At 44.4% G+C, this 144179-nt stretch overlaps 3 protein-coding genes across 3 annotated transcripts in view; 1 reads left to right on the top strand and 2 right to left on the bottom strand.

The window, feature by feature from the left end:
• The window catches only part of RBM28 (RNA binding motif protein 28), a 33638-nt gene extending 14835 nt beyond the window's left edge, over positions 1–18803 (bottom strand). Inside the window, exons 1-10 of the mRNA XM_069979492.1 lie at positions 18628–18803; positions 16184–16342; positions 9974–10059; positions 8534–8609; positions 7655–7747; positions 6434–6505; positions 5687–5867; positions 4912–5084; positions 3545–3611; positions 2946–3055 (exon numbers count right to left, since the gene is read on the bottom strand). Of these exons, the coding sequence (XP_069835593.1) occupies positions 2946–3055; positions 3545–3611; positions 4912–5084; positions 5687–5867; positions 6434–6505; positions 7655–7747; positions 8534–8609; positions 9974–10059; positions 16184–16342; positions 18628–18745 (1135 nt within the window). The 5' untranslated portion in view covers positions 18746–18803. The remainder of the gene's footprint in view (positions 1–2945; positions 3056–3544; positions 3612–4911; positions 5085–5686; positions 5868–6433; positions 6506–7654; positions 7748–8533; positions 8610–9973; positions 10060–16183; positions 16343–18627) is intronic.
• A 6347-nt stretch (positions 18804–25150) lies between these two features.
• LOC138777286 (transmembrane protein 53-like) lies at positions 25151–38347 on the bottom strand. Its single transcript, XM_069956277.1, has 3 exons — positions 38254–38347; positions 29759–30290; positions 25151–27877 (listed from the first exon to the last, which is right to left on the bottom strand). Exons 1-3 carry the CDS (start codon positions 38308–38310, stop codon positions 27513–27515), a joined length of 954 nt encoding a protein of 317 aa, XP_069812378.1. The 5' UTR covers positions 38311–38347; the 3' UTR covers positions 25151–27512.
• Positions 38348–75869: 37522 nt separating this feature from the next.
• On the top strand, positions 75870–126503 carry PRRT4 (proline rich transmembrane protein 4). The gene is made up of 3 exons (XM_069979481.1): positions 75870–75934; positions 87757–88748; positions 122501–126503. The coding sequence occupies exons 2-3, from the start codon at positions 87833–87835 to the stop codon at positions 124423–124425; spliced, it is 2841 nt and encodes a 946-aa protein (XP_069835582.1). The 5' UTR covers positions 75870–75934; positions 87757–87832; the 3' UTR covers positions 124426–126503.
• The last annotated feature ends 17676 nt before the right edge of the window (positions 126504–144179 follow it).

Genomic DNA, 144179 nt, shown 5'->3' with positions numbered 1-144179 from the left:
GTGCCCTCCATATGTCAAAGAGTGCTACTTCTGACATTAATGCACTAAGGGAGCTCGGGCAGTCTGCCGAACTAGATGATGCCACAGAAACCCTATCCAGGACATTATCTGTGACAGTAAAGTCTCTTATAAGGAGCAGTGGGGCATCTGGGTGTGCAGCACCAAAAGCTAGCACTGTCTTCAGGACAGAGCTACTATAGGAAGGGGGAATATAAATGGAACACAAAACCCATTTTACAGTGTAAAGTGTACAGTACAAACAAATAAACTGACCCTGGGGGTCCACTTTAACTTCCAAACAATGAAATGAGATGTTTTTATGGATAAGTATGCTCACTCCACGGGAATACTGTGAATGAAATGAATGGTAGCTCCAACCTATCCATGACCTCTGCAGGGACTGGACTGTGTCATTAGTAAGGAGAGTCTCTTGCAAGCACAAGATGAGAGGCTGAAGTGTGCGCAGCCTGTCAAATAAGGCGTAACGTTTGTCCGCCTCGCCCAAACCTCTTATGTTCCAAGAGACTACTCTAATGCCAGTCGCCATATAAGGGTATATAGAAGCAAATATAGACATGTCAACATACAGTAAACAGTATAATGATGTACCACAGTGAACAGAGATCAAGAATAATCATACAGGAATTGCCAATAAACTCCAAAAAGAAAAAAACGAGAAAAAGAGAAAAAAATGTAATGTGGGAAAACATTTCCCAGTAAAGCACAAAAAACAAAAAATATATACTATCCACTACGTGTAGACAGTAGGGGCTACAAGTTCCCCACTCTACCAGAAGTGGGAGAAAAGTTCACATCTTCAGCGAACGACCCCGCCTTAACAGGATAACAAGGGCAACTGCGGGCTGAGAACATAAGGCACAAAAGGAAACTCCTCACGCGACAGTGGAAGGTGGCCTCGTTCCTTTTCTCGCGGTGAAGGCAGAGAAGTGGTTGATTATTCAGGGCGGGCTTCTTGCCTGATTTGTTGCTGGTTCATGTCAAGCCAGCGGACTGCATCCTTTGGTTCGGTAAAGAAGTGGGTATCACCCATAGCAACCACGCGTAGCTTAGCAGGGTATATCATGGCATAAGAGACGTGGAGTTGGCACAGCCTGCGCTTTATCTCTGTGAACCGTGCTCTTTTTCTGGATGTCAGCTGAGTAATCCAGGTAGAAGGAAATGCGGCAGCCATTGTAAGTAATATCTGGATTTTGGCGTGCTGCCTGTAAAATAGCATCTCTGTCTTTATAATGCAGTAACTTTGCTAGTACTGGACGCGGCTGCGCCCCGGGAGGTAATGGACGGGTCGAGACCCGATGCGCTCGTTCTATGGCATAAAGAGGGGATAGCGTCCCATCTCCAACTGTGTCTTTAATCAAAGTTTCAAAGAAGCGTGTGGGATTAGAGCCCTCTATATTTTCTGGAAACCCCACTATGCGCACGTTGTTGCGCCACAGCCTGTTTTCAAGGTCATCTGTCTTAAGGAGGAGGGCAGAGATCTGCTGGACCGGGGCAAGCTTGTCCTCTATAATCACTGATTCTGCCCTCTGCAGCTGCCATCTTCTCATTGACTTTTTGCACATTTTGGCGCATGAAGGACAGTTCTTCCTGCAGGGTGCCCATTTGTTGTTATAGGGAGGCTATAGCCAGGTTGCCTTTTGTTACTGCTTGAAAGACCTCCCTTAGTGTGGGCTCTGGCAGTTCATCCTCTCCCTCCTCCTCCTCGCTGTGTATCTGTACCATGTGCTCTTGCTGCACTGAGATGTTGGGGCTAGTGGGGTTTAGGGCAGGGATTGCTGTTTCTGGGGAATGTGGGCTCCGGGGTTGCCCTAATAAAAGTCCTCTCCCCTTCCCCTCTGGTGGGGATCTGGCATAGGCAGCTAACTTAGCTGCTGCATTTAGTGTGGGCGCCTTACCGGACCGCGCTGCATAGGGACCGGCGCCATCTTGGGAGTCTCTGTGAGGGAGCGCCGCCGGACCTTTGGTCTCCCGCGCGCCTCTCCTTGTGGTGCTGTCTCTCATAATGGACGCCGGGAGCTGCCGGGAGCCTCCGGTATGCAGGGGATACTTGTGCCGCCGCTCTCAAGCCTGCAGGAGCAGGTAATTAGGACCGGTATGCGGGAGCTCACATCCGACTCCATCCCCAGTCAGGCTCCGCCCCTTCTAGCTAAAACTTAAAGTGACACTGTAACCCCCTTTTTGCATTCTGACTTCTCTACACAGGTGTAAAGGGTAAATTTAGTAGTTTTCATACCTTATTTTATATCATACCTCATGGTGCTTGTTCAAGTAAAAAGGGATCTTTTATCAACTGCAGATTGTGCTAAGTGGGTGGGGCTTCATGGCATTACCGTAACTTAGCCCCGCCCACAGTGCCACCGTTGGCCCCGCCCAATTGGTGGGCCGACCCCCTAGAGGGGGTGGGGCCTAGGCCTTTAAGCCAGCCTGTTCCAATGGCCGCCCACTTTACACAATCTGTAGTTGATAAAAGATGACTTTTACTTGAACACCACCATGTTGTATGATATAAAATAAGGTATGAAAACTGCTAAATTTACCCATTACACCTGTGTAGAGAAGTCAGAATGCAAAAATGGGGTGAGTGTCACTAACTCCACGCCAGTCAGTGTTGGGCAAACATTTAGGCTAGATTCACAAGTCCATGCTCAGTCCATAAGCTGACTGTAAATCAGACTAAGCTTTTAAGCAGTTTAGGAGCTCACTGCACTATAATGAATTATGATGCAGGGAGTCCCAAGAGAGCTAAAAAGTTCATCTTGGATTGGGAAAAATTAATTTTAGAAAATTACATTAGAGTGTGCCCTCCTACCCATCTTTTCTTAAAAGGTTTATCCCCACCCTGTATATGACTAATTTTGGGGCTGGCTATAGATAAATACCATACATTTAGGGAATCAAACCCATTAACACAAGATTAGGCTTACCTTTGGAGTGCTCTGTATCAGGATGTAACACTATCCGAACATATTTAATGTTTCCATACTTTAGCAACAATTCTTCTAGATCATCTTCCTCAGAGTTAAAAGACAGATTCCTACACAACACAAATAAAAATGTGCCTGTTTTTTGCATGTGCTTTAGACCCAAATTGACAATGTAAATCTTTCAAGTATAGTAAATTGACTACAACTCATGTTTTCTACAGCTTGGTAATGCACAATAGGTCAAAGAGTCAAAATAAAAGATAGTAGGGAGGGAAAGAGCAGCTACAGTATATCAGAATGAGGCACGTTTGCCAAATGAATATTAGAGAAAATGTGTAACTCAATGTGTCCTACATGTTTAACTATATTAGTTGAGATGAAAATGCCCCATTTTAAGGGGCATTAAACAAGCATCTATATGGCATCACATAATGATTGAAGTTTTTCTATGCTTTTATAAATCCCATAGGAAAATGGGCAAACCGCTAACATTACTGGCCAAATTGTTTTTATTGCCAACAGCATTGGAATCTTTTTTCCACATTTTACAAAGGCAACTATGCTTTTAACAAGTGGCCTCTATAGAGCTAAAGCTTCACCTTATGAACAACGTTTTTCCTTCACCGACGTCTGATGGTAACTGTTTCTTTTTCACTTTATTTTTTTCTGAAATACAAATTAAAAAAACATGTTTAGTCAGGTTACATTGGTAAAAATGTATACACAAGTGAAATTACGTTATAGGGAATTTCATCAAATCACTCTCGGTACTGCATGTGTGTTACTGTCAGGAATGACGATTATAGAACTCATTCCTTCCATTATAAAAGGGAACAAAAAAAAAATAAATCTAATATTTACCTAGATGTCAGGCAAGCGAAAAGTTAGCAACCTAACTAACATTCATGCCTGGCTGTTTATACTCATGCACAGTAATTGCTTTTTTTCCCACTGAATAAATATGGCACAGGAAACAGTACCATACTTCATGTGGTCATAGACAGCCCACACTACGAAGGCACATTTAGTACACAATTCTGCTGAAGAGCAAAAAAAATATATACCAGGAAGCTGTACTAAAATAACCAGAAAATATCCTGAGAAATGGAGGATTTTTCTTAAACAGCAGCAAACTGATCATCATCATCTTGCTCTTGAATACAGGAAAATTCCAAGGATACAATGTCAAATATATGGTAAAAAGGTCAAAAATAAGCTTTCGTCTCAGCCATTTCTGTCTTTTTGGCTTGTGCATATTTTATGTATTCTGTCCCTTTTTTCATTGTGGCTAGCACTCGTGCTTTGTAAGACCCATGTGATCCAAATTAGCAGGAAGCACCTGTGTACATAAGGGGAGGATCTCCTAATATTCTCCCATTCTACCTGCAGAGGAATGGAGAGGTAAGAGCTTGTTCACACTTGTGTTGCTTGGCGTCCACTTTTTCCGCCGGTGGCGCCTGCGGGGTCCGGGGGAGCACTTTAGGGTCTGATCCTGTGACAGTGGGGTTGCAGGGCCATTCTGTGGCCCCCCTTCTCTGCTTGCGCACGTTTTGCGGGGATTGTGGTTGTTGACCGGCAGAGTGATGTTTTTTGGTTAGGGACTCATGTGTATCAGAAGACCTGCACGTGGTACATGAGGCAATATGGTTTGGCCAAATTATATATTAACTTCTGATGTTGGTTTTAAATGTAGCTAAATAAGCTTTCGTGTCAGCCATGGGTGCGATGTGCAGCCATTTCTGTCTTTTTGGCTTGTGCATATCAAATATATGGAAATACTGTGTTTCTAAGAATGGGTTTTATAGTGAAACAGCAAAGTATATGCTGACCATGAAATATGTACTGTACAAAATATTAATGGTGGATATTTAAAAAACAGAATTAGTGCAAATCACAAAAATGATCATGTTTTTATATGGGTTCACATTTAAGTAGAATCATTGTCTTGAGACAACCCTTAATATACCTTTCTTTTCACTCTCATAGTCAGAGTCACCAGATTCATCTTCCATATCACTATCCTGATCAGAGTCGGAAGACACATCATCATCATCTTCATTCTCCTCTTCTTCATCATCATCATCATCTTCACTATCCTCCTCCACTTTGCTTCTGCTAGTCTGAGTTTTCTTAACAGGCCTAAAAAAAAAAAAATTATATATATACACCAAACATTTGCAAAGGAATAGTAAGCACAGACACACAAGTGTAAATTGTTCCCTCAAGCTGACTGACATCAAGCGTGGTCTTCTCCCGCCTCATTCTCACATTCGGCACGATCGGTACTTGTCTGAACATCTAATGTACTGTAGTATATTTTGCCCGACTGTGTTCCCCTATGAACACGTCTATACACCTTATACTAAAGTTGGCCGAATCTGCTGCCGGGGGCGAGGTTTGGATGGCTCTTTAGGGTAAATTCACATGGGCGTCTCGCATAAGAAATCCGCAGCTAATCCGCAATACACATATCAATAATATTAAGAATAATATGTGTATTGCGGATTAGCTGCGGATTTCTTGTGCGAGACGCCCGTGTGAATTTACCCTTAAGGTGTATGGCGGCCCCCCGACTCTCCAGTGACAGATAGTGTTGGTGGAGAGAAGGTTTGAGCATGTTGGCTTCTTCTTGAGGGGGTAAACTGGCGCTCGACTGAAAGTTATTATAACTGTATGACCAGTGGTGTAAGGGAAGTTAAATCCTAAAAAGAAAAAGGGAATGGAAATGATCCATTGCTTACACTTTATTGCCTTTTGTTTTCTTCTCCTGCTCCGACTCCTTTTCTTCCTCACTTGAATCTTCCTCTTCCCCTTCACCTTCACCTTCATCTTTTAATGAACGTTTATCCTTGTCATCTGGTGAATCTTCAGAATCTGATAAATCTTCACTCTGTTCCAACTCCTTGTTATATTTCTTTGTTTCTGAAATTAAGAATACTTTTTTGGTTATTTTAAAGATGTTATTAAAGAGGCACACAGGATTTTTTTGCCCTATATAAGCAAAAGAAAAACCCTCAAGTGCTTCTTTAAGGGGAAACTATCAACAGGTTTCCAGCACCACTTGTGTTATATTTGTACATCCCGCCATTTTTGCTAAATTGTGCCTGAAAGAAATAATTAAGAATATTAATTCTTGACAACCAGAACAACCCCTCCCCCGAACACACACAGTTCAGTCATCACCTACTATGTTCACACCTACCTATGCATATTTAGGTTTGCATAAGCAGGCTGCTCTCTTGCATGGAGATGGGCTGCTGTTACAGTGCTTGTGTGGTAAAGAGGCCATTCTGCTTATGGATACCTGAACAAGCATAAGTAGCCAAGAACGTAGGAGATAATGCCCACAGTGCGCACCAAAGAAGTTAATTAACATTTTCTTGGACTTTCGTTAGAACGGCAGCTACAGGAAGATATATGCAGGTTCATATGGACCAACCTGCTGATAGTTTCCCTTTACCCTCAGAACCTAAAAACAGTTAACTTACCGCTGGCTGGCACCCCCTTAGTTGCTGTGTATTTATCCTTTGCAACAGCCCAGTCAACAGCAACAGTTCGTCCTATTCATGAAAAAAAAAAATTTGAAAGGGTCAGTCGTTTCAAACAACCTTTTCCCATTTGATCTGAAATATTTGATTTCTGCTCGCATGGCACCCTGCAAAACCAGTGTATCAATAACTCTTCTCCCCCACACCTGTAATCCACTCCCTCCCTTTGTGACATTGCCAAGGGGGAGGCGGGGACGTTGGGTAGATCCTAGGGCAGTAAGTTCCAGAGGGGACTTAATGGCCGAAAAGACCCATCGGTGAAACTGTCCACCAATGATTAAAAACACAACAATTTTTTTTCACCCAAAGGAAGACCAGGACACCTTTCTCAAAGGTATTTTTGGAACATACAGCAGTACCTGATGGTGCAGAAAAAAAAATACCTACCCAAAGATATGGGGTGGGTGGTGACAGTATCAATTTAGGTCTAGATAAATTCCTCCAACAGCAATGTTTTCCTTTAGTCGCTATCAATCTTGCAAATACTACAGAGTATTTAACATGGAAAGCATCAACGTTGCAGCTTTAACTGGACCCATGATCAGAAGTTTGTAAAATAAGACCTTTCTTATATATCAACCCACAATAAAGTATAATACATTGGCATAAATAGTTACATAGTCAATACAGTTAATAAAAGATGCATGTCCATTAAGTTCAACCAAGGAAGGCATATACAAGGAGGAGATGGATACAGGGAAGGGGTATATACAAGGAGGGGATGGATACAGAGAAGGGGACAGATAATGATTGATTCTATACATATGCATTTATGTTATTTTGGTCTAAGAACTTGTCTTATCCTGTTTTAAAGCCCTCTACTCTTTTTGTTGTGACCAGATCCTGGGGTAGACTGTTCCACAGATTCACTGTCCTCATGGTAAAGAAGGCTTGTCGTCTCTGGAGATTGAACCTTTTTTCTCCAGTCGGAGGCAGTGCCCCCTTGTCCTTTATGGGGGTTTTACCTGGAACATCTTTTCCCCATATTTTCTGTAGGGGCCATTTATATTTAAATAAATTAAATCATATTTCCCCTTAAACGTTTCTTCTTGAGACTAAACAAATCTAATTCTTTTAATCTCTCCTCATAACTAAGATGCTCCATTCCCCTTATTAGTTTAGCTGCCCGTCTAGCTCTAGGACATCCTTTCTATGAATCACCTTTTATATTCTTCATATTTGTCCCTTTCAAAGCCTTGCTGGCTTCTAACATGTTCTTAAACTGCACAAAGGCAAAGCCTCGCATCTTCCCATCTGTTGGAGAAAGCATAATTATTACTGGTGGTCTTGTAAAGTTATACACGAGAATATTGTTGGGAAAGAAGGAAAAGTTCCAAATTAAAATGCAAGAATGGCATTTGAGAGTAAAATTAGAAAAAAAAAATTACAAAGAGGAGGTTGAATCACTTAAAGAGAAACCTACAATGAAGCCCTCTCTAAGGAGCATCAAAAACAGTAATGGCTAACCTTGACACTCCAGCTGTTGCCAAACTACCATTCCCACCATGCGTGGGCAGCCAAAGATATGGCCTTGGCTGCCCAGGTATGATGGGAATTGTAGTTTTGCAACAGCTGGAGTGCCTTTTCAGGGCAGAGACTAGTAAAAGCAATACTCCCATCTCAGCTAACACATCTAAATGTGTAGAGCTGGTCAAAAAATATATTTTGCAAAATACATAAGTGAACTTGGCTCCTTCTCCTGATATGGCCGCTCCCTCCTATTGTTGACAGTTCGCTGTCTAGGTTAGCGACCACCACTCTATTCCTATAGCATTTGTCTGGCAAGTTTGCTAAATGAATGTATTTGCCAAACAAATTTTACTTGACCACGTCTACACATTCAATATGTTAGTTAAGATGGGAATACCCCTTTATGAAGGGTTGGGTGATGCTACACATCACTATCATTCTCATGGTTTTTTAGTTCTGTCGTAATGACATTCTCTTAAAATGTATGATATTTAGGGTATTTGATCACTTTTGCTCCCGCTAAATGATATTATTTAGAAATAAGACTTTACTTTCAAACAGAAATCAAACCTGGCTTTTTTGGGATGTTGACCTCCACCACAGACCCAAAAGTGGAAAAGTGTGTCTTGAGATCCTCTTCAGAGCACTGGTATGGAAAATAATAAAGGACACTTAGCACAATGGCCCAGATTTACTAAGAGTCTACAAATCAGAGTTATTATTCCAGTGGCTATTTGATAAACTTGAAAGATTCTTTAGATTGTTTATTTTAAAGTGAATCTGTCAGCTGCAATTTACGTTCCAAACTGCTGAGACTGGTAAATAGCCATTAGGTCAAGGAGACACAGGGTACCTTTCCTATATCCATTCCTGCTTCCATAACATAGAAAAATGCCTTTATTCTCAAGTGAGAGTGTCAGAGAGGCTTGTCCAAGCTCCTGATCTTCTGAGGGCTGTAACACCTCCTCCCCTCTATATCTCTGCTTGCAGCTGACTGTCAATCAAGCAGGGTCAGGTATGAAAAGGGTAGTTAGAAAGTATTCCATCTTGCAGCAGATCAGGAGCTTGGGCCTCTCACTGGAAAATAAAAGCATTTTCCATGTTCTGGAAGCAAAGATGAATATATGTAAGGTATGGTGTGTCTCCTTGACCTAAAATATAACAGTGTCAGAAGTTTGGAAAGTAAATTACACCAGATTCACTTTAAACCAAAGCCTGCACCAAAAGTGTTTAGTAGTAAATGGTATACCCTACAAGAAGCTTGCACATATAACACAAAGGTATGCCATCAGCACAGCAGGGGTCTTACTAGGATGGAAAGGTACCTCAAAGTGCAAGAGGTAGATCCTGCTTGTGGTGTAAATTTTCATCAGGGTGCACAACATTTTATGTAATAACAGGCCCAGTAAAGCAGGTATAGATAAGCCCCCCCCCCCCCCCCCCCCCAAAAAAAAAAAAAAATCAGACCCAAGTGCTACTGCTAATGTCCACATTTATAGCCACTTTCAGACATCAAAGGGGTTATCCAGTGCTACAAAAACATGGCCACTTGCTTCCAGAGACAACACGACTCTTGTCTCCAGTTCAGGTGCGGTTTGCAATCAAGCTCCATTTACTTCAATGGAACTAAGTGGCAAAACCCCACCCAAACTAGAGACAAGAGCGGTGCTGTCTCTGGAAGAAAGTGGCCATGTTTTAGTAGCGCTGGATAACCCCTTCAAGCCTTAAAAGTGGTAGAGAGCTTGTGGAGCAAGAAGTCCTAACATGAGCTTTACAGCCCCATATAACTGTATTTTAATGGCACTTTAAGATATTAAACACAAGCTGTGATTGGTTGCTGTGGAGAGTTGGGGGGGAACAAAAAAACAAAAAAAAAAAAAAAACACAATTTGTGTTTTAGTCAGCTTGATAAATCTGGGCCAACATCTCAGAAACTTGTCAGACTAAAAGCAGAAAACAAGTCTGCATCAAGAGATACCCTCATTATATTTAACCCACTTAACACTATACCTTAAAGCTCAAATTCCGGATGATGAGTCTTGCTTTTTTGGGAGGGACTTTGCTGGGCTTGCTTTGTTTTGCCTTCTCTGCAGCTTCTAAAAAAACAAATATAATTGTGTATATATATATATAAAAAAAAACAGAATATTTTGAGCACTATCATGGCATGTCAAGTTCACTAGTAGACCAAGGCACTGTGGGCATATGCTTGTGTCACTAGGAGGTTTACAATAGGCACAAGAGTGTGCTAGCTAGCTAAAGTGTCAGAGAGGCATTCCCAAGCTCCCACAGTTTAGGTGCTGCAACACCTTCCCATCCCTATTCCTGCACATAGAGGGGAGGGGAAGCGAAAATGCTTTATAGCACTTTAGGGACTTGGGAACGCCTCTGACACTATAGCAGGGAAAAAAAATAGGATTAGTCTTACCGGTAAGACTGTTTCTTCGAACCTTCACGACGGCACCATAGGAGGATAGGTTATACCCTAGGGACAGGAAAAAGCACGAGAGGTTAAAAGCCCCTCCCTTTCCTCCCAGCACCAGTGCCTTTATAACAACCAATAGCACCACGTGAGTATCATATTTAATCATACAATACTAGGGAGGGATACTGGTGCCGTCGTGAAGGTTCGAAGAAACAGTCTTACCGGTAAGACTAATCCTATTTTCTCTCCTCACCTTCACGACGGCACCATAGGAGCAATACCAACCATTACTCTTAGGGGGGGCCCACAGCCTGCAGCACCTTCCTGCCGAAGGTGAGATCCTCTTTTGACTGCAGACGTAGTCTGTAATGTTTTATAAATGTGTGAGGGGACGACCATGTCGCGGCCCTACAGATCTGTTCTAGAGAAGCTGAAGCTCTTTCTGCCCACGATGTAGACATTGCTCTCGTGGAGTGGGCTTTGATGTTAATGGGAGAAGGTAGGTCTTGAGCTTTATAAGCTTCTGTTATTGAATTCCTTATCCATCTAGCGATGGTACTTTTTGACACCTTCTTCCCTTTGTTCTTTCCCTGGAATTGTATGAACAGGTTCTGGTCAATTCGCCAGGGGGCCGTAGTTTCCATATACTGTAAGACTGCTCGTCTGACATCTAAAGTATGGAGTTTTTCTTCTGATGAATTTTTTGGATCTGGACAAAATGATGGAAGGATAATGTCCTGATTCCTATGAAATTCTGTAACTACCTTGGGTAGAAATGAGGGATCTGTTTTTAGTGTAATGCAGTCCTCTGAGATAGTGCAATATGGTCTGCGGATAGTTAAGGCCTGGATCTCGCTCACCCTCCTGGCGGAACATATCGCGACCAGAAAGACTGTCTTGTATGAGAGTAGTCTTATGTTGATATCTGTTATAGGCTCGAAGGTTGGTCCTGTTAACCCTTCTAGTACTAAATTTAGGTCCCATGACGGATGAATGGACTGAGGTCTAGGGTTAATCCTAGACGCGGCTCTTATGAATCTCCTTATCCATCTATGGTCGGCTAGGTTAGTGTCGTAGATTGCTGATAAAGCGGAAACCTGCACTTTAAGCGTGGCTGGTCTAAGGCCTTTGGATAGACCAGCCTGCAAGAAGTCCAGTATTTGGGCTATGTTTGGTTCTGCCGGAATTGGTGGGGGAGATGTACACCAGGAGGAGAACACCTTCCAGACCTTTAGATAGATGGAGTTAGTCACTTTCTTTCTGCTTTTCATCAGAGTGGATATTACCTCTTCTGATAAGCCTCGGCTCCTTAATATTGTCTCTTCAGGATCCATGCAGACAGTTGTAGTTTCTCTGGTTCTGGGTGGAGAATCGGACCCTGAAAGAGAAGGTCTGTTAAATGTGGAAGTAGGACTGGCTCTTCTAGTGCTAATGCCTTGAGGAGGCCAAACCAGCTTCTTTTTGGCCAATACGGCACTACCAGAATCGTCTTTACTCCCTGGTCCCTGATCTTCTGGAGTACCTTTGGTATTAATGGGATGGGTGGAAAGGCATATGCTAGATCTACCTTCCAATCCTGTGTCAGGGCATCTACTGCGGCCGGATGGTCTGTTGGATTTAAGGAGTAAAAGTTTGCCACTTTCTTGTTTTTTCTCGTGGCGAACAAATCTATCTCGGGGTTCCCCCAGCGCTGTACTAGTTGATGGAAGACTTGGTATTTGAGGCACCACTCCCCCGGATGGACCTGGTGGCGACTGAGAAAATCTGCCTGAATATTTTCTGTTCCCTTCAGGTGAGTTGCTGACAGAGACAGAAGGTAAGCCTCTGCCCAAGTGAATATCTGATCTGATATTGACCACAGGAGATTGTGTTTCGCACTGCCTTGGTGTCTCAGGTGGGCTACCGTAGTTACGTTGTCTGATAGGACATGAACGTGGGTCCCTTTTAAGGTGTTCTGAGCTGCCAGTAATGAATTTTTTACTGCCTTGAGTTCTCTGAGGTTTGAGGAGTCTTTTGAATTGTTTGTGTCCCAAACCCCCTGAAAGAACTGGGTCCCGACTTGGGCTCCCCAACCTGTCTGGCTTGCGTCCGTTTTTACTGTTATCTTGGGCTGAGGGTTCCACTGTACCCCTTTTTGTATGTTTTCTCTTTTTAGCCACCAGCGTAGAGATAACCTCGTTTGCGGGGTGAGAGAAAACTTCATGTCCAATCCCGAGGGTTTTTTGTTCCAGGCTTTTAGGATCTGAGCCTGAAGCCACCGGGAGTGGGCTTGACTCCATGGTACCGCTGGAATGGATGAGGTCATTGAGCCTAGTACTGACATGGCCTCTCTCACAGAAGTCAGAGAACCGCTCTTTAGTCTCCTGACTTTTGTGATGATCTTTTGTATTTTTTCCTCTGGGAGAAAGGACGTTTGGAGAGTCGAGTCTATGAGGATTCCCAGAAATATTTTCCTGGGTGATGGCGTCAGGTCGGATTTGTCGGTGTTGATGATCCAACCTAGGGATGTAAGAAGGTTGTGAGTTGTTTCTAGATCCCGTAGTAGTTTGTCTTGTGTGTCTGCTATGACCAGAAGATCGTCCAGGTAGGCCACTATATTTACTCCCTGGAGATGGAGAAAAGATATCACTTCTGACATCACGTTGGTGAAGATTCTTGGAGCCGAGGAGATCCCGAATGGGAGAGCTGTGAACTGATAGTGGCGTACTTCCTTCCCTATTAGTATCGCAAATCTTAGGTACTTTTGGGAGTCCTGATGTATTGGGACGTGGTAATAGGCGTCCTGGAGATCTATGGAGGCCATCAGGGCATTGGACGCTATTAATGGTGTTGTTGTCTTTATTGATTCCATTTTGAACCTCTGGTACCTGACATATTGGTTCAACGGTTTCAAATTTATAATTAGACGGAAGGAGCCGTTGGGTTTTTTTACTAGAAACAAGTTCGAGTAATGACCCGCTCCTTTCTCCTTTGGTGGAACTAGGGAGATTACTTTCATCTGATGTAGTTTCCTCACGCTTTTTAGTAGTTCTTTTTGTAGGGGATCTGAAGACTGGCGTGAGATGGTGAATTTGTGTGGGGGAGGATGAATCAGTTCTATTCGATAGCCCTCTCTGATGATATCTATTACCCAGTTGTTGTTGGTAATAGATTCCCACACACCTGAAAAGCCCTGCAGCCTTCCCCCTACCGGACCGATGTCACTGTTTATCTTGGGAGGTCTTGGGATTGAAAAAAATATTTCTCCCTTTCCCTCCTTTGGCATAACTCCAGCGGCCTCCTTTCCCTTTGCCGCGGTAGTTATCTTGGAACTTGGGCCGTTTGAATTGTTGTTTCTTTTGCGGAGTCTTTTCCTCCGGTAAGGCTTTCTTTTTATCTGCTGATTTCTCTATAATTTTATCCAGGTGTGTCCCGAATACATACTGCCCTTCAAAGGGTATACCACAAAGATTTGATTTTGCCGTATTATCACCGGTCCAATTCTTTAACCAGAGCGCTCGGCGGGCGGCATTAGTTAAAGCACCATCCTTAGCTGCAAATCTAATAGATTCAGCTGTGGCGTCAGCTAGGAAGGCCGTGGCGTCCTTTAGTAGGGGTAAGGAGTCCACTATCTGTTGTCTTGGACATTTATCATTTAAATGGTCCTCTAGCTGCTGTACCCAGACGTGGAGGGCCCTGGCTACACAAGTGGCCGCAATGTTATTTTTTAAGGAGTAAGATACCGTCTCCCAGGATTTCCTTAACAGGCTTTCCGCCTTGCGATCCATGGGTTCCTTAAGCTGAGAAGAATTCTCAAAGGGAAGTAATGATCTTTTAGTGGTTTTTGCCACCTGAGCATCAATCTTAGGGATATCTCCCCACTTAGACATATCTTCTTCCCCAAAGGGTAATCGTCTCCTGATCTCACTGGGCACCTGTAGTCTTTTCTCAGGTTCTTCCCACTCATCAGAGATTAGCTGTTGTAGAGTCTCATGAACTGGAAAAACCAATTTCCTCTTGGTTTTCAAGCCCTGAAACATCTTATCCTTGGGAGCCACTTGCTCCTGGATCTCTTCTACACTCAGAGCATCTCTGACCGCTTTAAGGAGAGCAGAGGTGTGGTCTGAGGCGAAGAAATATTTCTTTATTTCCTCTTTTTGTTCCGTGTCATTGTCACTTAATTCAATTGTTTCTTGAATCTGACCCGACTCACAGGAAGACGCAGAAGAATGTCTTCTGCGTTTCCTGGATGATGTGGATTCATCTGACGCTGCTACGGAAGCTGAATAATTAGTAATCGTCTCCACCGGCGCATCATTAGTCACTGGCTGATGGACCGGGGATACATGAGGAGGAGCTGGATCTAGCGCAGCAGGAGGAGGTGGAGGTGGTAGTAGAGGAGGAGGAGGGAGATTAGCTATAGATGTAGCAATCTCCTCTTTCATCATCTTTCTAATATCTTCTAGGAAAGATGATCTGTCTTCCTTTATAATATCTCCAACGCAAGATGGACAAATGTTTTTCTTGCAACCATGTGACAATTTAGAATTGCAGGTCACACATCTCCTCTCTGGTATTTTGGGTTTATCCTTCTTAGGATTGGATTCTTTAGTCTCCTAGGGAGGATAAGCAATATGTGCATCAGAATCCATATAACACAATGATCTGATGGACAGTACCCACACACCAGTTGTATAGATGCATATATATATATCTCCTGTATATATATATATACCAGTATATACCCATATACATATGCATTCCCTGCACCCGAATATATATTGTGAGTGGAGAGGGAACCATAGTGATGACATTCAAGGTAATAAAAGCACCCCCAGTGGAGACATAGACCCCAAGGGATAAGGACTGCAGAGTTTGCATGGGAAGCGTGCTGAAAAAATGCAGAGCTACGCATGCGGAAGCGGCCGGAGCCGGGTCGTTACTCACGGTTACCGTTGCAGCAGTCTTGTCGGACGTGGAGGGATCCATCTTTACCGGCAAGACGATCCGACCAGTTCCCGGCGTGGTTTTAACTGTGCATCCCGGAAGCGCACACGGCCGCACTGCGTCCCACGTCACTTCCGGAGCGCCGCAGCGTCCCACGCCATCAAGAGGCGACGCGGCGTCCGACGTCATCAAGAGGCGACGCGGCGTCCGACGTCGCGCGCCGAGCGACGCGGCGTACGACGTCACCCGCAGAGCGACGCGGCGTCTGACGTCATACGCAGAGCGCCGCGACGCCCGATTCTGGTGGGGAAATTGAGGCCTACCTCTAATGGCGGCGCCGATTCCACATTCACCGGGCGCCTGGAGACGGTGCGAGGCCCCATATGGACGACGGAACCGTTCCATGCCCCGAGACCGGCTGACGATTTGGGAGGAAGGGAGCCAGGCCCCGATCGACCCCACAGCCTCCTGGTAACTTTCTTCAGAGGGGATCTCTCCTCGCCTTCACGCGGATCCCCTCCCTCTCGTGCCTGCCCTAATGGGACAGGAAAAAGCACTGGTGCTGGGAGGAAAGGGAGGGGCTTTTAACCTCTCGTGCTTTTTCCTGTCCCTAGGGTATAACCTATCCTCCTATGGTGCCGTCGTGAAGGTGAGGAGAGAAAACATGGCTGGAGATGAAAGGTTCGCAAGGAAGGCCATCCTTCCAAATAAAAGGTGGAGTGACACACTCCGCTCCCACCAGAAGTGGCCACTCTGCATAGTCTATACTGATATGTTTACATGCTCAAGTATCAATTGATCAATCATTTGATCCACAGTTCTAAATACTAGCTAGAGATTTCTAAGCCATTGCAATTTCCTTGCAGTACCTTTTGTTTTAGCCTTTTTATCTTTTTCGTGCAGTTTTTTCTTGGCCACCATCACCTCTATTTTCTTCCCATCGTACTCCTTGATTTCCTTCAGTGCTTTCTGTGCATCTTCCAACATGGAAAATGTGACATAGCCAATACCACGACATTTTTCCGCACCTGCAAGCAAGCATATTGTACTAGGTAAGAGGTCACCTCCTTTATTTAAAAATAATACTAAGGGTTTACTTTTTATTGTTCCAATGTCCTTAAAGGGCTTAACCAACGTGGGGGCACTTTTTTGGGGGGACTGGGGAGTAGGTGGCTGAAATAAAAGACGTCCACTTACCTCCCCGGTTCCAGCGGCGGGTCCCGCATCACGGCGCTCCGGTGCCCGGCCGCTTCCGGGTGTCTGACGCCGCCCGAGACGCTACGTCTCAGGGCCGCTCAGCCACTCATTGAAGGAGGCGGGATCCGAGCGGACTTCAAACGGATCCCGCCTCCTTCACTGAGTGGCTGAGCGGCCCTGAGACGTAGCGTCCCGGGCGGCGTCACACCCGGAAGCGGCCGGGAACCGGAGCGCCGTGATGTGGGACCGGCCGCTGGAACCAGGGAGGTAAGTGGAAATCTTTTATTTCAGCCACCTCCTCCCCGGTCCCCCCAAAAAAGTGCCCCCACACTGGAGTACCCCTTTAAGATTCAAATAATAAAGAGCCTTTGTAAAAAGTGTTACTGTCGTTACAAAATCTTTTGACATGTCAGAGACGTCAAAGAAAAACTTGGTCCAACAGCATCCAGTACTGAAGATATGGTGGGTGTATATTCAAGCAAAATTAACAATGGCAATGTTTCAACACCTATTGGAGTCGAAATGTTGCCATTTTGTATGCTGCTTGAATAAAGATCCACCATATCTTTACTACTGGATGCTGTTGGACCAAGTTTTTCTGTGATTTCTAACAGTTTGTGTTTGGGATTGGAGGCCTTCTGATAACCACCAGCTTACTATAGAGAGACAGTGATTATGACAGACTGTAAAGTGTAAAAATGCAGGGTCCTCTCCCCCACATCATCCCTATGACCTCAGACTGCTTCTTGCTCCCTTCTGGTGTCGGAACAGAGAAGGAGGGGTGGAGAAGCTGCACACTGACAGTTGCTGCTGCCCAGGAAGAGGAGTGACTGTAACCAATTTGAACACCCCAGACCTTACCTACATAACCATTGAGTGTGCGTGTGTATGTAGTGAGCCTATTTGTGGGTATGTATAAGTGTGTGTGCATCTACTGTATGTAGTGTTCCGATCTGTGTGTTTATATGTGCATGGGTTTATCTACTGTATGTAGTGTTCCTATTTGTGTGTATTTACTGTATGTAGTGTGCCTATTTGAGTATGTATGAGTGTGTGTATCTACTGTATGTAGTGTGCCTATCAGTGGGTATGTATATGTTCATGGGTTTATCTACTGCATGTAGTTTGCCTGTGTTTACAGTATCTACTGCGTATAGTGTGTCTATCTGTGTATTTGTGTGTGTGTGTGTGTGTGTGTGTGTAGTGAGCATATCTGTGTGTATGTATATGTGCATGTTTGTATCTACTGTACATGTGCTTGTAGTGTGCATGTGTGTATCTACTGTATGTTGTGTGCCTGTGTGTATGTATATTTGCATGTGTGTATGTAGTGTGTTTCGGTGTATGTATATGTGCATGTGTTTATGTAGTGTGTTTCAGTGTATGTATATGTGCATGTGTGTATTTACTGTATGTAGTGTGCCTACCTGTGTGTATGTATATGTGCACGTGTGTATGTAGTGTGTTTCGGTGTATGTATATGTGCATGTGTGTATGTAGTGTGTTTCAGTGTATGTATATGTGCATGTGTGTATTTACTGTATGTAGTGTGCCTATCTGTGTGTATGTATATGTGCATGCGTGTATGTAGTGTGTTTCGGTGTATGTATATGTGCATGTGTATATCTACTGTATGCAGTGTGCCTATCTGTGTGTATGTATTGTGCGTGTATGTATTGTGCATGTATGTAGTGTGCCTATTTGTGTGTGTAGCAGGAGATGAGGGTGCATATAAAAGTTTGCTATGGGGCTCGGTTATTTCTATTTATATTCCTGGGCTAAGGCCCCATTTACTTCAATGGCTTTATAGTCAGCCAGTAACTATGTCCCTAACATAAATACATTTCTACTCATATCCTACAGAGTACAGACCACTTTTACAGTCTGAACATAAACATATGTTAGGGAATTGACATGTATGAGCCATTTGTAGTATAATAATACTGGGTGTGAACTGAGCCCTAGAACAATCTAAAGTCTACAGTGGGATAAACACATCAGATGCATCAAAGCAGCACGAGCTGTAAGGTAAGTGCACACGATTACTGGCCCTGCGTGTGCACAGATGCCAGGCCGCACTGGAGACAGAAGAAAACGAGCCTCCGCCGCTCCTCACCCTTCTCCCGGACCACGAAGCTCTGCCGGAGGGGTCCGCTCTCACTGAAGATCTCCTCCAGCCGCTCACTGCTGGCATTCTCCGGAAGCCCCCGGATAAATAACGTCAGTCCCGCCATCTCTGTGCACAGTCCAGGCTAAACCACGCTTCTGCAGGGCGCCGCCATATTACCCGGAAGTCCCTCTCAGTCAGCATTCCCCGATAGACTCACTTAGTCACTGCGCATTGGTTCCGGCATTGCGATAATTCCTTTTTTACAGAATTGAAAGCAGGACCATACTTGTCACGGAGTATAATACACTGATATACCTTTACCTTAGATTCAGCAGCAATGCTTGTGCTTGAAAATGAGTGCAAGTGGTCAGGAACTTGTAATGGCGGTAATATTCCAGGCATGTAGAAGAATACTGAAACATGTGTACCTAGTTTGCACTGTAATAGAGGCAATAGCAGAAGTCACGTCTTCTCACTAGACCAGAATTTTCGTTAGATGTGTTCCCCAGAATTCAGCTGTCCATGCATGAAGGGGATTGTCGTTTTGCAACAGCTGGGAGGCTACAGATCGGGGAACATCCTTAGAGTGAAGCCAAACCTTACTGTGCAGAGGTTTTGTGCAAAACCTTTTTTTTCTTATAAGATACACTACCTATATGTGTCATGGTGATTCCACTGTTCGGACACTATAACCATGTGGCCATGAGGCTACAGGAATTAGTGTTGACTGAGTAGGGATAGTTATATATATATATATATATATATATATATATATATATATAGATATATATATATTATTTGATTGTTAAAAAAATTCCCGAAAACTGTGAACAACAGAGTAAATGGCATTATCAGCCATGTAAAGGCCCTTTTACACAGAAAGATTATCTGACATATTATCTGCCAAAGATTTGAAGCCAAAACCAGGAACAGACTATAAACAGAGATCAGGTCATAAAGGAAAGCCTGAGATTTCTCCTCTTTTAAAATCCAGTCCTGGCTTTGGCTTCAAATCTTTGGCAGATAATCTGTCAGATAATCTTTCTGTGTAAAAGGGCCCTTACTCCTCTGCAGTTCGCAAAGTTCTCTTATAACTCTTAGGGTCCTATTCCACGGGACAATTATCGTTCAGACTATCGTTAAATCGTTCTAATCTAAACGATAATCATTCGTTTGAATACCAGCTAACGATAAACGACCGAACGAGAAATCGATGATAGTTTAATAAAACCTGGACCTATTTTTATTGTTGCTCGTTCGCAAATCGTTGGCATTGAATAAGATGACGTTCGGTCATTCGCAGTAGTGACGAACGCAATAGCGACAAGACGACCGCAAGAACGATCATAAGTAACAATTATCGTTCCATGTAAATGGGTGAACGATTTCAGGTCTTTCGCAATAGTGGTCGTTTGGATCGTTTATCATTAACGATTATGGGAACGATAATCGTTCCGTGGAATAGGGCCCTTAAGCACAGTATACCATGTTGATAAAGGCCGTAAATGACCGAAACGTCCAGTGAAATGGTACACCAAAATTTATGTTAAATCCTTGCTACCTGTGCTGGAAGCTGTAAAAAAATCTTTTAGGGTACAAACACACACACCGTATACACAGCGTATTTACTGCTGCGCAGCAGATACGCAGCAGATTAGATCTAAATAACTGAACACAGCATCAAGTCTTCACCATCAAATCTTCTGCAGATCTGCTGCGTATCTGCTGCATATATGGTGTATGTGTTTGTACCCTTAGGGTACAAACCCACACACCGTATACACAGCAGATACGCAACAAATACGCAGCAAATACGCAGCAGATTTGTTGGTACGGATTTGATGCTGTGTTCAGTTATTTAGATATAATCTGCTGCGTTTTTGCTGCGTGTTTGCTGCGTATTTGCTGCGTATCGCAGCAGTAAATACGCTGCTTATACGGCGTGTGGGTTTATACCCTTAAAGAGTCACTGTCGTATTTTTTTTTTTTTTTGCAGAAATCAATAGTCCAGGCGATTTTAAGAAACTTTGTAATTGGGTTTATTAGCCAAATCTGCCATTATCTGCATGTAAAAAGCCTTTTCCCAGGTCCCCCCCCTCCTTCCTCTTTTTCATCCACTCTGAAAAATCTGAAAATTGTGACTTGTTGCAGGAGACGTACCCTGTCTTTTCTAGGGAGAGGGGAGGGGGGAGGAGGAAGGAGGGAGTTAGCAGATAACAGAGGATTACAGGCACAGAGCTGGGTGACAGCTGTAATCTGAGCTCAGACAGGTCACTGGTGATGGTCAGAACAGATAACGGGTGAGGGATTTGTAGATTAACTCTTTGTTGTCCTGTTTTGGTCTTTTCTTTAGCTCTCTCCATAGGAGAACAATGAAGACAGGGGGGAGAGCTTCAAACTGCTTTTTCATGATAAAAATGCATTTTTCGGATAATAAACCCAATTACAAAGTTTCTTAAAATCGCCTGGACTATTGATTTCTGCAAAAAAAAAATTCACGACAGTGACACTTTAAGCAATTTGTGTGCAGTTGATATTCCTGTATTACTGCAGTTTTGTAAGTCATAGTCAGCAGTGGAGCCAGCAGCCGTTCCTGTGTTGTTAGCTGTGAAATCCTCTGCCCGGTAAGCCGTTAGGAGCACTGGGGGGTGGGGCTCCCGCCCTCAAGCACTAATCCAGCCTGCCCCCTACATCGATAAACATTGAAAGGGGGGCTATGGCCCCTGCCAACCTACCCCTTCCTATGATTATCAATAGAGGGGGTGGGCTGGATAGGTGCTAGGAGGCGGAAGCCCCACCCCCAGTGCTCCTAACAGCTTACCGGGCAAACAATTTCAAAGCTAACCTAAGCTGACAGTCTAACCTGCTGATAGTTCCCTTTTAGGGTATATTCACACGAACGGACTCGCAGCGTGATCCTCGCTGCGAGTCCGGCAGGTCCTGGCAGTTCCCACACACTATATACTCGCTGCGGTCTGAACGACCGCAGCGAGTATGTAATTCTACCGCCCTTAAACCCTTCTGCTCCCGCCCGGCTCCCCCGCTGTAAGCATACATTACCTGTCCTCGCTGCAGGGGTCCGGCGTCCTGCTCTCCCGTCCGGCCAACCAGTGTGTTGCCCAGCCGCAGCCACTGATTGCCCGGACGGGAGGGCAGGACGCCGGACCCGTGCAGCGAGGACAGGTAATGTATGCTTACAGTGGGGGAGCTGGGCGGGAGCAGAAGGGGTTAAGGGCAGTAGAATTACATACTGACCGCAGCGAGTATATAGTGTGTGGGAACTGCCAGGACCTGCCGGACTCCGAGTCCGAGTCCGTTCGTGTGAATATACCCTTAAACAAACTGCTAATATCCTGAAACCAGCGCAGAGGATAAAGGTGAGAAACACCTTCATCCTCAGCACCCTGTGCACTATAGGGAGATATTAGCAGGTTATATGCAACTTGCTGACAACCTCCCTTTAAAAGGTACACCAGGCCTACTTCATTGACACTTGCTATTTCTTACGTTCATTACATGTGTTCCTTTAGAGTCCTTTAGACTCTGAGCAAAAAGGCAGTAAAAAGCCAAACCTAGAAACAACTTAAAGGGGTTATCCAGCGCTACAAATACATGGCCACTTTCGCCCTTCTGTAGTCTCCAGTTTGGGTGGGGTTTTGAAACTCAGTTCCATTGAAGTAAACGGAGTTTACTTGCAAACTGCACCTGAAGTGGAGACAACAGTAGGGGGAAAAGTGGCCATGTTTTTGTAGGGCTGAATAACCCCTTTAACAGAGCATCTTATGCTGCATTTACACGGAACGATTATCGCGCGAATTTGCATGATAACGATCGAATTTGAACTTCTCAAATCGTCGTTGGTCGTTCGCAAAAAATTCGCAGATTGTTCCGTGTGAACAGTCGTTCGCCGATTTAACCAATGTGTGAGATAGGCTTAAGTGATCACAAAACGAATTTTCCGTATAATATAGCGTACCGTCTAAACGCTGATCGTTATGAAAAAAGAATCGTTACTTTAACATCGTTAATCGTACGATTGGGCGAATTATCATTTCGTGTAAACGTAGCATTAGAAGCACAAACTGCTGCGCTAACCATTTAATACAATCATGAACAAATGTAAGTGGTGGGAGTATGAGAATCAGTAGTAGTTATCGTTTAGAAAAATCAGAACAAATGATCTTCACACTCTCTGAGCAGCGCTGCGTAAAGATAATCTACATTCACTGAACCTGGTAGTAAAATTACACAACCTGGGAGATAATAAGCAGAGATTTGCTGTGTGTCACAGTGACCTGGCACGTTTTCTTAGATAAATTTCCTGTAATCTGGTGTTCCAAGTGAACTCGCTGTACTTTATCAACAAAGCTGACACTGGTCCTCTAGTCACAGCTTCATAGAACCACAGGTCCCAGATAAACCATATAATACGATAAATATAATAATAATGCCATTTCCACGCATGGCTAATCTCCCAATTTACTCTGGATCAGTATTGACAGAATTAAAGATGTAGCATAGCTCTGCAGTGATCACAGAGGCTAAACAGAAACCTCATTATTATAAGCATACATTCACACATGGCAGGTTTGTTTTCAAGATTTCTTCACCTGACCAATTTATCTGAATTAGGGTGCCTTTACACAGAGATTTATCGGACAGATTTTTATAGCCAAAGCCAGGAATGGATTTAAAAAGAGGAGAAATCTCAGTCTTTCCTTTACGACCTGTTCTCTGTTTATAGTCTGTTCCTGGCTTTGGCTTCAAAAATCTGTCAGATAAATCTGTATGTGTAAAGGCACCCGTAGACTTGTGAAAATCCATGTGTCTGACACTAAGGGCCCTATTCCACCGGACGATTATTGTTTGCATAATCGTTAACGATTAACGATCTCAAACGACCGCTATTGCGAAAGACCTGAAAACGTTCACTCATTTCCATGGAACAATAATCGTTACTTATGATCGTAATTGCGATAGTTTTTTCTTCACTATTTGTTCGCTATTGCGCTTGTATCTATTGCGAATGACCGAACGACGTCTTATTCAATGCGAACGATTTGCGAACGTTTTGCGAACGAGCAACGATAAAAATAGGTCCAGGTTTTATAAAGCGATCAACGATTTCTCGTTTGGTCATTAATCGTTAACTGCATTTCAACCGAACGATTATGGTTTAGATTCGAACGATTTAACAATAATCTGAACGATAATCATCCGGTGAAATAGGGCCCTAAAACAATACCACTCAGATTAAGGGTCCATTTACACAGAAAGATTATCTGACAGATTATCTGCCAAAGATTTGAAGCCAAAGCCCAGAATGGATTTGAAAAGAGGAAAAATCCCAGGCTTTCCTTTATGACCTGATCTATGTTTATAGCCCGTTCCTGGTTTTGGCTTCAAATCTTTGGCAGATAATCTGTCAGATAATCTTTCTGTGTAAATGGACCCTAATGGTGCGTTTACACAGACAGATTTATCTGACAGATTCTTGAAGCCAAACCCAGGAATGGATCTGAAAAGATGAGAAATCTGTCTTTCCTGTATGACCTGTTCTCTGTTTATAGTCTGTTCCTGGTTTTGGCTTCAAAAATCTGTCAGATAAATCTGTCTGTATAAATGCACCATAATGCTGATTAATTAATGCAGAAACTGTTTGCAATGATTGACAGGCAGAGAGGTCAGTAACGGACCTCTCTGCCTGTCATTCATCCCCTCAAGCGTGCTGACAGGCAGAGCACGGTGACTAGATACGGCCGGGGAGCAGCCCAGATGACTACCTCCCCGATGCTGCCTGTCCTGGGGGATTAAACTGCTTTTTTCCGGGTATACAGCTCCTGCTGCAGCCACAGCCAGTACGTGCCGCGGCTGCTGCAGGAGCTGTATACAGCAGTTCAGAGAACCATATCAGCCCGATTGGGTTGATTGGTTCCCTTTAAGAGGGCTGTCACTTACATACTCGCAGCAGGATAGGTACGTAGATAGCACTGCTATGTCCTTCAGAGATTATTAGTTACGCCGGAAAACCACTTTGAAGGGATTATGCCCAAATCAAAAGTTATCCCATGTCCATGAAAGTTAATCAGTTTAGTTAACTAAAAAAAGTGCTCACACAAAAAGCAAACCCTCATAAAGTTAAAGGGGTTATCCAGGGCTACAAAAACATGGCCACTTTTGCCCCACTCTTGTCTTCAGTTTGGGTGGGGTTTTGAAACTCAGCTCCATTGAAGTAAATGGAGTTTAATTGCAAACCACACCTGAACTGGAGACAAGAGTGGGGCAAAAATGGCCATTTTTTTGTAGCGCTGGATAACCCCTTTAACTTTAGAGATAAAAGCAACTCAAACATGCTTCAGTCCTATTGTTCGGCATTTGAATCCGATGGCTGAAGAAGTCGTATGCAGCCCTAAGGAGTCTGGGAAAACATGAAAATATAGCTTTCGTATGCACACAAATAAGTAAATATACTTTTTACTACTTGTAGGAAATCTTTGAAATTAGATTTAATCATATAAGAATGCTTGACATTAATGGAATATTACAATAACTATAATCAGGCACATAAAGATATTTAGTATAATTTATTACAGTAATATTATTAAAGAAATATATTAATAAATGTCTTTTTAAGAGAGTATTCTTATTTCCGCTTATTATCCCCTATTTAAAGGTTAGGGAATAACAGGGTCATCGGTAGGGATGTGATGGCTAGGGCCCCCCACCAATCCATCGAAAGAGAACCAGCACTCACTCTATTCACTATGGAAATGTTCAGCAACCCCATAGTGAATAAATGGAGCACAGGCCACACACAGTCAGTGTTCATCATTCATGCTGGGGACAATTTGGTTAGTGTTCAGGAAATTGGTAAGGGTCCAAATGGTTGGAACCCCTCTGGCCTATGGATAGGGGAATAACAAGTTGGGATGGGTATACCCCTTTTATACTATTAAAATTAAATGTGTATTATATCATCTTTTATGACCCATTAGAAAAGTTTTTTTTTTTAAAAACTCAGCTTATTAAAACTGTATAAAGAAAATGTAAAAAAGTACAGTAACATGTATGACAAAGTACCATAAGGACAAATTCAACAATGTGTAAATATGGAGAATAGTACAAGCGTAAAATGACATTCTGCATGTACACAAAGCACTTTCTTAAAAAAGTTACATAAATAGTGGTAAGCCATTAACCTATGACACTGTTCCAGTCAAATTCTCACTGTCAATGAAGCAAAGCGTATCCTGCGAGCAATCAGAAAAGCATTTGATAAGGCACATTTCAATATTCAGGATTTCTACAAATCAAGCTGTAGACAAAGAAAACCTGCACCATGTTGAGAACATTAGAGTGTGCAGGACATTTAGCACCAGATGGTAAACATATTAACACTAAAACTATTTAAAAAAACACCATGAGTATTAATATACCTTCAATGGAGTCCAACTCTGTGCTGTTAAAGGGGTTATCCAGTGCTACAAAAACATGGCCACTTTTCCCCCTCTCGTCTCCAGTTCAGGTGTGGTTTGCAATTAAGCTCCATTTACTTCAATGGAACTGAGTCCCAAAACTTACCCAATCTGGACACAAGAGAGGGGAAAAAGTGGCCATGGTTTTGTAGCACTGGATAACCCCTTTAACTGCATCAAGTAAAAAAATTGCAACTGTGTGCAATACAAAACCACTGGTTAGTTTGTCAGGTTTTGTTGTAGTTGTGTCATGAATACAGTTGCAATTCTACTTCTACTGCGGCTTTTAGTTATACCAAAGCAGGTAAATTATATTACGGCCAAGTCCATGGCCAACTGTGGGTCTAATCATCCCAAAGTTCAAGTCATCAGTCCAGGACATGTGGCTGTAATACAAGTACAGAATATGGCTATGTTCCCACACAATATTTTTGTTCAGTAATTTTGTCAGCATTTTCCAACCAAAACACAGAAAGGCTATATTCACACACTGTTGAAATTGAGTTATTTTAATACAATGCCGTTATTTGCCATTAAATGGTGGCCATCCACTAAATTTTAACAGTGTGTGAACATGGCCTTTCTGTGTTTTCAGATTTGATGTGATTTTGCATTGTGGGAATACTTTCCCTTCCTCAGATACAGCACACTTTGAGTACGGCCAATTGGCTCTTCTTTCTTGTACAATACCAATTTGGCTACAGCAATTTTAAAAGGCTGGATAACCCCTTCAATAAATATGAGCTTTAGTGAACCATTCCAACATAGTAGATAAATATGTGCATGGATAAAAAAAACTGTGTACAATGTATCTAGGAGACTGTATTCCTGATATGGTCCAAGAAATATACCTGAAGGACTTTTACATCTACCTATATCCTGAGTTAGTTACAAAAAAACAGACCATTGAGCTTTATTACCTAATAAAGGGTTTGGGGGGATTAGGCGATTGCCAGAATATTACATAATGTACAGTCATAATTAAAAGAAGACACTTTTATTAAAGGATGGAGCGCTCAGCCGGAGCTCCATCCATTCTCTATGGGGACACTGAACGGTTCAGTGCTCGGAAGCTTAAGATCTGTGGGGGTCCGGCGGTTGGCCCCCCCCAAGCAATCAGTTTGTTAATCCCTGTGGATAGTGGCTAACAAGTTCAGATGGATATACCCGTTAAATAACCTTGCAAGTCCATTGCCATTCACATAAACACAGCAATACACCAGGTAAGTAGATAGGTGATTGATAAACATATGAAGTTATTTTACATATCACACGAAACGTGATCAGTTTGAAGAATAAATTGTGACTTGTGGCACCTTGAGAAACATTTTGTAATTCATATGCTATTCTTCAGCATTATATCCACTCTGATCCAGTATACACTTTGTGGCACTAAATAAAGTGTACAATAGTCAATTACAATTTGCTTTTTGGCACTTTAGCATGTAGACCATTAATAAAATTGTTCAGGACATCAGTATACTCCTGAGTGTGCTTTCGAAGATGTCCTGCATGTACTGAATTCTCCCATTTCTTTCCCTGCACTTTCATTCCTTTCTTCCTCCAGAGGTGGAGGAGCTCATCCACGGTGGTATGGTCGCTCAATGGGTCATTTTGGCAGTAGAAGAACAGGCCAGGACAGGGAACCGGCTTTTCCAAAAAGGCTTGAATTCCTTTTTCATAGTAATCTGTAGTGTGGGATTTTAGGAGTGAGAAGTAAAGTAGTGTCACACGTACAACCAATGACTGTATAAGAGGGTAGGTCACCATGCGTGCAACACCTGTAGGGACACAAGAGTATGGGTAACTTTTACATGGAATGGATAATATTTATATAAATAGTACAGAATCTCAAATAAAAAAAAAAAACACTTTGGGGGGGGAGATTTATCAAACATGGTGTAAAGTGAAACTGGCTCAGTTGCCCCTAGCAACCAATCAGATTGCACCTTTCATTTTCCCAAGAGTCTGCGAGGAATGAAAGGTGGAATCTGATTGGTTGCTAGGGGCAACTGAGCCAGTTTCACTTTACACCATGTTTGATAAATCTCCTCCAGAATGTTTACAGTTGTCTGCATGTTCTTTAAATTTAATGATGCAAACACTCAAAATATTTTAAATTCCAGGTTGTAAGGTAGCAAAACAAAAGCTGTCGGTAATTTGTTTTTAGAAAGTTATACAGATTTGTAAATGACTTCTATGTAAAAATATCAAGTCATTTAGTACTTAGCTGCTGTATAACCTGCAGGAAGAGGTGCTTTCTTTCCTGTGCTCCCTGCCTCCACCTGTGTCTGTGACAGGAACTGTCCAGAACAGGAGAGGTTTTCTATGGGGATTTGCTACTGCTCTGAACAGTTCCTGAAAGGAAAGAGGTGGCAGCAGAAAGTACCATGTAAGGGCAGGTTCACACTACGGAATTCTCGCGGACAATGTCCGCAGAATTCCGTCAGCTGTCCGCCCGCACATCTGGGCGCCTTTCCGCCGGCCCCATAGACACCATTCTATGGGCCGGCGGATTCCGCTATACGCTTAAAGAAGTGTCATGTCACTTCTTTTAGCGGATCACGGAATACGCCGGCCCATAGAATGGTGTCTATGGAGCCGGCGGAAAAGCGCGTGCCCGTGCGGGCGGACAGCTGACGGAATTCCGCAGACATTGTCCGCGAGAATTCCGTAGTATGAACCCGCCCTTAAGACTGGAAAGAATACACCACTTTCAGCAGGACATACAGCAGCTTATAAGGACGAATACACCCGCTCCCCACCTGGCCGCAAATGGAGGTCACCGGTCTCTGGAGGAGGCTGCAGGAACTGCAGGATTGGGTGATAGTGTTGCTGCGGGTGCTATGTTGCTGTATAGCTCTGGTAACCGTAGCAAGGCTGTCCCTGCGGCCTCCTCCAGGGACCGGGGACCTCCATGTGCGGCCGGGAGGGGAGCAGGAGGTGTCTGCCAGGCTAAGGGGGATACGCCAGGCGGAGATATGTGCCCTCCTGTCCCAGTCTACCCTATGCTCTCCCAGTCACCCCCATGCTCCCCTCAGTCTGACCAAGTCACCAAGTTTTCATGGGGCCCCATGACTTTTAACTATGCCCTGCCCCTCATCTGTTCCTGTACTACTACTACATCCCCCCATCTATACTTGTACTACTACACTCCTCATCTATACCTGTACTTCTACACCACTTATCTGTTCTTGTACTACTTCTACAACCCTTATCTATACCTGTACTACTTCTATAACCCTTATCTATACCTGTACTACTACACTCCTCATCTGTTCCTGTACTACTTTTACACCCCTCAACTGTTCCTGTACTACTACACCCCTCATCTTTACCTGTACTACTACTACACCCCTCATCTGTTCCTGTACTACTACACCCCTTATCCACCATACCTCCACTACTACACCCTACCTAGATGCAGGCACAAAGGGGACTTCTCTACTACATAGGGGCACAGGGGGAGCACTGATAGAGTGGGAAGCAATACAGTTGTCTCAAACATAATTTAAATAGTATCTAAAGCTGTAAAGGAGAAAAATTGTTCTCTTTTTCTTTTACAAAAAATAAAAAAATTAGATTTAAGTCGAGAATTGCAATAAATGTAAAAAAAAAAAAAAATTGAGATTTTATTTTTTGGCCATATCGCCCAGCCCTACCTGTTGCCATTTTTTCCAAAGAACCAATCACAAGACTATCAAACACTTGACCATGAATCCTCTCCAGCATTTCCCGCTGCTCCTTGGATGATCCCACCAACATCTGTGCAAATGTGTAGCCTCCAATAGACATTGCGTGAAGATAAAGTTTCCGTGAACAAAGATCCTTTTCTCCCATGAGGAGATCTAACAAATGTCCTGCATATTCCAGACCAGTCTTGGGCCACAGAAAGTGTAATAGCGAGCTTTCTGCCACTAATACATCAAAGCCCAGTTTAAAGTATAGCTGGATATACTTCTCAAAGGACTTAGCACTTGAGCCCAGCCAAGGAAGGAACAGTAACAGGGGACGAGGAGAAGGACAATTTTCAGATATTGCTGGGTTGATGTATAATGAGACAGAGTTGGAGTATTTTTTCACTTGAGGAGGTGATGAGGTAGTCAGAGACAATTTCTGGGCCACAGATCCAGATGTCGCTTTCATTGTAAGGTCTATAGAAGACGCTCTTGCTCGATACTGGAGAAAATGACTCTAGTGGGAAAAAAAAACACTAACATTTTATATTGTTACGAATTTACAAAAGGAAATATTGGCTTTATGGATCATACAATCACTATTAGTGTTCTAGCGTTCTAATTCTTTATCTAGATGCCTTAGCCAGAGTTTATTTTTTTTCGTTTTTAGGCAAGCACTTTTCACCACAAGACCTAGAGTTAATACAAATGTCCCTAGTAGGGGTGTCACGATACCATAATTTTGAGTTCGATACCAATACCAACTTTTTTATTTCAATACTCGATAACATTTCGATACTTAACATATAACCCCCCATAAAAATTAAAAAAACAATATACCCCCCCCCCCAACTGCAGACAAAATGCTCCCTAATCTTCACACTGTTCACTTTGTAATAAACCTGACATGCTATCTATATTCTTCAGGTCCATACTTTTACAATGATACAATTTATGTTCATTTTAATTACTTCACAGATGTAACAAACGTTATGTTATGTTGTGTTTTTTGGTTTTTGTTTTTTTTAAATGTACTTAAAATTGCTCTATTCTGATTCCCATAACTTTCTAAATCTTTTAACCTGTAGGGCTGTGTAAAGGTCATTTTTGTGTGATATGATCTGCAGCTTTGATTGGTAACATGTTTGCATATACGATTTTGGTTTTTGTTTTGCGCAAACACTGTATACCGTGCGATGTGATGATACTGATCTCCCCCCCCCTTTTTTGTTTTTATTATATTAGTTAGTAGTAGTATGGCTGACACAGAGTATAGTATGTTGGAGGTAGTAATATGGCTGATACATAGCACTGGTATAGTATACTGGGAGAAGTAGTGGAGGTGTTGTTCTGCAGCAGAACCTTCACCTCACAGCTCAGCAGCTTATGCTCCATGTGTCCCAGCCCTGGTGTCGTCCGGCCCTCTCACACAGGCTGCAGCCTCCTCACTATTTACCTCTTGTTGTTCTGGTACAATCTCTAAATCACCTGTGTGTATGGAGCGGTTCGGGAGAGGTTAATTGCATAGATGCTTTAAAGGTATCTACACAGTTAAACCGGCTATTTAACTGTGTAGATGCTGCTGTAAAAAATGATAGCAGCATTTAACCTCTCCCGAACAGCTCCACACACACAGGCGATTGATTTGGAGATTATACCAGGACAACAAGAGGTAAATAGTGAGGAGGCAGCAGCCTGTGTGCGGCCGGGAATGACAGCACAGCACAGTCCAGTCCAGTATGAATACTGCCCTGGATCCAGCAGTCCTACCTAAGTGCAAATTCATCATTCTACATCGATCTTATATACTTTTAGCTGAGAGTTTGCTACAATTGCATCCAGTCCTGTCCATCCCGTGAGCTGCATACACCTCTCTTTGCTGTTTGTTACAATGTATCAGTTTAGCCCCTCCAAACCAAAAAAGAAGCAAGCTAAACACCATAATAGCGCACACCTCCAAAATAGAATGTATAATCAAATTTTTATTTGTACATGATTCAAAAGAACAAAGCAAAAAGAAACACCATAACAAACATGATTAAAAACAATTAAAAAACCATATAGGTGTATAAACAATCCAAAGAGTGAGAGGATATGATAGTTCTCTCACTACATCAGGGCATCACCAAGAAGCATATCTTTCCTCATGGTCAAAACAATGCATATATAGTAGTATAAGAAGATTCTATCTTATTGTGCAGTATAGTAAATTACACAGACTGGCGTTCAAAGTAATACAATGAAATGAAGACAAAAATATAAATATATAAATAATACTTAAATATCACAACTTTACCTCTAAATGTCCTCTACTAGTAAATCAATAATTATCAAAAAGTCCTGAAACAATCTAGTGTAGAAAAGTGCTACAATATAAAGTGCTGTAAGTGCTTCAAACTAAAACATGATATAAATACACAAATGTAATAGAACGCCAGAAAGGTGAGCACAAGTCACAGAAAAGTACGTCTGATCACCCTATGACCATGAGACCCGGTGTCCTGACTGAGACCCAACACGTGTCGTCACAGCAGTGCCTTCATCAGGGGTGGAGTTTGGTATGCTAGGGTGCCCCTTTTATACTTATCACAGTACATTAAATCAATAATACAATTTTCCAAATAATAAATACCTGTATGGCCAAGTAACCTGGAGCGTGCACCGAGAATCAGCAAAGCAACATGGTGCCGTCGGCGTCCCTCTGCTGTACTGCGCATGAGCGGAAGTTAGTGAATCACCTGATCATACGTTTATGTGTTCCACTATGCGTTTCAGCTATTAAATTATCAAAAGTCCCATCAAATATGGCGCCGTCGGCGCCCGTGTGCACTGCGCATGCGGAGACCCACACGTATCCTTAGTTACGTAATTTGGTAATTTGTTTTAAGTGATATATTTGCCGAACATAAATGTATAAAGGGTAAAGTTTATATATTGTGAGAGATGCAGGTAATTGTAATATGGGAATTTGCTTCCCTGAATCACATGACTATATATATGGAACGCACTATGGAACGCATTGTGTAGGTTTACTTCCTTAAACCTTATGATTACATATGGAACGCATGTGGAACTCACCACATTATGTTGTGTCTCTCACTATTGGCTGAGATTTTGGGTCTCCGCATGCACAGTGCACACGGGCGCCGACGGCGCCATATTTGATGGGACTTTTGATAATTTAATAGCTGGAACGCATAAACGTATGATCAGGTGATTCACTAACTTCCGCTCATGCGCAGTACAGCAGAGGGACGCCGACGGCGCCATGTTGCTTTGCTGATTCTCGGTGCACGCTCCAGGTTACTTGGCCATACAGGTATTTATTATTTGGAAAATTGTATTATTGATTTAATGTACTGTGATAAGTATAAAAGGGGCACCCTAGCATACCAAACTCCACCCCTGATGAAGGCACTGCTGTGACGACACGTGTTGGGTCTCAGTCAGGACACCGGGTCTCATGGTCATAGGGTGATCAGACGTACTTTTCTGTGACTTGTGCTCACCTTTCTGGCGTTCTATTACATTTGTGTATTTATATCATGTTTTAGTTTGAAGCACTTACAGCACTTTATATTGTAGCACTTTTCTACACTAGATTGTTTCAGGACTTTGTGATAATTATTGATTCACTAGTAGAGGACATTTAGAGGTAAAGTTGTGATATTTGGGTATTATTTATATATTTATATTTTTGTCTGTATTTCATTGTATTACTTTGAACGCCAGTCTGTGTAATTTACTATACTGCACAATAAGATTGAGTCTTCTTATACTACTATATATGCATTGTTTTGACCATGAGGAAAGATATGCTTCTTGGTGATGCCCTGATGTAGTGAGAGGACTATCATATCCTCTCACTCTTTGGATTGTTTATACACCTATATGGTTTTTTAATTGTTTTTAATCATGTTTGTTATGGTGTTTCTTTTTGCTTTGTTCTTCTTTTGAATCATGTACAAATAAAAATTTGATTATACATTCTATTTTGGAGGTGTGCGCTATTATGGTGTTTAGCTTGCTTCTTTTTTGGTTTGGTTTGACTTATTTGGACACCAAGCTGCACCCCTTATTAATACTAAATTGTGAGGCGAGCTCCCTCTTCTCTGTTGTATTCTTCAGTTTAGCCCCTGGGCTGTGTGACCAGGAAGAAACTTTGTCACAAATGTCAGCTGTGTTCTGCAAGCAGTCCAGGTGAGAAAAGCTTGTGCTTGTGCTCAGTGGAAAGGCCAGACTGATACACTGTAATAAATCCTCAGCTGGACCACATAAGTCATATATAAGGTATACTAAGGTATAATCAGAAAGCTGCAGAACTCTGCATGAGCAATGTGCAGTGAATGGATCTTACATGCCTGAAGTTTGCACTGATCCATGGCTCGGGGTGACACAATGCTGTAACAGTGATGCGCTGGACACGTCCTGTAGCCGAGGATCACAGAGAGGAGAGGGGAGCCCCATAGTAAACCTTTGTGGTGGTCTTCTCTCCTGGCTCAAAAGCATGCATCTTTACCCAGGCGGAAACCCACAGGATGCGGAGGAGTGTAGCTGAGGGGGATCCGTTCTGCTATGTCAGTGGGCAGTGAGGGGTTAACCCCCGGCCGTGCTGAGCTCCAGTGTGAGGCATCCCTGTGTATCGCTGAGCATCAATCACCAGGTTATCTGGCAAACACAGGGACACGCCTGTGAACTCTGACCTGGTGTGCTGCGGCCCCGGCCTGGCCTCTGCTCCCACGATAAGACACAGATTCACTAAAGAAAACATCTTCCCAGCACGGGGAAGAGGACGACATCGGGACCGGGCAGCACAGAGCAGGAGCTGGTGACCCAGGAGGTGAAGGTTCTGCAGAGCAGGGGGCAGCACATAGAACATGGCCGGTGCTCAGCTAGCCGCCTGCCGTGTTCTCTGTTCTATACTCTGTTAAGCTGTGCTATTGCGCAGCTTAACATTTAGTATTGAATACCAGGAAATCCTGGTACCGAACCATTTTTTTGCCCGGAATATCGATATTTCGGTGCATCGTGCATCACTAGTCCCTAGTAGAAATGAGCGAATCTCATGCACACTCGGGTTTGTCCGAGCGCTTGGCACTTGATTACCGCTGGCTGAAAGAGTTGGATGCAGCCCATCAAAGTTTCAAAGTATCAAAGTTTTCCTGGCAGTCTTAGGCTGCATTCACACGTTCAGTGTTTTTCCCGGACCGTGATTGTAGTCCGGCAGCAACCTCCGTGATCTGTGCAAAACAGTCCGTTTTTCATCCATTTTGCATCCGTTTTGTATCCGTGTCCGTTTTTTTTATGGATCTGTGTTAAAGCATTTTAAATTACATTGATTACATCACATCCGTGTTTTTCACGGATGAACACGGATGTCACATCCGTGTACATCCGTGAAAAACACGGATCTCATTAATTTCTATGGGGAATCCTTTCCGTGCATCCGTTCCGAGAAATAACATGTCCTATTTTTTAACGGAACGGATCACGGATCCGTGAAATCACGGAACATCTGAATAGCCCAATAGAAAGCAATGGGCTGTAAAATTGTCCGTGAGCACGGACAACTTCCCGGATTGTGTGAATGCAGCCTAGGGCTGCATCCAACTCTTTCAGCCACCGGTAATCAAGTGCCAAGCGCTGGGACAAACCCGAGTGTGCGTGAGATTCGTTCATCTCTAGTCCTTAGTACTTATCTAATAGGGATGAGTGAATTTACAATGCTAGCGAATTGCTTTGCTAGGCTTGGCAGTTGGCTTGTCATTCAGCTTGTCTTTGAACTCTGTGCTGCTCCGGTTGCTGGAAAAGTTGGATCCAGACCTGGGAAACTTCTCACAGTTTCCCAAGACTGGATCCAACTATTTCATGCAAAGGGTATGTGCACACTGAGGAAAAGGCGAGGAATTCAGCTTGAAATTCAGCTTGAAATTCCTCCCGTAAAAAATGTACAGAGCAAATTCCCATTGTGTTCAATGGGTTTTCTGCTCTGTTGTTCACACTGCAGAATTTCCGAGCAGAATTTTCTGCTGTAGATCTGCTAGAGGAATCCTATAGAAGTCAATGGGGGGCTTAAATTCTGCTTGAATTCTGCCTGAAAACTTTCAGCTACAATTCCTCGAGAATTGCTCAGTGTGCACATAGCCAAACAGAGTGGAGCAGCACTCAGTTCTAAGTCAGCCAGCTGACAAGCCGACTGCAGAGCCCAGGGAACCGCTTTGCTTGTACTGTAAATTTGCTAATCCCTATTATCTAACCAATGACAATACCTGCATGGAGTCTAGAAGTTCTCTGTAGGTTTTGATCCATACTCCAACAGATACTTAAAAGGTTATTTTTCATCTGGGATAATCCTTTAGCATACTGCTATGTATGCCTGGAGTTTTCATATCACGGCTCTTTACTATCAGGTTGTCAGGCACAACCTTGGCATCCTACACTCCTCTGCTCCGGCTATCTTCTAATGATACCATGATTGAGTCATCTGTTTCATAACTACTGTAGCCTCCACCCCCTCCATGCTTTAAGTCAATGGTATACGCCCATTCTATCCGCTGCCAGTGCAAAAGGAAAAAGTTCCTAGAAAGTATAATCCGTTCTCTGCAGATAACAGCAAATTAAAATGGGGAGCCGTCTGATTCTACAAGTTTCCGATGTTCTTTCACCTTATATTAGCACTGTGATAAGCCAGTGTTATTCCCTAGTGTGCACATGAAAGGCAAACCAATACATTATAGTCTTTTTCATAATATATCCATTGTAAGAATGTCATAGCAGCCTACGGCTATGTTCACACACTATTTCCACCAATCTTTTGGTCAGTCTTTTTTGTTTTTAACTAAAACCAGGAGTGGTACTGACAGGGCAAAATTATAATGGAAAGATTTGCACAGATTCTGTGTTTTTAATCCACCATTGGTTGAGGTTGCATAATACTGAATGAAATATACTGAGTGTGAACCCAGCCTTAGGCTATGTTCCCACAGCGTATCGTTTAGTAAATGTACTTTTTATGAAAAGACACGCTGCTTTACCTCCTATGGGATCCCGGCCAGAGCGTATACACATAGTATACACTCCGGCCGTGATGCCTAGCGGCACCGCAAACAACTGACATGTAAGTGCACACTACTGAGCAAGCAGCTGCGGCCGCACGCATAATAGTGCAGCGGGGAGTTCTGATGCGGGCGCACACAGATGTGCCCGCATCAAAACTCTTCGGCAGGAAAGATCATCCGTCCGATACTGCATTACCGGCTGGGATGATCTTTTCAGAGACTGGCCGCTCTGTGACGGAGCAGCCGGGTCACGGAACGGCCAGTCTCTTACACCATGTGAACATGGCCCTAGACTGTAGATTTTGTACACAAACCTACAGTCTATTACAATGTTCCATATATATACTCCAAATCCTTGTGGAAACAGCGGAATCCCCTTTGTGACGCACAGTCCTCAATCAGGTTGGCTAACACCCAATACGTAGTCCAGGAAAGAAGTTTGGGAAGACAGCGTCCTTATGTAGATTAAAAAGATTTCTTTATTTTGCCATATGCACACACAGAAAATTTACGACGTTTTGGCTCTTCTAATACATCCTGAGCCTTCCTCATACTTGAGGAAGGCTCAGGATGTATTAGAAGAGCCGAAACGTCGTAAATTTTCTGTGTGTGCATATGGCAAAATAAAGAAATCTTTTTATGGTGCGTTCACACCTACAGGATCTGCAGCTGATTTTCTGCAGCAGATTTCATTTAAATAACTGAACACAGCATCAAATCTGCTGCAGATCTGCTGCAGATCCTGTAGGTGTGAACGCACCCTTAATCTACAAAAGGACGCTGTCTTCCCAAACTTCTTTCCTATATATATATATATATATATATATATATATATATACATATATATATACACACACACACACACACACAGAGGGACACTCTCCTGGCCCCTGACAGTGGACTGCAGGTACATTGGGAGTATTATGGACAGACACTCTGACCACAGGGAAATTCCCCAACTAATACACCTAATGTAGGACTAGGACAGCTCCACATAGGTCCCTATGAGAGATGCTACTAAGGTAAATAACTCGAGTCTTCCATCCGGCAGACCCCAGGACACATCCTGAATAGAGGACAATACACTTCTGCCCTCTGTGGCGCTGCGGGCCGGCCATGGCCTGGCATTTAATGGCCGTCTGGGCCTCCTCAGAGAGGTCTTTATGTAGCCGGCACACCATAGAGCTACAGATGTGTATATAGAGAGGCTGTGGGCACTCTCTCCTGTGGAGGAATCAGCAGGCAGGGCGCAGCAGTTCCAGTGTGGTAGTGACTAAATCCCAGGCCCCTTTGCGGTATGGGATTTAGACACTACCGTTCCAGTGTACTCATCTCACACCGGTCTGTCCTTCCCGCGGCCCCCTCCTCACACAGCCCCGACCCTCCACTCCTCCTCTCCCGCCATCTCCCGGGCTCACTCACTGTCCGCTGGTAGGATACTGCCCGGTAAACAATCCGGCTCAGAGTCATCGTCCTCATCAATACAACCACCCAAGCCGGGTCACAAGAGGCGAATAGACCTTAAGGGAGCGTCTGCAAGTTCCCAACCTCCTACAACTGGAACAACTCGTGCATGTGAGAGCTGCTCTATGTATACATCCAGGCAGTACTGAGGGACCAGCCCCGGGAGGCACACACCTGAGGAGCTGGTACTGCTAATAGTACCAATCCTCCACCGAGGCACACTGCCTGTTCTCAGTCCATGGACTGTGCCCTTTATAGTCATTACTCTGGGTATTCAGTGCAGGACCATAGGGAGTGCATTATAGTACTGTTTGCGCTCCTCCACCAGCTCGGATAGTGGCAGACGCTCCCTTAGGCTTCCATCTGAGGCTGGGGACAGGAAGGTCTGCCCTATGTGACTTTATTGAATGACAGCTCCAGCCCTCACGGAAATGGTAGTTTCTCTTTCTGACAGCAATAACACTTTGGAGAAGAAATATCTGGGGGATTCCATATAGGACATTATAAGGCAACATTTTGTTACCAGTTACTGCCATTTAACACAAACCGCTTCTGATCTGTAGCTTAGAGAGAAACATCCTGCTGTGCGCTTCACTCTCTCACTACTCTATCCATCTCATTGCAGGAGAACGTATTATTAACCCATTAGTGACCGCTAATACGCCTTTTTACTGACCTAAGAAGTGGGCCTTATTCCTATACATACGTCTTTTTACTGACATATTGAAATAAGTAAATGTCGCGCTTCTGTGTCCGCATCACAGGAGATCAGCTGTCAGTGTGGGAGCTGGACTCCCAGTGTAAGGACCTGAAGCAAAGAATTGTCCCTTTCGGATAGTTTAACCCACGAAATGCCGCTGTCAAACCCCTCCCCCACCCACCATAAAATGACAGTTTATCCTCTATACAAAGTAAATTGTTACATAAAACATAAAAAAAACTATATATGTTTGGTACTGGCACGTCCATAATGACCCAAGCTATAAAATGCTACTATCATTTATATTGCATGGTTCATGCTGTAAAAAAATTAAAAATGACGCCAGAATTGCCGTCTTTTGTTAATCTGCCTCAGAAAATCATAAAAGAGATCATATACAGTGGTGCCTTGGATTACAACATAATTCATTCCGGGACAGCGCTTTTAATCTAAATCCACTCTTAAACCAAAGCAAGTTTTCCCATAAGAAATCACTGATATGTAGACAATTGGTTCCACAGCCCACAAATAATGATTTTTTATTCTGAATAACATGTACAACTAATTAAACAAACATTTAGTAACAGCTGAATATGTCATATTATAGGTTACTGTACAGTATAGCAATCAGACGGTGTTCGGACTGTTTGGTGATGTCCCTGGTACTACTACTCCCATCATCTGTTCATACTATGAGCAGATGATGGGAGGAGTAGTTCTGTGTATATCTGTGTCCAGTACCGAGCAGGGAGGGAGGAGGGAGTGATTAGATGCACAGGCAACTCTCTCCCTCCCTGCACGGTTCCCTCCAGTGGTGTGTGGCAGAGATCACTCCTCTGGGACGCTGTCTGTTACCTGCCGGGGTCTCAGCCAAAATGGCGCTGACCCCGGCTCGGCACTTGGTTGTTTTCGGCTGCAGCAGTATAACTATATACAGCATAGATCAATAGGAGATCAGAGTGCATATACTAGAAGCCCCCCAGGGGGGCTTCTAGTATATGTGTAAAAAAAAAAAAATTTTGTTAATAAAAATCCCCCTCCCCTAATAAAAGTTTGAATCACCCCCCTTTTCCCATGTGTTAAATAAAAATAAATAAACATGTTTGCTATCGCCGCGCGCGTAATCGCCCGAACTATTAATTTATCACATTCCTGATCTCGCACGGTAAACGGCGTCAGCGCAAAAAAAAAACAAAGTGCAAAATTGCACATTTTTGGTCGCATGAAATCCAGAAAAAATTTAATAAAAAGTGATCAAAAAGTCATATATGCGCAATCAAGGTATTGATAGAAAGAACACATCATGGCGCAAAAAATGACACCTCACACAGCCCCATAGACCCAAGGATAAAAGCGCTATAAGCCTGGGAATGGAGCGATTTTAAGGAACATATATTTGTTAACAATGGTTTAAATTTTTTACAGGCTACAGATACAATAAAAGTTATGCATGTTATATATTGTTGTAATCGTAACAACTTAAGAAACATGCATAACAAGTCAGTTTTACCCCAGGGCGAATGGCGTAATAACAAATACCCCCCAAATAAAAGAAATGCGTTTTTTTGTTCAATTTTACCACACATTGAATTTTTTTCTGGTTTCGCAGTGTACTTTATGCAAAAATTCAGCCTGTCATTGCAAAGTACAATTAGTGGCGCAAAAAATAAGGGCTCATGTGGGTTTCTAGGTAGAAAAATGCAAGTGCTATGGCCTTTTAAACACAAGGAGGAAAAAACGAAAACGCAAAAACGAAAAGTGGCTCCGTCCTTAAGGGGTTAAGGAACATTTCTTTTTTTTTTTCTTTTTTTTAAGTTTGAATTTTTTAAAAGTTGTCTAATAAAATACAAGTTTTACAAGTTACATATCATTATAATTGTACCAACTTGAGGAACATAGCTACAGGGCCGTATTAACAGCTGCTGCTGTTGGATTTCTCTACATGTTGAAATATTGTCTGAATAGCATTTTTCATGGATTTTAACTACTTAAAACATTAACACATTTCCACATTGAATTAATGATTAGAGTAGTCTGCATATTGTCTGAAGGAATTCTCACCAATGCAGCCATATTGTTACTGGATAACACCACTAGACCTGACCAATACCACAATAACCCCCCACCACCACCACCACCGTCACTTAAAAAGACACCGGATTTACTGGCAAGTCTGAACGGGAAGTGGGAGACTAAAATAATATGGATAACATGTCAGTTTTACCATAGGGCAAATGGCGTAAATACAAAACTACCCCAAACAAAAAAAAATTGTGTTTTATTTTCAATTTCACCGTGGAAATATTTTTTTTTTCTGGTTTTGCAGCATATTTTATGGAAAAATTAAAGTGACTCTTTACCCACAATCTGACCCTCCCTAACCGCTTGTACCTTCAGATAGCTGCTTTTAATCCAAGATCTGTCCTGGGATCCGTTCGGCAGGTGATGCAGTTATTGTCCTAAAAAAACAACGTTTAAACTTGCAGCCCTGTGCCAAACGGCTGTGGCCTAGATTGTGTATGCATTGGGCTGGCACAACCTCTCTGTCCCTCCTCCCCACCCTCTTCATTAGGAATGCTCCAGGCAGATTGTCTCCTATTCCTCAGCTGTGTCAGCCTGGCACATGGGCTGGATCGTTAAGGCACTTGTGCAATGTTCAGACAGGAGAAAATGTTTCAGTGGCATTCCTAATGAAGAAGAGGGTGGGGAGAAGGGATGGAGGGGTTGTGCAAAATTAGGGCACAGATACTCTAGGCCACGGCCGTTTGCCACGGGGCTGTAAGTTTAAAAGTTGTTTTTTAGGAAAATAACTGCATCACCTGCCGAACAGACAGCAGGACAGATCTTGGATTAAAAGCAGCTGCTATCCAAAGGTACAAGTGGTTTGGGGAGTCAGACTTTGGGTACAGAGTCGCTTTTAGGGTGCCTTCACACCTACCGACTCGCAGCGTAAATCTCGCGAGTCTGAACGACCGCTGCGTGTATGTAATTCTGCCGGCCCCTTAACCCCTTCAGCTCCCGCCCCTCTGTGTCTGTATATACGTTACCTGTCCTCGCTTCACGGGGTCCCGCTGTCCTGCTCTCCCGCCCAGCCAATCAGTGGCCGCGGTTGGGCAACACACTTATTGGCCAGGCGGGAGAGCAGGACGCCGGGACCCCGTGCAGGAGACAGGTAATGTATATACAGACACAGCAGAGCAGGAGCCAAGCGGGAGCCGAAGGGGTTAAGGGGCCGGCAGAATTACATACACGCAGCGGTCGTTCAGATACACGCAGAGAGTATGTAGTGACAGTGAACTGCCAGGACCTGCCAGACTCGCAGCGAGATTTACGCTGCGAGTCGGTAGGTGTGAAGCTACCCTTAGTCTGTCATTGCAAAGTACAATTAGTGGTGCAAAAAATAAGAGCTCATGTGGGTCAATAGGTGAAAAAATTCATGCGCTATTGTCTTTTAAAAACAAGGAAAAAACTAAAGTGCAAAAGCAAAAATTGGCTTTATCCAAAGGGTTAAATGTATCAGTTTATTTCCATTTCTCTAAAGGCCAAAATGGTAGAAGAGTAAAGTTTTGTTTTGTTTTTTTTATCCCTGGAAATCCCCTTTACGATTACACGTAACGAATCAGCAACAAGACCCGGAGCGGGGAGCTGGTGAAGTATAGGCTCCAGCGGCAGGGGGGTTAACGGGGCGGGCTGTGGACATACTCACAGCGGGATGTGCATCCTGTTGCGAGTTTGTCTGCCCATAGGGTGTACAGAGCAGGGATCCGTAGCTAAAAAACCCGCTGCGGATCAGTTACGTGTGAACGCAGCCTAACTGTTATCTGGCACTAGAATTGGTTACACCATGGGAGATCATTTTCTAGATTCTCATCTGTATTTTGGTTTTAGCTTAAAGCTCATTCAAACCAGATTTGTGTTTTTCAAGGAACTAATTTGTCAGTAAAATCGGAAAATGTGATGCCAGCATAGCCATGCACAAATTGGTCCTATTGATTTCACTGACTAAACATATCAACAGCGAATTTACAGTAATAACAAAACAAAGCCCGTTTCCCAGGACTGGATCCAGCTTTTCCCAGCACCCAGGGAGGAGCGGCAGTCAGTTAGAAGGCAGTCGGCTGATGAGCGGATTGCAGAGATAATAAAGTGCTCCACTTCCTTATTACTGTAAATTCGCTCATTTCTATTGGTGTATCCTTTTGGGTTTAGACCCATGGTGGGGGTTTTACCTTGGTAACAAATAATACACTGCTCAGGCAAGTTTCTGGCTTGGTTTTTCGAAGCTAATTTTTTTAGCAGCACAACAACAGTTACACAAAGAAAACATAAAGGTTCTCATGTAAAACAGCAAATAAGTTCCCAATCCGCCAGAGTGTTCTCACCAGTCTGCACAGCTTGCCCAGTTACACAACATGTGGCCTGTTCAGTTCTCCAGCTAAAGTCCAAACACACAGCCACACCTAGAAATGTCAGCATCCAGGCAGGTGATAACCCAGGATGGAGTATGTGTATGCCCTTACCACCCAAGCTCTTTGTTCACTCCTAAATTCTGGACCCAAATTCCAGATAAAGACAGATAACACCCAGCAGCCTACTGTAAGGCCACACTCCACACAGCGTCAGAGATTCTGTTCAAAGTTTCTGCCGCTGTTGAGTCTGTTTTGCATGCAGTGATTTTGGTTCTGTTAGATCAGAGATAGGGAATCTTCAGCTGTTGTAGAACTAAAATTCCCATCATTTCTGGGCAGACACAGCTTTGTTTTTTTACTGTCCAGGCTTGATAGGAATTGTAGATTTGCAACAGCTGGAGGACCGCTGATTCCCCATCCCTGCATTAGGGCCCTTTTACACAGAAAGATTATCTGCCAAAGATTTGAAGCCAAAGCCAGGACAGGAATTGAAAAGAGGAGAAATCTCAGGCTTTCATGTATGACCTGATCTCTCTTTATAGTCTGTTCCTGGTTTTGGCTTCAAATCTTTGGCAGATAATCTTTTAGATAATCTTCCTGTGTAAAAGGGCCCTTAGACTCTAGTAAATTGATAGACATTAACAGAAAACCTGACAGACTGTATTAAAAGGAACCAATCAGCCCAATTGGGCTGATTTGGTTCCCTGCAGCACTACCTAAAGATCCTGTACAGCTTGCGGCTGCACCGCCCTGGTAACTACCTGCCGCACGTCGAGGGATTAAACTTAATTTTCCCTGATATAAAGCTGCTGCAGACGTAGGCGATACGTGTCGCGAGCTCTACAGGAGCTTTATACAGCGATCCAGGAAACCATATCAGCCCAAATGGGCTGATTGGTTCCCTATAAAGTCACAATGGTTTGTCAGGCCCCTTTAATGCCTGTTGGTGCAGCAGTCCATTAAACTCTTTGTCATTGCTGAACAAAAATTGCAAACGGAGGCTTTGACGCAGTGTGGACATAGCCTTAGGGCCCTTTTACACAGAAAGATTATCTGACAGATTATCTGCCAAAGATTTGAAGCCAAAACCAGGAACAGATTATAAACAGAGATCAGGTCATAAAGGAAACACTGAGATTTCTCCTCTTTTAAAATCCAGTCCTGGCTTTGGCTTCAAATCTTTGGCAGATAATCTGTCAGATAATCTTTCTGTGTAAAAGGGCCCTTAGGGCCATATCAGGGTCCATTTACACAGAAAGATTATCTGACAGATTATCTGCCAAAAATGATGATGTTGGGAGCAGGGAACGTGAATAATGACAGAGGGAAAGACTCCACTACAGGGCTTACCAATCCATGTCAGCCGTGTCTCATGGAATGTGGGAATGAGCCCTTACTGATGAACAACCTCCCTCTTCACTGAATCCAACAGCCTCAGTGACACAATCACACATCTGAACGTAATAATCTGAACGTAGTCACTGTACTCTTTGACCTGTTAAACCTGTTGTTGTTGCATATTTTTCGTTGTTGCATATTCGCCACAGTGGAGTCTCTAGTAGAAACTAAAAAGAAGACAAATCTTACCCACATTGTTGGTACTGTGATAAACTGTTGATTTTTCACTCAAAATCCAGATGGAAAATTTGAAGCATATCTGCCCTTTGTGGACACACAGGAAGGCTCGATTCATATATGGTATTTTGGGCTATATTGTGTCAGTATTTACCATAAACCAGAAGCAGAGCTGACACAGAGTGAAAACTACAATACAAATATTTGTGAAAGTTCCAATCTAAAATTAGACCAAATACAGACCAAAATACTCCATGTGAATCCAGCGTAAAATGGGAATATTCCTTCATTATTTTCCTATCAAAGGGGGACTCTGGCAGGAAAAAAAATCTTTAAAATTAACTGGTGTCAGAAAGTTGTAAAGATTTATAAATTACTTTGATTTAAAAATCTCAAGTTCAGCTGTCAGGAATCTGCAGTAGCCTGTGTGAACTGGACCTGGTGTTTTTCCTTTGTGTGCCACACCCGATTGCTTCTCAGCTTCTGGCTATGCAGGAGTTAAGCTGAGAAGCTCCTGGTCTTTATTTTACACCTGTGTTGTTGCTGTGATTGACAGGTTTCTCTGCCTGTCTGTACCTGGAAGATCAGAGCGCCGGTCCAATAAGGATCCAGACTGGGCTCTTGGTCAGCATAAAAGCTAAGCACAGACTGAGTCCCAGCGCTGGCTAATTAGGTGTATTCCTGGTCCCAGCTCTCCCTTGTATATTCCTACGCTCCCCGTCCTATCCCTCCTACTGCTCGACTCGTTTTTCTGACCTCCTGCCTGACTTGTGACTACTCTTTTGGATTACTGATTTTGTACAGCGTTGCCCGTGTGGTTTGACCCGGCCTGGTTTACTATTCCTTATTGTGTTCGTCTGTCCGTATTGTTTTGTGTATCACGTATATAGCGCAGGGAACGTCTCCGTGGTTGTCCGCGACCGCCTAGGGTCGGCTGAGGCAATTAGGCAGGGACAGTGGGTGGTTCAGATAGGGCCCACTGTCTGGTTGTGTCTGTGTTAGTCTGACATCAGCATTCCAGTATTTTTCATACACTGCTGTATAACCTGCAGGAAGTGTTGTTTTCTTTTCAGGCTGACACAGTGCTCTCTGCTGCCACCTCCAGTTGCAAATCCCCATAGAAAACCTTTCCTGCTTTGGGCATTTCCTGTTATGGACCTGTGCCAGCTGCAATGGTAAAGGGTCTTCCATGGTTACATGAACATTTATGAGGCACAAGACAACAATAATAACAAGAATGCTACACCAAGGAAAAAAAGAAAAAAAACTATAAACATGAAATTATGGACACTTCCCAGCCTCAATTGCAATCTTGCTGTGCACCATAACTTTACTGCTTGATCTTCTTTGTGTCACAGTTTCTATGTTGAGAAGGCATTCACTGGCTTAACCCCTTAACGACATCGGGCGTAAACTTACGCCCTCGCGCCCTGGTACTTAGCGCATCAGGGCGTAAATTTACGCCCGATGTTTCCCCGATCGCTGCGTGTTCACACACAGCGGTCGGGGAAGATGGCCTGCTATAAATCATAGCAGGCCATCATAGCTTCTCGGCACGGGGGGTGGTTAACACCCAGGGCCGGCTCCAGCTTTTTGTGGGCCCTTGGGCGACAGAGCCTCGGCGGGCCCCTTTGAGGAGCAAATCATGGAGAGACAGGCGAGGAAAGATTTGCAGCAGAAGAAACATGCGGCTGCTGCATATCTTTCTCCTCCTGTATCTCCTGATCTCTGCAGTAGTCAGGACTCTGGAGGAGTCAGACCCAGTCACAGGATTATATATATATATCATGCTGGTGCTGCTAGTTCTCTAGTATACAGCTCCTTCTGTGTGTGTTTGTGTGTGTGTATATACATACACACACACACACAGAGCAGGAGCTGTATACTAGAGAACTAGCAGCACCAGCATTATATATATATATATATATATATATATATATATATATATATATTTATTTATAATATGAACATGGTGAGACCTCTAGTTCTCCTATATACAGGCCCTGCAGTGATATACAGTGTGTGTGTATATATATATATATATATATATATATATATATATATACACACACACACACACACACACACACACACACACACACTGTATATCACTGCAGGGCCTGTATATAGGAGAATTAGAGGTCTCACCATGTTCATATGATAGATAGGAGATAGGGAAATAGATAGGAGATAGATAGATAGATACAGATATCTAGTTGTTTTGTGTATAGAGGTCCTGCTGTAATATATATTATATCTATCTATCTATCTATCTATATATATATATATCTATATCCTGCTGTAATAGATATATATATATTACAGCAGGACCTCTATACAGAAAACAACTAGATATCTGTATCTATCTATCTATCTATTTTCCTATCTCCTATCTATCATATGAACATGGTGAGACCTCTAGTTCTCCTATATACAGGCCCTGCAGTGATATACAGTGTGTATATATATATATATATATATATATATATATATACACACACACACACACTGTATATCACTGCAGGGCCTGAATATAGGAGAACTAGAGGTCTCACCATGTTCATATGATAGATAGGAGATAGGAAAATAGATAGATAGATAGATACAGATATCTAGTTGTTTTCTGTATAGAGGTCCTGCTGTAATATATATATATATATATATATATATATATATATATATATATATATATAGATATATATATATATATATATATCCTGCTGTAATAGATATAGATATATTACAGCAGGACCTCTATACAGAAAACAAGTAGAAGAACCAGCACATACAGGACACTTAGTTTGCAGAGCCTACCTGCTGCCCTCAGGTCATGTGTCCGATCACATGACCCGTGACATCATCAAAGGTCCTTCAGACTCAAAGGTCCTCTTTCCTACTCGGCTGTAGGGAAGATTTGTGATGGAAGACAGGTGCTCGGGGGCCCCAGTATGGTTCGGCGTGGCCCCTATCTGTCACATGCGGCCTCTAGGGGCCCAGTCCTCTTTGTTACTACACTTTTTTTTCTTTTTTACTAACAAAAAAAAATGTAGTAACAAACGGGAGTGGGCCCCTAGAGGAGCTGGGGGCCCCGGCATTTGCCCTACTTAGCCGGGTGCTGACGCCGGCCCTGTTAACACCCCCCGTGCTTACGATCGCCGCTATAGGCTGATCAATTCAGATCAGCCAATAGCGGCGATCGGAACCTTTCCGGGTCATCGGTGACCCGATGACCCGGAAAAAAATGGCGGTCGGTGCTGTCCAAGGACGGCACCGACCGCCAATACTGTAAAAAGTAATGGTGGTCACCGTGCCACGGCATGGCAATCAGAGTCCCACAAAATAATAAATACCTGCCCTGGACCCCTCAGCTAGGTAGCGGAGGGGTCCAGAGCAGGTATTTGTACATTACTCACCTGTCCCGGGCTCCTGATCGGCGTCTTCCGGGTTCGCGGCGTCCTCCGTCATTCCGTTCGGTCTTCGGGTCTTTCCGCCGTTCCCCGTCGTCTTCTTTCGGCTATTTTCGGCTCCAGCCTCGTCATTTTCCGGATTTTGCGCTCTGCTGCCCCCTAGCGGCTGATATGTGTAATACACTTATCAGCAGCTACAGGGATATTCAGAATATAGAAAAAGTTTTTTTTTTTTTTCCAAATTTTTTTTTCTTCTATTTTCCGCACCGTATCGCCCCTGAGTGTTGATCAGCATCGCACGAAAGTGCGCTGCTAATCAGCAACTCCTCCTTTTTGGCGTAGGGTGTTTTTTTTCTATATTCTACTGCCACAGTCTGCTAATAAGTGCCGCACATAAGTGCGGCATTTATCAGCAACTCCTTTGTTGGCGTAGGTTTTTTTTTTATACTTACTGTAAAAAAAACACGTAAAAAACACTACATTACACCACACTACATTGAATAAAGTTTGACACTACACCACTACATACCCCATATACTAGTCCCCGTATAAAGATGGCCCCCAGGGTGTTTTCGGCGTGAGAGGGATACGTTATTATTGCCTCCGACACGGAAACAGCCAGTGAGGATGAATGGGGGGATCCTTCTTTCCTCCATTCATCCTCATCATCCAATGACGTATCTGGGGGTAGCGTAGCGTACGCTGCCCCCCCAGACACGTCTTTTCCGCCAGTACCGTCCCAATAAGATCACGGTATGGTGTGAAATTCTCCAAACTCTGTGAGCGTACCTCAGGGTACACTTACAGATGTAGGGTACGTGCACACTGCGGAATGGCGAAGGATAACCCTTTGTGTATTCCGCAGCTTGCCCCCGCCGGCGGACTGATGCGGGCGCATGTCTCCACCCGTGTCATAGACTCCATTCTATGCACGGGCGGAATCCGTCGTCCGTCCAAAGAATGAACACGTTGGACGGAGAGCGGAATCCGCCCGTGCATAGAATGGAGTCTATGACACGGACGGAGACGTGTGCCTGCATCAGTCCGCCGGCGGGTGCCAACTGCGGAATGCACGAAGGTTATCTGTCGCGATTCCGCAGTGTGCACGTACCCTTAGGCTGGGTTCACACTATGTATATTTGAGGCTGTATTTGGTCCTCATGTCAGGTCCTCATAGCAACCAAAACCAGGAGTGGATTGAAAACACAGAAAGGATCTGTTCACACAATGTTGAAATTGAGTGGATGGCCGCCATATAACAGTAAATAACGGCCATTATTTCAATACCACAGCCGTTGTTTTAAAATAACAGCAAATATTTGCCATTAAATGATGGCCATCCACTCAATTACAACATTATGTGAACAGAGCCTTTCTGTGTTTTCAATCCACTCCTGGTTTTGGTTGCTATACAGCCTCACAAATACAGCCTCAAATATACATAGTGTGAACCCAGCCTTAGAGTGTATGTAGGAAGGGACACCCGAATGCAGCCCCCAGATGCCCCCTCCCCCCCCATCCTCGGAACAAGTGGGAAGATCGTCCGGGAACTGATCTTCCCACTGCTGGATAAAGGTCACCACCCGTACGGGGATAACTTTTATACCAGCGCCCCCTCTTCTGGTCCCTCGCTGCCCCAGCTACTGTAGCTTGCGGCACGATCCGAACATATCAGAAGCCGTAATAGAGCCCTAATATTTAGCAGCCATGGAGCGGACCCAGCGCTTCTGGATATGAAGGACCCCGTATCGCACCAGGACAACATTTTCCAGGTGACGTCCCCCACACTGGAGAACAGGAGACCCCAGAAGAAGTGCGGAGTGTGGCGTAACAGGGGGATCAGAAAGGACACCATTTTCCAGTGTGACACCTGTCCTGATCCCCCCGGCCTCTGCATACTGGATTGCTCCAAGACGTACTACACGTCACTGGAGTTCTACATTATCTAAATTCTGTCCCTTATTCCTATTTCAGGGGTCACGTTGATCCAGGGATTATTCTGATCGCCATTATGGAGTCAGGAAGGAATTTTCCCCTGTGATGAGGCTACTGTCGTCTGCCTCACGAGGGGTTTTTGCCTTCCTCTGGATCAACACAGGTTGAATTTGATGGACACCTGTCATTTCCAACCTTATAAACTAATAATTGGCCCAATACCCCCAAATAAATTAGAATTGTCCCTTTTCCCCAGCTAAGTAGGTATGGCCGCCATTCCCATTAGAGGATGCTATGATGCAATTACAAAGCCTCTGTGCGGCCAGGACAGTAGAAACCCCCCACAAGTGACCCCATTCTGGAAACTACACCCCATAAGGAATCTAACAAGGGGGGCAGCGGGGATATGGCCCCCTGGTGACGGCCACATTTGGGACGTGAAAATGAAAAAAATTGTATTTTTTATTTTCTCGGCACATGTTCTACGTAAGTGCCTGTCACCAGTGGGGTCCATATCCTCACTGCACCCCTTGTTAGATTCCTTATGGGGTGTAGTTTCCAGAATGGGGTCACTTGTGGGGGGTTTCTACTGACCTGGCAGCACAGGAGCTTTGTAATTGCGACATGGCCTCCATCCTCCATTCCAGCCTCTAAATGGCGCTCTGTCCCTTTGGTGGCTTTCCCTGTGCCCATATGGCACATTATGCCCACAAGTGGGGTATTTTCGTACTCAGGGGAAACTACCCTACACGTTTTGTGTTAATTTTATTTTTTAACCCCTTGTGGAAATGGAAAAAATCAAGGCTAGACCAACATTTAGTGTAATTTTTGTAAAATTTTTACTCTAAATCATTAATCTTGTCATGATTTTTTCATTTTCACAAGGGGCTAAAAGATAAAAAAAAACACTAAATGTGTAGAGCAATTTCCCCTGAGTACGGAAATACCCCACATGTGGACATAAAGCGCCATGCGGGTGCAGGGTAAGCCTCCGAAGGGAAGGAGCGCCATTTCGTTTTTGAAGGCTGGATTTGGATGGAATGGATTTTAAGGGGCCATGTTGCATTCAAAAGGCCTCTGTGTTGCCAAGACAGTTGAAACCCCCCACAAGTGACCCCATTATGGAAACTACACCCCTCAAGGAATGTAACAAGGGGTGTAGTGAGCATATGGACCCCACTGGTGACGGGCACAAATGTGGAACAATGTGGCGTGAAAATGAAATATTACATTTTTTACACTATAATGTTGGTTTAGCCTTGAATTTATCATTTTCACAAGGGGTTAAAAGAGAAAAAAACACACAATATGTGTAGAGCAATTTCCCCCGAGTCCGTAAATACCCCACATGTGGACATAAAGCGCCATGTGGGCGCAGGGCAAGCCTCCGAAGGGAAGGAGCGCCATTTGGATTTTGGAGGTTGGATTTGGCTAGAATGGATGATGAACGCCATGTCGCATTTACAGAGCCCTCGTGCTGCCAAAACACTGGAAACCCCCCACAAGTGACCCCATTATGGAAACTGCACCCCTCAAGGAATCTAACAAGGGGTGCAGTGAGGATATGGACCCCTTGATGACAGGCACATTTGTGCCATGAAAGTGAAAAAATGAAATTTTTTACTTTTACGTCACATTGTTCCACATTTGTGCCCGTCACCAGTGGGGTCCATATGCTCACTGTGCCCCTTGTTAGATTCCTTGAGGGGTGTAGTTTCCAGAATGGGGTCACTTGTGGGGGGTTTCCAGTGTCTTGGCAGCACGAGGGCTCTGTAAATGCGACATGGCCCTTGAAATCCTTTCCAGTGAAATTCAGCTTCCAAAAGCCAATTGGCGCTCCTTCCCTTTGGAGGCTCGTCCTGCGCCTGCTTGGCACTTTATCGCCACATGTGGGGTATTTCTGTACTCGGGAGAAACTGCTCTACACATTTTGTGTCTTTTTTTTCCTCTTATCCCTTTAAGAAAATGAAAAATTGAAGGCTAGAACAACTTTTCAGTGTAAAAAATAAATTTTTCTTTTTTCACGCCATATTGTTCGGAAAATCTGTGAAGCACCTGTGGGGTCCAAATGCTCACCGCACCCCTTGTTACATTCCTTGAGGGGTGTAGTTTTCTAAATGGTGTCCCTTTAGGGGTGTTTTTTAGGTTTTGGCACCACAGAGCCTCTGCCAACCTGAAGTGGTACAGTCAGAAATGACCAAATATAACGGAGGCATTGAAATTCACTAGGCGCTCCTTTGTATCTGAGGCTTGTGGTTGCGTCAAATAGCGCAATAGGGCCACATATGGGGTATTTCTATAAACTGCAGAAATAGGACAATAATTATTGGGGTGCATTTCTCTGGTAATAGGTTTATAATTATGAAAAATATTGGATTACAATAAAATCTCTGCACAGAAAATTAAAATTTTCAAATTTCTTACACACTTAGCTTTTATTTCTGTGACTCCCCTAAAGGGTTAAAACACTTTCTGGATATGCTTTTGCAGAGTGTTGGGGGTGCAGTTTCTGAAATGGGGTGCTTTGTGGGGCTTTCTAACATACAGGCCCCTCAAATACACTTTATTAGGCTGGATTCACACGCTGTAACTGTGCGGCTGTATTTTTTATGCGGCTGTAAATGTGCGGGTGAAACTACTGCCGTGGGAAAAAATAGACATGCGGCTCAAAACATACGGTCATTTACTTGGAAATCTGGTTCAACTAAAAATAACAAATAAAATGTTAAGAAAGTGATGCAAACACCTCTGGATGCATCTGGGAAAGCAGGCAACACAGTTTACATGAATCGCTATTACCGGGGTTTGCGATCCTCTGCACTATAGCCGATGTCTCTCATGGTTAATATATTGAATTAATAAAACACATTTTCTGTCTAATAAAGTCCCTTTTATTGTTCAATAATTAAATGTAAACGATTCCATCATTTTGCAATTAAATATACTGTTAAAATAAATATATATATAAATAAATGTATATTTATATATATATTTATTTTTTGACAGTATATTGAATTGCACAATGATGGATTCGTTAGAATTAAATTATTGAACAAAGAAACTGTATTTATTTAAACGAAAATGTGTTTTCTTAATTAAATATTAATTATTACAGGAAGCTCCATTAAGCCGTTAATTCATATTGCCGGTAATAGAGCATTCTGTACTAATCATCACTTTACTTTACTCAAAACATCAAATGTTTCTTCTAATTATGTTGTGACAATAACATTATTAGAAGAAACATTTAGAATTATATGTGCGCTCAGCTGATTGGCTGTTCGGCTGAGCGCACATATAATGAGCCGGTCCGTAGTACAGTGACTTCATTGTGCTGCGGACCAGCGAAGAGGACACATCGGGGTGAGTATAGAGCTCTCCCCACCCCCTCCCCAGCACTGCACCCCTCCCAGCAAGGAAGGGGGGTCAGTTAACCCCTTCCTTGCTGGGATGGGTGCAGTCTGACATCAGTCTGGCCCCCCGGGGGTTAAGGGGGATGCAATACATCCTCCCTTAACCCCTTGGGGGTCAGACTGTAAGCAGCGATCTGTAAAGATGCTGCATACTGTAAGGAGCACAACACCGCTCACAATGATGGGTGTTGTGCTCCTGTTTGTGTTTTTTTTGTGTGTTTCTCCCTTTTTGTTTTTCAGATATCGGTATCCTGGGGATTACGTCGGATTCCATGGACTACGTCGATGACCAGCGGTTGTTCTTTGAATTTTTTAAATAAAATGGTCAATGAGGGGTGTGGGGGTGTTTTTATTTGAATAAAAAATTTTTTAAACTTGTGTCTTGTCTTTATTTCTTTACTTTTTAGACTTAGTAGTGGAAGCCGTCTAATAGACGGAATCCATTACTAAGTTGGGGCCTAGTGTTAGCCGGTATAAAATGGCTAACACTAACCCCCTATTATTACCCCAGTACCCAATGCCACCAGGGGTACTGGGAAGAGCCGGGTGCCAGTGGTCCCGGAGCGTCAAAATTGGCGCTCCTGGACCGGGCGGCAGCAGGCTGGTAATATTTAGGCTGGGGAGGGCCTAAACCAATGGCTCTTCCCACCCTGGTGTTACCAGGCTGCTGTCGTTTGGTTTTTAACCCGGCTGGTTATAAAAATAGGGGGGACCCTATGCGTTTTTTTTTTAAATAAATAAATAATTAAAAAAAAACGCATAGGGTCCCCCCTATTTTTATAACCAGCCGGGTTAAAAACCAAACGACAGCAGCCTGGTAACACCAGGGTGGGAAGAGCCATTGGTTTAGGCCCTCCCCAGCCTAAATCTTACCAGCCTGCTGCCGCCCGGTCCAGGAGCGCCAATTTTGACGCTCCGGGACCACTGGCACCCGGCTCTTCCCAGTACCCCTGGTGGCATTGGGTACTGGGGTAATAATAGGGGGTTAGTGTTAGCCATTTTATACCGGCTAACACTAGGCCCCAACTTAGTAATGGATTCCGTCTATTAGACGGCTTCCACTACTAAGTCTAAAAAGTAAAGAAATAAAGACAAGACACAAGATTAAAAAATTTTTTATTCAAATAAAAACACCCCCACACCCCTCATTGACCATTTTATTTAAAAAATTCAAAGAACAACCGCTGGTCATCGACGTAGTCCATGGAATCCGACGTAATCCCCAGGATACCGATATCTGAAAAACAAAAAGGGAGAAACACACAAAAAAAACACAAACAGGAGCACAACACCCATCATTGTGAGCGGTGTTGTGCTCCTTACAGTATGCAGCATCTTTACAGATCGCTGCTTACAGTCTGACCCCCAAGGGGTTAAGGGAGGATGTATTGCATCCCCCTTAACCCCCGGGGGGCCAGACTGATGTCAGACTGCACCCATCCCAGCAAGGAAGGGGTTAACTGACCCCCCCCTTCCTTGCTGGGAGGGGTGCAGTGCCAGGGAGGGGGTGGGGAGAGCTCTATACTCACCCCGATGTGTCCTCTTCGCTGGTCCGCAGCACAATGAAGTCACTGTGCTGCGGACCGGCTTATTATATGTGCGCTCAGCCGAACAGCCAATCAGCTGAGCGCACATATAATTCTAAATGTTTCTTCTAATAATATTATTGTCATAACATAATTAGAAGAAACATTTGATGTTTTCATTAAAGTAAAGTGATGATTAGTACAGAATGCTCTATTGCCGGCATATGAATTCACGGCTTATAGAGCTTCCTGTACTAATTAATATTTAATGAATAAAACACATTTTCTTGGAAATAAATTCAGTTTCGTTGGTCAATAATTTAATTCTAACGAATCCATCATTGTGCAATTCAATATACTGTCAAAAAATAAATATATAGATAAATATACATTTATTTATATATCTATTTTTTTTAACAGTATATTTAATTGCAAAATGATGGATTCGTTAGAAATAAATTATTGATCAACGAAAGTGTCTTGATTACAAATAAAATGTCTTTGATTAATTTAATATATTAACTATTAGAGGCATCGGCATTCGGCATCATTGCCGGCTATTTTTGAAGTACTCCGTACGGACCGCCTGTCAATCCACGGCCGCATGTCCAGCCGCAAACAATGGTCTTGTTCATTTTTTACGGGTCCGTTTACGATAGGGCCGTAGATTCAGAGATAGTGTGCACTGTGCAGCCGCATATCCTATACTTCCCAGCATACACACGAACCATCAAAAATACCGCCGCACAATTACAGCCGCACATACAGCCGCACTCTTACAACGTGTGAACCGAGCCTAAACCTGAACAGGTCCCTAAAAATATCTGATTTTGAAATTTTACTGAAAATTTGGAAATTTGCTGCTTATGTTTTAAGCTTCCTATTGTCTAAAAAAAATTAAAGATCGTTTAATAAATGCCGCCAACATAAAGTAGACATGTTGCTAATGCTATTTAATATATAATTTATGTGGTATAACCACTTTCTGTATACGCAAAGAAGTTTCAAAGTTGGAAAAATGCAGTTTTTCACATTTTTTCACATTATTTGGGTTTTTTTCATAAAGATTTGTTATGATTATCGACTCCAATTTACCAGAAATGTAAAGTACAATATGTCACGAGAAAACAATCTCAGAATCAGCCGGATAGGTAAAAGCATCCCGAAGTTATTAATGAATAAAGTGACACTGGTCATATTCATAAAATTTGTCTCTGTCATTAAGGCCATTTCAGGCTCTGTCCTTAAGGGGTTAAAGAACAAATCAATGTAATGCTGACCTATTATTGTACCTGGATTGAAGACTAGAAGGGCTCTGCTCCCATACATTATGCACCCCACAACATAATCCAGGGGCTATATAAGTTATTAAAGGAAAACTTTAAAATATTACTTTTATTTACCTTAATTATAAAACACTTTACTCAGTCCTTGAATCAGAAATTTCCCTCTTTGTGTTATAATTTTTCCATTACAATCACCATCACCAAAACACCGTACAAAAATATTTAATAGTTCATATTGCACTATTAGGAAAAATTGCAGGTTTTTTTTATTATATTGCACTCCTCACTCTTATATCATGCACTTTTTCCGCAATAGTGTAATGTGCATAGCAATTTTAAGGTGCTTCTTTACTTTATTCTTTTATAGTAAAAAGGAGAAGATCCACAGCGCTCAAAAAAAAGTTTGTTGTCTTTATTATGAGGCATATAAAAAGTTACAAAAGATAAAAACGTTATCATGTTTCCGGGAAGCACACCCCCTTGATCACGGCAGTACAGACTTTCACATTATTCTTTTATCGTTCATAAATAAATTTCACTTTGCATATATCATTACTTTCTGTGAGCTCAAGCATCATGCTTTGTTAGTTCTGTTAGATATATTTTTAAAAAATCTAGAAAGTTTTTTCCAAAAGATTTTTTGTACTTCCCTTCAGACTTTAATTCTTTGTTCCAACGCGTTTCTTGAACCACTTAATCCAGGGGCTAGGTTCAGCATAATGTTCCCTCACAAAGGTCTCATCACCTCCATTCCAATCTCCATTGCCATTGCAAATGCCCCTATAGCACCAGGGCTGCTGAGGAGGGAATGTGTCTTACCTTACTCCTCTGCGAAAATCTCGCTGCGAGTTTTGCAGTGAGATCCGCTACGAGTCAAGGTCCTGGCAGGTCCCAGTACTACATACTCAGACTGCTAGGAGCAGGGCCGGCTTAACAGCATTATGGGCCCCTGGGCAGAGGTGCGAATTGACGGCTTATATATAGAGAAGGGCAAAACAACATGTCTCATATATACAGAGGGGCAACACCATGACTATTATATATAAGAACCATGTTGTTTCCCTGTATACTGTATAATACAATATACAGGGAAACAACATGGTTCATATATAATATAATAGTCATGTTGTTGCCCCTCTGTCTATGTGAGACATGTTGTTTTGCCCTTCTCTATATATAAGCCTTGTTGTTTCCCTGTATATTGTATTATACAGTATACAGGGAGACAACAGGGCTTATATGCAGAGGGACAGCAAAATGTCCAATATATTGTATCTGGGGCATGTAATATATTCACCACGTTTCCCAGTTTACTGCACAGTACTTCGGCGGCCATCCTCATGGGCTGAGACCACGTATTAACGTTGTCCGCCTCAGTTAATAAGTGAAGGAGGAGTCTCAGCTGCTGCGTACAGCGTTCACAGACTCCTCTCTCTTCTGCTGGCCTGCGCCTGAGGACCACGCACGGGGTGGGGGGGAATGCAGCTGACGGCAGGACTCAGAGCACAGGCACTGCACAGCACCTACAAGGGAGCTTGCGCCGTGCAGACCAGGGACAAGGAAGATGTCACGTCGGCCGGGGGAGAGGGGGGAGCGGCTGACGGCAGCACAGGCACAATACCTACAAGGGAGCTTGCTTGGGGACCGGGGACAGGGAATATCTCACAGCCGGCAGGGGCCCCCTAGGACGCAAGGGCCCCCGGGCAGCCGCCTACCCTGCCCAATGGGTAAGACGGCCCTGGCTGCGAGTATGTAATGCAGCTGCCCCCTTAACCCCTTCTGCTACCGCTCGGCTCCCGCACTGTCTGTTTAAACATTACCTCTCTCCTTGCCGCACGGGTTCCCGGCGTCCTGCTCTCCCACCCAGCCAATCAGTGTGTTGCCTAGCTGCAGCCACTGATTGGCTGGGCAGGAGAGCAGGACGCCGGGACCCCGTGCGGCAAGGAGAGAGGTAATGTTTAAACAGACAGTGCGGGAGCCGAGCGGTAGCAGAAGGAGTTAAGGGAGCAGCTGCATTACATACTCGCAGCGGTCTGTCAGACCGCTTCGAGTATGTATTGACATGGGTCTGCCAAGACCTTGATTCGTAGCGGATCTCGCTGCAAAACTCTCATCGAAATTTCCGCTGCCAGTCGGTACGTGGGAACGTACCCTAAAAGAAGTTTTCCAGGACAATTTGAATTGATTGCCAATTATTAATATAGGTCACCAATGTCAGATTGTTCTACACCACAGCCAATGCATGATAATTAGAGATGAGCGGACCTCGAGCATGCTCGAGTCCATCCAAACCCGAACTTTCGGCATTTGATTAGCGGTGGCTGCTGAACTTGGATAAAGCTCTAAGGCTATGTGGAAATCATGGATATAGTCACTGGCTGTATCCATGTTTTCCAGAAAACCTTAGAGCTTTATCCAAGTTCAGCAGCCCCAGCTAATCAAATACCAAACGTTCGGGTTCGGATCGAACCCGAACCCGGTTCGCTCATCTCTAATGATAATATATCTGTGTCCTTGCATTAATATGGCTTAACACTAGGTGACAGTAGATACAACAAGATACCTATTTCCTGTCTTCAGGATTATGTGAAGTACAGATGTTAAGGGTAAAGAGAACCCTGAAGACACTGGAAGGAATATATTAAGGATTTGCATCAACACCATAATTTACTGTAGCTGCTACCTGATCTGAGCTCTATAGAATCGCTGACTCTGCTTGAAATTTCTGCCCAAATTCCATAGTGTGCACATAACCTTTAGCATGAATTGAGCTCAGTAGCTTGCAGAATTAGGGTGGGTTCACATTGAGGAATTCTCGCACCTTTCTGCCAGCTCCTAGACACCATTCTATCTGCCGGCTGATTCCGCATTCCACCAAAAGAATTGACATGTCAGTTCTTTCAGCGGAATGCGGAATCAGCCGGCTCATAGAATGGTGTCTAAGGAGCCGGCGGAAAGGTGCACGTCTGTTAGAGCGTACAGCCGGCGGAATTCTGCGGAGTTTATCCGCGAGAATTCCTTGATGTGAACCCACCCTTTATGATTACAGCTCTGAATTAGAATGGGCTAAAACACTCTAGATAAGTGCTTTCAAAGTTGAATTCCAGAGCTGTCTAAAGCCCCTATTAGTCGCCCCTATTGCGACTGAGAGGAGCAAACGCGCCCCCTGTCAGCGCTCGCTTGCTCCTTGTGTCCCGCTCACTGCCACCGCTATCACACACAGCGGCAGCAAGAGGGTGAGTGCAGGGGGGGCTGCCCAGGTGATCGCTAGATCGTCCGGGCAGCCCATAGCAAATAGCAGCGGTCTGCAGAGTGACGGCAGCAGATCATTGCATCGTTCATGTCAGCTGATCGTTGCCTTCTATTACACAAGACAATAATCGTCTGTATACAGCTGATAATCATTTTGTGTAATAGGGCCTTAAGTGAGAGTGTTCTTATCCAGTGGCGTAGCGACTGCCACTACAGCTACCCACAACTACCTATAACTAACTACCTACCTACAACTAACTACCTACAACTACCTATAACTAACTACCTACAACTACCTATAACTAACTACCTACAACTACCTACCTATAACTACCTACCTGCAGCTACCCACAACTACCTACAGCTACCTATAACTAACTACCTACAGATACCCACACCTACCTACAGCTACCTATCTATAGCTATCTACCTACAGCTACCGATAACTACCTACCTGCAGCTACCTACAGCTGCCTACCTACAGCTACCTATAACTACCTTCCTACAGCTACCTACAGCTATCTTCTTACAGCTACCTATAACTACCTACAGCTACCTATAACTACCTACAGCTACCCACAACTACCTACAGATACCTACCTATAACTATCTACCTACAGCTACCTACACCTACCTATCTACAGCTACCCCCATCTCCTCTCTGTACAGCTCCCTGCCCACCCTCCTCATCCCCCTACTCTCATCTCTCTCCTATTTTTTTTAATGGCTAACCGCCATTTTACATCTTTCCCCAAATTTCCTCTTATTTCCATCTTTTCCCTGCCCTTCTTTCCTTCTCCAATACTGCCAATTCCCTCTCTCTATGATCTATCTCAGGAGTTCGCTCTTCCTCTGACATTCTGGTGCTCAAGTGACAAATAAGTGCGCTTGTGCATTATATGGGGGCACAGAGGGGGCCTGACTACTATTTGGAGGCATGTATTGGGCATACTGCTTATATGGGGGCACAGAGCAGCCTGACTACTATTTGGAGGCATGTATTGGGCATACTGCTTATATGGGGGCACAGAGCAGCCTGACTACTATTTGGAGGCATGTATTGGGCATACTGCTTATATGGGGGCACAGAGGGGGCCTGACTACTATTTGGAGGCATGTATTGGGCATACTGCTTATATGGGGGCACAGAGCAGCCTGACTACTATTTGGAGGCATGTATTCGGCATACTGCTTATATGGGGGCACAGAGCTGCCTGACTACTATTTGGAGGCATGTATTCGGCATGCTGCTTATATGGGGGCACAGAGGGGGCCTGACTACTATTTGGAGGCATGTATTGGGCATACTGCTTATATGGGGGCACAGAGCAGCCTTACTACTATTTGGAGGCATGTATTGGGCATACTGCTTATATGGGGGCACAGAGCAGCCTGACTACTATTTGGAGGCATGTATTGGGCATACTGCTTATATGGGGGCACAGAGGGGGCCTGACTACTATTTGGAGGCATGTATTGGGCATACTGCTTATATGGGGGCACAGAGCAGCCTGACTACTATTTGGAGGCATGTATTGGGCATACTGCTTATATGGGGGCACAGAGCAGCCTGACTACTATTTGGAGGCATGTATTCGGCATACTGCTTATATGGGGGCACAGAGCTGCCTGACTACTATTTGGAGGCATGTATTCGGCATGCTGCTTATATGGGGGCACAGAGGGGGCCTGACTACTATTTGGAGGCATGTATTGGGCATACTGCTTATATGGGGGCACAGCGCAGCCTGACTACTATTTGGGGGCATGTATTAGGCATACTGCTTATATGGAGGCACAGAGGGGGGCCGACTACTATTTGGGGGCATGTATTGGACACACTGCTTATATGGAGGCACAGAGGGGGGGCGACTACTATTTGGGGGCATGTATTGGACACACTGCTTATATGGGGGCACAGAGTGGTCTCTGTTACTGTGTGAAGTGATACAGATGAGGATTTGTATGGCGATGAGGATGGTGCTGCATTAGAGAGGAGCCTAATATGTTTCTCTGGCAGATTCTGCGGAGCCGAGGTGTCACCAGGAAAAGTCTCCATGATGGTCTAAACAAGAAGAAAAGAAAAAGGGCCTGCAAAAACATCACCTGCCATTCATACAGAGAAAACGCCCCCTGTGAGTCTAGTATTGAGTATTGTTGTATGTTAATGTATTATTATTTTTTAGTTGTATGTGGTATTACAGTTTGTCTCTATGCACAGCAATGGAACTGGGTTGTAATACCACACACAACCTGAGGACTGGGATGGAGCAGTTTATGAAAGATAGTAGCCATGTTTTTTTCGATCCTGGATAACTCCTTTAATAGGGTTGTCTAAAATTGGAAAAGGACAGCTACTTTGTTGCAGAAACAGCACAGCCACAAGGACAGCAGCAGCTCCGTCCCTGTATGTGTATATATATATATATATATATATATATATATATATATATATATATATATATATATACACAGTGGTACCTTGGTTTAAGAGTAACTTGGTTTAAGAGCATTTTGGTTTAAGAGCTCACAGTTTTTCAAAATTGTGACTTGGTTTAAGAGCATTGCTTTGGTTTAAGAGCTCCCTTTACTGGGTGGGAGAGGGAGTGGGGGAGGGGCATGGTCTGCATAGCAGGGTCTAGAGCCCTGTACTCTGACCCAGGAAATCTCCCTCACCTTCCAAATCATAACAGATCCACCTCAGGCTGGGGCTTGCATCAGGGGACAGGACTGTGGAGGTAATCTCTTCATAGCTGTAACCCCTCTCTCCTCGGACAGAGAGTGCTGCATGTATGTGCCCACATCTGCCCAGCTCATTCCTTCATGCTCCCTGCAGTCTCTGTCCGCCCTTGTGTTTCCCATCCTCTCCATTACTGTACAGTAACTTATATTATCACATATTCTGCTCTTTCTAAATGCTTGTTTCATTTGTTTTACATGTTATTCAGAATAATAAATCATTAATTTTGGGGTGTGGAACCAATTGTCTCCATTTCTATGATTTCTTATGGGAAAATTTGCTTTGGTTTAAGAGTGGATTTGGATTACAAGCGCGGACCCAGAACGAATTATGCTCGTAATCCAAGGCACCACTATATATATATATATATATATATATATATATATATATATATATATATATATATATATTATTATTATTTTTTTTTTATTATTATGGTGTCCTGGGGGGGGGGGGCGCCAGAAGACGGTTTCGCACAGGGCGCCATCTACCCTAAGGCTGGGGGTGTAGAGGTATGATGATGGAACAAGAGGATGATGGGGAGGTGTAGTGGTATGATGATGAAGGAACAAGAGGATGATGAGGGTTGTAATGATATGATGAAGGAACAAGAGTATGATGAGGGGTGTAGTGGTATGATGATGAAAGGGCAGGAGGATGAAGGGGTAGTAGTATTATGATGGAGGTGGTTGTAGTATGATGATGGAGGGGCAGGAGGATGAAAGGGGTAGTAGTATGATGATGGGGGATAAAATGGGGGGCCATATATATGGGGGATTACGTGGGGGGCCATCTATATGGGGGATAACATGGGGGGCCATCTATAAGGGCAAAACATTGGTGGCCATCTATAACGTGGAATACACGGGGGGTGTATACAATAGAGGGATAGTAGGGATAGCAGGAGGATGAAAGGGGTAGTAGTATGATGATGGGGGATAAAATGGGGGGCCATATATATGGGGGATTACGTGGGGGGCCATCTATATGGGGGATAACATGGGGGGCCATCTATAAGGGCAAAACATTGGTGGCCATCTATAACGTGGAATACACGGGGGGTGTATACAATAGAGGGATATGTACTATAAGGGTGATCACATAGTGTACTAAATGAGGGTGTAAAGGGGCCAATACAGATGTGCATTGTGTAGAGAGATGAGGATGGTGAGGTGCAAAGGAGCCTAATATCTTCCTGTGGATTTGTGGTTCGGAGAAGTTCTCATAACGGCCCAGGGCAGATGGAGAAGATGAAGACGTCCCCTGTGAGTCACTTGATATAACTGCACTGTAATATATATGGTGTATAGAGCCTGTGTACAGTGCGTCCACCTCTATATGACTGTATGAAGTGATATTGGTCTATGTACAGAGGATTTTATTCAGTAGCAGCGGTGGTGTTAGTCAGTATGTGGTAGTGTTAATCAGTAGCAGCAGTGGTGTTAGTCAGCATGTGGTAAGGGGGGGCCCAAGTTGACCTCTTGCACCAGGGCCCAAGAGACATTAGCTACGCCCTGTTCTTATCATTAATCCTTCCATGTATCTGTACAAGTCAGATAGACAACTAGGGTCACTGTATTACTTATCTGCAATAGTTTCTGCATGAGACCTAATGTAGTATACCAGAGCATGGTTCCTGTGGCTGGGCTGAGGATGGCACCTGTCTACAAGCAGTTTATTGTCTATTTTAGGAGTTAACATGTTTTATGTGCAACTATTCTGTGTATTTCTCTGTACCAGTAACTGGCAGGCAGAGATGGGTTACATACTTTACACTGCACAACACACAACAGCGACACCTACTGTCCCTAGTGGGAACTGCTCTAGGCAGTGTAGAGATAGTGTATTAATCCCATAGGAAGTTGCTAGAAGGGGGAGGAGCAGTCTCCTCACAAGACCTAGCTGTGACAGGAAGTGGTGTTCAGTTCAGTGTAGTCCAGTCAGTGTGCAGACTGGCAAGTCAGAGCTCAGTGCTCAGTGTGTACAGCCACTATACAGTGCAGCTAGTGGTTGTTCTGCAAGCAGGCCAGTTAAGCCTGCCTGTTACTAAAGAAGGGGAAGGAGATAAAGGAGGAAAGACTGAACCAGAGGAGAGTTCTTCAGAAGTATTTACAGAGATACAAGGTATTTCTCTAGTGGGAATCCTAAGGGCAGAACCCCTAAGCAAAAGGACTTGAGCATACTGGGTAGCAGAGATAACTGAGGCCTCTGTACCCATCTTCCTGAAATTTGGGGGGTAAGATTGACTAGGACCCCTGGATACCTCTGGGACCCGAAAGTTGTGGCCTAAGGCCCGGCCCAGTAACGGAAGCAGGAAGCTCCCTAGCAGACAGGGAGGGAAAAAGCAGACTCAAGCACCATTGGGGGAAGAGATCCACAGGGTCACAGCGCCCATCAGCATTCCACACACCACCAGGCTCTCCATCAGTACAGTAACCCAGTCAAAGCCGCCAGTATTCACCACTGTATGCTAAAGGACTGTATAACACCTGCAAGTCTTACAGTAAAGGAGTTGTTGTTACACTGCCTCCCTCCTTGTCTCCCTGTTGTCTGGTCCACCTGCACCACACCACCATCAAGGGCCATATTACCAGGCAGCAGTATTTTGGGGTTGGCCCCCGGGGGAACTACAAGTCCACACCACCGACCACCTTACACACGGGTGCAGCCCCCCTACAGAAACCGCTGCAGCAGCCACAGAAGAGAGAGAGATACCCGGGAAGCGCCAGAGAGTCCCCCTGTACCCGCAGAAGCCCTCGTGCCCACCTGTGACCGTGACAAGTTCCAGCCATCCTGCAGGTATAGCACACTCTCCCCCTGCAGCCCTCAGTGCATCCCCTCACAGAGGAGCTCAGCGCCGCACTACCAGGAGAGACTACCATCACCATCATCCTCTCCTCATCCCCCTCACTCTCTTCCCATTACCCCGGCTCGCTGCACTAACAAGTGGTAAAAGTTGTAAACTGTAAAACTTTAGGGTGTGTTCACACGGGCAAAACCAGTGTGAAGTGCTGCACCACTGCTGACCCTGAGCCACCGGCAGGATATGGGGGAGTCCAGTCCTGAGGTTACCAATGACTTCAGAGAGTAACTGCGCAGAAAAAAAGAGACATGTCACTCCTTGTACGTATGGTTTCCCCTTTGCTCATTGAAATCAATGTAAGCAGGGTTTTTTCACAGAGAATTGCTGTGACTAGCATAGTTAATTTTACCATAAAATGTAATACAAAGCAAAGTTCACTTTTCTGCACTTTACAATGTGGTAATGTTAATTTTATTCTATATGGAGCTGCTAAATCCAAGCAGAATCCTGTAGACTTGGTAGCGAGACCCCTTCCTATCTAATAGGATCTATTTCTAGAATAGGTGATGTTAAAGGTTGGAATACCTAAAGGCATGTAATACTAAAGCCAAGGCCCACATTTTAAATGAAACTGAAAGTATATAAAATGGCCACTGGCACATTGTGGAATCTGCATTGCATTATATTTAAAGGCTTATTAGAAGTTGTGGGTTTTTTTTTTTTTTTTTTTTCAAACCCCCATGTGTGTTCTTCCTCCCTAAGCAATGACCTCATCCCAGTACTTGTGAATAGAGGGATGCAATGATTTTGCAGATTGGGTGTGCACAGGGAGTGGTTAATAGAGGGAATCAGTGTGGGGCAGAGGTTGAAGTCACCCCATTCACCAGTCTCTCATCTGTGCTCACTGTTTTCCCAGGCCTTCTATCTAGCTTTGTTAAAATCTATAAATAAAATGCTTATTGAGGTGTAACCACAACCATATTGTTATTCAGCTAGACCTAAATGAGGTTTGTGAGGAATTTAAGGAGGGGGTTATGGCATAAGATGTGTTAAATTAAACTAAAATGTGGTAACATAAAATGTATTATATCCTAACATGGAGAAGTAAATGTCAGGCTTGTTATTTCAGCACATCCCACAAATGATCATTCGGGTAAATACCTGGTTAATTTAGAGGCAAAAGCATTTTTTTTTTTGGGGGGGGGGGGGGGTTAATACAGAGGTTTTGGCTGTGGTGAATTTTTTCCATGCAAGCTAGCTACATTTCTATAATTTACACTACATATGACATGTCTGGTTTCAGATTAAATATTAGAGTTTTTTTTAATTTTAGGGGAAAAATTGCACATGCTGTTCTAGGCAAAAGTAGACAAAAATTATCAAGGCAATTATCAAGGCACGTGCGCCTAATGATATTTTTTGCGCAACAACCGAAAAAGTTTGCACAGCCCATACAAAGTACCACCTGCTCAAAAGAATTGTGCAGATGATACATCCCTCTTTAACTAGCATGAAAGGGTCCTGTTGATATGCAGAATACTATTGCCGTTAGGGTTGTACCTGGTCTGCAATAATGTTTGTAGGTGGTACATGTTAAAGGGAATCTGTTAGCTCCCATGCCCTACCTAAGGTACTGACAGTGTGCTGTAGCTGGCAGTCCCCTAGTGAGCATGGTACCTTTTGGTAATTTGTCAGTGCAGTAGATTATGCATAATCTATGGTCTCCTACTGTAATGAAGAGTCAAACAGGAGTTGTTTGTGCTGCACTCTGGCACACCTCACCACTCCCTCTTCATGAATAATCAATGCTGCCCGGCTTTCTGCTTGCTCACCTGTCAGCCAGTGTCTCTGATTGCAGATCAGTCCTTTGTACGCAGTTTATATCTGAAAGAAACACTCAGATATAGTTGAATCTCTGAGCCCAAATGTGTTGGAGCTGTGGTCTAGGGGTAACTCACCTTTCCAGAGACCTGCCAGCAGTTTATTTGGTTCAAACCCCTGTTGAAATTGAGTGGATGGCCGCAATTTAATGGCAAACATTTGTCATTTTTTTAAAACAACAACATTAAATGACAGCCATCCACTCAATTTCAACAGCATGTGAACATAGCCTTTCTGTGTTTTCTACCCACTCCTGGTTTTGGATGTAAAATACTGACCAAAATACTGAGCAAAAATACTGCGTGTGAACATAGCCTTAAAATTATACAATAATGAGGAAAAAAAATAAAGACATATATTTCATTTCCATCAGGGCATTTGAACCAAAGAATAATTTGCTGGCAGGTGTCTAGACAGGTGAGTTATTCCTAGACCATAGCCCCAGCACATTCAGGTTTAGGGTATAAACACACACACCGTATACGCAGCGTATTTACTGCTGCGATACGCAGCAAATACGCAACAAATACGCAGCAGATTAGAACTAGATAACTGAACACAGCATCAAATCTGCACCATCAAATCTGCTGCAGATCTGCTGCGTATACGGATTTAACTATATCTGAGTGTTTCTTTCAGACATAAACTGCCTACAGAGAACTGATCTGCAATCAGAGACACAGGCTGACAGCAAGCAGGCAGGCCGGACAGCTTTGATTTTTCATGAAGAGGAGGGAAGAGGAGGGAAAAGGAAGGAGTGGTGAGGCGGCCAGAGTGTGGCACAAACAACACTTTGACTCTTCATTACAGTAGGAGACCTGAGATTGTGCATAATGAAATGATGATAAATACAACAATAAAAAAATGTGTACAACGTCAAAAGAAAGCCATTGCCGCATATATTTTTTTATGGACACTGGAAAAAGTCCCCAGTTTGTAGGGGCTATGCAAGAATTTATGGACTGTCAACATCCCTGCTGTAAGTGAGTGTGTGCATGTGTTTGTAAAGCATAGAGTTAGTTGAGTTTAAGGCTATGTTTACACACTATAATACAATGCCTGTTGTATTACAGCGCAGCACCGGAGGCATTTTTACATGTTCCTGCAGCCGACACTGCCATGACGGCCACAGGAACTTTACTGAATGGTTATTTGAATTGCGGGCACCATTGCGGTATCAGCTGCAGGAACATGCTGAATACCTGAATACCTTCCGTTAAATAAAGCACGTTTGCAATATACATTTTTTGTTGTTGTTATCATGCTGTAACACAAAGCTGAACTTACCAGAAATCCAGGTCCAGTCTCCTGAAGGCAGATTTTTTGGTTGAAAAAAGAGCCTGAATACAGGAATTCCGACCAGTACAGAGAGTCACAGCTCAATGTGTCCATCAGTCACATGACTGCCTTTTCTCTGTGAGCGCTAAGATGGCCTGGGATAGACAGGACTTCCTGTTTTCTGACTGTTTATTGTGTTTTTGAAGGAGAAAAAAAAAGTCAGAAAACAGGAAGTACTGTGTTTTCTATGATAACTAAAAAATAAATAATGAATGTAAATGAAATTTAGATTTAGGACATGCATTCTAATGTTCTAATGCATTGTCACTGCCTCCACCTCATGTACTGCACTACTGCCCCCTATAATTAATGGACTGTACTGTGTCATTGTCTAATCATTGTATTCCAATCTTTGACTCTACAGCTAAAAAACTACAACTCTCATCATGAACTGCCAGTTGGAAACGATGGGGGTTGTAGTGCTGCAACCTGAAGATCCACATGCTGCAAAACTACAACTCCCATTATAAACTGTCAGCAGGGCATGATGAAGTTTGAACTTCTGCAACCTGGAGAAGTCACCTGATATCACCTGCAGTCCTATGTAACACCACAGATAACAGTGATATCCCTCTGAGTACAGATAATGTAGTAGTCATCTGCAGTCCTATGTAACACCACAGATAACGCAGTGATATCTCTGAGTACAGATAATGTAGTAGATGTCACCTGCAGTCCTATGTAACACCACAGATAACACAGTGATATCTCTGAGTACAGATCATGTAGTAGATGTCCCCTGCAGTCCTATGTAACACCACAGATAACACAGTGATATCTCTGAGTACAGATAATGTAGATGCAGCACAAGCTGGAGCTCAACGCGGTAAAGATACGGCCATAGGACATAGCTTGGGCCGCCAAGGCAGATGTCTGGAGGAGGGGGCGCTGGTACTTGCTGTCATCTGATTAGGTAAGAGGCCCAATCAGATGACAGCATGTGCCAGCGGGCGCAGCGGGACAGATTAGCGCAGTGCTTCCCAACCTTTTCCACCTCGGGGCACCCCTACTAAATGATGTTCTACAAAATAAGAAAACCGTCATACAGTGACTCACCGGTGATGTCTTCTTTGATCTGAGGCGTCACTTTCCCTTTTCCTCTTCATCCGGCCCAGTCCTCCATGATGATTCCTTCCAGATACGTTTCATCCCCTTAGAACCTGCGAGACAAACAATTTAGGCTCCGCACATTTCTAGCAACTTCCTTCCCTTCCTCCCTCCTGTAGGCTCCCATAGTAACTGCACTGTTTGGTGTAATGTGCAGTAAAGTGAGTAGGAATGTGGGATGCCCCCTGTATGTAGGATTCCCTGCTGTGCCCCCATGAGCTAATAATGCCCCCAGAGGTGCCCCCATACAATAATAATGCCCCCAGAGGTGCCCTCATGAGCTAATTATGCCCCCAGAGGTGCCCCCATGAACAAATAATGGCCCCAGAGGTGCCCTCATGAGCTAATAATGCCCCCAGAGGTGCCCTCATGAGCTAATGCCCCCAGAGGTGCCCCCATGGACTAATAATGCCCCCAGAGGTGCCCCCATGAACTAATAATGCCCCCAGAGGTGCCCCCATCAACTAATAATGCCCCCAGAGGTGCCCCCATGAGCTAATAATGCCCCCAGAGGTGCCCCCATGAGCTAATAATGCCCCCAGAGGTGGCCCCCATGAGCTAAAAATGCCCCCAGAGGTGCCCCCATGAACTAATAATGCCCCCAGAGGTGCACCCATGAACTAATAATGCCTCCAGAGGTGCCCCCATGAACTAATAATGCCCCCAGAGTTGCCCCCTATGAACTAATAACGCCCCCAGAGGTGCCCCCATGAGCTAATAGTGCCCCAGAGGTGCCCCCATGAACTAATAATGCCCCCAGAGGTGCCCCCATGAGCTAATAGTGCCCCCAGAGGTGCCCCCATGAACTAATAATGACCCCAGAGGTGCCCCCATATACTAATAATGCCCCCAGAGGTGCCCCCATGAGCTAATAATGCCCCCAGACTAGTTGCCCCCATCAACTAATAATGCCCCCAGAGGTGCCCCCATGAGCTAATAATGCCCCCAGAGGTGCCTCCATGAACTAATAACGCCCACAGAGTTGCCCCCATGAACTAATAATGCCCCCAGAGGTGCCCCCATACAATAATAATGCCCCAGAGGTGCCCCCATATACTAATAATGCCCCAAGAGGTGCCCCCATACAATAATGATGCCCCCAGAGGTGCCCACATGAGCTAATAGTGCCCCCAGAGGTGCCCCCAAGAACTAATAATGCCCCCAGAGGTGCCCCCATACAATAATAATGCCCCCAGAGGTGCCCCCAAGAACTAATAATGCCCCCAGAGGTGCCCCCATATACTAATAATGCCCCCAGAGGTGCCCCCATATACTAATAATGCCCCCAGAGGTGCCCCCATATACTAATAATGCCCCCAGAGGTGCCCCCATACAATAATAATGCCCCCAGAGGTGCCCCCATATACTAATAATGCCCCCAGAGGTGCCCCCATACAATAATGATGCCCCCAGAGGTGCCCACATGAGCTAATAGTGCCCCCAGAGGTGCCCCCATACAATAATAATGCCCCCAGAGGTGCCCCCAAGAACTAATAATGCCCCCAGAGGTGCCCCCATATACTAATAATGCCCCCAGAGGTGCCCCCATATACTAATAATGCCCCCAGAGGTGCCCCCATACAATAATAATGCCCCCAGAGGTGCCCCCAAGAACTAATAATGCCCCCAGAGGTGCCCCCATACAATAATAATGCCCCCAGAGGTGCCCCCAAGAACTAATAATGCCCCCAGAGGTGCCCCCATACAATAATAATGCCCCCAGAGGTGCCCCCATATACTAATAATGCCTCCAGAGGTGCCCCCATATACTAATAATGCCCCCAGAGGTGCCCCTAAAAAAAAAAAACATCCTACTCACCTAATCCGCACTGTGCAGGCAGCAGCTCTCCTCCTCCTCTTCGGGCTCGCAGGGACGGGACTTCCGGCAGACGTGATGACGTCACATCATCACGCCTGCCGGAGAGGTCACGGCCCGGCCTCCCATAGGCTGCTGGTATGAAGTGCCGGCAGCCTATGGGAGAGAATACAGGAGGAGGACGCTGACAGGTCCTTCTCCTGTATTCTGATCGCTTTAATGTTCTGCCCGCTCAATGTGCGGGCGGAACATCAAAGCGATCTGTGCATCCCGAGAAGCTGCGCGGCCGCAGCTTCTCGGGATGCTTAAAGTGACACTGTCACAAGTGGCAAGGGGGGGCCGTGCGGGCCCCCCTAGCGTAGGGGCCCGGTCGCCATGGCGACCCCTATAGCTACACCACTGCTTGCAGTGTATTGTATTGTATTTTGTTTTGCCATGTTTTCCTGTTACTTCCATGTGTGAACATGAAAAATTCCACCTTAATTCCACTTGGATATATGTTTACTGTAAACAATATTTGAAGTACTGAGTTATTTCCAGTTACTCTGTATACAACATAATTGCCTCTACCTTAAGGCTATGTTCACACTACGTAAGTAGCGTGTTCCGTGAATAAGCGGCCGGAGATTTACGTAGTTTGCGTACAATGGAAAGTATACGATGTACGGCTGCATAGTTCACACTACGTAAGAACTTACGCCCGGATCGTATGCGGCGCCGTATGAACCAGACCATTGTTACAGGACGGAAATGCTGTAACTTACGCCTGTAGCGTAACATGCGGTCCTGTACAGAGTGGTGATTTCTTCATTTTTGCACTTTGATTTGCTGATCCAAAAGGTTCTGTGAGGTGTCCGGGGCTAGCCGAAGATATCCAAGTAAAAGACCGCTGTCAGATCGCTACGTACGGCGCTCGGGAAGCGTAAGTAGACTACGGGCGTAAGTTTGCGGACTGTACGTAGCCGGCCGCAACTTACGTAAATCACATGTATATGTTTCACATGTATATGTCCAGCCGCGTAAAATATGCGGCCGGACATATACGTAGTGTGAACATAGCCTAAAATTGTATACTATACAAATAAATGAGGCCAGTTACCCTTAAAATATACAATTATTCATTAAAAACCATATCACATAAGAATACAAATAGGAAGAAAAACTAGACTTCAGTGCACAGGTAAGCAGCACTCTTAATCTTAATATTCACATAGATAATACATTTAGATCATGGTGTGATGTATACATGTTCCCCCATATTACATATATCAAAAGCCGTGCCTCAGATTAGGCAAAGGTAACAGCCTGTTTGCAATGGGAAGCATATGTAATATGCAACAACTCACAATCACCCATATGTGCAGCTTGACCGTGACACTGAAAATCCCCCTCAACGTTTTGCGGTATTATCGCTTGGTATTTATCTCTCCATCACAGCATGGTGAGTCTAAATACATACTCAGGCCATGGTCATAACCTAGTAGTTTGGATTAGTTGGTAAGACCATGGCGGGGTCCTCTTACTGATTCACTTGAAAAATCGCCACTAGTAGGAATCAGAATACTATTTTAAAGGGTGCAGTGTTTATCTTTCCCCTAAACTGTGCAAGCACTTTTGTTACAGATTCACTGTCACAAATGCATACAAATTGTCCTCTTGTATATGGAAACAAGTAAAGAAATTAGCCTGATTGCTATGGGCAAACAAACACTTTTTACCAGAACAGTCTTTGTTTTATTTGTTTTATAAGTGCAAATAACACATTTGCTGGTGAGCAGACCTGCCCACCACTTTGCTAATCCACAAGCCACGGTGTGAGCCCCAAGCATCAAACACATATAAACACAAAGCAGGCAACTTCCCCTTTCAGGTATTTCACAGGTAGAGAATCACCTTATTCCAACAAAGGTCACGCACATCAAAGCACACTTAATACTGGTGGAGGGGGAGCATGCATATAAATGTAGGTGAGATCCAGTAGTAGATAACACCAGCACAGACATTACAGATAGATTGGAAAAGGAAATGAAATCAGGATGTACCTGTAGATTCAAGCAGTGATGTAGCTATGTGGGATGAAGGAATTACAGTGAAACATGGCTGCAGTACCTGGGGTCCTAAAGGCTCTTATGGCACAAGAGAAGACAGAGATGCTGTATTACTTTTCTTGAACACTGTTTTGAAACAAAAGCCTTAAAGCCACCATGCATATATATATATATATATATATATATATATATACACACCAAAAAAATAGGTAAGGGCCCTTTTACACGAGATGATTATCATCAACAAGCCAATAATTGGTCAGTGTAATGGTGCGTTTACACGGAACGATAATTGGCCCGATCGTACGATTAATGATGTCGGAGTAACGATTTTTTTTTTCATAATGATCAGCGTTTATACGGTACGATATATCGTACGGAAAATTTGTTTTGCGATTGTTTTGCGAACGCTTAAGCCTATCTCACACATTGGTTAAATCGGCGAACGACTGTTCACACGGAACGATTTGCTAATTTTTTGCGAACGACAAACGATGATTTGATAACATGTTGAAAGATCAAAATGAGCGATGTATCGTTCGTCGTTTGATCGTTCGCTGCGTTTACACGTACGATTATCGTTCTAATTCGCTCGAGTCCAGGAGCGGGAAAACACCCACTTGATGGCTGAAAAGGGATCTGCGGCCCAAAGCAATGAAATTAAATGACCGCACAAACAATACAATGTAAATGCACTGAGAGCAAGCACTGATCTCGCTGATCAGTGCTCATTTGTGGCCACTGACGGCCAAAAATCGCTTAGTCGAAAAGAACCTTATCCCACTGATTTAGGCCAAATAGTAAGTACAGGGACTCTTCAACCCTTTCTGACAGATGATGTTGCAGAGAAACGGATAAAGCATGCTGGATTTTATTTGCCAGAGTCTTGTTTTCAATTATTTAAAGCAGTTATCTAGAGAGCAGAAAAGGTCCTACCTACCTTCACCTATTTCCTTAAAAGGTATTTCTGAAATGAAAGGGATTGGTAGCACGTAGTGGTAATTGTGTCCGGACAAAACCGCATCCGCATGCAAGGTCCAATAGCTACCTAATGTTGCTGTGACTTTGGCAACATGGGGAAGCTGTTGAACATATCCCAAACATGCACCATATCACCATATCTGGTGCATCCATATGAAGCAACCAGGTCCACAACACACTGATCTGAGCAAATATCACCCATAAAGAATAAGATGCATTTCCATAATGTTTTAGGATGACATCTGGGGTATAAGTCAAGATACTAGCACAGTCCTGTCCATTACCTAATTGTATTATTTTTTGCCCACAAAAAAGCAAACGTTCAAGAAATAGACCCAATCACTATTTCTGTCTATTGAAGCCAAAGGCTCCTGCCCCAGCTATGTCATGGTGTACCTAAGATTACCTATGTATACCTAATATAGAGTGGCATAGCTACCATAGAGGCAGGGTAGGCAGTTGCTATGGGGCCCGTGCAGGAGGGAGGCCCGGAGGAGAAGGTAAGAGCTTGTGTTCTTCTTCTTAACCCCTTATGTACTGCAGTGAGTAAGTGACCCAATGTGTACTTACATGCTGCAACACAAAAAAAAGGTTAACAAGCAGAAGACTGAGATCTCTGCTTTACTGCACTGATAACCTCTGACCTCTGTTCTCCAGCTGGCAATCAAGTAGGAAAGGAAAATGTACAGAGCTCCATGCAGAGGTCAGGGGTTATCAGTGCACCAGCAGTAACGCAGATAGATAGATAGATAGATAGATAGAGATAGCCCAGGTCCCCCATACTGGAAGAAAGAATAAAGCTCATACAACAGTGGACTCCATTTATCAGATGTCTCTGTAAGAAAATCTGTTGCCAATAGCGACCAGTCATAGCCCATAAACATATAGCCATCTTACAATGATAAAGGAAACATTATAAGATGAGACTTCCTGACAACAATCTTCTATGATGTTTCTAAATAGAAAACTCCTCAGCAGGCAAACCATATTGTGAAGGAGACCTGTGGTCCAATGACATGCCTCCAGTATATGTGACATTGCACTGAGCTGCCAGCCTGAGTCTGGAGGCATTATGTCTATCAAGGTCGCCTCCACCTCTGCCTCCCTATAGCTACCCCCCTGATGCTGTAACCTGTGCACAGCCGGCAGGTACAGTACAGTGCCACATATGTGACAATACACATGGATACACTATCTGCAACACGATAGGCAGAGGAGACAGTGACCGGGAGGGGAACTAGAGGGATATACTGACAGAGAGGAGGAGGAGGAGGGGAATGGCTGTGAGGTGGGATGGGGGAGGGAGAAGCTCAGAGATGGGGCTGGTTTGGTAATGGAAAGCATTACTGAGAAGAGATGAGGTGGGATGTGGTGGAGAGAGCGGGCTCAGCACACTGAGGGGATCAGCATGGATGTGGACGGGTAAGTGATGCCCCCTTTCTCCTTAAATACATGGGGGTTTATGAGAATAAGTATACTTTACTTGCTTTACATCATTGTACATTATATACGACTTACCCACATCGCCCAGATGCTATACCTATATATGTATATATTGCTTTATAAAAAAAAAAAGCGCTCTCCGTTTTCCATAGCTGCTTCAAATTCTGCCATACAGCTGTGTATATACACTGTTTATACGTCTTCGGTGCTCACCATTGTATTACAAGTGCCTAGTATGCAGATGCCTTAGTTGTGTGTGTGGTCGCTACTAGTGAGCGGGCTGTCTGTGTCTCACACTGCGCTCTTTACTCTGCTTCACATACTGAAGACATCAGCTGCTCATAGACAGAATGATCTCTCAGGCAATGCATCCCATGCTGACAATTGTCCACGATAGCCATTCATTCTGCACAACCCAATAATCTGAGCTGATCAAATCCTTTAAATCATTAATAAATATAATCAAAACATTTGATCAATTGCTATAATCTGGACTTGATAATCCGATAAATCGTAAATGATCGTAAAATAAATTCAGCATAGTAATGCTGGCTTTTCCATACATGACCATGCGCGTGGAATATCGCCTGTGTTACTGCACATATTTACTTCATTAGATATGAACGCTTCTGCCCTGATGCAAGACAATAATCGCTATTTCTACACACAGCATTGCTGGTATCTTCTATGTGCATTTTATACTATGTATATTTAGCCATTTGATATGCTGGCATGTGGATAGAATATTGTCTATCTGATAGTTTACATTGTATCCTTATACGACTCTTGCACATGCATTAGATTATGTCATTTACTATCATTATGGTGGAGTAAAATGCTGCAGTTTACTAAGGCTCAGCATTCTCACTTATATATAGCTCTTCAGTACATGGAAATGATGACCAGAGGGTAGGTAGACGGTCTGAAAACAGAAATTATGATACCGCTCATATCATAGCTCTCATAAGATGGTACATATATTAGCGGACCACTATAGGGTGGACAAATTACTGTAGACTGTAGGAGCCATAAGACCACTCCAGTGTTTGCATTTTGTGGTACAGCAAGTTCCCAAAAAGTATCACATATGAAGGCGGATATGGATATTGGACCTGTTCATCCTAAGCAGGTCCATTGGTTTCCTCAGAGGGTAATAGTAGCACTTTCTTCCTTGCTGCTATATTACCTGTGAAGGTCATGCAATATACAGCTCCTTCCACTTTGATGAGGAATGTCCACTCTAACCCAATAATTTTAATAAGTTCCCACAAAATTCACATATACAACCATTACTGCAATGATATGAAGACTATCTATGTCTATTGTTGGTGATCCCAACTCATGGACCCCAAAATTTCAAATATAATATTCCAAAAGGTTTAGAAGGTAGGAAAACTTACTGCTGAGAATGAAGCCCAGAGTAGCAACCATCCATGTCGTTACCTGTAGAGACTACATATTACTTGTAGTTCTGAATCCACTATGTGGTCACTACCTTTGCCTGGACGTATTACAAACATATCAGTGAATGGAATTTAAAACTGGTATTGCAAAAGAAAGAATCCATGTTATTTTAGTGTTTATCACAGGATGCGGCCATATTAAACCAAAGTGTTACCAGCATTGGACCCTATAGATACATAGGGGGAGATTTATCAAACATGGTGTAAAGTGAAACTGGCTCAGTTGCCCCTAGCAACCAATCAGATTCCACTTTTCATTCCTCACAGACTCTTTGGAAAATGAAAGGTGGAATCTGATTGGTTGTTAGGGGCAACTGAGACAGTTTCACACTACACCATGTTTGATAAATCTCCCCATTCATAGAGTTGCACCACTATCCCCACAATCTATGGGGCACAATTGGAACTGTTACAAGGTTTATGTTTCATTTTCCCAACACTCTGAAACAGGTAAAGCCACAGGCAAAGGAAAGATTGACAACTTAGGGCTGTTTAGTGGTAAAAAGCCAGCTATTCTCCTAAATCCCAATAGCCACTTTTGGGGTCTGGTCAATAATAGCAGTAGAAATGAGCAAATTTACAGTACAAACAAAACAAATTGCTTCATTAGCTGGGCAATCTGCTTATGAGCCAGCTGCCTTTAAAGTCTGTGCCGCTCCATCCCAGGTGCCTGGAAAAGCTGGATCCAGTCCTGGAAGAAGTTTCCCAGGACTAAATCCAGCTTTTCCAGGCACCCGGGGTGGAGCTGCATGGAGCAGCATGGATTTCAAAAGCAGCAGGCTGATAAGCAGATTGCCCAGCTAACAAATCGATTTGCTACTTTTGTACTGTAAATTCGCTCATCTCTAAATAGCACCCACTTAGGTGATGGTTCCTTACAGCCTATATCTTAAGTCCTATTCATAAAAGTAAAAGGGAGTTATTGTAATAAAGTAGCCAAGCTAAATATGCTTTTTCTGTTATTGCTATTCAGTTATATAGTGAGTTATATAGAGAACTGGAAGAGGGCAGTACATGGTGCTTGACTGTTCCCATAATCCTTACAACCTTTTTGTTTGGCCTCTACCTGGATGTGACAACCAACAGACACCTCACCATGGGAATCAGGGCACTTCTGTTCATGATCAGGCTGTTACATCTTGCACGTTGGCTGATCATGGTCTTTCAACATGCGCTTGTACACCAAACAATTATTGCCCAGAATGGCCAGTTACCAGTTAACAGCCAGATGACTTCCAGTTTTCTGACTGTTTCCTGTTTTTTGAGGGGAAAAAAGTCAGAAAACAGGAAGTGCCATGTTTTCCATGATAACTAAAAAAAAATAATGAAAGTACATTGCAAACTTGCTGTATAACACATCTACAGTTGATTTAGGAAGTTATAACAACAGTGACACTTTAAGTCACTGAGTCTTTTGAGTCTTAGAACATTGACTGGGGATCTATGCCTAGCCAAACAAACTCTCCAAAAGGAGAAGTCTTTACTTTTTGAGAAATTCTTTGGCTTAGCATAGATCCTCAGTAAATGTTCTAAGACTCCTGGATGGAGCAAAACACTGACTTGAAGGGACACCACTTTGCCTGTGTGGTGTGAGAGCTATTTTGCATATCCTTTCTCCACAGAATTTCCAGTGGATCAGGAATGTCCATTAATTCTCCACACATCTTTATTGCGGACCTTTCTTAAGAACTAAAAAATAACTTTAACATAAAAACTTGACTTAAAGGAGAAGTCCAGCCAAAATTTTTTTATATGTTATTACATAAGGAAAGTTAGATGAATTCCTAATATACACTTATTATAGGAAATGCCCATATACTGCTTTTTTCCTCAATTTAGTAGATCATGCAGACTTCAATTTCTCTAAAAAAAAATGTGACATCACAAACCGAACCAGAGCAGGGCTGGGTGTAATTCCTATGAAGCTACCAGCAGGGGGCGCAGTATATGGAGAATTTACATTGTAATTGGGTTGCAGTCATCCATAGCAGCTTTTACACTCACCGGGTGGCAGAAAGAGGCTCCCTGGCACCAGTCCAACCTGCACCGGCTCCCCTAGCCCCCCAAAGGACCCCCCACACCCGTCCATCACACTGGCCAACCTCCCCTAGCCCTCCCGCACCCGTCCATGCTGCTGGCCGCCCTCCCCTAGCCACATCCATGCTGCTGGCCACCCTCCTCTAGCCACATCCATGCTGCTGGCCGCCCCCCGCACCCGTCCATGTCACCGGCCGCCCCCCGCACCCAGCCATGCTGCTGGCCGCCCCCCCCTCCCCGCACCCGTCCATGTCACCGGCCGTCCCCCGCACCCGTCCATGCTGCTGGTAGCCCCCGCACCCGACCATGTCACCGGCCGCCCCCCGCTCTCTCCCGCTGCAATCACTCACCCTGCTGCCCGGTCCTGTGTCCGGCGTCTCTCTCCCCCTATCTCTCTCCCGCAGCAGTGAATGACTATGTGTCCTGTGTACAGCGGGGAGAGCGCTGCTATACCGTGGTCCCCGCTGTCTCTCTTTAGCCGCACATAGCCATTCACTGCTGCGGGGGAGAGAGACGCCGGACACAGGAGCGAGGAGGGAGGCCGGAGGCATGGACAGGTGCGGGGGTGGCGGCCAGCAGCATGGATGGGTGCGGGGGCGGCCGGTGACATGGTCGGGTGCGGCCAGCAGCATGGATGTGGCTAGGGGAGGGCGGCCAGCGGCATGAATGAGGCTAGGGGAGGGCAGCCAGTGTGATGGACGGGTGTGGGGGGTCCTTTGCGGGGCTAAGGGAGCCGGTGCAGGTTGGACTGGTGCCGGGGAGCCTTTTTCTGCCACCCGGTGAGTGCAAAAGCTGCTATGGATGACTGCAACCCAATTACAATGTAAATTCTCCATATACTGTGCCCCCTGCTGGTAGCTTCATAGGAATTACACCCAGCCGTGCTCTGGTTCGGTTCGTGACGTCACATTTTTTTTAAGAGAAATTGAAGTCTGCATGATCTACTAAATTGAGGAAAAAAGCAGTATATGTGCATTTCCCATAATAAGTGTATATTAGGAATTTGTCTAACTTTTCTTATGTAATAACATATTAAAAAATACTTTTGGCCGGACTTGTCCTTTAAACAATATAGGCCATTCGCTGATGACACATTTCTTTTTAAAGGGTTTTCCCATGAATAGAAATTATACGGGATAACTAAGTAAATATGGGGGATGTTAAATATCTGGAACTCCTCCCACTATCTCCAGGACCCCAACTCTCCTGGCTGAATGGAGCAAGAAATGTACATTTATGACCGCTGCTCGATTCATGGGGGCTTGTGGAGATAGCCAAGTCCAACATTTTAAAATGTATATAATGCAAAAAACTGCAAGCATTTTGGGGAATGGCACTCCACTTCTAATTTGGTCATGTCATTAAACTATACATTCTGAGACAAGGGGCTAGATACCATATGATGATAACCATTGTGTGCGGGCCAGTGACCACACTATGTTGCAACAACATTGTGCACCTATAGGCCATCGCATGTGGGTGAGGTTTTTTCACATGAAGTAATCACACTATGGTACCCCCCCCCCCCCCTTTATCTTGCAAAGTATACTTCCATGACAAGATAAAGCCAGGAGTGGAGGAGTGTAGAGTGAGAAAAATGAATACATTTTCTGCTCCCTGTACAAACCAAAGGTGGCATTTATGTGATGATACATACTGTTTTGTTGTTTTAATTTTTGGTCCCACTATAACTCATTATCGTGACGCAAAAATTGATTCCTATTTCCCTTTTCATATGGTTCTTGTAATGCAGCCTACATTTCCCACAATTCATCTGGCTCTGCGGCTTTGTAGACACAGAGGGGCAAAGTCTCATTATTGCACTTCCAGTCACTGATACAGAACCTCTGTCCCCTAATTTAAAGCGTAACTGTCATGTTTTTTTTTTTATTGCAGAAATCAGTAGTATAAGCGATTTTAAGAAACTCTGTAATAGGTTTCATCAGCCAAAAAAGCCTCCTTCTGTACTCAAGAAGCAATCTCCCAGCCTCCCCCCCTGACTTCTTATCTGTGCATTATCAGGCAAACACGTCTTCATTACAGAGAAGCCAGTGAAGACGGGCTCTGCTCTCTCCATTGTAAGCCTATGAAGGGGGAGGGGCCGAGGGAGATGAGGGAGCAGGAAGAGGTGACATGAAGGTCAGCTGTTTGTAGACTCTCTGGGCACCTAAACCGCAGGATTCTGGGGTCAGAAAGGTCAGTGCTTATCTATGAACTTACTGAGAGAAGATTGCAGGGTGTTGTGCTGTGCAGGACTGCTCTGTGCTCAGTCACTCCTAACAGCCCCTCCCCTCTCCATAGCCACATAATGGACACAGAAATCCTGCTTCATTTGATGTAAGGGGGAAGAATGGGAGATTGCTTTTTCAGTCCAGAAGGAAACTCTATTAGTAAATAAAACCTATTACAGAGTTTCTTAAAATCGCTTGTACTGTTGATATTTATTGTTTTCAGAAAAATTACCCTGAAATGACAGTTACGCTTTAAGCTATCAAGAGTTTCATATAGGATGCACAATGTATCTACTATCTTTGTAATAGATTTCCTTCTAGAAGCTGAAGAGCTGAAGATAAACTGCATCTCATATGGCACACTAGGAAATCTGCTCACAGATGACACAGGCAATTTGAGGCAAGGTAGTTATGTAACCACTATATCATTGCTCTCTTGGTCTTTAGAGATGGTCATACACCTTTAATAAGTGATGACTGAACAATCTATTAACCAGACTATTAAATAAAGTAATCATTTCTGAAAATGGTAAGGTAAAGAAAATTGTCTTCATTCTCAGCGTTCCATTAACTATGGAAACATAACAACAGAGTAGTGTGCATCTCTGCTTGTGCATTTCATGCTCAAGTGGTCTGATATTCTATGGATATTTAAAGGACAACTCCGGAGCTGATAAAAAAAACTGAAGCTCCAGTTGGTGTCTTCATTTTTTCTTCACTTCCTGGTTTGGGCTTTCCCATAATGCACTTTGTCTCCTGTGATGTCTAACTGACTCTGTAGAACTGTTAGATGGCTTACAGCTTGTTCAGCCAATCAGAGCTGAGCAACCTCGGTCATCTGACAAAGGGAGGCTGGCCTAACAGGGCTTAGACTAGCTTCCCTCTTGATGATGTAATTGTCACAAAATGGCTGCCACAGAAAAGCCTGGGGTCAACAGTCATTAGGTAAGAATGAGTTTACTTCACTTTCTGGTGGCGGGTTGAGGGGGGGGGGGAGAAAAGATAGGGAAGGGGGGCAGATAGGTGACTGATGCATATTACACAGTTATATAACTTTGTAATGTGTTTTAATTACTGGAAAAAAGTTGGACTTTCATTTCAAGGCTGGGATTCAGTTTTGCCAAATATCAATGTTCAAATGAACAAAGCAAACATTGAAGAAAATCTTAGAATTATTTAGGATCTGTTTTAAAGGGAACCAATCACATCCACAAGGGTGAGTGAGTTAACCCCATTACCTTACAGCTGCTGGGCACAGCTCTCTGATGCTATGCCCGGCAGTCTCCTGTGAGGTGGCAATTTCAAAATTTTGACCTTTAATTGTCTTTCTGCCTGGTTAACTAGGTGCAGCGAACCAGGGGGGCCAGGTGTTATGCTACTGCGCTGGTTGTTGTAGTACCAAATGAGGCACTTGTCACAGTGGCCAGGAGTGGTATGTTTGCCAACTCTTGGATACACTAAAACACAGCTTTTTGTAATAGAACTGGTGTAGTGCAGGTGTCGCAGTAAACGCTAAGGGGGAGATTTATGAAAGGGTGTAAAAATACACCTGGTGTAAACTGGCCACATCAACCAATCACAGCTCCTCTTATATTTTACCAGAGCTAAAAGCTGAGCTGTGATTGGTTGCAATATATATTTATACCCTTTCATAAATCTCCCCCTAAGTCCCATGCACTTAAACAGTTAAAGTCTTTACTGGAGAAAACTTTGTAGTGCAGTACAGGTATATATATATATATATATATATATATATATATATATATATATATATTTATTTTTATTTTGCAGAAGGTCCCGTTAGGGCAATAAACAATTCCTTTACAGGTTTTTGACTTGTATAATAAACAGCTGGCTTTGCTGGGAGACAAGAGAAATTAAGAGTTCCTAGGTTCAGGCACAGCGTGGCCGCTGCTAGAAGAATAGATAAGAGTTTCTGTATACTATTGACACTTGAAGTAGATTAGACCTTGACAAGAATAACTTAAAATGTAGTTGTAGTTGTAGGCTGCAGACCGGGGGATCTATTCAGACTCAGGGTACTCAGCTGAGGCTGTTAGAAGAGAGTTCTGTTTCCACAGGAATGAACATTCGCCTGAGCTATCCTGTGGCCACTGACTGACACACAATTAGGGATTACACGTCCACCTAGTGGGAGAGCTAGTCATTGGGGGTACCCCTTAGGAACCTAGCGTGTTGGCAGTAGAGACTCGGCCTTTGCACTTAGCTTTACTGGCTTATACGATACCTCAATACACTTGTATAGCAGAGGTAGCATCCCAGTGTGAATAGGTTTTAGTCCAGGTTTTCAGGGCAGTCCCCCCTGAAGGTGCTCTAGCCAGTCATAAAGAATCGTCCCACAACAGGGTTCTGGCCTCAGGCCAGGGCCTGGAAGAATCTCCTCAGTAGGTTCTCTGCAATAATCAATAATCCCTACTAAACCGATCTGAACCCACTGACAACTAGCCCCACCCCACTATATATAAGGCTTCTCAGGGGGAATCTAATTTGACAAGGGGACCAAATAACCCTTAGTGATAGGTCAGTAACTGCTAAGGTTGCTAGCTCAGGGATTAGTCAAAGCAAAAAACCAGCAGACAGTGGCATGAGTCATACAATCAATAGAGACATCAGTTAACCCTATTGTAGTTTACCTTCAGCCGTGGAAACATAAAGTGCAAATCACAGTGACATCTAGTGGCGGGAGCAGTATTCTATGGTATTCAGCCTCAGAGCATATAACACATAGTACAGATCTTTGCGTGCTTCTACAATAGCAGTGGACTCCCGCTCTGGGACGTTGCATAGGCATGAGGAGGGTGGAGGCAACGTAATTACATGCCACTGCGGCTCCACCCTCGTGCTTAGTTACTGGGCACTGGGACAGATGATTAAAGATTGTCAGAGGATCAAGATTTTGAAATTGCCACCCCATCGGAGACTGCCAAGCAAAGCGTCAGAGAGCTGTGCCTGGCAGCTGTAAGGTACCGGGGCCAACTCCCTCAGGGAAGTGATTGGTTCCCTTTAATAAAAAAAGAACAAATATACCAGACACTGAAACTCTGTGAAATACAGCAGCTTTAAAAGCAAGTGAGATAATACAAAGAAATACCTTTTACTAATACTGATGGCAAATCTGGATGTAAGTGAAAAACTTAATGACTACCAGTTATATTTATTGCTCAGATAGTGAGCTAAAAGGTTATTGAGCGCTGTTCACTGATAATTTGCAGAGCAGATCCAGGTCTCATACAAGCACAGTCGTAAAAGAACGTTCCACATCCACCTCCTTCGCCTATGTTATACATTAAATATTTTTCGTCATTGTGCTTTTCATAAACCGAATTCAAATGAGTATGAATCATAGCACTGATGGAGAACTGCAACCCACACAGCAATTTGTTTTGTGTTACATTGTATGTAATAGGTAGGCAGCATGACACCATACATGAGGCATGCTTTCACCCACCGTGGATGTCATACACCAAGAGTCACATAAAACATTAACGCAAACAAGTGTACTATTCCATTATTTATCAGTTAAATATGTTCCACACAATTGACTTCATCTCTCAACTGGGATGGTTCAGCTAGGGTCTTTGATCAAAAGATGTTCCTTAATGTTTTTCACTTAATACAATACAGAGGAATATAATACATAATGATAATGGTACATGTCTTATGTTCTCAATTGCCGATTTTTAGAAATTGCTATCCATGACGCATAACTTCCAAATAGCATTTATTATCAGGAAGCGTTAGATATTGCTCAACAATGACTACACGTAAGAAGTGCAACAGTGGGGTACGATAACAGGTGCAAATGAAAGAAGTCAGAACGCAGGGCAGAAGGAAGGTGCATCACAATGAATAAAAGATTTGCACACCATAAAGCATCACTGTATTGTAAGAGATAAAATACACTGCATAGCAAATACAATATGTCTCTAAGACTGCCAAAAAAAAAGAAAAGACGTATAGGGAATTTGAGCCAGAATAGCACTCTACACTTTATATGGGATTATGTTATATTTTTCTGTATACCTGCATATCTACTGGTGTAACCTGTTTCTTTAGATACCGTAATATAATACAAACATAGAAAACATAAAAAGCATAGTAAAGACCTGACCTTTTATCCCATCATAAAAAAGAAAGGAAATAAGTTTTATCCCTTATAGGAATCAGTCTGTTCAATTAGAATCAGAAAGTCGCTTATAAAAACTAAAAGAAGCCTCCTAATAAAGCAGTAGTGACAATAGGTTATTCTACATCAAAAGCCATTTCATAGGAAAAATGCCTATAAATACATTGTTTAACTTTGGTCCTAGAGACACAGGAAGCTTGTTATACCTGTCAAGTTCATTGAAGGTTATAAATAAGCTATGAATTTTGGGTCAAATACCTATATTTTTCATGTACACAATACCATAAAACATTAAACAGTATATTCACATGTATAAATAATGTGCATATCCAGAACGTATGTAAACTTCAGAAGGAATGAAGGAATGCAGATTTTGCTCAGACACATCCTTGCCTGCAGAAATCTGGTGACCTGGTCATTGAGTCTCCAGTGAGATAACACTGGAATTCTCTTCTGATCCCCAGAGTGCATGTAGATAGCACCTGCAGTCCATTGCCTCACCAACATGATAATGTCCAGATAAGGCTTACAATTCCGAGTTCAAATCCAATGCTCTTTAGGCCTTATTCATACTGAGCATACTGAAATATTGGTTGAAAGATGAATATAAGATGAAGTCTTATATATTCAACCCCTCACCAGATTTAAGGCCACTTTCTGCATATTCTGTCCGCATGTGTGGACAAAAAAAGGACTTATTCATAACTATGGCTCCATACACACACCCCATGCATTAACGGGTTGTGCTAATGTGGACGACTGTGGGTGCACATCCGTAGCCCTGTCCATAGCTGCAGGTCCACAGCTGCTGGCAGGACTACGGATGTGTGAATCAGGCCTTACATCTGTTTACTGTGGGTGAACAAACAGTGTAACAGACTATCAGAACAGAGAAGAGATTTGAGCAGCTGATATATTTTGGTCACAAAGCATTATTGTACCTGAAGACCGTGAACAAGCAGAGATTGGAGCTGACAATGCTAAAAAAACCTGTGAGCACGCCTCTGACTAACAAAAAATACCAGGCCACACACAGCCATTCATATTAGGCTATAGTCATGTTAGGAGTCTACATCGGAGGTATATGACGGCAACATTTCCCGACATATACTTCTGATTAAGACTAGAATGTATCCCTCCTCTTTAAAAAGGGTTAATTTTAAAATTGATACTGTCCTGACAGAGGCTGAAAGGACCATATTTTGGCTTCTGTTGGTTGAATAAAGGTGTATGGATACATTTGGCATATACACTTATCAGTGTTAAAGGGGTTATCCAGTGCTACAAAAACATGGCCGCTTTTGCCCCACTCTTGTCTCTAGTTCAGGTGTGGTTTGCAATTAAGCTCCATTTACTTCAATAAAACTGAGTTTAAATTCCCCACCCAAACTGGCCATGAGAGTGGTGCAAAAGTGGCGATGTTTTTATAGCGCTGGATAACCCCTTTAAGCCAATTATAGGCTCTTTATGTGACACGCACAGCTATGTCCCATAGATCCCCCCTAACCTGCACACCTGTGTATGTTTATTGCTCAGAGAGAGGACAAAAACAGCTGCCAGACAACTTAGGTAATGCTTCTGTCCTGGGGAACAACATTTTAACCAAGGGAAAATCCAACATGCTGATCCTTGTTTTCGTCTTATCTCATACTTATCATTAGAATTTGATAATCCTTGGGATCCGCCAAGTATTATCAAATGTAGGATCAGTATAAATTATGCAAAATATCTGCACATTTACTGAAGGTATAGCTTGGATAATATCCAGCTGTAAGGTAGTGGTTAGGTTTACACGTGCACCTTGTTGACAGACATCCGCCCTTTTGTTTTGAGCTCCGTCAGTGTTAGTGGTTGTTGTCAACAAATTATTTTATTCTGTATGTTCCAATGTATTGCTCTTAAATTTTTTTTTTTGCCTTCTAGTTTCTGCTGCCAAATAAAAGAAAAGCCACGGTGACATTGTGTTTGTCTGGTAGATGTTGTCACAAGGAGGCACATCATGGGTGTGTCATACTGGACATCAATAAGTATTGTCTTACTGACATGCATACCGATAAGTCTCCAGGGAGAAGCGCTAACTGAAAACTTTTCACTGGCAGATGAAGAATTGATTGTATCCCATAGTGTCCCCCAAGTTAGTCTTGCACCAGTGACGGAATACTCTTTTTCAGTGACACCTGCATGGACCCTTGATAACGAAGCTACATTTTCTGATGAAAGCCACACGGACACGGACACGTTACATGTTCCCACTTTTAATATACCAGTTGTAGAATCAGACCAGCTTCAGACTAATATGACTAATATGTCTCTACATGAAAAAAAACAGGAAAGAGACGAATATGTGCAGACCGTCACTCCCAGTTATGAGCTAACAGACATACAGGTGACAGAGGTTGCTATTGTAGAACCTCCATCGGTATCTCTTGTGACAGATTCGTTCGGATCAGCATCTCCATGGCCTGAAATCTCTTCAGAGTTTCCCTTTATACCTGTCTTTACTACCGGTGTGAATTCCCTAACAGAACCCATTTATGAAGCAGAGACCTCAGTGGAAAAAACGTTATCCCCATTACTCGAAATTGAAGATGAACTGCCTGTACATACAACAGTTTTAAGTAGCACTGGACCCCAGACTGACAAGTCTGCAGACCCTTCACTGCCATATATATGGGATGTAAGCGAGCAAGCAGTTACTGATTTTCAGGAACCTGAAGGTATACCCATTGTAATGATGTCTTCCCAAGTGCCCACTAGGGACATTACTTTGGGTGAAGCAACAACCACTGAAGATGCACCATTTATGACATCTGATGTGATTCCTGACATCTTAGAAGACTTGGTAGAGACAGATGTCCATCAACCTTATGAGGAAATATCTATCATAGCATCAACAATCACTATAAACATCACTGGTAAGAGACATTTTGTTATATTAAAGAGAAAGGAATGAATTACTTTGTTGTGCGCTTTCAGTGTTAGAATAGAAAAGAGGTTTTGTTAGGAGACACTCTCCATTTTATGGAAGGGCATGTTGAATTGCATGCACCCATCTCTACTAAAATGTGATGATTTATAATATAATCCTTGAACAATACATTTATCTGCTACAAGGATAACTCCACCCAATACTTTTCTCATTCCTTTCAAAGACTCTTGACAATGGATTATAATAATAGAGGATCAGAGTAGGGGAAGTGAGTAGTAGTTGCCATTTTCATATGCTCATCTGCACTACACCCAGACTCATTTTCAATTTTGGGTAATAATAGTCTATCATGTAGTAGTACTGTAATGGTACTAGGCATAAAGCCCTAAAGCTATGTGGAAAACATGGATATAGTCATTGGCTGTATCCATGTTTTCCACATAGCTTTAGGGCTTTATCCAAGTTCAGCAGCCCCCGCTAATCAAATGCCGAACTTTCAGGTTCGGATGGACTCAAGCATGCTCGAGGTTCGCTCATCTCTATTTAACATATATACGGTAATAATAAAAATAACTTTTATTATTTATTATTATTATTATTATTATTATAGGGTAGGACTCCACATTAGCCCTGGTATGATGGGCATTTCCTAGCTGGTGTCCCCCCCTACTTCTGTCTATATTAGCTCTCTCTTTAAAGGCCCCCATACTCTTCCAATAACTGATGGCCAACCCTGTCCTCCCCATACACATTCCTGTGTTCTCTATGGGAAGGGGAGGGATAAGCCTCAGCTAGAGCACTCTGTCTGTGGCTCATCTCCCTCTGAACAAAGGGGTCTGTCGTGATTTTCTATCATGCCGACCCCTATCACCATCAACATCATCTGTTAGTACTTATGTTTCACATAGCCTATCTGCTCAGTTCATGCTGTAGGTATCAGATTAGATGGATGGATAAAATATGTTTATCAGTTTGGCTGTGGTAGTGGGTGGTAAATGGGAGTCTTCAGTGTGATAGGAGTGGGCAGTACTCCTAACACCGCACACGTCTAATGGCATCAGGGAGGAAGGTAAGAGACATACTATCCTCCTCGGCGATTTCTGTGCTATAGGGGCATATATTAGCAGGTTAGATTATTCCACAAGCAGTAATGTCGCAGGGAGGAGGGGTGGCCTCCTCCCGCACCTGATTTACCATGATTTATACCTTCATGGCAAAAATCTACACCTGCGCAGGAGGTGCTGCTGGATTTACCATGTTCATTCTTTGAGCGGAGAGCGACGGCAGCGGACAGGCGCACGCTCTCCCATTCACTCAAAGCAGCACACTGAGCACGGCGGGATTCCGCCGCGGAATTACGCCGTGTTTGCTCAGTGTGAACCAGCCCTTAAAGAAGAAGTCCAGCGAAAATTTTTATTAAAGTATTGTGTTACCTCCCAAAAGTTGTACAAAATCTCAATATACACTTATTACGGGAAATGCACATAAAGTGTTTTTTTTCCCCTGCACTTACTACTGCATCAAGGCTTCACTTTCTGGATAACATGGTTATGTCAATTCCTGAATAAAATGGTGATGTCACGACCCGACTCCCAGAGCTGTGTGGGCTGTGGTGCTGGAAAGGATGATGGCAGGGGGATGCTCAGTGTCCCTCCAGTGCCCTGTGTCCCTCAGTGCCCCCCTGCCATCATCCTCTCCAGCAGCCACAGCCCTCCCAGCTCTGGTAGTCGGGTCGTGACATCACCATTTTATCCAGGAAGTGAAGCCTTGATGCAGTAGTAAATGCAGGGAAAAAGCACTTTATAAGCATTTCCCGTAATAAGTGTATATTGGTGATTTATATAACTTTTGGGGGGCAATACAATACTTTAATGAAAATTTTCGCCGGACTTCTCCTTTAATAAATGTCCCCCTGTGGATTACATTCCTCACCATGCAATAAAATTTAATGCAACATAAGTGGGTTGTAATCCTTGTGCAAAAGCTGTCTACCTTGATAATTAATAATAACGCATGGGGAATCAATTCACAATGATATGCAGAGCTTCCTATTGATCGCACCAGCTGAGGACAATCCACCTAACATTCCCTTGAGCATCTTGTCTAGTGGGAAGCTGACCCCCTTATTTATTCAGCCTGTTCCTATACACAGATGTTTTTTCTGCACAGTGTGTGAATGGAGGTGGTTATTACTGTGATGTGTAAGTGGGGGAGGTGTATGTAGTATTAGTCGGAGAGGTTCCAGAATGTGTATTTTATACAAACATGACCTCTGCAGGTGTATATAATGGGTCTATGAGAGGGGAGTATGGGTGGGTTGTTGGCATCAGTTCTGCATTACATCTGTTCAGATTGATAACTTGAGGTATTGATACATGCCCAGCTTTATGCTGAGTGCATGATATAATGATATAGGTGTAGGTTGTGTCTGTAGTACAAATGTGCTGTAATTATATTATATTGCTTCTTATGACTACTTTGAATGTGTGATCAGCACTATGCTGTGTGGTTTTTAGAACTGTTCTCCTTTCTCCAACATAGTATATATTAAATATTACATATACTGTCTGCCTGATCATAGGACGCCAGTCTGTGTTTTTGTTTCACACAGCTGGTATCGCAGTGCAGCGGGGCAGCACAGGAAGCCAACTGCATTGTGTATCTTGCCATTGTTTTGTATGAGCAGAAAAGCTATCTCTCTGTGTTATATGGCTGCTGATGAAGCCTGCTGTATAAGCAGGAACACGACTGTTGCTATGATGCTGTAGCTTTAGCTCAGCATAAGTGACACATAGAAGCGCAGGCATCCATCCCTCTGCTCATCTGTATTCCGGCCAGGTAGTAACATTTTACCCAGCATCCTTCCTGCTACTGCTGTTGTCTCATTGAAAATTCTGCAGGCGCTTATTTACCTCAGTAACCTCCAAACACCATCGTAGCCCTCTAAGAAGAACATTAGATCTAATAACCTTCTGACAAAAATGGTCTTTATATAAACCTCTTCCCTTTGGATATTTATATATATCCCCCCCCCCCCCCCCCCCCCCCCCGGAAATGAGTCGCTTCCAAATAAGACAAGTCCGCATCTGAAATTAACAGGGACATGGGATATATGGATATATGTAACACAAGAGATATAAGAGCAGCTCCCATATTTTACAGAGGATAATTCACCCTGTAGATAAAATTGTAATACTAGCACAGACGGTTATCACGTGTAGATTAGGTGTACACCTTGGCACAAGTACCTGCAGAGGTGTCACCGATACCCTTTCTTCTATTTGATACCATACCACATAATAGGACTGGATTATGGTCTCTGTATGCCGATAACTAAAACATTAATGAGTTACCCTGTAACTCCAGTCTCCATAAACCCTATTACGATGACTACAACATTGTAAGGTATGATTCATCATCTGTATTTTTAGCAGTTACTGAGACAGTAGTGCTGCTCTTGGATGTGTTGCTTTATAGCAGAGATCAGAAGTACTTTGTAATATTCATATTATCTGAATGTGTAGAGCACCATTGTTTTGATGGTGTGAGAGGGATTAGCAATGGAGACTGCAGTGCCCATGGTTGCTGTCCTCTCTCATAGACATGGCCTCTATGCTTCCTGCCTCTCTGTTACATGGTATAAGGTAATGCTGTAATTACTCACTGTCCTCACACCCAGCACAGCTGTACTACTGCTCTGCTGCTGACTACACAATCTGCTGCCCAGCATAAGAAACACAATACCTGGTAGGACAAGGAGGTAGTGAGATAGTCAGAGGGACCAGTAATAACGGGTTAGTGATGTGTGATATCCTGCACTATAAGGACCGAGATATAACTAAGTTTCAGAGTATGGGAACACCAAGAGCATGGTCGTGTGACTGGATGTGAGACATATTAGCTATAGACAGTACTTTAGTAAGTGATACATGTGACTGCATGTTGTCCACTTACACAACTGGAAAACCTTTCAATTCAATTACCATGCTCCTAATAAATCCTGAGGCTGCCCCTGTGCAGTGATGGCCGCTGCAGAGAGAGGGGTTAGTATGTATTAGGGGTATGGTGAGAGGAGTGGGTAGTTGGCCTTAGCAGTGCACCAAGGGGTAAAGTACTGCCCTGGGTGCACCTAGTGGTCTGATTTGCATATTGGTAAAATGGTTACTTAATAGAGATGAACGAACCGGGTTCGGGTTCGAGTCCATCCGAACCCGAACGATCGGCATTTGATTAGCTGGGGCTGCTGAACTTGGATAAAGCTCTAAGGTTGTCTGGAAAACATGGATACAGCCAATGACTATATCCATGATATCCACATAGCCTTAGGGCTTTATCCAACTTCAGCAGCCACCGCTAATCAAATGCCGAAAGTTCGGGTTTGGATCGACTCAAGCATGCTTGAGGTTCGCTCATCTCTATTAGTTAATAAAAACACTGAAGCATCGCTGTGTAAGCTCTCCTATATGGATCAGGCTAGGAAGCTGTGACCTGCTGATTCCCTTTACGGTTGATGTGGTAAAATGCTGATTCTGAAGTCAAGCAGCTAGATCTGTCATTTCTCTGGTGAATTGTGTTACGTATTAGAGCTTTTCTCCTTGAATGGAGATTGGTACGCTGACATAGTTTCTGAACTAATATGCCCCCTGCATTCGCCGCCTCGCTGCCTGCCTGGACTTGTCCACTGCGTGGCACATATTTTTTGTTGCAGTTTTAATATATTTTGAAAAATTGCATGTGACCGTCTGCAGATTCCATTTCTCTTGACCCCATTCATCTTGGTTCTTAGAGAAGGTGGAGGGCCCATGATTTGGCAAAAGGTTGCCCATTTGGTTTTAAAGCAGCACTGGGTAAAGCCCATGAGCCAGATAGAATATGTGGCTAGAAAATTGCTTTAAGCCCATATATTTTTTTGTCTGTTTCTATTAAAATGCATCAAAACTCTTACTGATGGGCCTCTGAAAAACTTAAACTGGCTACTGGAGAGGCCTGATTTCCAAAGTCTGCAGTTTTTATCCCTAATAGGGCCAAGTTCATACACTGTATTTTGTAGTAAAACAAGGACCGTTGTTGCCAGTTGCAACAACGGCTGTTGTTTATTAACAGTGCTTAATAACACCGAAATTAATAGGACAATGGCCATAGTGTATACACCCTGTATACACTACGGCCGCTGTTCTCTGCAGCCGCAGAAAATAATTGACCGGTCTATTTAGAATAGGCTGTGCTTATAGTGTAGAGTATGGCTCCTGGACGTACTTTCAGCTATGGTCATTGGTAAATCGGTGTGCTGAAAAACCTGAATGTGCCTGTATTCCAATTAAAATCAAATGATGTTCATCCGGCTGATACTGCAGTATTGGCCAGGCGAACATAAAAGACAGTGACTGTTGTTTGACATGGCCGTGTCAAACAATGGCAGCTGTTCTTATCCAGTGTGAACATGGCCTAAAGGCATTATCCGGGATTTCAAAATGTAAAGTCCATCAGCAATATATGCCATTATTATGCGATCAGTAGGGGTTCTGACTAGGACACAGGTGCACTACCTACCACAGCTGGAATACAAGGATTCTGGGAGAACCCTTAGGGTACTATTCCAAGGGCCCGATCAACGATGTTTACTGGGCCTATTCCACAGCCCGATGATCGTTGAGCAAGGGCTGCAAGGAGATTGTTACCGATCTCCTTGCAGCCCTTGCAGCAGCAGTAATACATTACCTGTCCAGGCTTCTCCGTGCTGTCTTCATCCCAGGGTCCCGCGCGCTCTATCCTCAGAATGGCCGGTCAGCTGACAGGCCACACGTAGCCAATCACAGGCCGCGGCGGTCCCGGCCTGTGATTGGCTGAGCGCTCCGTCAGCTGACCGGCCATTCAGAAGATAGAGCGCGTGGGACCCTGGGATGAAGACAGCACGGAGAAGAAGCCTGGACAGGTAATGTATGCTGCTGCTGCTGTCAAATCGTCGGTTGCCCGCCGCGCACCGCTATTCAGCCGTAGCGATGCGCCGTGGGGGAACAATGATTTTAGGTCTGGCCCTAAATGAACGATCAGCCGATGACACGATCAATAAAGCAGCCACACAGCGCTGTCATTACAGTGCAGCACATATCTGTACAGTTCTCCCGCTCCCAGCATGTTATCACAGATGCTGCCCGGGCAGGGGGAAAAGTCTGTTACAGGCATTCCACGTCCGTGTTCTGTGGGGAACACGAAATGTGTGAATGCAGCCGTATGGTGGATCATAGTTAAATGACGTAATACAGTAATACAGTAATAAAGTTACAGTGATAATCTAGTAATTCATTTATAGACAGATACATGGATGTATGTATAAATGCAATGTCTCTGTAGTAGATCTAGTGCCAAAATTGTGATAGGACAAAACTATCGGCATAGCCAAGATTTGATGTATTTGAAAGCCTCGCAGTTGTGTGAAGTACCCCAGTAATATGTATGCATTCCAGTAGTACGACAATAAGAGGGTCCATTTAGGCTGTTATCACAGAGCTCAGCCGTCACTGCCCCAGCCATGATGTATTCTCAGTACATCCAGGATCATGCACACAGCAGAAGATGCTGAAAGTTGAATTATCCTGATTATTAGGATGCAATAGTTTAGAGCAGCTGAAAATAAACTCACAATGAGATTAGTCTGTCAGCAGATACATTTTGCATATAGTAATCACATTTATGGCACCATAATACAGTTCTGACTCAGTAATTAAGGGACAGAAGGGTCCAATCCTTTGTCAATCTGTCACTGCCAACACAGTGACACATGCCGAAAAGACCTATGACCCATTGATCTTTCCTAACCAATACAGTCTGATAATGACACAGACATATGGGAACTCATGTTATTAAAATGAATGGAAGGGGCCAGTGCAGGTAGTATGGACAGAGTTATCTGCAGATGGGTATTATGTAAGCAGGAATGAAAGGACTGCAGTGTTTTTAAGTCCTGGGGGCAAATGAACCATTGAGGGGCTGGGGTGGGGGGCGCTGACCATCCCTGGGTGAAATTATGCCCTGTGGAGTTAAGTAAGGAATGGTCTGAATAGTTTCCTGGGGGGAAGGTGGAAAGAATGGAGCTCAATTGCTCTAGAGCAAACACAGACACATTTAACAGTAGACACAGTAAATAAACAGTAGACAGTGGACAGGAACCAGATTTGTTAAAAAAAAGAGGGCGTGGGCCAATGTTTACCTTCATGGTAAATACAGGTGAATTTATGTGTGCTGCAATAGATGTCACTTCAATGCATTATATATCCACAACAGGTAAACCAAGGCTAAAGTTGCTGCCAAACAGTGATTAAGTGATGCTACAATGTTTGATCTGATTTTTCAGCACTACACGCGATGCATCACTTCTGTCAGATACAGGGGCGTAACTAGAAATGGCTGGGCCCCATAGCAAACTTTTGATTGGGGCCCCCACCCCCTCAATCGACCACTACGCCATCAACACACTCAGCTCTACACAGGTTCTGTACACCATATAAATTACAGTACAGTTATATTAAGTGACTCACAGGGGACGTCTTCTCTGATCGGAGTTGTTTCCTTCATTTTCTTCTTCATCCTTCCTGGGCCATTAGAACTTCTCTGAGCCACGAATCCACAGAATCTGCCAGAGAAACATATTAGGCTCCTCACTATGGCACCATCCTCATCTCTATACAAACTGCACATCTGTATTGGCCCCTTTACCCCCTTGTTTAGTGGATAGCCCTGACACTATGTGATCCCCTTATAGTATATGCCCCTCTGTGTATTCCCCCTTACCAATGCCACCCTTGTTGGCCCCTTATAAATTACCCCCCGTGTTTTCCATCCCCCTTAAAGATGGTCCCCCATGTTGTCCCCCTATAGATGCCCTCTCATTTGGTCCCCTTATAAATGCCCCCTCATGGTGTCCCCCTATAGATGGCCCCCTGTATTATACCCCTATGTATACCTCCCTGTATAATCCACCATAGATTGGCACCCCTGTATTATCCCCCATAGATGGCCCCCTGTATATCCCCCATAGATGGCCCCCTGTATATCCCCCATAGATGGCCCCCTGTATATCCCCCATAGATGGCCCCCTGTATATCCCCCATAGATGCCCCCCCTGTATATCCCCCATAGATGGCCCCCTGTATATTCCCAATAGATGTCCCCCCTGTATATCGCCCGTAGATGGCCCCTGTATTATCCCCCATAGATGGCCCCCCCTGTATATCCCCCATAGATGTCCCCCCTGTGTATCCCCCATAGATGGCCCCCTGTATTATCCCCCTATATATACCCCCCTGTATATCCCCCATAGATGGCCCCCTGTATATCCCTAATAGATGGCCCTCCTGTATATCCCCCATAGATGTCCCCCCTGTATATCCCCCATAGATGGCCCCCCTGTATATCCCCCTTAGATGGCCCCCTTGTATATCCCCCATAGATGGCCCCCCTGTATATCCCCCATAGATGGCCCCCTGTATATCCCCCATAGATGTCCCCCCTGTATATCCCCCATAGATGGCCCCCCTGTATATCCCCCATAGATGGCCCCCCTGTATATTCCCCATAGATGGCCCCCTGTATATCCCCCATAGATGGCCCCACCCTGTATTATCCCCCTTTGCAAAGCAGATAGAAAATAAAAAAAAACACAACTCACCTAACTCCCCCGTCGGCTGTCTTCTCCTCTTCTCCCGGGGGGGCGTCCTGGGGATTCCCAGGCAGCACAGGTGTCGGGCTCAGAGTGGCTCAGTGTCCGCCGGGGCAAGTACTTCCGGCGCAGGGTGCATCTCTAATAAGTGCTCCTGTGCCGGAAGTACAGGCTGGGGGCGGACGCTGAGCTCACCGGTACCTGTGCTGCCGGGACAGCAATACGGTGGCAAGGGGGGCAGCATCCCTGGAAGCACCGGTACCAGTGAGCTCAGCGTCCGCCCCTAGCCTGTACATAGGAGCGCTTGTTAGTGCTTGAAGTCCCTGCGCCAGAAGTACTTACCCTGGCCCCCGGCGGACGCCAAGCCACTCCGAGCCTGTCACCTGTGCTGCCTGGAAATCCCCGGGACAACCCTGGACCCAGGGGCGTAGCTAATGTCTCCTGGGCCCTGGTGCAAGAGGCCAACTTGCCCCCCCCCTCCTTTCATGACCAAGTGATGCTATTGGTGTGTGTGTGTGTGTGTGTATGTATATATATATATATATATATATATATATATATATATATATATATATGCACCAAGACAGATATTACCAATAACACCAGCATATTGGGAGAGAAAGTATTATCACCGTACATATTACCGCCATACTGTTACCGACCAAATCCTGTATACTGAGACCAATATTACCAGTAATACCAGTATATAGGAAGGAAACATTACTGCCACACCACAACCATCACCACCATATTGTTACTGACCAAATCCAGTATACTAAATGACCTCATCCAGTCATATAGAGGTGGCCCCAGCTCTACACAGGTTCTATACACCATATACATTACAGTGCAGTTATATCAGGTGACTCACAGGGGAAGTCTTTTCTGATCGGAGTTCTTTCCTTTTCATCTTCTCCATCCGTCCTGGGCTGTTATGAGAACTTCTCCGAGCCACGAATCCACAGAATCTGCCAGACAGACATATTAGACTCCTCACTCTGGCACCATCCTCATCTCTATACACACTGCACATCTGTACTGTCCCCTTTACACCCTCATTTAGTGGGTAGCCCTGACTCTGTGACCCCCTAATAATATATGCCCCCCTCTGTGTATTCCCTCTCCCCCTATGTTGCCCCCCCAAATAGATGGCCCCTTTCCCCCCATGTTGCCCTCCTTATAGATGCCCCCCTCTTCCCCCTCACCCTCATAGATGCCCCCTCTTCCCCCCCACCCTCATAGATGCCCCTCTTCCCCCCCACCCTCAAAGATGCCCCCTCTTCCCCCCCACCCTCATAGATGCCCCCTCTTCCCCCCCCACCCTCGTAGATGGTCCCCTTTCCCCCCACCCTCATAGATGCCCCCCTCTTTCCCCCCACCCGCATAGATGCCCCCCTCTTTCCCCCCACCCGCATAGATGCCCCCCTCCTTCCCCCCACCCTCATAGATGCCCCCCTCCTTCCCCCCACCCTCATAGATGCCCCCTTCTTTCCCCCCACCCTCATAGATGCCCCCCTCTTTCCCCCCACCCTCATAGATGCCCCCCTCTTTCCCCCCACCCTCATAGATGCCCCCCTCTTTCCCCCCACCCTCATAGATGCCCCCCTCTTTCCCCCCACCCTCATAGATGCCCCCCTCCTTCCCCCCACCCTGCAGGCTAATAAAAAACAAAACAAAACTTAACTCACCTGACAACGCGCTCCCACGTCGATCCTCACTCCTCCTGGTCTGTCCCCGGCTGCTGCGCGGCTGCCGGGGGTGTCGCGTCTTATCCCTGGCAGCGCGCGCATCCCAGAGCTCCCTGCGCGCCGGAACCGGAAGTCAGGGCCCAAGACGCGCAGGGAGTTCTGGGATGCGCGGCTGCCGGGGATAAGACGCGACACGGAGCCGGACTCTTGTGACCGCAAGCAAAACAATGCTTGCGGTCACAAGAGTGATTGATCGGGAGGGCCCCGCGGGCCCCCCTTCGTGGCCACTACCTGGACCCCAAACAGCTGTAGCACCCGGGAGGCCTGCTCGGCCGCCGGGTGCTACAGGCTATGTGAGCTCTGGGGGCCCGCGCCACGGGCCCCCGATACGGCGGGGCCCCGTAGCGGCCGCTACGGCGGTAGTTCCGCCACTGGTCAGATAAATCTGCCTGTGTAAACGCACAGATCACAGATCAATTATCTGCCAACTCAGGCAGATATCGTCCTGTGTAATAATGACAATGATCAGCCAAGCAGCTCGTCGGCTGATCGTTGTCTGTCTACAAGTTTAAAAATCATTGCTCCATGTAAAGGCCAGTTCACACGGAGTAAAACTGTCGGAATTCTGTGTCGGAGAATCCTGTCATACTGGCAGTCTATGGGAGGGCTCGCGCCTCCTCTCTCCGTACGGAAGAATTGACATGTCAATTCTTCCGAGCAGAGAGGCGCGGAGAGAGGAGGCGCGCAAGCCTCCCATAGACTGCCAGTATGACACGGAGGCTGGCGGAATTCTGTTGCAGAGAGTTCTGCCGTGGAATTCTACCAGTCTTACTCCATGTGAAATGGCCCTAGTAGGTGAAGTGTGGCCAACAGCTGATTAAAGGGGTACGACATCTGTATAGAGAAAATAATAAAGAAGCTAGCAAGCCCTGGTGTCCTCTTGTCTTGTCTCTGGGTCTGAGTCTGTCACTAATGATGTGTTTACACAGAGAGATTTATCTGACAGAATTTTGAAGCCAAAGCCAGGAACAGACTATAAAGAAAGAACAGGTCATAAAGCAAAGACTTAGATTTCTCCTCTTCTCAGATCCATTCCTGGCTTTGGCTCCAATAATCTGTCAAATAAATCTCTCACCATCTCACACACCATTAGTGACAGCCTGCTCATCCAATCACCAATAGAGACAGGATAGCACTGTGGCGAGTGATTCATTGAGCGGGCTGTAACTGCAGATGGGTTTGGAAGTGTCAGTGGGAGACCGAGAGACAAGGCAGGAGGACACCAGGGGAGTGTGAAGAGGTTCTTTATTATTTTCTATACACTGACGCCGAGCACCCCTATAAAGCAAGAGCTGTACAGATATAGCTGTATCTGTATTGCTGTAATTCCACATTCGTTCGCTCAAGTTCCGCATTTTTCACTAATTGTTCAGCGTAATTGCACATTGTTGATTGTTTTGCTGGGATCAGAAGGAGTAAACTATCACAGTAACGACCGCAATAACGATCGTAGTAATGATCGTAACTAACGACTATCGTTCTGTGTAATATGGTGAACGATTTCAGGTTAATGATAAACAATCTCATTTGCGATCGTTTATTGTTAGTCGTTAATAGTTAAAAATCGCTCCGTGTAATAGGACCCTAAGAGAGTGCCAATTTGAGAGTGTCAATTTACCCCACACATCGAGCCCTCTAAGGCATCATGGCGTTTTTTTTTTTGTTTGTTTGTTGCAAAGACACCAGCAGACAGATGTTAGCTGGAAGTCAATGGAAGTTTATGCACGTGGCGTTTTTTTGGTGTGGCGTTTTGCTCTACTCTCTGGTGTTTTTGAGGTTCTTTGGCAGTTTTTCCAAAATGCAGCAGGCTTTTTTTTTTTTGCCAGCTGTGGCATTTTTTCTACCATGGACTTCAGTGGGATTGTTCTGGTTGTTTCATTTTTTTTTTTCTGGCATTATTGTCACCTTTTGTGGTCCAGCAACTAGGTCATGTGATGGCAGAGTTAAAAAAGTTCAGCACACAAAAATGCTGAAACCACAAAAAAGATCATTCACACATAAAGTCAAAACCACCAGAAAAAATGCCCAAAACCCCCCACAAACGCATGGGAAAAAATGAAAGACAGTTTCAAATATAGCCTTTAAAGGGGAACTCCGGATTAGAAAAACTTGTTTTCTATTAAAAGTACATTAAAAGTTAAATATATATGTCTCTATAATGTATTACTGTATGTGTGCCGTTAGGCACACTGCCAACTGGTAGAAATCCAGGAAGTGAAAAAAAATGGCCTCTGTGCAAATCCACATTGTCTCCTGCTCTTTCTGCTCTCCCCCCCTTAGGAGACAAATCTTCCATGCCTCTGTCTAACATTGTGTGTGTTTGCTGAGCACAGTTATGCTCGGCCAATCCAATATCAGCGTTACAGGTAGAGAATACGGAGTGCTGTGTGGGGTTACAGGTAGAGAATACAGCGTGCTGTGTGGTGTTACAGGTAGAGAATACAGCGTGCTGTGTGGGGTTACAGGTAGAGAATACAGCGTGCTGTGTGGTGTTACAGGTAGAGAATACAGCGTGCCATATGGCGTTACAGGTAGAGAATACAGTGTGCTGTGTGGTGTTACAGGTAGAGAATACAGCGTGCTGTGTGGTGTTACAGGTAGAGAATACAGCGTGCTGTGTGGTGTTACAGGTAGAGAATACAGCGTGCCATATGGCGTTACAGGTAGAGAATACAGCGTGCTGTGTGGTGTTACAGGTACAGAATACAGCGTGCTGTGTGGTGTTACAGGTAGAGAATACAGAGTGCCATATGGCGTTACAGGTAGAGAATACAGTGTGCTGTGTTACAGGTACAGAATACAGCATGCTGTGTGGTGTTACAGGTAGAGAATACAGCGTGCTGTTTGGTGTTACAGGTAGAGAATACAGCGTGCTGTGTGGCGTTACAGGTAGAGAATACAGTGTGCTGTGTGGTGTTACAGGTAGAGAATACAGCGTGCTGTGTGGTGTTACAGGTGGAGAATACACCGTGTTGTGTTGTGTTACAGGTAGAGGATACAGTGTGTTGTGTGGTGTTACAGGTAGAGAATACAGCGTGCTGTGTGGTGTTACAGGTAGAGAATACACCGTGTTGTGTGGTGTTACAGGTAGAGAATACACCATGCTGTGTGGTGTTACAGGTAGAGAATACACCATGTTGTGTGATGTTACAGGTAGAGAATACAGTGTGCTGTGTGGTGTTACAGGTAGAGAATACAGTGTGCTGTGTGGTGTTACAGGTAGAGAATACAGTGTGCTGTGTGGTGTTACAGGTAGAGAATACAGTGTGCTGTGTGGTGTTACAGGTAGAGAATACAGCGTGCTGTGTGGTGTTACAGGTAGAGAATACAGTGTGCTGTGTGGTGTTACAGGTAGAGAATACAGCGTGCTGTGTGGTGTTACAGGTAGAGAATACAGTGTGCTGTGTGGTGTTACAGGTAGAGAATACAGCGTGCTGTGTGGTGTTACAGGTAGAGAATACAGTGTGCTGTGTGGTGTTACAGGTAGAGAATACAGCGTGCTGTGTGGGTGGGACCACAATGAAATCAAATTACTGCAAATAATTCAGTAACACAATGAAACTGCAATGTGTGAACACAGCCTAGATGTTCTGCAACAGCTTTGGTCGGGGAATGGGCAGGGCGGTGAACTGTGATGGACAGATGAGGCAAAGCATTGCATTCTGGAACCTGTAGTACTGTGTGCAACTGCTCAACCAGGATTTTTGGTAGTTTCAAAACTGGAATAGATAGGTAAGTAATGCTATATGCTTCTGCAGAAGTTTTTCTTTTTTTAACCTCTACCTGTAGTTCTCTTTTAACACTGCATGGATTGCAAGGAGAGATTATCTGACAAATCAGGCAGATACAGTATCTCCCTGTGTAATGGAGTAAGCGATCAGCCGATTAGTAAGCAAACACTGGCTCATCGGCTAATCGCTGTATTTTAGCATGTCAAAAATAATCTTCCATTGGCCGCCCAACTCTCTGTGTAATAAGAGATGTGTGCACAAAGACTGATTAAAGCAAAGGGCTGTGCAAAAACTCATTTTTGAGCAATTGCTTATTTGTGTAAAAATCTCAAACTTTTTGCACCAGTTTTCTGGAGAACGCATTCATACATTCCCCCAATTATCTTCCTCGGTTACTTTATAACCAACATCATCATCATCTTTGTAATTAAATATTTTAGATGGAAATAAAGAAATATAGCAATGCATTTGGTAAAAGCTGAAGGATATAAACCTATATATGAATGATACATGTAAACAGGAAATCAATGTAATATGAGACAAATTAGGATCAAAGAAAATGAGAAGATAAAGGGAAAAATTGTACAGGTTTTTTTTTTTTGTTATTTTTGATGTATTATCTTTGTTTAGTGTTCCAGAAAAGAGTACGGTATATACACCTTTTTTATAGTTCAAATGCATTCCAGCTTTTACTTGCCATGGTACCAAATGTATGTTAGCAAGAAAGGCAATGGATGGACGGTAGTGTGACTGCAGGATCTGATTACACAGGGATTGTTTGCAGTCTGTTACCTCAGAGACACGTGAGTCTGCGGTTGACAAAACACTAGGATATTTTTAATCAAAACTATTTGCAAAGAGCTATTTCATGTTACACACCAGATAAAACAGGGCAATAATTACAAAGGTACATGTATGTGCCTGTGTGTTTTTTTTAATAATCAACATGTTATGTCTTAAAAAGGTTCTTCAGCAAAATTTATTTTCTTTCAAATCAACTGGTGTCAGAAAGTTATATAAATTTGTATTTTACTCCCATTACTTATCAGCTGCTGTATGTCCTGCAGGACGTGGCGTTTTTTTTCCAGACTGACACAGTGCTCTCTGCTGCCACCTCTGTCTGTGTCAGGAATTATCCAAAGCAGGAGAGGTTTTCTATGAGGATTTGCTACTGCTCTGGACAGTTCCCAACATGGACAGAGGTGGCAGCAGAGAGCACTCTGTCAAACTGAAACTAATACAGCACTTCCTGCAGGACATGCAGAAGCTGATAACTACAAAAAACATGACATTTTTATATAGAAGTAAATTACAAATCCATCTAACTTTCTGGCACCAGTTAATACTATGCATTGCCGCAAGCTCTTCACGGTTCATGGAGAGATGCAGCTCCTTCTGGAGGATTAATAGGTGCATGGAACTTGCTGGGTGTGGAACAGTTGCCTCAGAGACCCATAGCTATGCATATTACCAGTGACCATCATCAGTATCTGCCATGAGATCGTGGTCAACATACAGTGGGTACGGAAAGTATTCAGACCCCTTTAAATTTTTCACGCTTTGTTTCATTTCATTTCATTTGGTATGTACAAACAAAGTTCATTAATTTACACTCTACACCCCATCTTGACAGAAAACAAATGTAGATGTTTTTGCAAATTTATTAAACAAGAGCAATTAAAATATCACATGGTCATAAGTTTTCAGACCCTTTGCTTATTACCGAGTAGAAGCCATCTCCCTTTTGAGCCAGTAAAGCCATAAGTTGTCTTGGGAATGATGCAACAAGTTTTTCACACCTGGATTTGGTGATCCTCTGCCATTCTTCCTTGCAGATTCTCTCCAGTTCTCTCAGGTTGGATGGTAAATGTTGGTGGACGCCATTTTCAAGTCTCTCCAGAGATGATCAATTGGGTTTAGGTCAGGGCTCTGGCTGGGCCATTCAAGAATGGTCACAGAGCTGTTCTGAAGCCACTGCTTTGTTATTTTAGTGTGATTGTCTTGTTGAAAGATGAACCTTCGGCCCAGTCTGAGGTCCAGAGCACTCTAGAAGAGGTTTTCATCCAGGATATCTCAGTACTTGGCCGCGTTCATCTTTAGTCTATGTTCACACAACGTGAGAGACCGGACGGTCTCTGCACGGATCATCCGGATGATCTTTCCGGCCGCAGAGCTCTCAGTGCATCAGTGCGCGCCCGCATCAGAGCTTCCCATAGCCCACAGTGAAGCAAGCGGCCGGAGCCGTTCGCATCACTGTGTGAACTGACAGGGTTTCCTACGGCCGCAATTCATTGAATTGCGGCCGCAGAAAACTGACATGTCCCATTGAAAATAAGGCATTGTTCCACCCCGCAAAAAGTACGGCCGTTGTTGCCGATGGCAACAATGGCCGTACTTTTACGTAGTGTGAACATAGCCTTAATGTGAACCCTTTATCAATGTAACAATAAATATTACATTTCAACAAAATGAACTCTAGGTTTTCTTGTATATTTGATTAATTGAACAGTGATGTGGCTGACATTAATCGATTGTCTGCTATCTGCCTTACTGTTTGTGGGCTAAGTGGAGACAAATCTGTTCGTGAAGGAAATCACATCTCTCCATTAGGTATCATTGATCCCGCAGTCAGATTTTGGCAGAGCATCTATTATAATAACTCTTCTTTTGCGTATACCAACCTGACAACTCCCCTGGTTTTCCTATAAACAAAGGCCCAGATTCACAAATATTGTCTGACGGCCTTATTACATGGAACAATTTCCAGTTGAACAGGTCCATATTGCTGTGTGTAATCGGACTAGAGAACATTTGCTGGCTTGGCTGTTCACCTGATTGCAGCTAAGGGACTCATAACAATTACTGAGCTGTAATAGGCTCTCTAGCCCAGCACCATTCTACATGTAGATGAAGATGTAATACGACCCATGAATAGGTAAGCACTAAAGATGAGCGAACCGGCCGAGGTTTGGGTTCGTATGAACCTGAACACTCGGCTTCTGATTCCCGCTGTCTGCCCGCTCCGTGGAGAGGGTGGATACAGCGGGAGGACCGCCTGGAAAACTGGGATACAGCCTTTGGCTATGGCTATATCCCAGTTTTCCATGCCATCCTCAAAGTTGTATCCACCCTCTCAACGGAGCGGGCAGACAGCGGGAATCAGAAGCCGAGAGTTCAGGTTCATATGAACCCGAACCTCGGCCGGTTCGCTCATCCCTAGCACTGTAAAGTTAGACTAGACAGGCTAAATAAAAATGCACCAGCTTTTTTTTTGCTTGATAAATCAGGTGCATCTAGTTTAAAGTGAATCTGAAGGCACCTCTGACCCAAAAAAACGCTGGTACCATTGGGTTTTTGTCGTCAATCCATGTTCGTTCACGGGGTCTAAATATCTCCTGGTGCTATTCTTTTAATAAAAAGATTTTCTAATCTGGCAGCGTGGAGTTATTTAGGCAGGGACTACAGCATCTGTCCTACAGATTGATATATATAGAGAGTGTATAAATGGAGACTATGTTGTATGTGATGATAAATGTGAGCACTGTATAAAAGTATTATATTGGTGTAGTGTGGCAGATACAGCACTATGCAATGCTATATGTATTAGGCCTTGCCCATTTATCATGCCACCCTGTCACTTTCAAAGCAGCTCTCCCAGGTTGGCATCCCTGCACAATGCAGTAGTTGAATGAAACCTTCCACAATAACTACACAGGTTGAAGTATGTGCTGATGTCTCATAAAGTTTTATCGATCACATGGTTATTTATTGGTGCAATTTGTTTTCTACTGATGGAAATTTGGTCATACCAGACACATTTGAACTTGGCGAAGTAGTTTTTTTCTGGAGGAAGACATGGATCTGGGGCTAGAATGACTGGATCGAGATTATATTTAGCTGATCATTCAAACATGGTGACCCAGATGGAGATATGTGTCTCATTTCCCCCTCTTCTTCAGTGATCTTAGTCTGTAAGAAATCATCTCCCTTCCTGCTCATCTGTGTCGCATTCCCTGGTCCTCAGTTGTGTCTGATTTCCCTCTCGGTTACTGTTTCTCTCCCACCCTTCCCTGTTCTTCTCACTCAATCTGTGCCGAGGTTTCCTAATAGATTCCACTACAGGGGCCAAGTAGCGGAGCATATTGACAACTTGTACAATATCCAGCAGTTAAGCAATAGACCTAGACAGAATATTCTGCTTTTCATAGAGTAACAAATGTGGAATTTGGAATTAAGTCTCTTTATTACACAACAGGGTGCCAAAAAGAAGTGTATAGTTAGGTAGAAATGAGGCAGCATAACTGGAGTGCCATGAGCGTCACATGATGTGGTGCAGCTGTTGGCCGAGGGCTTTAGGGTACTGACAGTGACAAATAATGACAGTCAAAGGGTTTGCACTGGTTGCAGGAGAGGCTGCTGTGTGCTGTCTGGGGCAGCAGGAGTTTGGTGAGTGGTCTGTAGATAACTGGACTTGGACATGTATGAAAGAAAACTAAGATATTGTATAGTGATATTAGTGCAGGGAACCTGGTAAATGAGTGATGTGTAAAGAAGAATAGGAAAAAGTCTTCTAGTTTAATCCTGTATAGCAGGGAATATTCACTAATGTCACTGCTGAGATGATTCATATAGGGGATGTAAATCATGTTATACAATATCAGAAGTGTTAGTTATTGGTAAGGGCACATTCACACTCTGCATTTAGCTGTGTTTTTTCTAATGCATGCATTTGGCTGCACTCCATTTACTTTTGTGCAAGAAAGAGCCTATATGTCCTGCATGCACCCGACTTTGTTCACATTAAGTGCTGTAAGGTTGGTCTGGGTTTCCTTCATTTTATTTTTTTTTTTGTAGTCTGCAGCACTATTCTTGCCATCAAAAACTGTTGGAATCCCAACAAACAATTTTTCGGACCCCACTATAAGTCAGTGGGGTCTGTTTAAAAAGCTGTGATGGCCCCACTATATGCAGAAGCCATAACCCAAATGTAGGTGCCATGACCTTGCTATAAATGGAAGCCATAATGCTAAAGTTCCCTAAAGGATGTTATCACCAGGCAATTATTATAGTCTGTATTCATTGTGCTTTCTCTGCTCCCATGCATTATTTATGTGTTTGTGTTGTTTTTTTTTACATATTTTACTAGTAATGTGCATATTTGTGAAACTACAAGTTTTATAATGCCATGATAAGCTTTATGGCATACTGAGCTTTATAGGTTCTTAACCCCTGGAGAGCCACAGGATGCAAATCTATAACCATATTTATAAAACCTTGCATTAGCTCTCGCTCTGTTCATGGATGTATGTTCATGACACTACCTCCATAGTGAGTGTGAGGGTCTTCTTACTGTAACTTTAGACAGCTCCTAACCCTGAGCTGTACAGCTACAGGCGGAGATTACATTTGATATGTCTGAGCACAGTAGGACAGGAGGAGAAGAGTTGTCTCAGGATCATAGGCTACCATAGGGAGCTGAGAGGAGAGGGAGGCGAGCGTTCACAGAAGGACAGTAGGTTTTCTGTCATGGCTGTCTTAGTAGAAATGAACGAACCCTGAGCAAGTTCAGGCTCATCAGAATGCAGATCTATGGAGTTCAGAACACGGAACGTGTGAATGCGGCCTTACGGCTGCATCCATCTTCTTGAGCCACCAGCAATCATATGCCACATGCTAGGGTTCTGATGAACCTGAGCTTGTTGTGGTTTGCTCATCTCTACTCACCACATACTCATTTGTTTTATGCTGGGATAAAATTATGAGACAAATTTGTGACAAATGTGGAGGAGTGGCACATAGTAAATTAGCTTTACAAGATATATGTGGTTGTAACGGAAAAGGCATTCTTCGAAGTTGGCATAGGCCGCCTACATTTTTTAAAAAGTATTACATTTCCGCTAAACCAACTGTTTACAGACAGTCTATATAGTTGATAAAGCTCCCCCCCCCCCCCCCAATGGGCTCAGCAGGTGTACACCTTGATATACACTGTCAAACCTCTTTGGCCTAAGGCTGGGTTCACACTGCAGTCTTTGCAGTTTTTGCAGTCTGGTTTTGCATTTACTCTGGCTTTGCATCCTGTCCAATTATTTAGAAATAGACCAGTCCACAGAATTTGCTGGGTTCTGTATGGTTGCCCAAAACAGACAGAGGTTTCATAGCATTACAGGCATATTTTGCATGTTTCTATGGGAAGTTGACCCAATGAGATTGTAAAGGTAGTTCCCCTTGCCCAGACACCTTCCTAAGTAGTAGATGCTATAATATCCAGCTTTTTTCCAGTTAATTCTTAACATTCATCTGCAACTGCACCACCAGCTGCAAGCTGTAATTTGGTGGCTAGATATTAGTTGCTAAAATTAGACTTGCTTCCTCGACTGTAGATGTTATATATTTTAGTCATTAATTTCTTACATTTCTCTTATTTCCCAGAACACTCTCTCTATCTTACGTCTCTTTAGATTCATTGAATTCTTTTACCAATTAAGTCAGGAGAGTGTGGTAAGCAATGAAAGTAGGCCCCAACAGTAATATAGAGGCACAGAGCAGAGGCACTGGGAATTGCCTAGGTTTTGGGAAATAGGTTAGTAGGTAACATTGATATTCAGTCCGTGACAAGGCTGTCATCTTACGTCTGGCTGATGAATCTGCTCTCCGTGTGAGCGATGAGATGACCATTTACTGGAGATTATCGAGGGCTGCCATCAGCCGGCTGGGTGGCCTGGAAATTAAGCAAGCTGTCTGATTAGATGAAGGTTATTCTTCCTTTCTGTATGCAGCCAGTCACACAGAACAGCAGGGTGCACTTGTATATATTTCCATAACCAATAAAGGCTCAGATTTCAGAAACTCTTTTATTATACTATAGAGGAAATAAAAGCTTTGTATTTATATATAGGATTAAAGGTCAAATCTAATGAATGCTTATAGTATATTTACTGATGATAAAATATGAATGTTGTACATGCAAACTAGACTCAAAGGATGGAAGATAGCAAGCTTTTTTTGTGAATTTCTGGTAAATTTTGCAACTTTTTTTGCTATGGACTTTTTAGACACATTTGTATGTGCGACTCTTTAAAAAAAAGTGTAAAAAAACCACGCAACAAAAAAGTGTTATTGCATGATAATATAATCTATTTTAACTAGTAAAAACCTCAAAGCACAAGCTAAAAACGGGGTGAAAACTTCAAATGATAAAGTCCACCTCCACCCCGTTTGTGTTGAAAGTTATCTTTCAAAGTAGTCAAGATAAAGTGGCCAGTGTGGCCATGTAATATTATTGATAGCTACATACATTGTTACAGAAAAAGATATTTTAAGTGTATATTTAGGACCCTCCTACATGAATGTTTGCTGCCTTGGTACTCAGCACTTGGGTGGTTGGAATTACAACATAAACAGATATAGGCGCAGTTAGCTCCATTTTCCCCATAGTAGTGGCCATGCCGGGTTACTGCAGCTCAGCTCCTGTTCAGTTTATCTGCTTCCAGCTTCATTCACACTGTAGATTAAGCCGTGGCGGCTCTGATAGCTATCTGATCAGTGTGTTGCCAAGTGTTGGCACCCTGACAATCAGGTATTGATGTCCTGTCCTATATGTAACTGAAAATAAAAACCCTTTAAGGGTGCCTTCACACCTACCGGATCCGCAGCGGGTCTCACTTCTGCGGATTCGTAGCGAGAACCGCTGCTGACCCGGTACCATTCACCCCTATGATAGCATAGCTGATCTGAGCGGGCCCGGAGCCGGCAGCCTCACTGCAGGCGCGCCGCCGAGCAGGTATTGTATGCTCTCGGCGGCGGGCTGCAGGATGCGGCCGGGGATGGGAGGATGGGGAGATGTGGCCGGGGATGGGGGGATGCGGGCTGCTGGATGCGGCCGGGGATGGGAGGATGGGGGGATGCGGCTGGGGATGGGGGATGCGGGCTGCTGGATGCGGCCGGGGATGGGAGGATGGGGGGATGTGGCTGGGGATGGGGGATGCGGCTGGGGATGGGGGAATGCGGGCTGCTGGATGCGGTCAGGATAGGCTGATGCGGCTGGGGATGGGGGATGCGGCGGGGCTGCGGACAGCGGGGGGTTAAAGCACATAATCACAGCGGGATGTCAATCCCGCTGTGAGTATGTGCTATCATAGGGGTGAATTGATACTGGATCCGCAGCTGATCTCGCTGCGAATCCGCAGAAGTGAGATCTGCTGCGAATCCGGTAGGTGTGAAGGCACCCTAACAATGTTTTGAGACATTTCCTGCAGTACATGTCATTCTGGAACAGGTGGGTTTTCTATAGAAGGTCCCAACCTAGAACTCCAGGGTAGTTATTGGGAGGGAAGAGAAGAATAGAGGCAAGCAGCTCTGTGGAATTTTAACATTTTTATTAAACATATGGCCCTTGGATCACAAGCAGGCAACACTTCTTTAAGGCATTGAGCCTTTATAATAGGTGGTATGACGTCACTGGAGGATTGCCAGCTCTGCAGAAATGACAAAGAGTAGTAAAGGCTGTGGTTAGTGGCCTGTACAAAGTAATGATATAAAGCTGCGTCTGGCACATTCATTACACTGCAATAGGAAAAGGAGGATCATCATTGGTAATGGTATTTTTCGTGCCTTTGCACACAGGTTTGTAAGGCTAGGCACAGACTTTTGTTACATAACAGCTACTATAGCAACTGCTGCAGGATGTTTTTTTTTCCCTCCATGTCTTTTATCTTTTTTCAGTAGAAAGGGATGTATTATTGTGTGACAAATGAATATAGTTGGGAAATTCACTGTTTTATCGTCTGAGAATGCTGTGCAACAAAAAAGTCTAGGTGCAGCAAGAATCAGAGGCATACACAGAAATCATTGGAGAACTCAGCCAGTTCTTTACCTATTTTCCACTATTCATTTTTATATGTCCAGATTTCTATTTCTATAACAGTGTTTCTCAACTCCAGTCCTCAGGACCCACCGACAGGTCATGTTTTGAGGATTTCACAGGTGATATAATTTTAGTCAGTGCACCAGTAACTGCCACAGCTGTTTGTTGTATGGGATATCTGCAAAACATGATCTGTTGGTGGATCTTAAGGACTGGAGTTGAGAAACACTGGTTTATAATATATGTGGATACAGAAGCTCTGCTACTTTTGGCTTGATAAATAATAAATGAATAATAATAATAATAATAATAATAATAATAATAATAATAATAATAATAATAATAATAATAATATAAATAAATAGTTGTTGCAGTCTGCAGCTACCACTGGAGGGCGCCACTGGGGAGCACTAATGCCAAATGGGTAAATGATCACTATAATGTTAGCACCTACTAAATGCAGACTTTATACTAGCATTAACTAAATGAATGGGGAAAACTTTGCAATTGAAAGGAGACTCTAGTACCCTGTTGGGCACTTCAAACTTGGATACAAGATGAGATAAATAGAACGGGTCCATAGATGGGCTACGAAAGACATAAAACATATCAGGAAAGACTTAAAGAGGACCTGTCAGCCGGGATGCCGTGGCGAAGCCTGCTTGACCCCGCGGTGGAGCCCAGTATACTTAAACTTCCCTGGAAGTCCCGCTCCTGGACCCGGTCCCTGGGCGGATTAAAACACGGCCCAAAGCTGAGGGTGCGCGTTATGCAAAACAGTAGAGATGAGTCCAACGTCCATAGAAAATGACTTCTCCAGCCATTTTCTATAGACGTCGGACTCATCTCTACTGCTTTGCATTCCGACTGACAGGTTCCCTTTAAAGAGGATCTGTCACCCCCCCCCGTGCCGGGGTGACAGGCTCCCGACCCCCCGTTACAGCCCCCTATACTCGCCGGGTCCCGCTTTTGGATCCGGTTGGGTCACGGAGATATCAGCTCCCGAAGCCCGGCGTGCCCGCTGACAGGAGAGTCCGACGCTCATAGAGAATTAATAGGGAGTCTGATGCTCCGTCATTCCCTATGAGCATCGGACTCTCCTGTCAGCGCCCGCGCCGGGCTTCGGGAGCTGATATCTCTGTGACCCGACCGGCTCAGGTAGCGGGACCCGGCGGGATCAGGTGAGTATAGGGGGCTGTAATGGGGTCCGGGAGCCTGTCACCCCGGCACGGGGGGTGACCGGTCTCCTTTAAGGATTTTAAAAAAAAATTGAACTCAATAACAAGAGGACACAGTGAGAGGTTAGTTAGGGGAAAGATCAGAATCAACGTAACAAAACATTACTTTACTGAAAGAGTAGTAGATGCTTGGAACAAACTTTCAGCAGATGTGGTAGATAAATCTACAATAACAGAATGTAAACCTGCCTGGGATAAACATATATTATCCTAAGATGATAAGAAAGGAAATTCTAAAAGGACAGACTAGATGGACTTTTTCTGCCATCAGTTTTCCATGCATCTATACAGCTACAGTTGATCCCATAACTTTACATACACTATATAGAAAGACACATTTTTATGTTTTTTTTCACTATCTGACATGAAATCTGAATAAACTTTTCCCTTTTTAGGTCAATTAGGATTACCAAAATTATTCATATTTGCCACATGCCAGAATAATGAGAGAGACAGAATCTTTAAAGGCATTTTTATTACTCTCTGAAAATTCAAAAGTTTACATACTTAGGATTTGGTACCATTGCCCTTAAACTTTATGACTTGGGTCAAACTTCTCGGATTTCCTTCCACTAGCTTCTCACAATAGTTAGTAATAATTTGGGCCCATTTCTCTAGACAGAACTGGTGTTTCTGAGCCATGTTTGTAGGCTGCCTTGCTCTTACTTGCCTTTTCAGCTTTTACCATAAATTTTCAATATGGTTGTGATCAGGGCTTTGTGATGGCCTCTCCAAAACATTGATTTAGTTATCCTTAAACCACTTTGTAACCAGTCTGGCAGTATGCTTTAGGTCATTGTCCATTTGCGCACAAGCTTTAACTTACTAGGTGATGTCTTGAGATGTTGCTTCAGTATTGCCGCATGATGTTCTTTCCTCATGATGCCATCTATTTTGTGAAGTGCACCAGTCCCTCTGGAAGCAAAACAACCCCACAACATGATGCTGCCACCCCCGTGTTTCACAGTTGGGATGATGTTCTTAGGCTTGCAAGCTTCTTCCTTTTTCCTGCAAACATAACAATTATAGGCCAGGCAGTTTAATTTCCGCTTTGTTAGACCACAGGACTTGTCTCCAAAAGTTAAAGGGAACCAATCAGCCCGTTTGAGCTGATATGGTTCCCTTGAGCATTGTATAAAGCACCTGGAGCAGCCCCGGCACGTACCGGCCGCAGCAGGTGCTTTATAACGAAGAAAATGACTTTTATTCCCTGGCTGATTGACGGGAAGAGAGGTCCGTTACTGGCCTCTCTGCCTGTCAATCATCCCGCCGAGCGCGCTGACAGGCAGAGCACAGTGACTAGATACGAGCGGGGAGCCGCCCACCATGACTACTTCCCCGCTCGTATCTAGTCACGAGCCGGGGAATAAAAGTCATTTTCTCCGTTATAAAGCACCTGCTGCGGCCGCGGCCGGTACGTACAGGAGCCGCTCCAGGTGCTTTATACAATGCTTAAGGGAACCATATCAGCTCAAATTGGCTGATTGGTTCCCTTTAAGGTCTTTGTCCATGTGCATTTGCAAACATTATTGTGGCTTTATGTTTCTCTTGGAGTAATGGCTTCTTCCTGGCAGAGAGACAATTTAGCCCATGTCGATACAGTAAGGGCCCTATTCCACCGGACGATTATCGTTCAGATTATCGTTAAATCGTTCGAATCTAAACGATAATCGTTCGCTTGAAATGCAGTTAACGATTAACGACCGAACGAGAAATCGTTGATCGCTTTATAAGACCTGGACCTATTTTTATCGTTGCTCGTTCGCAAAACGTTCGCAAACTGTTCGCATTGAATAAGACATCGTTCAGTCGTTCACAATAGATACGAACGCAATAGCGAATAAATAGCGAAGAAAAACGATCAACAATTACGATCATAAGTAACGATTATCGTTCCATGGAAATGAGTGAACGTTTTCAGGTCTTTCGCAATAGCGGTGGTTTGAGATCGTTAACAATTATGCAAACGATAATCGTCCGGTGGAAAAGGGCCCTAACTGTGAATAGTGACACTCTTACTAGCTTTAGCCAGCATCTTGACAAGGTCTTTTGCTTTTGTTCCTGGTTGATATACACATTCCATACCAAAGCACAGTAATCTCTGGGAGCCAGAACCCATCTGCTTCAGGAGCTGTATGATGGCTGAACATTCCCATTTTGTTTGTACTTCAGTATAATTTTTGGTACAGATGAACAAGGCATCTTCAGGTATCTAGATATTTTACCCAAGGATGATCCAGACATGCAAATCCACAGTTCTCTTCCTGATATCTTTTCTGATTTCTTTAGACTTTCCCATGGTGTTACATAAAGAAGCAGTGTGTTTCAGGTGTGCCTTAAAATATATCCACAGATTTTTTTTTTTTTATTAACTCAGATCAGAAGCTTCCAAAAACATGACATCATTATCATCATCATCATATGGGCTGTCCCAACTTGTTTAAAGGCACAGTAATCTTAGTGTATGTAAAGTTTTGACTATGCAGACAGTAATAGAAATACCCTAAACTTGTGTCTCTCTACTTATTGTAGCATTTGGCAAATATAAATTATTTTGGTAATGCTAATTGACCTAAAACAAGAAGTTTATTCTCATTTCATGTCAGATAGAGAGAAAATTTCTGGTTTAACCTATAGCATTAAACTTAATGGGAGCACCATAAATTCAGTAAGATCCACCTAGTGGTGGATGAAGGAAGCTGCACTGACAACATCACAACAAGCAAGGGAAGCTGCCATTTATTGATGGACTTCCAGACATTAAAATAAATAAAACAATTCTGGAGGATTACTTTATTTGTATGAACGACATGTCATCTACTCATCAAAGTTCTTACACTAAACCATAAATGAATAATAGAATTAAACAAGACATCTAGTAATCCTCACTTTTAGTTTCCAGCAATTTTTTTTAGCATTGTCCTGAAACGGTTTAGTAGAAATCCAGCAGGAAATAGTTCTTGTAGTGTAGAAAGCTTGCAAGGCCTTGCAGTCATTTTGAGTGTTTCTGTATGTTATCAATGCTTATTAGGTTACAAACCCACTTGGCGGGTCTGCAGCGAGTCTCCATGCTGCGTTTTTGCAGCGAGACTCGCTGCAGATCCCGGCCCTATACTTTCAATGGCAGACAAACACGCAGCAGGGATGTACATCCCTGCTGCGAGTTTGTCTGCAGCCCGCCCCATTAACCCCCCGGCCGCCGGAGCTGATACTTCACCTGATCCCGGCTCCGGCGGTTCCCGATTACTTCAGCAAGCCGGAGCGGGGACCAGGTGAAGTATATGCTCCAGCCAGCCGCCCGCAGCCCCGGCCGCCCGATCGCCCCCCCGCCGCCCCGGCCGCCCGATCGCCCCCCCGCAGCCCCGCCCCCCCGATCCCCCCCCCGCAGCACCGATCGCACGCCCCCCTGCAGCCCCGGCCGCTCGATCGGGGGGGCGTGCGATCGGTGCTGCGGGGGGGGGGGGGGCGTGCGATCGGTGCTGCGGGGGGGCGATCGGGCGGCCGGGGCTGCGTGGGGGGGGGATCGGGCGGCCGGGGCTGCGGGGGGGCGATCGGGTGGCCGGGGCTGCGGGGGGGGGCGATCGGGCGGCCGGGGCTGCGGGGGGGGGGGGGCGATCGGGCGGCCGGGGCTGCGGGGGGCTGGCTGGAGCATATACTTCACCTGGTCCCCGCTCCGGCTTGCTGAAGACATCGGGAACCGCCGGAGCCGGGATCAGGTGAAGTATCAGCTCCGGCGGCCGGGGGTTAATGGGGTGGGCTGCAGACAAACTCGCAGCAGGGATGTACATCCCTGCTGCGTGTTTGTCTGCCATTAAAAGTATAGGGCCGGGATCTGCAGCGAGTCTCGCTGCAAAAACGCAGCATGGAGACTCGCTGCAGACCCGCCAAGTGGGTTTGTAACCTTATATTGTATGTGATACACATAAGAAGTATAATTTTGTAGGACACCAATATTTGGATGTATTTTATGTGTTTTTATTCAAATAAATGAATTCTTACCAAATAGCGCTTGACCACCTTTACTGTCTTTTAAAATTATGGCCGTTTTTATTGGACGCCCATCATTTAATGTCACATAACGGTTGTTATTTAATAACCACGGCTGTCATTTTAATAGTGTGTGATCATAGCCTCACATTTGCTATCCACATTGACAGGGTTTTGCTAACACAGGAAATTGGAGTTTGCCTTGTTTGATAACAAGATTTTCTTAGTCTCTCTGGGAAGAGAATCAAATTATTACTTTTTTCTTTTATGTTGATCTATTGTACGAGTGAGTTTTCCTGGAGACAGATCACAGCAGTGCAATCTGGTATGTTTTTTCTCTCTTCACTTGAAAGAAGTATGGGAGAAGAATACTGACATATAAAAATAATCTTCATTGTAGACAGGTAGAACAAGCTGTCCATATGTTGTTATCATAGGACTGGCTTTTACCTGTCATACATTGCTTTAAAGACATAAGAAAAAGATAAATAAACAAGACAAAAAAATTATTCCACTCTGCATTGTCATATAGTGATTTATAAGTGATTCCAGATTATTCAGTTAGGCCTTATTCACATAGCGCAGCCTTGATTTTTTTCAGCAAAAGCTCAGAAAACATAAGGAAAGTATAAGTGTTTCCTTTGTACTATTCCCTTTACAATCCAAGAAGGATTGAAGAAATGCATTAAAGGGGTATTCTGCTCAAACATAACTTTTGATATGTTGCTGTCCATAGTGAGACTAACAATTCCTTCCATACTTGTTATAACGTAATCAGTCTCCTTTCCCTGGTTCTAAGCTATTGCAAACTTAAAAATCTGTGTGAGCCTTTCTCTCAGCCTTCCCCTCCCCCCCTCAACTTTGTAGCCTATTTTTAATACTGGGAGGGTTAAACTGAGGTCAGGTTGCTGATGAACTCACTGTGATTAATCTACCCTGCATTACAAATTTCATACAAAATTGCAAAAAGAGACTTGTTTACATCAGCCATCTTAGAAGGGAGGGGGTGAAGGGGGAGACTGAGAGAAGAGCTTACTTACAGTTTTTCTGTGTCAGCAGAAAGCAGCAGCTCAGAACTAGGAGAAGGAGACTAAACATTAAGATTTTTCGGCCTTGGATGGCTGTAAATGGGCACCAGTCAGCATTATTAGCACTTGTTTGCAGAGCATGGCATGACAAATCAAGTTGCCAGGCTGCACAAACTATCCATGTATCGTATTGTTCATGCAGCATGAATATACTTATATCAGTTTCTAGATCACACAGTAGTGCATACTTACTTAATGCACTGCTTCTGTCATCCAGCATCCTCTTCTCTGGCTCTCCCATCCAGCTACTGTGTCTTCAGACCTCCTTCAGCTGTCAATCATTCTGGATGAGGTGGAAGCCTGAAGATGCAGCAGCTGAATGGGAGAATCGGATGACAGATGACAGCAGCAACGCACTAGGTAAGTATGCAATGCTGTGTGATCTCTAGGTAAGTAGGCACTGCTCTGGAATCTGAGAGGACGGATATATTTTTATCCACGAGGTCAGTTTGCCTTTATCATTATCAGCCTTACATCCCCTGTTTACACAGAGAGATGTGCAGTCGATGACGATAAATTTTGAAGCATGTTCTAAACCAATGATCAGCAAAGGATTGGACGTTTTCCTGGTCCTCAGCTGATCACTGTCACTTTTACATGGGTCGTTTATCAGCTGCAAGAGCTTTTCTTGCAATGCTCCTGGCCAGTAATTGTTAAAGGCCCTTAACACAGCCCTTATTCATCTTGCCTTATGGGGGCAGGGAGAGTCATGCCCGGGGTATGGGGCAAGTTAAAGTATCACTGTTGTTATAAAGTAAAATTTTGACATGTTATAGACACATGTCAAAAGTTTTTATCGGTCAAGGTCTGTGTTCAGACCCCTACCGATCGGGAGAACGAGGAGAAGACACGCTGCAGCACGTCCACTCTCCACTGTGAATTAAAAATAAAGAGACAGACTTATGATGGAGCTATGGAGCAAAGCTGCAGTGCTGTTCTCTCATCTCTCGTTCTCTTGATTGGTACGGGTCTGAACACTAAGACCCAGACAGATCAAAACTTTTGACATGTTTTTAAGATCTCTAAAATTAGAGCCTTTCTAAGCTGAGTCATGGTCTCGGCTTGGGACCAGAGCCAGTAAAATAGATCTCCAAGTATTATTATCTTGTATTCTTAGTAAAAATGTATACATGTAAGCCAAGTACAGTCCATATATAAATTCTTCCTGGATACATGGAAAAGGGAGAGACCCTCCCTAAAATATACACAGTATTTCAGATTGCTTATTTCTCTAATTGTGCCCACAAATTCACGGGGCATTATATATCTTCCTGGAGCGGAACATTATGCTTTGCCATGGAACATTGGAACTGCAAGACATAAAGGAGCATTTAGCAGAAAACTGGGTTTTCATGTGGGAAATCCGGACAATTCAGCAGTATTCTAGACCATAAACGCAGCAGTTTTAATATAAAATGTGGCAGGGTAGGAGGATTGTCAGTAAGACCCTCTGGGATTGTCTTACTGTTTGGTACAAACTGCAGTGAACCAAGAGATTTTTCCTTAAAGGAGAAGTCCGGCCAAAATTAATTTTTGATATGTTGTTACTTATGAAAAGTTATACAAATTTCTAATGTACATTAATTATGGGAAATGCACATATACTGCTATTTCCCTTAATTTAGTAGATCAGGAAGTGTTAGAATTATCTCTGAAGAAGTGACGTCACGACCCAGGGTGTAATTCCTATGGAGTGTCCAGCAGGGGGCGCTCTCTATATAGAAGTCTATGGGACTTTATTGTTTCTATGGGTTTCTATGTAATGTAATGTAGTGTACAGTGCTTTATTGAATGAATACATCTATGGAATACTTTGGGGAGCAAGTGTCCTTGCTCCCCAAAGTATTGCATAAATGTATTCATTCAATACATTCAATACACAGTAAGCCCGCCGATCCGCCGCATTTCCGCCGCATTCCCGCCGATCCGGACCATATACATTGAACTACAGCTCCCATCATCTGCTTCTAGTATGAACAGGTGATGGGAGCTGTAGCTGGGTAAGGGATATGACATGCCGCCGGGCGCAGGGGGGAGCCGCTCAGTACACAGGAGCTCTCCCCCCTCCTCCTTCCGGGATAACTTCCGCCTATAGCACTGCTGACTCCCTGCCTGGCCGCCGCTCTCCCCCCCATACATACCGGCTCCCGATGCATCCTGGTGTCCCCGCTGATGCCGGGAGCCGGTATATGAGAGCGGAGAGCGGCGGCCAGGCAGGGAGTCAGCAGTGCTATAGGCGGAAGTTATCCCGGAAGGAGGAGGGGGGAGAGCTGCTGTGTACTGAGCGGCTCCCCCCTGCGCCCGGCGGCATGTCATATCCCTTACCCAACTACAGCTCCCATCACCTGTTCATACTAGAAGCAGATGATGGGAGCTGTAGTTCAATGTATATGGTCCGGATCGGCGGGAATGCGGCGGATCAGCGTGTGGCGGATCGGCGGGAATGCGGCGGAAATGCGGCGGATCGGCGGGCTTACTGTGTATTGAATGTATTGAATGAATACATTTATGCAATACTTTGGGGAGCAAGGACACTTGCTCCCCAAAGTATTCCATAGATGTATTCATTCAATAAAGCACTGTACACTACATTACATTACATAGAAACCCATAGAAACAATAAAGTCCCATAGACTTCTATATAGAGAGCGCCCCCTGCTGGACACTCCATAGGAATTACACCCTGGGTCGTGACGTCACTTCTTCAGAGATAATTCTAACACTTCCTGATCTACTAAATTAAGGGAAATAGCAGTATATGTGCATTTCCCATAATTAATGTACATTAGAAATTTGTATAACTTTTCATAAGTAACAACATATCAAAAATTAATTTTGGCCGGACTTCTCCTTTAAGTCTTCATTAGTTATAGTGTTTGCTCAGGAAAAAATGTGGATTTATCTTGAGAGCAAACTACCCTCTCTTAACTTCCTGAGAGCAGTGATGAGACACAACAGTGTGAGGGAAATGATGTACCTAGAACAGGACATCATCATATTCTGCAATAATCTAGAAATCTAGAAATAATATCGAGAAGATCTGAAAATGCTATTAGGACAAGGAGATGCCTTCTACCTTTCATATATCCAACTCAGGGCCGATTCAAGGGTTTCTGCCGCCTGAGGCAAACCTCAGGCGGCCGCCCCGAGTGATAGCCGGCATCCCCCCCGGACCAGTGATACTTAACAAAAATGACAGCAGGGGGGACATAATGCCGCCCCCTGCCGGACCGCAAATTCTGCCGCCTGAGGCGGAAAGCTCATTCCACCTCATGGCAGAAGCGGGCCTGATCCAACTGTGCTTCTAGAATGTAGAAAAATGCATTATTCTATGGTGCAAAGAGTCAGAGGATTTCCCAAGCTCCTGCTGCGAGCTATAATACCTCCTCTATCACCCCAACCTGCTTGGTTGACACCTGGAAGCTAAGGCTTAGGTATGGGAGGGGGCATGGAGACCCTTTTACATTGGCTCGTGTATGACATCAAATTCGCCGCACATCTCTCTCTGAATTATCGTGTTGTGTAAAGCCACTACAAATGCGCCAATCTTGCTGATGGGTGCACATCAGGCCATGAAAATGGACCCTATAGAGCTGTTACAGCTTGCTGCATGTTAGAAGCTCAGGATAGCCCTTTTGACTCATTGTACTACAGAATAAAAGCATTTTTCTACATTCTAGAAGCACAGACAGATATAATGAAAGGTATTGTGTGTCTCCTTGACTAACAGTTAATAGTCTCAGAAGTTTGGAATGTTAATGCAGTTGACAGATTCTCTTTAAAGACATGCTGTGGGGAAGCTGAAAAACACAGTACCACAGTCAAAAGAGGAGTTCAGCTTTAAGTTTTGCACATGAATAGAATGGCGTTGGCGCAGGTAAGCCGATGCTGCTGTTCTTTTGAACCACGGCCTGGTTCCCGTGTACATCGCCATTCTATTCACGGGCACCAGCCAGGGCTGAAGCACTGGAGGCAGGTCAGCCTGCCCCCAGTGGAAGGAAACCTCCGGTCCTCTATGATGCAGCTCCATTGATTTCTCCCCACTGGGGGCAGGCTGGTCCACCTCCAGTGCTTCACCCCCGGTCCAGTGCCTGGAAATAGAACTGAGCCGTACGCAGGAACTGGGCCGCAGTTCAAAAAAGGACCGCGGCAACGGCTTCCTCCGTGGCAGCGCCATTCTATCTATGTGCAAAACTTGAAGAGACTGTGCTGATGGTACATTCACTTTAACAATCTTGGCACTGATAGAACGATGGCCTTCAATGAGCTGGGGGTAGGATCATTACAGGAATCAGTGGTCAGCAAACACACACTGGGTTTATTGTATTCTGAGGATCTTATACTTAAAGTTAGAAAAATACAGACATAATTTATATTTAATATACATTTTACCAATTCTCCTTTTTTCTGCTTTTGTTTTGCAGATACTGGTTTTATTTCACATGGCTCAACATCTCCAACAGATCCTGCTTCTTGGGATTGCAGTTACTCGAGTTCTGAAAAATGTGATTTCAGCATGACTCAGAGGCCCACTCCTCATGAAGTAGACCCCACTCTCCATGGACTTTTCCCACTTCTCTCTTCTCCGCCCATCTTTATTACATTGCATGCTGATTGGAATACCTCTGTGGCTGAGTGGGGTGTTGCTTGGGAAGCCCTGGTATATGGCTCAGTTGGGCTGTATGGATCAGTGGCCTTACTCGCTTTACTGTCTGTTATCTGTCTTGTGTTTAGATGCCCCTCAGGTGGTTTTTATTTCTCACTTTTACACATACTGTTGATAGCATTAGGTAGCAGTCGAGCCTTCTCCCTATTTTATGATGCCTATGGCCACCAGGATCGCCTCCCGACTTTTACTGCTCTGCTTCTGCATGACCTAGCTTTCCCCTGTATGACATCAAGCTTCAGTATTTCACTCCTCTTGCTATGTTCAAGATGCCGTCTTCAGCACTCATCTCCAAGCTTTCCACGGCTCTGCATCCTAGCTTCTGCAGCATTTCTTCACTTTGTATGTGCAGGAGGAGCAGTTGTAGTTGTTGATCTGTTACAGCTATTCCCTTTCCTTCTACTAGTTTCTAGAGGAATTTATGTTGTATTAACTGTAGTTCTGTCTTTCTCTTTTTTGATCTTTTGTTGCATTGCAAGATCCCAAAGCACCCAAATCTATGACCTCAAAAGTTCTGCTCCCCCTACAGAGTATATCAGTGGATGTCCTTTTGCAAACCTGAAAGACTGGTGCAGAGCAACCCATGTTGTTCTTTTATCTGCCTGTTTTGGTATTTTAAATGCTGGCTTACAGTTGTATGCTGTACTGTATGCTTTGGGTTACGGTGGTTCCATTGTCTTTGGCCCTTGGCCTTGGTGGGCTTTCCAGTTAAGCTCAAGTCTCTGTGAAGTTGGAATCTGTTTACCTCTAGCACTCATAGGAGCCTACCCTATTTTTTGTGCCAATGAGATTGGAAGAACCAATTGCTGGACACAGATATTCAGACTGTCCCCTGGGCATGTTACAATGAAAGCGCCCATTTTACAAACCAATCATCAGTGGGCTTCTTCTCAACATGAAAAGCTACTTGTCTGTGATACCATTGCTCGGAGTGACTCAGAATTCTTCCCACTCTACACTCTAGTGGAAAAACGTTTAAGTCATGGAGAGGACCTGAGCTTAATTTACCACAGCAACAAAAGCCTTGAGGTTCAAGGTTTAAGCCTTCCCCATGGTTCCAACACACCATCATATATTAGTGTCCAAATAGACAGTGACTCAACTGTTGATTTTCGCCCCCCATCTCCAATCAACCTCAGACGTAGCATTGATGAGGCGCTTTTTAGTGAATCTTTGATACCCAAGAGTCTCTTTCATGGCACAGCGTTGTCTAGTAGCTTGTCTCTCACAATAAAGAGTTCCACACAAATGGAAGACTGTGTCTTTAAAGAAAAGGCCTCTGATAGGGGACTATATCGAACTTCATCTTGCATGGAGATTGAGTCAGGACTACCGATAATACCACCTATACCAAGCACTAGGCATGACACTCCAGCTTCCTCCTCTCCAGGAGCATGGAGAGGAGAGCAGAGCACCACTAGCTCGGTGTGTAAAATGTCATTGGATGGATCATCCTTGGTGCTTTGTTCCAGTCCTGAAAATGTTGGTCCCTCAACTTGCAACCTTGATGGAAAGCAGGAGTCAGGTTGCAAATCAAAAGCGGTATACCATGCATTGGCTCCACCATCCCAAGAGTCATTGGATACTACAACTCAGTCAGGATGTAGTCTGAGAGATGACTTGATAAATGTTTTTGGACCAATTGATGCTTTGAGTGTTTGCAGTGACACAATTGACTTGTAAATTAAATAGAGAAATACAGTATCAAGAGAAAAACATTGAAAAGCACCCCGTTATTGTTCTCTGAGTCAGGCAGACATATCACATATGATGCACATATATTGGGCAGATGTGGTTGTTGTCAGAACTGACATCTATATATGGGAGTGTTTTTGATTCTAGAGAATCAAGAAAAGATGTATTTAGATTTCACAATACATATTTTATATATTTAATCATTAAAAATGTACCATCTTTAAAAGAAAAGACTCTTTTTTGAAACAGTAACAATAGTACACCTGATAATGGATTTGTAGAATTGCCTTTTGGATAATTTGGTATACAATGCATTTAGAAAGTCTTCTGGCCCTTTCATTTTTCCACATGTTGTTATGCTGCAGCCTTGTGCTAATATTTAAAAAAATATCCCCATAATTCTGCACTCAGTACCTCATAACAACAAAGTGAAAAAAGGGTATTAAACAATGTTAATTTTTTGGGAAAGGAAAAACTGATATATTGCATTGATATGAACATTCAGATGATTTACTCAGTACTTAGTTGAAGCACTTTGGCAGTGATTACAGCCTCCAATCTTTTTGTGGATGATCAACAAGGTTTGCACATCTGGATTTTGGGTTTTTCTGCCATTCTACTTAGCAGTTTTTTTCAAGCTCTGTCTAGATGTTCAATTGGGTTCAGGGCACTCAGGAACACTAACAGAGGTGTCCCTAAGCCACTTCTGCTTTGTCTTGGTTGTGTGCTTAGGGTCATTGGTTTAATTAGACCAGAAAATTGTGTTTCTCACAGTCTGAGAGACCTTTAGGCGCTTGTCTGCAAATGCCAAACAAGGCAGGCTTTCATGTATAATTTAGCGAGGAGAGCGACTCAGCCATGAAGCCCAGATGGTGGAGTGCTCTTTGGTCATCAACCAGAATGACCATTGAGTTCTTGGTCACCTCTTACCAAGGTCCTAATTACTTAGCTTGGTGAGGTGGCAACCTCTTTTTTAGATCTGTGCCTCCACACAATTCCATCTCTAAACTCTACAGGCAGTTAGTTCCTCCTCATGGCTTGATTTTAATTCTAATATGCATTATCAGCTATGAGACCTTGTAAAGTCTTTCCAAACCCATATTTAAGCACACGGCTGCAACATAAAATGTGAAAAAGTAAAAGTGTCCGAAGACTTTCCAAATGCATCGTAGTCACACAACATTCTCTCTGCATTTATATAGTAATCTGCTAACAAATTTGGGTTTTCTTGTTGCCCAAGTTGTCAGTGTGAACCAACGACGACAACACTGGACACTTAATAACAACTGATCAATATTGCAGAAGAATAAACCGTCTCATCTTTGATATTACATGTTGTTTGCTCTAACAGGTATATCTGAACAAAAGCAAGCTTACCTCATGTACACCTGTCATACTCATGGAACATTTAGTGCAGAGGCTTATTTTATTGTTATTGGCACCATCTTGGTTCTATACCTAAATGAATGTTTTTTTTCGGAGGTGCACAAAAATATATAATGCTCACACCAAAATGTCCACATACCATTTTTGTAAATATGGCTTGTGTCTGATAAAAGATTATACATTTTTTTACCGGGATTTGATATGATATATGTTTGATATTTTAGAGCTATAAACAAATAGTTTTAATGTATATTATGGCCTCATTCACACAGGTGCACTCTGATCAGTATTTTGGACCATAAGGCTGGGTTTTGTTCTTTTATTATTATTTTACCTAGTAGTAGAATTTTTAGCCAAAACCAGGAGAACACAGAAAAAGGTGCAAGTGTTTTTATATCATTATAGTTTTCATTGTGTCAATTTCATGCCTGATTTTGGATACAAATACTGAGCAGTATACTATGTGTAAGCCCAACCAAAAACAAAAATGGTATAATTGTAGAGTTATAACTTTAGAAAGTCTTATATAAAATACCAAAACAGGTTAGGTTTTATAGATCGACTTATATGGAAGAAATGGATTGGAAAGGGCTGTATTATGATTATGATTATTATTATTATTATTGTGATTTAAAGATTGGAATTGGTATAAATTATGCAGATCCTTTCTCCATTTTTAATGTGACCTTGCAATTAAAAAAGTCAATATATAAAGAGATATTTTTTAGGAAAATTCCATTTAAAAAATGACAATAAATCTATAATATCCTTGCTACATAAGTCTATACCCTTCTATATCTGGTTTATAGAGTTTTTTTCAGAGTTAACAATCACATTCTGTAAATGAATAAAAATTTGGTAAATGAAGCTGTGTTCATACAGGAATGCATGGCTGGCGTCAGCACCGGGCTTACCTGGGCATGTGCCAGGTACAGCGCTTCTATGGACCCAGAGAGGGGGAGAGGGGCCGGTGCTCTAATGTTCAGCCCGCTCACTGTAGTGCAGGGTGAGCGGGATGTACATCAGAAGACAGAGAAGGAGCAGGACCTGTCAGCATCCTGCAAAGGGGGTGGTGAAGGACCTGATCACATGAACCGCAGGTCCTCAATATTACAGTGTGGAGATTGGCCGGCTGAGAGGAAGAAGAAAGAGCTGTAAGTTCTGTGTGTGTCAGTCGGTAACTGTCTGTGTCAGTAAAGTGTGTGGCAGTGTCTGTGTCAGTAAAGTGTGTGGCAGTGTCTGTATCAGTAAAGTGTGTGGCAGTGTCTGTGTTAATAATGTGTGTTTGTGTATGTTAGTGGTGTCTCAAGTGATTGTGCATAGTGTGTGGATGATGGGTGCATAGTGGATGGATGAGGGGCCTGTCACCCAAGAGCCTGCAAAAGCCTGGAGCCCGCCCTACAGGAAGGCCTAAGGATTGAGATATCCAGTAAAAATAAAATTACATGGAAAAAGGTCTTAAAAGGGTCTAACCATTATAGACATTCATGCCATGTCCACAGCTCCCCAACTTGGATGTTTCCATAACCCTGATAGAATGAATTAGGGAAGCCACAAACATGCACAGACACATTATTCACTCCCTGCCTGGATGCAGTTGTCAGCGGCTGCCACACCAGCTGGGCCAGGGTAGGGGGAACCCTCTTTCTGCAGGTAGGTTAAAATTCCACAGGTTATGCCATAATTGTCTAATGATGTGAAATACTAAAAGGGCAGACTAGATGGACCCAGTGGTCTTCTTCTGTTGACGACCTTCTATGTTTCTAGCCCTTTACACTATGTTTACACAGTAAAATAAAAGCTAAATTCATCAGTAAAATAGATATAAAGCACAGGTATTTTTAATGTAATAATTATAGATGAGCGGACCTTGAGCACACTTGGCTTTGTTTGAATACGAGCATATGGCATTTGTTTACTAGTGGCTGAAGAAGTTGTATACAGCAAATAATGTGCTGCATTACAGTCTATGAAAAAACAATTGTGTATACATTCTAAAAAAATGTATTTGTTTTTTACAGTATGTGCACAAATGGCCGTTTTTTAGAGTTGAGTGCAACTCTGGTCCATTAAACCCAAGTGTGTGAAATTTGATTAGCGGTGTTTAAAGAAGTTGGATAAAACCTTAGGAAGTCCTGGGAAACATGGACGCAGCCTTAGGCTATGTTCCCACACAGTATTTTTGCTCAGCAATTTGCAACCAAAACCAGAAGTGGATTGAAAACACAGAAAGGCCATGTTCACCCACACAGTTAAAATTGAGTGGATGGCCGTTATTTAATGGAAAATAACGGCCCTTGTTTTAAAATAACAGCAATTATTTGCTATTAAATTACGGCCATCCAGTCAATTTTTGAGCAGTGTGTGAACATAGCCTTTCTGTGTTTTCAATCCACTCCTGGTTTTGGTTGCAAAATACTGTGCAAAAATATTGTATCCATGTTCTCCAGGCAGCCTTAGGGCTGCATCCAACTTCTGCAGCCACTGCTAAACAAATGCCGCACACTTGGGTTCAGACAGACCCAATCAAGCTAAAGTTTGCTGTTCTTCCTTAAACTTTATTGCAGATATTAGAAAATTAACATAGCATTATCACTAATAGTACTGGCTTCAGCATGCTTTGCATGATTCACCTCTAAGCGTGCTTCATAGCAGATTCGCAACTCAGGGCATACTGGTACAATTTGGGTCGTCTGGTGACAGGCGGCCAGGGCGTACCTGTACGCCCTAGATCGTCTAGGGGTTACATAGTCCACCATAAACATGCAACTTTTCTGTGAATATCGTCAATTGGTTGTATCTGCCAAAAAATTGCATGTAAACAAGTGTTGTCCTTATTGTCTCATGTGGAGAAGAGGTGCCTTGTGCTGGCTCTTTTTATTTATTAACATTAGCCACTGCAGAATGCTGGATGAATATTTATGAGGAGAGGCGGGTAATCCCCACCCCCGCCAGTGCACCGAACCACCGAATTTACACATTGATTAAAGTCAAGATTAGAGATGAGCGAACCGGGTTCGGGTCGATCCGAACCCGAACGTTTAGTATTTGATTAGCTGGGGCTGCTGAACTTGGATAAAGCTCTAAGGTTGTCTGGAAAACATGGATACAGCCAATGACTATATCCATGTTTTCCACATAGCCTTAGGGCTTTATCCAACTTCAGCAGCCACCGCTAATCAAATGCCGAAAGTTCGGGTTCGGATCGACAAGAGCATGCTCCAGGTTCGCTCATCTCTAGTCAAGATTTAGCAGAAACGGTGCTAAGGATCAAAGTAAGAAAATTATTTCATCATCCCAAGCACTATGGAAACATAACAGTCTTTTAACCTGCTGTTATTTTCCCTTTAATGGTTGAGATACAAAAGCATTTTAAACAATACAAATATGGTATGTTAATGTTAAGACCCACAAAAACAGCAAATAAGTTTATGGTTCATGTTAAGTGGAAGGCATAAAATATTTTTTAGAAACAATGTAGAAATGAATTGTGGCACTCACCGATGATATTGCAAATTCAATTCTTTAATCCATAATGGTCATTAAGGATGTAAAAAAGAAAGGCAATGGACCGTTTCACGCTAGTTCATGCGCTTCCTCTTGGTCTATTGAATTTGCAATATCATTGGTGAGTGCCACAATTCATTTCTACATTGTTTCTATTGAATGAAACTGTTGAGCACCAACGGTCAACAAGTGAGCGTCACTGCGTTTTGGGTCAGCAAGTGTTCCAGATATCTGCTAATTAGGACCAGAGAAGGGAGTAGTGCCGAAGATACCTCTATGTTGGTTTACTAATAAACTATTTTTTTCTGCAGCCCCAGTTTCTATAGAAACACAAGTAAATTTAGACCAGACACAATGTAGACCTTTGCTTATATTAAACCCTAGACCCCTAAACTCAGGCATCAGACTAGACTTCTATGTTAATTTATACCCGAAGCCAGAACTTTAAATGAATTCAGACAAGATCCCATAATAATTTTAGACCCCCCCCCCCCTCCCCTAACACACACACACTAGTTTAATCAAATTCATTTTGTATTAGCTCGGCCTCAAAGGGCTGAGGACTTTTGCAAAAATCAAAAAAGGCGATTTTTGTCTCCTGTCTTCTGATTACAAAATATGCAGGATGGGACTGTGTGCAAGACCCTTTACCCTTTCTTTGCTGAAGCCTGTGACACAAAGTATTTAAAGTGGAACTATCAGCAGGTTCGGGCCAATAAACCTGCTGATATTCTCCAGCAGCTGTTACCTTATGTCCGTAGTGGTGTTCTTGTTATAGCTCTGCGTTTCTGTATTGTGGATATTTTGTATAATAGCAGAGAAGCTAATCGCTGGCTTAGGAGCATTCTGGGCGCCCCCTCTGTCCGCATGGTCCGGCCTGTTACGGACTGCTTCCTGCATATGCGCAGTAACAAGCAGCATTAATGTATAAATATGCATAAAGGGCAGGATGGAATAGGCGGGCTGAGGGGGGTGCTCTGGGCAGACGGGCAATGCCCAGAATGTTCCTAAAACAGCGCTTAGCATATCTTCTATTAAACAAAAGCTCCACAATACAGGAATGCGGAGAAATAAGAGAACACCACTGCAGACAGTGGTTAACTGCTGCTTGGCCCAAACCTGATAGTTCCGCTTTAAAGTGTACCTGTCGTTATAACTTTCAAAATAACTTTCAAAATCTAAATCAACAGTAGATGGGATATAAAGTAAGTTTGCAATATACATTCATTTTTTGTAGTTATTATGCTGTAAAACAAAGCTATACTTACCAGAAATCCAGGTCCAGTCTCCTGAAGGCAGATTTTCTGACTTGTGCTGGTAGAAAAAAAAAAAAAGCAGACTAAACCCAGGAATTTGGCCAGTACAGAGAGTCAAGGCTCGGTGTGTCCGTCAATCACATGACTGCCTTCTCTCTTAAACGATCAGATGGCCTGGGATACACAAGACTTCCTGTTTTCTGACTGTTTCTTGAGAAAAAAAAAAAAGTCAGAGAACAGGAAGTGCCGTGTTTTCCATGATAACTAAAAAAATTAATAAATAATAATGTAAATTGCAAACTTGCTACTGTTGATTTATTTAGATTTTGAAAGTTAGAAGCAGGAAACTAAATGCTTTATCCTCCTGTACGGACAACCCCCAACCTCTGTTCCAAGGCTGCCAGCAAGTAGGAAAATAGTGAAAGACTCTGGTTGGTGTAGAGGTCGGAGGTCATCAGAGCAGGAGCTGATGTGGTGAAGCATATAGTTTTCTGCTGTTAACCCTTTTTGTGCTGCAGCATGTGACTGTGTGTCATTTATAGGCTGCAGCCACAGAAAGGCATAATGGGGGGGGGGTGCACTCAGCTGCTGGTTGCTGTGCCTATGCTTTTAACTATAAGGGCACCTAATCAGCCCTTATAGTTAAATACAGAGAGAGGAGCCCGGGAAGATGGAAGTCCCTTGTGTAGACCCGCAACCCCTGTCCCTACCTGCTTGCCCCCCTAGGCTAACCCCTAGGGCAGCAACTGGGCGACAGTCCCTAGCTTACCTAGGGATACGGGGAGGTAGACAGTACATACAGACAGGTATATACAAACAGGTCATGCAGTCCAAGTCAGCAACAGGAGGTCACGTCAAAATCCAAATCAGCAAACAAGGGGTAAACAGAGTCCGGTCCAAGGTCAAACACAAGAGGTAACGCAGTACAGAGGATGAGGCAAATGCGAAGTTCAAGTCCAAATGTCAAATAGCAAGCAGAACAATAAGATACGCTTGAGACCGAACATACACTGGCAACTACAAGGTGTAAATCACCAGCTTAAATGCTACCAGAGCTCCCGCCCCAGCCCCTGATAGGAGCAAGGAGTCTGACAGCAGCATGAGACACCAATAGCAGCCAGAGAGCCCTCCCCTGTACTCAGACAGGACCCAGCCTCAGGAGAATGCAACACCTGAAGGCTTAACCTCACGAGCACCAGAGAGGAGTCAGGAGAAAGGCATGAGATTGGGTGTCGGCTCCCTGGCAGCAGAGCAAGAAGTGTGAACAGGTCAGAGAGAAATCGGGCGTCGTCTGATTCTTCCAGCCGAGTTCACACACACAGACTGAACTCTAAGGTCCCTATTCCACAGTAACGATAATCGGCCGGATCGGCCCCATTTGGCCCGATTCAGCCAATTATCGTTTGGTGAAATAGAGAGAACGATCAGCTGATGATCGTGTCATCGGCTGATCGTTCATTTAGGGCCAGACCTTAAATCATCGTTCCCCCACCGCGCATCGCTACGGTTGAATAGCGGTGCGTGGCGGGCGACCGACGACTTGAGAAGAAACAGCAGCATCATCATAAATTACCTGGCTGCAGGGCTTCTTCTCTGCGCTGTCTTCATCCCCGGGTCCCGCGCGCTCTATCTTCTGAATGGCCGGCCATTCAGAAGATAGAGCGCGGGTGACCCGGGGAGGAGACGAAGCGGAGGACAAGCCCTGCAGCCAGGTAATGTATGATGCTGCAAGGGCTGCAAGGACATCGATAACGATGTCCTTGCAGCGCTCGCTCAACGATCATCGGGCCGTGGAATAGGCCCAGTAAACGAGCGGCGATCTAGCAGATCGCCGCTCGTTTACATTGTTGATCGGGCCCTCCTCGGCCCATGGAATAGGACCCTAAGGCTGCAGTCCCACGTTCCGTGATCCTGACGGATCACAGACGTGGAATGCATGTACCGGATTCCCCCCGCGGCCGGACAGCATCTGTAATTAGATGCTGGGAGCGGGGGAGACTGTATTCATAAGCGCCGTGCTGTAATGAATCAGCCGCGCGGTGCTGTTACTACAGCGGGGCACTTATGAATACAGTCTCCCCCACTCCCAGAATCTAATTACAGATGCTGTCCGGGCGCGGGAGGAACCCGGTACATGATCACGGAACGTGGGAATGCAGCCTAACACTATCATGCCAGTCATTCTTGTGGCTGCAGGCAGCATTCTGTCTCCATTTAAGGCTGTTGTCCAGGAAAAGAAATATATGTCTGCTGTCTTCCAAAAACACCACTCTTGTCCTCACTTTGGGTGTGGTTTTGCAGTTCAGTTCCATTAAGGTGAATGGAGCTGAATAGCAATACCACACACGTCCTGGCGACAGGGGCAGTAGTATTTTTGCAAGAAAGTAGCTGTCCCTTTTTGCTAATCCTGGATCACCCCTTTAAGACCTAAAATAGGCTGATCACTAAAGGTCCCCATATACATTAGAAAAAAGTAATCTGGACTGGCCAACTGTCTAATGTGTATGGAGTCCTCCTGACACTCCCCAGACCAATTATATTGGGGAAAAGATGGATCAGGTGTATTGAATTTTAACTGTGCTATCCTTTTGTTTTTAGAGAGATAAGCCAGAAAAAAAAGAAAAGTCTGACTTAACCCTCCTCTCTATACTCAAGACACTCGAACATTTGGCCAAGCCAAGCATTCATGTTTAATAGGGAATCACAAAGAATAGCTTTGGATAAACATTCAGCTGACAACTATTGTCTGTATATGGGTAAATTAAGGGGTTAGGGACAGGGAGTGCGACCATACCATATAGCAAGGTCTGCTAATCCGTTAATGATAATGCTTACTTTTTCCTTATATGTAAATGAGAAGGTACAGTGCACTGGGGGTGGCCCTGTAGAATTCAATGTACCTCTCCGCCTGCCCTCTGGTTCCCGCAGCACGCCTCGTTATGAATATTCATACCATCGCTCTGCAGTAAGCGGTTGCAGAGAGTGACATCACTGCAAAGGGACGTTATGAATGTACGGAGACTTGTTGCAGGAGCTGGCGGGTAAAGCTGTGAACTGAGAGCACTGAACAGCCTCATTTACATATTCAGAAAAAGTAAGATTTATCATTGATAGGGGCAGCCATCTTGCCTGAGCTGTTTTCACTGCATTTATTGACATGCTTTACAGCAAGCCTAATGGACATAGACAGAATTAACATCTTCAGAACATATTCTATATATGAAACTCACTTGTAAGCATGCTGCACCTGTGGAAAGGTCAATTTACAGGGAGGTGGAAGCAGAGTTACTATGGCCTTTGTACTCTACTGTTGTCACCTTTCACTTTAAGACTTTAGAGAAAAAGCATATGCACAAAACGGTAGCACATCATGAAAAAATCTTTATTTAAAGGGGTAGTGCGACATTTAACATTTATTCACTAAAAACACACATTACAAAGTTAAACAACTTTGTAAAGTGTGTTATTTAAGTGAATGGCCCCCTTTCCCTTGTCCCCCCACTCCCGAAAGTGGGGTGCAGTATACTTACTCAATTGCTGTCAACCCCGGATCGCTCCTGCCGTCCCTCATGCTGGCCCCCCTCTGCTGCGTCATCAGCTGCTCAGCCGTGATTGGCTGAGCATAATTACAATCGCGGCTAAGCAGCTGATGACGTGGCAGAGGGGGGCCGGCATGAGAGACGGCTAGAGCAGTAGTGGGCCAGCCTCCTGAAGATGACGTTGTCGACCCAAGATGACGGCCGGGGTCGACATGTCACTTCTTTCGGCGGATAGCGGAATACACCATTCTATGGAGCCGGCGGAAAGGCGGACAGACAGCGGAATTTCGCAGACATTATCCGTGCGAATTCCTCAGTATGAACCCAACCTTATGCTGTAAAGATTACTTTCCAGCAGACTCCTACTTATAACGGACAGGATGTCCCAACTTAGTTTTAAGCCTAATCGGAAAATGAAAACTGCAATCTCTGGAAAAAGTTATAATTAGGGATGTTTCGCTAGGTTCGGTCATTGCCTTCTGAGCTGGCTACCTTTGAACTCCACGCTGCTCCCCTCTGGGTGCCTGGAAAAGCTGGATCCAGGCACCGGCATTGAGCGTCACAGAGGTCAAAGGCAGCTGGCAGAAAATCAGACTGCCGAGCCCAGCGAAACGCTAATAGTACTGTGAATTTACTCATTCCTAGTTATACATAGTAAAATGAAAAATTTGAAAAAAACTTTAGTGAAAATTTTAAAAAAATATGTTTAACATTAAATCTGGATTTTAAACAACAGATTTTTATGACTCTAACAAAGTCAAAATAGCTATGACAGATGTGGTTTCAGCTTTCAGTAACATAGTAAGAGGTCCGTCAAGTTTAACCTACAGAAGGTAGGCAGAGGCAGATGAGTGAGCAGGGAGAGCAGAGAATCAGCTGTACAGTGTAAAGACTGCCTGGGCACATAAAATGCTGGATTCAAAGGTCAGAAAGGTCTGTGCTTATCTGGTCATGTTTTGCAGGACTGCCTTTTCTCCTCTCCGTGCTCACTCAACCCCTCCCCTTTTCATAGAGCATTATGGACACAGTAATCCTGCTTCTTCTGAAGTGAGGGGGAAGGTAGGAAAACAACTTTTTAAGTGCAGAAGGAAAGGCCCTATTCAACGGAACGATTATAATTATTGGTCGTATTCGCCCGATAATCGTCCCGTGGAATATAAGGCAACGATCAGCCGACATCGTTTATGTTGGCTGATCGTTGCAGTCATTTATCTTTCAACCATGTTGAAAAAGAAACAACTGTGATGGCAGCGATCTGCTGCCGTCGCTCCGTGGAAAAGGAGCGACGGCAGCAGACCACCACTATCCTCCATGGGCTGCCCGGACGATCTAGCCATCAGCTGGGCAGCCCCCCCCCCCCCCCCCGCAGCTCCCCGCGGCCCTCCCGCACTCACCTGCTCGCCACCGGGGAACGAGGAGCAAATGAGCGCTGACAACCCTCGTTTGCTCCTCACAGTCGGCCCGTGGAATAGGGCCTGAAACTCTTTTGCTTAATAAAACCTATTACAGAGTTTCTTAAAATTGCTTATACTAGTGATATTCATTGGTTTCTGAAAAAAGACATTTAAATGATAGTTACACTTTAAATTGGCCAATTGAGGTTTCCTAACAACCAGCCCAGCAATCAGCAGACAAACAAGTAAACGTCCAAACAGCTGATGTCCGACTGATAACAATGAATGTAAATGGCTGCATGAACGATCCAGGGAATACAGAGATTGGTGCTCGATATCTGCAGCACGTTGAGTAGCGAAAAAGGGCCTTTAAGGGGTTGTCAGATTTTACAGTATTTATGTCAACCATAACTGAGCAGACCGCAGCATTCTCACTATCATAAATGCCAGAAGCCCTCAAGGAAAAAAACATAACGTCTGCACTCTGCACATCAGCCACTGCTGGTCTGCTCTCTATCACTGTGTGTATGGATGGAGGACCTAAAGCAGTGATACAGTTAAATCAGAAGTATATGTAAAAGGTTGGACAAATCCTGGTCCCTAGGTTACCTTGGCAACTGAGAAATGTGTGCTGGCAACTGGAGCATTTAGTCCCTTTAGTGTTCCCCGCACTTTGGATACCAGCTGTGAATAAAAGGCCAGGTTCCAGTGCATCTGCATCCATGCTACACTATTAGTTCTATGTATGGAAGGCTCCCCAAGCTCAATGTTATAACTTGTTATTGCAGCCAGAGTGGAACGCCTTTATTTGTTAGAAACAGTAATTGCATCACGCAGAGGGCTTCATGATAGTGGCTTACAAAGCTTTGTATGTTCTGCAAATCTATTTCAGAACAAGTGGCTGCAAGATGGTCTTTACAAGGTCGGTGAGCCACCGTGGGGACAAAGTAGAAGAAGAAGATCAATGCCTGTAGTCTATGGAGAGTGGTGGCAATGACCAAGTGCACTCCCCAAAACCTCTTATAAGGACCAACCATCTATCGCACTAGCACTGGGCAGCAACCACCCAACGTCCTTATAGTCCAGGGGTTCTCAACAACTTTTAGTGAAGGTCCACTTACAGGGGTCTATTGTCAGGTGAAGGTCCGAGGTGAACCTCAGTAGGAAACTTGTTTTGTTACTTTCCACAAACGTTGTTGAACTATTTACATACAGAATTGCTGCTTATTAGCGGGAAAACTGGCATTTTCTCTCTCTCTCACCGGCCCTTTAAAATTAGGTACACAGGGGGTGACTGCATTAGTAGCATATAGCTCCCCCTGTAGTATATAGCCCCCTGTGTGCTGTCCCCCAGTAGTATATAGCCCCTGCGCGCTCTCCCACAGTAGTATATATTCCCCCTGTGCACTCTCCCCCTGTAGTATATATAGCCCCCCTGTGCTCTCTCCCCCTGTATATAGCCCCCCTGTGCTCTCTCCCCCTGTATATAGCCCCCCCCCCTGTGCGCTCCCCCCTCCTCCTCCCATATAGCATAAAAAAAACAAATCACTTATACTCACCTAAGTCCTGCGCGTCCTCTTCTCTTCTTCCTGTGGCCGCACTGCAGCGGTCACTAGAGGCCACACTCCCCGCTGGCGCAGGAACGTCACTCGGCACCGACACCAGAGGGGGAGCGCAGCCTCTTGTGACTGCTGCGGCCAGTGAGAGGTGACTGACAGGGAGGGAGCCAATGGCTTCCTCCCTGTCAGTGCAACCGCTCGGTATCTATGAGCGCTCGTTACGAGCGCTCATAGATAGTTACTGTGCAAGGAGCAGCGCCGAAGCCGGGGTCCGGACAGCTTGCCGCCGCGGTCCGGGTTCGCCAGTTGAGGAACCTTTTATAGAAGTTTATTGTTGGGATTCCCCTTTAAATGAATCTCTTTCTCATAGAGACAGATGTAGTTTCCCTACTGATATAAGCTGGGATGAAATTTATGGTTGTGCCAAGGCCGCTACCTATTTCCCGGCATTTGGCTCGGATCTGATGGGCATTAGCTGCTCTATGGCAATATACAAACTCTGAAAATATGTCAGAAACATCTGCAGCAATTTACGAGCCTAGTATAATAAGGAAGGATCCCTCCAGCCTGTCAGTCTTGTGTAACATCCTCCCATAGGAGATTATACTGTTCTGCTATTTAATATCATACATGGCAGACGGGATGTCTGGGTAAAAGGGCACGAATGCCGCTACTTGCCATAAAAGCCTTTAGTGCTGCATGATTGTTTTTGGCACCATATATACAGTTACATAATAACATCACTATAGATATTAGCAGGGCCGGCCTTTGGGGTGTGCGACCTGTGCGCTTGCACAGGGCGCATCACCCCCGGCCAGCAGGGGGGCGCTAAGGCAGAGAGACAGCTGTGCAGCTGTCTTTCTGCCCGAGCGCTTCTCTAGCTGGCTGCCCGGCGCCCTCCTCCTGAGGTGGTTCCTCCCGGGCTCCCCCCTGCCTCCACCTAGGCGCCGCATACTGTACTATTAAGCTTGTGACCTTGCGGTCACAAGCTTGATAGGACAGTACGCCTACAGCTGATGCGCGCGATTCCCCAGGAGAGCACGCATCAGTGACCTCAGCGTCAGCCGGCGTCTTTGTACTTCCGGCACAGGGAGGAAGTACCGGCCCTGGCGCTCGTGAGGTCACTGGAGCGTGCAGTGCCAGGACATGCTCAGGGAGCGCGCATCGGCCGGGGGTGATACAGAAGACGGGAGCCGCGTCTGGGGAGCGAGGTGTCAGGTGAGTTATGTGCTTTGTTTTTTTTTAACCTGCGCAAGGGGGGAGACAACAGAAGGGGGGAATCTATAAGTGGGGGACAACTGATGGGGGGAGACAACAGAAGTGGGCAATCTATAAGTGGGGGACAACAGATGGGGGCAATCTATAAGGGGGAGACAACTGAAGGGGCAATCTATAAGGGGGGCAACAGAAGGGGCAATCTATAAGGGGGAAACAACAGAAGGGGGCAATCAATTGGGGGGTAATCTATAAGGGGGGAGACAACAGAAGGCAATCTATAAGGGGGGAGACAACAGATGGGGGCAATCTATATGGTGGGGGCACCTGTAAGAGAGGACAGCATGGAGGGCATATACTATAGGGGGACTACACAGAGGGGGGTTCTCAAGGAGATGCACATAGGGCCATATATAGGGAAGACTGAACAAGGGGCCATCTATAAGGAAGCTACACAGAGGGGGGGGGGTATATACTACAAGGGCATCACATACAGTCAGCCTACCCACTAAATGAGGGGGTAAAGGGGCCAATACAGATGTGCAGTTTGATAAGGATGGTGACAGAGCGAGGAGCCTAATATATTTCTCTGGCAGATTCTGTGGATTCGTGGCTCGGAGAAGTTCTCATAACGGCCCAGGGCAGATGGAGAAAGAAAAAAAGAAGAAAATGAATGAGGAACAACTGTAATCAGAGAGTCCCCTGTGAGTCACCTGATGTAACTGCTGATGTATATGGTGTACAGAGCCTGTGTAGGGCTGGGTCTACCTCTATATGACTGTATAAGGTGATAGTGATCTGTGTACAGTGGATTATTCAGTAGTGGCGGTGGTGTTAGTCAGTATGTGGTGATGTTAGTCAGTAGTGGTGGAATTATTTTTTACTTGTAATTTGGTACTGTGTTTTATTGGTCTCAGTATACAGGATTTGGTCAGCAACAATATGGTGGTGATGGTAGTGGTTGTGGTGTGGCGGTAATATTTCCCCCCTATATACTGGTAATATTGGTCTCAGTATACAGGATTTGGTCAGTAACAGTATAGCGTGTGTGTATGTATATATATATATATATATATATATATATATATATATATATATACCCCCAATAGCATCGCTTGGTCGAGGAAAGGACCCAAGTTGACCTCTTGCACCAGGGCCCAAGAGACATTGCCTATGCCCCTGGTCTGTGCACAGTCAGGGCAGCTGTTTCTCTGCCCGAGCGCTGTCCCACTAGCTGGCTGCCCTGCTCCAGTATCCCCCCACAGCTGCCGTGGTCCCTGTGGGTCAGATTCAGGAACATACGGCAGCAGCCTCTGCCATCTGAGAGTGAGCCCTGCTGTAACTGCTCCTAGCACAGCCGCCCCTTCCCCTCCTTCCCCCAGGTCCTATACAGGGAAGCTCTTCTGTCCTGGTGCAGCTGGTGTTATATTACACTGCTGGGTAGTCGGGACAAGAGGAGAGAGCAGGAAGTCAGCAGCAGCATGAGGCGCCCAGTCCTGTCAGCAGCTGCTGCATTATCCACAACCAGCTGCCAGCTAGATGTATGTAAGTGCAAGTATATGTATATAGAATGTACATAGTGTGTGTACTGTTATATAATGTATAGTCAATGTGTAGGTGTGTGTGTACTGGAGGTTTATATATGAATAATGTGTGTTTAAATATGTGTGACATTGTATATGTGTGTACTATATAATGTGTAGGTGTGCATGTGTGTGTACTGGATACTACTTCCCCCTCCAGCCATACACACAACTACTACATGGCTGGGGAAGGTAGTAGTTGTGTGTATGGCTGGGTAAGTAGTAGTTGTGTGTATGGATGGTGGGGGTAGTAGTTGTGTATGTGGCTGGTGGGGGTAGTAGTTGTGTGTATAGCTGGTGGGGGTAGTAGTTGTGTGTATGGCTGGCGAGGGTAATAGTTGTGTGTATGGCTGGCGAGGGTAATAGTTGTGTGTATCGCTGACGGGGGTAGTAGTTGTGTGTGGCTGGGTGAGTAGTAGTTGTGTGTATGGATGGTGGGGGTAGTAGTTGTGTATGTGGCTGGTGGGGGTAGTAGTTGTGTGTATAGCTGGTGGGGGTAGTAGTTGTGTGTATGGCTGGCGAGGGTAATAGTTGTGTGTATGGCTGGCGAGGGTAATAGTTGTGTGTATCGCTGACGGGGGTAGTAGTTGTGTGTGGCTGGGTGAGTAGTAGTTGTGTGTATGGCTGGGGGAGGTAGTAGCTGTGTATGGTTGGGGGAAGTAGTAGCTGTGTGTATGACTGGGGGAGGTAGTAGCTGTGTGTATGGCTGGGGGAGGTAGTAGTTGTGAGTATGGCTGGGGGAGGTAGTAGTTGTGTGTATGACTGGGGGAGGTAGTAGCTGTGTGTATGGCTGGGGGAGGTAGTAGTTGTGTGTATGGCTGGGGGAGGTAGTAGCTGTGTGTATGGCTGGGGGAGGTAGTAGCTGTGTGTATGGCTGGGGGAGGTAGTAGTTGTGTGTATGGCTGGGGGAGGTAGTAGTTGTGTGTATGGCTGGGAGGGTCGGGTGATGGGTGTTGGATGTCGTCTGGAGGAGTGTGAGGCTGTAGGAGCTTTATGTCACCATGGGGGGGGGGGGGGGGGCGCCGAAAAAAGTTTTGCACAGGGCGCCATCTACCTTAAGGCCGGCCCTGGCTATTAGCAGTCTGCCGTGTTGGTAAAGACGGCAGATGTTATAGTGCTGGATGTCATAGCGTAGGCATACAGGATGGTGAACCACAAGGGAACAGCAGGACCATGAAGACCCACTTGATGGGAGAGCGCAGGTAGGCGTTCCAGGGAGAGGTGCCGTAGTGTGCAAGAAATTAGTACGAGCGTGACTCCGTAAGGTATTTATTGGAAAAGGCAACGCGTTTCGGCCCGTCTAATGTATCACAGGCCTTTTTCAAGCTTGAGTTCATTGTGCTTGCATCCGCACCACACCATCCCCACCTTATCTTATTGCACCAGGAGGCGCCCCTCTTTTTGTTTTATCTCTCATAGCGTAGGCATGTGAAAGATGCAAACTAATCTTTAGAGCTGTCTCCTTTCCTTACAGATGTAGCCACCCTTACCTTTCCGCAAATTTTGTTAAAGTGTACCTGTCACTTTAAAAAAAATAATAATAATAATAATGAATATATATAGTTAATATATAGAGAAGTCAGAACTTTTGAGTGCACTAGAAGGAGGGAAGCACTCAGCTATGCTCTTCTCTCCATGCTCAATCAAACTAGTTCTAATAAAATAATGAGCTATATCCCTTACGATCAGCATTCTCAGATTTACTACAAAAGGGTTGACCATAAATGGTTCCAGCTTCACCCACAGGCCCACCCCTGCACAGGCCAGACCCTTCACAGGCCCACTCCTGCACAGGCCAGACCCTTCACAGGCCCACTCCTGCACAGGCCCACCCCTGCACAGGCCCACCTCTGCACAGGCCAGACCCTTCACAGGCCCACTCCTGCACAGGCCAGACCCTTCACAGGCCCACTCCTGCACAGGCCCACCCCTGCACACGCCCACCTCTGCACAGGCCAGACCCTTCACAGGCCCACTCCTGCACAGGCCAGACCCTTCACAGGCCCACTCCTGCACAGGCCCACCCCTGCACAGGCCCACCTCTGCACAGGCCAGACCCTTCACACACCCACCCCTGCACAGGCCCACCTCTGCACAGGCCAGACTCTGCACAGGCCAGACCCTTCACACGCCCACCCCTGCACAGGCCAGACCCTTCACACACCCACCACTGCACAGGCCAGACCCTTCACACACCCACCCCTGCACAGGCCAGACCCTTCACACACCCACCCCTGCACAGGCCCACCCCTGCACAGGCCAGACCCTTCACACGCCCACCCCTGCACAGGCCAGACTCTGCACAGGCCAGACTCTGCACAGGCCAGACCCTTCACACACCCACCACTGCACAGGCCAGACCCTTCACACACCCACCGATTACTACAAAAGCGTTGACCATAAATGGTTCCAGCTTCACCCACAGGCCCACCCCTGCACAGGCCAGACCCTTCACACGCCCACCCCTGCACAGGCCCACTCCTGCACAGGCCAGACCCTTCACAGGCCCACCCCTGCACAGGCCAGACCCTTCACACGCCCACCCCTGCACAGGCCCACTCCTGCACAGGCCAGACCCTTCACAGGCCCACTCCTGCACAGGCCAGACCCTTCACAGGCCCACTCCTGCACAGGCCCACCCCTGCACAGGCCCACCTCTGCACAGGCCAGACCCTTCACACACCCACCCCTGCACAGGCCCACCTCTGCATAGGCCCACCTCTGCACAGGCCAGACTCTGCACAGGCCAGACCCTTCACACGCCCACCCCTGCACAGGCCCACCTCTGCACAGGCCAGACCCTTCACACACCCACCACTGCACAGGCCAGACCCTTCACACACCCACCACTGCGCAGGCCCACCCCTGCACAGGCCAGACCCTTCACACACCCAACCCTGCACAGGCCCACCCCTGCACAGGCCAGACCCTTCACACGCCCACCCCTGCACAGGCCCACCTCTGCACAGGCCAGACTCTGCACAGGCCAGACCCTTCACACACCCACCACTGCACAGGCCAGACCCTTCACACACCCACCACTGCGCAGGCCAGACCCTTCACACGCCCACCACTGCACAGGCCAGACCCTTCACAGACCCACCCCTGCACAGGCCAGACCCTTCACACGCCCACCCCTGCACAGGCCAGACCCTTCACACGCCCACCACTGCACAGGCCCACCCCTGCACAGGCCAGACCCTTCACACGCCCACCACTGTACAGGCCAGACCCTTCACACGCCCACCCCTGCACAGGCCCACCTCTGCACAGACCAGACCCTTCACAGGCCCACCCCTTTACAGGCCCACCTCTGCACAAGCCCACCCCTGCACAGGCCATACTCTTTACAGGTCCACCCCTGCTCAACTCATCTATTTCTGTTATCATCCAATTGGCCTGATTCATAGGACAGGGGTAAAGATGAGTGAATCTCCTAAAATTTCTTTAGGGTCAATTTAGATTTTATTTGGTTTCATTGTCTAATATGGATTTGGTAGAAGTCGATCCCAGTGAATATACCAGTGAGTGTACTCAGCTTCCAGGCCTCCAGCATCCCTGCTAGTCAGTGCACATGGACAGGGACTCCTGTTAATATTTTCTGTGGTGCCCTACCGTATCAGAAAGTATGTACATGAGCAGGGACTGCTGTATGCTTAGTCCCATTTGCTGGACACCATAGGTGATCCGTACAACATTGCTGTTTACCTCTGGGTATCCATACACATTTGGAGGGTGTCCAAACTTTCTGTAGCACCAAGGGGCCCTGCTTCAGGCCTGCAACTGGAGTTTATGCTGACGCCCCAAAGCGATGGCCCCGGGGGCGTGGAGATAAGTTTTGTGCAATGTGGGAACACACCCCTGTGGGTACTCTTCCATGTGGTGGTAGCATATTTGCTTAAAAACTTGAGCTTTATTATTTTTTTTTTTAAACATAATTAAGAAAAGATTGTAGTCCCCACCACCCCTCTTTCCATAACCAGCCAGGTAAAAAAAACACGAAAACAAAAAATATAGCAGCAGCCTAGGGTGAGAAGGGCCAGGTGTGTCATTGCTTTGGGATGGATAGTACCGGGCTTATACCAGTACCCCTATGGCGGTGGGTACTGGGGTAATTGTTTATTGAAATAAAAACACCCCTTGTTGACCATTTTATATAAAAAAAAAAAAAATGCTGTTGTAAACCACATTGGGTTATTTTTTTCTCCATAAAAGCAATGTAGGAACAGAGCCTAATACTAACCCTTCCTGACCTATTATACAAATTGAGTGTGCTTACTCACTGAGATCACTCTCCACTCAT

This window comes from Dendropsophus ebraccatus, chromosome 1, assembly GCF_027789765.1.
Source record: "Dendropsophus ebraccatus isolate aDenEbr1 chromosome 1, aDenEbr1.pat, whole genome shotgun sequence".
Taxonomy (NCBI): domain Eukaryota; kingdom Metazoa; phylum Chordata; class Amphibia; order Anura; family Hylidae; genus Dendropsophus; species Dendropsophus ebraccatus.
The sequence above is the reverse complement of the archived record's forward strand: the minus strand, read 5'-3'. Positions and strand labels throughout refer to the sequence as shown.

Bases quoted from the DNA above. Each gene is read 5' to 3' on its own strand.
- LOC138777286 (XM_069956277.1), bottom strand. From the start codon at position 38,310: ATGAGGACGATGACTCTGAGCCGGATTGTTTACCGGGCAGTATCCTAC. The intron at 30,291-38,253 runs GTGAGTGAGCCC...TTTTCCCACTAG, and splicing joins CAGTATCCTACCAGCGGACA to AGTCATTTTCTCCAGTATCG. The intron at 27,878-29,758 runs GTAGGGCTGGGC...GTGTCCCTACAG, and splicing joins TTTGGAAAAAATGGCAACAG to GTGTTGCACGCATGGTGACC.
- PRRT4 (XM_069979481.1), top strand. From the start codon at position 87,833: ATGGGTGTGTCATACTGGACATCAATAAGTATTGTCTTACTGACATGC. The intron at 88,749-122,500 runs GTAAGAGACATT...TTTGTTTTGCAG, and splicing joins AATCACTATAAACATCACTG to ATACTGGTTTTATTTCACAT.